Below are 144179 nucleotides of genomic sequence, written 5' to 3'. Positions count from 1 at the left end.
TAACCTTTTACATGTTGAGATTCATCATTAGACCTTTTTTGTCTTATATATTTTATTATCAGAACTTTGTCTTCTACTTTGTTAAATTCTGCTTCATTTGTCAATTTGTTTTTCCCCCCATCTAATTTGTCTTTCATTTTTTCTTATGCACTTTGAAAGCCAATAAACCCAGGCCCAGGCTGACTGCAGATAACACAACCATAACAGGAAAGGGAAGCGTAGTAATAATCTGCTCTGTGGATAATGCGGCTGAGTGGAGATACGACTGGTTCAGAAGAACCTCAGCCTCCTCTGCAGCTCAGATCCTAAGATATTATGAAATAGATTATGAAATCAGCATCTCAGAGGAAGGCATCTACAACTGCAGAGGACGGAGAGGAAACACAACTTTCCTCACAGAGGACAGCAACCTAGTCACAATAAAGAACAGAGGTAAGAGTCAGTTTAGAAATCCAAAGACTAGTTACCTCCGCTGTGGAGGTTATATTATTTCCCTGTACTTTTATTTCTTTATTTGTTTGTCAGCAGGATTACATAAAAACTACTGGATGGATTTCCAAAAAACTTGGGACAGAACCAATGAAATTTAGATGGAATCCAAACATCCAGACTTTCTTTAACAAAATGTAACTTGCAGCCACACATGCTATTTTTTAAGTCTTTTTAACTGATCTCAGTGCAGCTTCACTCTTCAACTGGAGCTGATTGTGACAGTTCTTCTCACAGGAGATGGAACCCACTCACCAGAGTGACAGAGAACAGACGTTCAGGGAGTGAAGGAGGAAACTTTCTCCATATTAAGGCAGATAATCACTACAATAACTTGGAAGCTGCTGTTTAAAGGTTAAAAAGTTGCATAGTGTTTTGCTTTAAGATGGTGTGATTCTTTTTTGATTCTTTTACCTGATGAAAAGATCAGAGGACTGGTATCTGTAAAGTTTGGTGGAGGTATGAGCTGTACTGAGTGCCATTCTACTTTCTTCTGTTCTCTATTTCTATTTTTGATCAGTTTCCCACAAGGCGTCTGTGGCCCTGCAACCTGACTGGTCTCTGATATTCAGCGGTGAGATGATCACTGTCCGGTGTGAGGTCCCTGCAGATGTACTGACTGAGTGGGAGTATGAATGGAACAAACCCAACTCCAATACGGTTACAACACACAATGAATACAGGATTGTCAATGCGTCCTTGTCCGACAGTGGAAGCTACAGGTGTTTGGCTAAAGACAAGAAGAACTTGAATTCCACAACCGAGTGGAGCGATGACGTCACAATAACAGTTTCTGGTAAGAAAGACTGAGTTTTGAGAAACTGGCAAATGTCTCCTTCAATTTATGTTCATATGCACTGATAAAAAATAGAATACAACAAAAAAGTAACGAGGGATGCACCGATTCAAAAGCTCAACGTTTTACCGATATTTATCTCGTTGATGCGATCAGCTAGCCTGGATGCTAGACGAACTTAGCACCGCCCACAACATTTGAGGTCGGGAAGTTCGGTCTGGAGTTGCTCCGTTGGGGAGAAATTATGCCCGACTGGGCCAATCAGATTGTCAGGGCATGCTTTATACGATGATGGACAGATGATCAACGGTAACATAATCAACCACGTCATCAAAGTGCCCTTGGGTTGAATTTGTTTTCAACAAACATGCCTGCCGCTGGAGAGCTGAGATGTGTAGATGCTGCCATTGAGTCTGTTTTAGAAGACATCGACAGCGCATTCATTTTGAAAGAGGAACAAAGAACGTGGAGGCGACGCCAAAGCACCGCGCTAATCCCTATCGCGCCGGCGCTTGGCTGTTCACACCGGACACTGAAGCGACGCTGAACCGCCAGGCAGCGCTAATAATATCACCCGTTGATCCAGTAGTATAAAAGCATATACTTACTTGTTGCTCCAACATTAAGCAACAGCGTCCCAACATTTGTCTTTCTTGGTGTTGTCTTTATACAACATGTTCCGAGGATCATACAACTCACTGTACTTCTCCACTTCAATTATTAATTTAATGTCATCCATGTTGAAGAACTTCGCTGTTTGCTCCGTTAAATGTCGGGTGTCGGGGTTAAATTACGTATTCTCCACTCAAGCCTATGTGGAGAATACGTAGCCCCCCCCTCTCTCTTTTTATCTGTATCCCCGCTTGTGGCTGTAGTGGATGGGCAGAGGGGGACATTTAATAATGTCATTGGTCAAATTAAAACTCCAGGACAACAGAAGGGGACTTCAAAGTATGGGATGCATATTTGATCATTTGTATCATATAAATATATGTCATCAATATAGTTTAAAATCGTTTTTCAGTGTGTTTCCTGGTGCGATACGCTCGCATCAAGCGCAAAAAATAGACTCGACGCCGGCACGAGGCAGCCTTGGCGCAGCGCCCTGCTTCAGCCTCCGGTGTGACCCGCACAAAGTTTTAACATGGGAGTGGATGGGAGCCAGCTGTTATTTAAGGCTTGGCGCTGAAGCGTCGCTTCGGCATCGCTTCAGCGTCCGGTGTGAACCCAGCGTTAGTAAATAACTCACAATGCGTTGCTTAACATACGTCACATACTACGTTGCTCTGATTGGTTGTAGTTCTATCCAATTCAGCGAAGAGGAATTTGATTTCCTGGTTCGGTTGAAACACGCCCCATAATCACAGCCCAATGGAGCGGTCTCAGACTCACATTCTGACTAGAATTGTGAGTCTGACAACGTCATGCTAGCGATCAGCCTTTTGGCGAGTAAGATGATGTTCACAGATGTTTAGATGTTATTCTCATCTGGGAGGAAACAATTGCTGTTCAGAATCCAAGCCAAAATATCCTGGATATTTCTGGGACCAAGGTCCTGCCAATACATGACCAATCGTGAGTCAGCCTCAGTTGTCAGTCAAGATGTTTCTCCTGTTTTTATAACATCAAAAACGAATTCAGTTCAACTCAAAACTTGAACATTCGGTACATCAGAGGTACAAGAACTTCCTTTCTTCCTGGGATAATTTTACCTATACTGCAGCCAGCCACCAAGGGGCGAATTCACTGATCAGGAGCTGTGATGTCGTCCATCTTTATACACGGTCCATGCTCAGCACCTTTGGACCAGATGGATGTGGGCCACTTCAGGCAGTGATGTGGCTCCTCTAGCTTCATCACCTGGCTGGAATTATTATTGGTACAGAGGTGAGAAAACCTCGGAGCCCCTGCAGGATGAGGATTTCAAGTTAATTGGACAAAGTGCTAGTGCCTCACGTGAAGGACTGTACTGGTGCAGAGGAGGAAGAGGAGATCCAGTTTACTACACCCATTACAGTAACTCAGTCGGGATTCATGGAATCGGTGAGTGCGGAGAAAATCCATTCTGCGTCCATGACTGTTTGTTGAGATTACGTGAAGGTTGATGCTGATACGAGCTGTTATTCTATCTTTACTGGTGAATTTGAATAGTCAACAACACAGCTGCTGTGACTCTTCAACCCAACTGGCCGAACAGATACAGAGGAGAAACCGTCACAGTGAGGTGTGAGATCCAGGGAGGAGACTCTAAGTGGGAGTATGAATGGACAGCAACTAGCTCACGTGCACCTCCCAACACAAAGGAATTCAGGATGAGTCTGGGTTCACATCGGAGCGCCAGCTACTGGTGTCAGGGCCGACTGAAAGGTGCATGGCAGAATTCAACAGGATGGAGTGTTCCCCTCACGTTGGACCTGTCTAACGGTGAGTCAAGTCATATTTAGAATTAAAATATAGGTGTTTAAGTTTATATGTTACAAAGTTTATATGTGTTCAATGGGCATGTACAAAAGAGAAGCCAAGATATCCCGGATACCAGCCATCTTGGACTTTTCAGGTAATTTAGAGCCAGAGTCTGTGAAATCAAGATGGAGGTGTGGAGCTGGGGTATCGAGGTCCCGCAGATACATGTGCTCGACCAATCGCCAGTCAGATTCAGCTATCAATCATGACGTTTCACTGTTTTTATAGCATCAAATGACTAATTAAAACCAAACTGATCAGAAACATGAACACCTGAACAAACTGAAATGAAAGCAACCATGGTTGACATGTACTGCAGGCAGCCACCAGGGGGCGATTGTTATAATTTGCTTCACTTTTGGGGGCAGTCATATCAATGGCTGAATGTGAAGCATCCAGAAATTGCATTGGTTCCAGAATCTCTCGACAACCATGAAGACATGATTTTGTTCTGACAATGTTCTGTTTCAGCGTCTGCACCACAACCTATCGTTACTGTGTCTCCATCATGGCTGACTCCTGGAGCCTCAGTGACTCTCACCTGTGAGGTTCCACATCTGACTGCAGGATGGAGGTTCTACTGGTACAGAGCTGACCCGACTTGTTCGTTTCCGGTCCGCAGACGTCGTGATACACTTCAGGGTAGAATCGTTAATGAACTATTAACGCCTAGGGTTTTTGCTGTATACCCATACAGGAAAAAACAACCGATATTTATGGACATTCTTAACTACAGTTATGAGCTGCTCCCAGGAAGCAGCGGAGGGACTGAACAAAACTCCTTCATCATCCAAGGCCTGACGGAGTCATCAGGTTATGCATGTCGAGCTAAAAGAGGAGACCCCGTTTTTTTTTACTGAGTACAGTGATCCAAATTGGGTCTGGCCTGGAGGTGAGTTTGTTTTCTTTCTCTTGTAGCAGATGTTATCGCCTCAGTCGATCAGTTACCTGGGGAACATAACATTGGCTGGTTCCCACATGTTATTCACTTTTGGAGGTGATAGGTCAAAGGTCAAGACAAATACATGGTTAGAGGGACAATCTGAAGCTTATATTCATCAGAGAATTATTCCCCAAAATATAATGTAACATGAAATTATTTTTTGTGTGCATCCTATAGGACTGACCTGAGGTTGATATTATTTATGATCAGATGCTCGGACTTACATCATCATGATGTCACTGTGATTACAACAAACAATGTCGTCGTTACCCCTGTAAAATGACGCAAAGCCTAAAATGACACCTTTAATCTGGAAACATTACAAATGTATTCTCGTAATATTATGACCTTATTCCCAAAAACAAGATGTGACTGAGTTGGAGTCTCTGCTGATGGCTTCACGTTTTTAATACTCGACATATTTAAACCATTAGTTGCTGTTTCACACTTCATGTCATGTTTTTCAGATTCATATTCGTCAGTGTCTCTCACAGTGTGGCCAGACAGATTGCAGCACTTCAGAAATGACGAGATCCATCTGACCTGCGAGGGAAACTCTGATAAGTGGAGATTTTGGAGGTTTACTAGAGACAGATTGTCCAACTCTCAGGAGACAAACACAAGCTTCCCATGGTCTATGGGAGGTCTTCCTTCTGGAGTTTACTGGTGTGGCTCTGGATCAGAGCTCAGCAACGCAGTCAACCTCACTACAGGTTGTAGATTTTCATTGAATCTATTCACACTGTGCATGTCACCAACATCCCATAATGTGATTTAAAGGTAGAGTCACTGAAATTCGGGAGCACTGCCTCCCTTCACTTCCCCTTCAGGAGTTGCACCCCCCACATTTATCGAGGTGCATTACATCTAACATGATCTCTGGATGAAATTCACCCTCTTTATTTACACAAACCACACGTTCAACGACCAGAATCCGCTGCAAGAGCATGTCCGTCTGCCAATTGTCAGGCGTGTTGGTTTATCCTAAATAAGAGAAGAGCCGGACTGGTCCAATTTAAATATTTATTGAGATGCAATGAAAGTTGAAAAACATAGCTATGGACAATTATCACAGCCTAGGCTAATTAAGTTAGCAATAGGTAGTTAATAATGGCCCCGAACAAAAGGGGTTTGATATAGTTATAACAGTAGATATAATATGATTGGTTATGAAAGATTGAAGGGGAGTCACCGCAAATCAATTTGGTTCTCCCTTGTTGGTGCACAGGCATGTCCATGCCTCTTGGCACAGAAATCCAGGAAGTGACAAGAAGCCGCTCTCTATGACGCGTCTACTACTCTGATAGTTGCCAAGCAAAATGTTCTCTTCCTGAAAGGCCTTGACACAGCTGATGCCATGCGGGCCATTGGAGAAAGGAATATGATGTTCCTGCTATATTCAAACAATGTCCTGTTGATGTAAACATTAGGATCCTCGAAACCAAAACAACGAGACAAAACAATGTCAACCAAGTCACTCTGTCCGACCTCCAGAACTTATCAGACAGCTGCTTGAAATATATTTGGATGAGTCTAAGGGAATAATGGTTTAATACTAAAAGTTAGAATTCAGAACAATTATAAGATTCTTTATGAACAATATGCAGCAAGGGTTATTTATAAATCATTTGAATAAAGGCCTTATATCTGGTTCAAACTGATCATGCTTTCCCCCCCCCCCCCCCCTCTTTAGTTGCAAATAGTTTCAGTCAGACCCAAATACCAGCTAGAATTTGAAATCCTAACACGTTACACAAGCAGACATCACACGTAACTGTGTTGACGCCACAGCTCCACCCAGGGGCTGTTTCCCTCTCTCTACTCAAGAGGCTGGTCGTCTGGTTTGAGAGCAGGACTTATTAGTGACACTTACAGATTATGTGATGCTCTCTCTCAAAACCCTGCACTCACACTCAACTCGACCCTGCTTGAGCTCAGATGTCCTGCTCTTGAAGCCAGGGCTGTGTATTGAAACCAGATGTTTTTCCAGCGCACACACAACGTACAGCTCATGGACTTGAGGAGCAGAATTTGTCAAAAAGTGCATTGAATGACTTTGGCTTCACCTTAACATCTAATATTCAGACTTATGCTGTTTATATATGAGCTGAATTGTCAGGTGGTTCACATTTTTGATGGTTTTTTAACTGTTTACAGGTTCAGATCGTGTTATCCTGGAGAGCCCTGTCCATCCTGTGACAGGGGGACAGTCCGTTACTCTCAGCTGCTTATTGTTCAGAAGAAACCTCAATTCTAGCTTCTCTTTCTTCAAAAATGGTGAACTCCTCCAAAGTGATGTCAGAGGGGAACTGGAAATCTCAGCTGTGTCAAAATCAGATGGAGGTTAGTAGAGGTTACTACAAGTGTGAACATTCAGGATTCTTCTCACCGGAGAGTTGGATGTCAGTTAAATGTGAGTGTGATCAACATGAGGTAGAAAAGGAGTCTCCAGGCTGAGAAGTAGAATGAAAACTTTTCTACTCAGTATTTTCACAGAGACGGCTTCTGAACATCAGGTCCACTTGGTCACTACACTTATAAAGCTTTTAAAATAATTTTCCACATATACAAAGTATTTCTACAACTACAAACCTTTTTTGCATGTATTAAAACATTTCTAAAAGTAGAAAACTTATTCACAAAGCTGTTGTTTTTCACGTCAAAATGTCTGCTGAAGTGTTGGTTCTATATTTTTCCACGTCATGGATCTGCCTTTGCTCCGTACTGCTCCTCGTCTGATCCAGTTAATCCTGCAGCACCTCCCTCTACGTCTCCAGTGCCGCTGGTCGTTGGGCTTGTTGGTGGCATCACACTGATTCTCTTCCTCTTGCTGCTGCTGTTTTGTTGGTGCAGGAATTCAAAGAGTGAGAGCTGCTCTTGTTCATTTAATTTAAATCAAACTTATTCCAAACCATTGTCACGAAAGTAATGAAGCAGTGGTTGACAAAATAACATCTTGTAATGTGATCATTATTGTCTTTTTCACAGATCTGTGTTGTGACAGGTTGGTTCCACTCTCTTGTTTCATCTTCAACAAAACAGCAATACTTTACTTTTTCCTTTTCATTCACTTCTGATTATTTGACTTTTTCAGGCTCAGCCAGAAGTCTCTGAGAACCAATCAGAGCTCAGACCCAACTGACCATTACGATGAATTCCAGCTGCAAGTGTACTCGTCTCTTCTCCACGGTCAGCCTTCCGTCTCCTACCGAATGCCTTCACAGCTATTTCTAAGTTGTTGCTTTTCAGAAGACCCTAGTGAAAAAGTTTGCAATTACATTTCATGTTGATTTGATTTTTTATTGACTCGTGCATCTATGAATCGATCAGATGAGACACAAAGGAAGGTACAGTATAAAATGTGCCTCTTGCAGAGAAGTCCTGAATGAAAACCTTCTGATTTCAGGTGGACGGGCAGATGAGTACAGAAATGTCCAACACGATGTCATGACATCAATACATGGTTTTCCAACATCTCATTTTAGTCACATGGTCCAAAGACAGACATTTGGACTTTTCAGTTGAGTCTGAAGCAGAGTGACAGGTGGAAAGGTGCCTCAGACCCAGCTCCAGACCAATGCACCAGAATGTAGTCAGACCCAGATCAAACTGGACTTCCGGTCGGTAGGGCAGATGGAGAGCTCCCGTGAATGCTGAACTTTTCAAACAACCCAGCCCTCAAACTTAATTGTTAGGAATAATTATTTTCTGTCATCTTTAATCTCCCGTCCTGTTTTGCCCGGAAAAAACTAGTTTTCTCTCTGAAATGGTTTCGAAAAGCTGAAAACCGAGCAAAAAAGAAGAGGCTAACGCTAGCTTAACGCTGGAAGCCATCACTGCGCTGCTCGAGCAGCATTGTGACTCTCTAGCCATCGAGTTCAATACAACATTCAGCCAGCTCGACTCAAAGCTCGACCAAACGCGGCTCACAGTAGAAGAACATGGCCAGCGTGTCACGTCCCTTGAACTCGCTGCAGAGGACATCAGTCAAAGAGTCTCGGACCTTGAAAACATCTGCTCGACTCTGAGAGATGACAATGCTAAACTTAAGGCTAAAGTCTCCGACCTGGAGAGCCGAAGCAGACGTCAAAATGTGCGCATCTTGGGCCTGCCGGAGTCTACCGAAAGCGGACGTCCCACCGACTTTTTTTCGAAGCTGCTGTGTGAGGTATTTGGGAGCGAGTTACTGCCAACTCCACCAGAAATCGACAGGGCCTATCGCTCTCTGGCATCGAAACCGGCCCCCGGACAGCAACTGCGGCCAGTTCTCCTCCGCCTACACCGCTACGCTACCAGACGAAGGATCTCCTCATCAGAGAGGCTCGGCTACGGATGCTCAATTATCGCGGCCAGCCAATTCGGATCGTAGAGGACTACAGCCCTGAAGTTGTCACCCAGCGAGCGGAGTACAGAGACGTGATAACTGAACTTTATAAATTGGGTCTGAAGCCTGCTCTGCTCTTCCCCGCCCGGCTTCTGCTGACGCTGCCCAGCAGAGCCAGCAGTGCTGCGCCCATATAATTTTTGAACAACAAGGACGTTAATTTGCATTGGAACACGTGTGCAGCACCTGAAGCTGGTGATGCTGGTTGTGATAGAGATATTAGAGTGGCAACGAAATCAACTCAATGAATAAAACAGTGGTTCTCAACCTTCTCAAGTCGTTTTCTGTCTGATCTTTACAGGAACCCAAGGTGATCCAGAGGAGACGTCTGACTCCGTTAATGAAAATCCACCTTCAACTTCAGGTACAAATATTAACAACAGGCTCAGCCAGTCTCTGAGAACCAATCAGAGCTCAGACCCAACTGTCCACCATGATGAAATCCAGCTGCAAGTGTACTCGTCTCTTCTCCACGGTCAGCCTTCCTTCTCCTAACGAATGCCTTCACAGCTATTTCTAAGTTGTTGCTTTTCAGAAGAACCTAGTGACAAAGTTTGCAATTACATTTCATGTTGATTTGATTTTTTATTGACTCGTAGGTGACGAGTGCATCTATGAATCGATAAGACGAGACACGGAGGAAGGTACAGTATGAAATGTGCCTCTTGCAGAGAAGTCCGTTGCCCACACCACGTGTGGAGCACCTGAAACTGGTGATTCTGGTTGTGATAGAGATATTAGAGTGGCAACGAAATCAACTAAATTAATAAAACAGTGGTTCTCAACCTTCTCAAGTCGTTTTCTGTCTGATCTTTACAGGAACCCGGGGTGATCCAGGGGAGACATCTGACTACGTTAATGAAAATCCACATTCAGCTACAGGTAAAAATATTAACAACTGGCTGTTAAGCTTCTGGCTCATGTGCATTTGAAATAAACCTCAACTGAAACTCCATCATATCATTATTAAATAGTTATTGTACGATAAGTATGCAGCTCAATCGGTGTCTCAAATTTCAATTCCATTGTGTAAAATTATGAATGGCCTTGATCCTGTTGTAGGGTTGAAGCATCAAGTGTGTACTTTAGAAATTTGCCGTTAATGTCACTTTGTTTCAGGACCACGATGAAAGGTGCATCCTCCAGAAAACAAGAACTTGAAAATCAACATTCATCCTTAAACACCTTCACATATTAGACTCACCAGTTTTGTAACAGCTCGTTGTAAAGTTCGACATGATCTGGTTGGCATTTCAGTATAAATGAATAAAAATAAAAATGCTGTGATATTTGCTTTTGTGTTTAAGTTCAATATTTCAATTGGCTGATATGGGCCTTTTAAGATATGCACCAATATGAAAAAGTTTGTTTCAGAGGATAAACAATGTGCATTAAGATTATATTTTACATTGAAAATGTTTTTGTCTTAATTCAAGTTCTACATATTCTGTTATCTGTTTATCTTGATTTCTTAATTATTATTGCCAATTTTATACACAAGTGATGTTTTTTACGCCTTGATATCGTTATCGGCATTGGCCCTGTAATGGAAATATTAACTAACTATGTGTGAAACCTATGTTGTAGTTGGCAAGTATGTTTTTGCAGCCCTTTGGACTCCCTAAAGAACTGAATGTATGTTTGTTTATCTCCAAAGCAAGCATATGTAAATCAGTTGTCAGTGTTCAGATTCCTCTCCCATCCTGCGCCTCTTTTAGTTCCAGATTTCCATCACAGCCCCTAAATAAAGCTTATTCTGTATATTTTTGCCGCAGTCATGCAACAAAACCTTGAATGTAACCTGTGATGTTTTCCATTTGTGTATATATATATGTCTCAGTTATTATTCACCAATGACTCATTGAAAGACGATGTCAGAAAGAAACATCGTCTGGCTGTGTGTTATGTTCCATATACAGTCTGTGGTTAGGTGTGATTATTTCCATGGCTCGTAATTTTCTGTTTGATGAATACACTCGTCTGCAGACAGTTTATCTTTTTTGTTTTGAAATGTGATGAACTGTAACAGATTATAATTATAATGTAATCATAATACATAATTGAATGTGTTCTTTCTTTTATCTTAATAAACTGTGAAAACCCTGCTGGACCCTGTCGATATGTCCTGTAGGTTTTTTTTAAATCTCTCACCTTACATGTCGTCAGGTTGACTTCCTGTCTGTGTGGGATCTTGTTTCCTTCTGGTCCCACCAGTGTCTCCTCAGCCACTTCCTCATCTCTGCAGTGGTCAGCTGGTCTTTGCAAAGTGAAGCTCTGCAGTTGATGGATTTTTTCCTCCACATGACGTCTCTGTTCTGACCGATGACTCCGGCTTTCAAGTGAAGACAAGGTTTGTGTTTTATTGTGGCAGGAAACTCTTCTGTTGTACATTTAAACCTTTGTCTCAGTGGGAATACTTTTCTCCCTCCTGCAGGTCTACATCATCATCCTCATGGTGGCACTGCAGCTTTTGATTTAATTTATGAATTTATGAGGTATATGAGGTTTATGAGGTATGTCACATGATGTGACATACCTCAGCTGCGCTGCGCCAATCATGTGACATACATCATGTGACATACCTCAATCTCCACAACCATCCTACCTTTTGCTTCAGTCCCTCCACCACCCCAAATCAAAAATCAAATCAAATCAAAGTTTATTGTCACATGCAACAATGACAGCGTCATCGGAGCAGTGAAATACTTATGACATGGCAGGCAAACATCTATGCAGTAGGCAACTTTAAAAAATGACAAAAAAAAGAACATACTATGTAACATAAAATATAACATAACATTGTAACATATGACATATAACACAGTCAGGTGAATATTAAATTAAGTAATATGCATATATGTATAACATATAACATAGTCAAATTAAAGTCAAAGTTAAATGAAGCAGCAGTTTACAGGGTGAAGGAGTGGGGAATATTAAATAAAATAATATGAATATATGTATAACATATAAGTCATAAATTCAAATGAAGCAACAGTTTTCAGGGTGAAGAAGTGGGGAATATTAAATAAGAAAAGTATATGTGAAATAAGTGTATTTGTATGATTCTGGAGCAGAATGTACATGGTGACTATTCAGAGGATAGAAAAAAAAAACATAGTATCTAACATAACATATAACATCACATCGTAACATATAATGTAGTCAAGTATAGCAGTAGTTTACAGGGTGAATGGAATATTAAATTAAATAATATGAATATAAATATATGTATAAATATAACATAGTCAAGTCAAAGTCAAATGAAGTAGCAGTTTAAACGGTGAAGGACTGGGTAATATTAAATTAAATTAAATTAAATAATATGAATATAGGTATTACATAGGCAGATAAAAGTCCAAATGAAGCAGCAGTAATATGAATATGAATATAGGTATTACATAAGCAGATAAAAGTCCAAATGAAGCAGCAGTTTACAGGGTGAAGAAGTGGGGAATATTAAATAAAATGAATATATGTGGAGTAAGTGTATTTGTATGAGTGTGGGAGCAGAAAGTCCATGGTGACTGTTTAAGGGGGTCAATGTTGATTGTTCAGAAGCCTGATGGCCTGGGGGTAGAAGCTGTTTGTGAGTCTGGTAGTCCGTGCTCGGATGCTCTGGTAACATCTGCCAGACGGCAACAGTGTGAGAAGTCCACAGCCTGGATGTCCTTGATGATCTTCCGTGCTTTTCTCATATATCTTGTGTTGTAGATGAGTTGCACGGAAGGGAGATGGCAGCCGATGATGCGCTCCGCTGTCTTCACCACCCTCTGCAGGGCCTTTCGATCAGCAGCGGAGCAGCTACCAAACCAGGCAGTAGTGCAGCTTGAGAGGATGCTCTCAATGGTGCACCTGTAAAAGTTTGTTAATGTTTTTGCAGCCATGCCAAACTTCTTGAGTCTCCTCAGGAAGTATAAACGCTTTTGTGAAGTTTTCACCACAGAGTCCGCTTGTTTGGACCAGGTCAGGTCATCCGTGATGAACACACCGAGGAACTTGAACTCGGAGACTCTCTCCACTACAGCTCCATCGATGTGTATCGGACCGTGACCCCCCCTCTGCAGCTTCCTGAAGTCCACGATCATCTCCTTGGTCTTGCAAACGTTGAGAGACAGGTTGTTCTCTTGGCACCATGTCTCCAAGACTCTGACCTCATCTCTGTAGGCGGTCTCGTCGTTGTTGGAGATGAGACCCAGGATGGTGGTGTCGTCTGCAAACTTAAGGATGATGTTTTAACCGTGTGTTGCCACACAGTCCTGTGTGTACAGGGAGTACAGAAGGGGACTGACCACGCATCCAGTTACACAGGGGGGTTTTAAGACCCAGGCTCCTGAGCTTGGGGACAAGTTTGGCAGGCACAATTGTGTTGAACGCGGAGCTGTAGTCCACGAACAGCATCCTCACATATGTGTTGGCCTTTTCCAACACATATGTATTTCTTAGGTATGGGGATGATGGTGGCCTGCTTGAAGCAGGTGGGGACTGTTGACAGTTGTAGGGAGAGGTTGAATATGGAGGTGAAGACCTCCGCTAGCTGGTCGGCGCACCCCCTGAGGACAAGGCCTGGAACTCCATCGGGCCCAGATGACTTTCGAGGCTTCACTTTTTGAAGCCCTCGCCTCACGTCAGCAACGTTCAGAGACAGAGTGCAGTCATCGTCTCGGTCCTCAGCCAGTCTCGCGGATGGAAGGATGTTGGCTGCCTCAAACCGTGAGTAGAAGGTGTTGAGGTCATCAGGTAGGGAGGCAGCATGCGGATCATCACTGCTACTTCTCCCTTTGTAGCCAGTGATGTGTCGCAGGCCACCCCACAAGCGCCGGGGGTCAGAGCTGAGGTAGTTGGATTCCAGCTTGTCCCTGAAGTCTCTTTTACCCTCTCTGATGGCCCTCCGCAGGTCATATCTGGACTTCCTCAACTCCTCCGGGTCACCAGATTTATGGGCAGAGGACCGTGCTCTGAGCTTAGCACGGACATTGCCATTTACCCAGGGCTTTTGGTTTGGGAAAGTCCTGACACTGACCCTAGGGACAACATCATCTATACATTTGGAGATATATGAAAAGGCAGTATCTGTGTATTCGTTAATGTCCCCATCAGCTGCAACACAGAACATCTGCCAATCTGTTGTTTCAAAGCAGTCCTGGCGAGTGCTAATGGATTCAGCACTCCAGCGTTGAACTGCCCGAAAAACCGTTTTTTCCTGTTTTAGCCGTTGTCTGTAGGTTGGAACTAGCATAATGGAAGCGTGATCCGACTTCCGAGACCTGCACAGGATAACAGCGCGCTTCCCTCGCTTCTTCCTCCTCCGTCGGCGTATTGGTAAACAGACCGGCGGCAGGACAAAGGAGCCACAGCAAGCACTCCGGTAAGTTGAGAAAAGCTCCGTATTTAGCGACGAAAGTATTTCCAAAAGTGCCAGTCGATCATACTGTATGAGCGACAGTGCAGTGTGTACAAAAAAGCAAACAAGAAAACACGTAATAAACATAAAACTGCGTAGTGCTTGCGGAGCCATTGTCAGTGCGACCTTTCTCTACGGCGCACCAAGCTGAGCAGTCCAGCATCCACCTGTAGGCCCAGCATCCACCTGTAGGCTCCAACGGGGGGTTACAAGTATTTGGTCATCACTCCCATCATTCCTGTGTAATCATATGGGGGAGTGATTAAGTTGGAGCCTAGACGCCAAACACTAAATCTGTTGTAATAAATATATTACATGATCGAACGTGAGTTGTCTGACAGAAATGTAATAGGGACGTTTAACTAGAAACGTCATCATAAAAAGATATAAATGAAAATAAAACAAATGCAGCCAATTATATAGAACATGAATGAATATGTTCTGCTGTTCAGCTCTGTCATTTTGCCACAGATTCAGGAATTTTCTAGTTTTGAATGATACTGGTATTATTCATCCAAAATATGTTCAGTTCACCAGCCTGTGTGTGAGTGTTCCCATACTTATATCTTTGTGAGGACCATTTTAAGTATAAGTGTAGCCCAGGCTTCATAAGCTGTGAAAAAGTTAAAAGAAGAAAGAGTAAAAGTCCGCTATTACTTTGTATGAATGTGTGAGAGAGCGATAGCTGGCATTTATGGGGTTAACTGCGTCGGACAGAGCAGAGAGACGTGCGTCATGACGTCACGGTGCAGCGGCGTTGCAGGTACGCAAAACTGCGTGATAGTTAAGGCCTAATTATAGTCCTGCGACTGCAACCGCGGAAGGCCACGTAGCTGCATCGACGGATCCGTTTTGGTTTATGCTTCCTAAACGTGTTGCGCGTGTTGCAACGCAATTCACCGCCAGAACACTAGGCAGAGTAACTTTTTTTTTCGAAAACAAAACACACAAAGAAGAGACGTCTTCTTCTTCGTCGAATGTTTATTTACATCGCCACTCCGGCTCCTCTTTGCCTATTTCTGGCGGACAAATCGGCCAGTCAGTGACGGGTTATACAAGTGGTCATACTTTCGGATCTCTTCTAGTGATGTGTCCTCCCGTGTCGCGGCTTCGAAGCGTGTGTCGAGTAATCGAGGAGGGTTTTTATGAAGCGCGTATCGAGGCTTGTGTTGATGACGTATGTGATGAAGTTCGAAGCCTCGCGAGCCGGCCGAGCATGTCACTGATTCAGGAAAGGGTTCGCGGGTTTGGTGTGCGATTCAAAATAAAAGGGGCCGCGAAACGCAATGGATTCCCCCCCACACTACTTGTCCTGGGACTTTATTGTGCGTTTGCTTGCAATATATTCTGAGTATTGCAGGGAGAAAAGGAATTTATTTCCTAACTTGTACAAACTTGCGGTATCTTTTCTTTGTACCCGAGCATCATCTGTGCGCTGTGAAAGGATCTTTTCTAAAGCAGGCGAAATTATTTCAAAAAAATGAAACCGCCTGAAACCCAGCACTTTTGAGATGCTGTTGTGTTTAAATAAAAATAAATTAACTGTTATCCATTTTGTACGTGTTCGTGTATTGGCATCACAAACATTAATTTGTTTATTCATTTCAAAGCTTCACACATCAAAGCCATGGTTTCATTATAATTACATTACATTTAATGTCCACTTGATGGCGCAGTAGAGCAAATGAAGCGTCATGAAGCTTCGGCCCATGAGCGAACCAATTGGATGGAAAGCTTCAAAGCTTCATGAAGCTTCATCTCGCCATCACTAATCTCTTCTGACAAGTGCTCTTCTATTTGGTCCATATTCGTTCTTCTAAATCTTCCGTAATTTCCGCGTATTGTGGGGCATGAAACCGGAAACTAGACTCCGGACGGGATGTAGTAACCCGACCAATCACAAGCCTTGCGGGCTGCGTGAGGCTCGCGTCGTTTTGTCGTATAGTTAGAAAAATTGGCGGACGCACGCAAGCCGCCAGAGGGCTAGAAAGGGCCGTGTTGCGTGTCTTGTGTGCATGCGTGCGTCCGTGCAACACAAGTATAATTTGGCTTTTAGTGGGAGAAGAGAGAACGCACCGTTCGGTTGCACGAGGAACGCTCTGATTGGAAAAATATCTAGAAGTAGTTAAAAAACACCGCGAGCTGACTCAACAGTCCACGGTTGATGTTGCCCCCTCGGCGGTGAGTTTAATGTGTCTTTTGAATGTGGGGAGCGTCAAGTGGAGGTGTGTGTGCGTCAGTGCTAACTTGTCGCTAATTGCTAAATTGATACCTTGTGCGTTAGCCGCTAGTGTAGCGACCAAGGCGAATGAGCATTGAACTTGAGCTAACGCACGGATTAACTGCTAACAACGTGGGGTAATTCTAAATGTTAAGCTATTGTGTGCATTGTATGGAAGGAGAGAAAAAGGGGGATAACACCTTGTTTCATTATTTAATTCGGACAATTGATGCTAAAAGGCTATTTTGAGTTATTTGAGTTTTTTATTTCATTCACTGGTAAAGTGAGACCTATGTGAATAATATATTTTTGTTTATTGATTTAAATTAATATATAGGTCATATTTATGTTATTATTTATTTTAACTGAGAAACAATGGCCTGTTGTAATTTACTGAGATGCATGAATGTGGCCTGTTCTATAGTTCAGGTTTTTGTAAAGGATTTGAATTGGTGACGCTCGATGTCGAGGGGACATCAGCGACACCGGTAGTCGACGATAGATAGGAGACCAGCACTGGATAGCCACCAGGCGGCTTCCAGACATCCGCTGGAGATAACCAGATGGCGAGCCGGAACTAAGGAACAGAGTCAACTGAACTACCTCCCAAACCTGCGGTGTGGTAGGAAACACAAAGATCAAAGGGCCCCAACGATATAAACTGAGCTCATATCAAGGAAGAGAAGACCATAAAGACATTTCTTTATATTTCTATTTTATTTTGCGCGCATTTTATAATTTTCCATGTTGAAAATTGTTGTTAACAATACAGTTTTGAAACTATATTTTGTGTGAGTGTGGTCAATGTTGATGTTCCATCCTGGGCTCCATGAGCGTTAACCTAGAATCCTGGTAACTGGTCCAACTGCAAATTGAAACCGAAACCCAAATATACCTGTAACCTTATAAGGCAAAGAGGGGTTACATAAGCATACTGAGGAGATTTTTGCCAGTCCCCACGTTTTACATTACATATCATTTGGCTGATTTACAATTAGTGCATTCAACATCTGTGAGGGGCCATTCAGGGGTTCTCTATCTAACCCAAGGAAACTTTGGCATCCTGACGGGGAAGACTGAGGATTGAATCACCAACCATGCGGTTGGAGGACAACCACTCTACCCCTCAGCCCTGCCGCCCCTCACTCCTTCAAAGGACTTTTTTATGAAAAGCATTTAGTACTGACATCTTCTACCATTACTGACAATAACTCTTCAATTCATGTTTCATGCTGCTCCCTTCATCTTTATCAGACATTTTCTTATGTATAAACACCTTAAACATGAAGTTACAAACTGGTTCTTCCTGTTGTTCTGTTGATGTGTTCAGGTCCATGCAGCATCTATTGTACTTGTGTCCTGGGAGAGGATCCTCACATGGGACTGCATCAAAAGCAAAATGAGACCTACAATGTCAGTACAATCACACCGAGGCGGCTGTCTGTGGTGCCATCTTAGATCTATGGATTGACAATGGTGGACAATTACTTCAACTCCACTATGGGTTGGTTCACAATGATCGTATGATGATCAGCAGAACCTGTTCTTTTAGAAAAAAAAATTCAAAAGATTGTCGACATCATGGTAATTAAATAAAAAGACAGAATAATTGAAGAAAAATAATGAAAGTGAAATCATGTGCACCAAACTTAGAAAATAAACTGTCAATTAAATAAAGATGTACTGAGAAAAAAAAAGGACTGTAAATTTTTACTGGAATGAAATGCAGTATGTGACAAAATTATGTTTTAACATTTTAAGAATGAGCTGAGCAGCCCCCACAGTCTGAATCTATGAATATCTACCAGAAAAAAAGCATTTACTGTGCAGGGGACTAGTCTGTAAAGTCCATGTTTATGCTGGATTTCCTTTTGTAACCCTCATGAAATTTAGGCTACTAACCTCAGGAGTAGTAAAACTCCCTACCCAAAGGGGGCGCAATATGTATTCCATTCAAGGGAACTCTCCACCAAAAGGGGGCGCACTATGAGTTTCGTTCAATGGAACTCCCCAATGAATAGGAATCCCTTTTTCTCCCAAGATTTTCTCATGAAACCAGTAGAGAGAGAAGCTCCCAGATTTCGGTTTGAAATAAAATAAAAGACTCAAAATATTACCAAACTCTACATGTTATTATACTAATAAAGTTATTTCCCAACTAGACGTCCAATTCGAGAGTGTCTACTGAAGGGATTTAGTAGAGTTATCTGATACTGGAAACTCCGGTGAGTCAGCACGGTTAGCTTGTCACTACTAGCATCATGCTAGCGAATTTGAGTAGGAACTAATACTGCTGTTAAGTTGCTATTTGAAAGTTTACCTCTTTAAAACCAATCGGAGTAATAATATAGTGATTATCAATGTTTCCAACGAACTTTAGCAGCCTTTTATAAAAGTTAACACAATATTTTATGTTATAGACGGAAAGAGTGTGTAAATCCTTCTGTAAAACTTCTGAAGTTTGCTGACGACACCACCCTTATTAGATTAATTTCCAATGGGGACGAGGCCGCCTACAGAAAGGAAGTAAACAGCCTGGCTTACTGGAGTAGCCAGAACCACCTGGAGCTGAACGCTTTGCCAGTCAGTCAAGGGTTAACATTTCAGAATCAGAATTCTTTTTATTTCCATGTATATTTGCACATAGAGGAAATTGCCTTGGTGTGGTTGGTGCACTTTACAAACAACAAAATAAAAACAACAATAGCGAACAATATAACAATTAAAAAAAAAACAACAATATATACACTTAAAGGTTAAAGGTTTTAAGCTGCAGAGATTGGTAATAGTGCCAGTAATATAGAGTTATAAATTATGTGCAAGGGTGGATGGGGGGTGGGGGGGGGTTCAGAGTTTGTGAGCCCCACTGCCATGGGGAAAAAACTGTTCAGGTGACGCAAGACACACCAGCCTGCTGTGTGAGCCTGCATGTTTGGACCACCACTCTAATGGACAGTAGTCTGAACTGATGGCTGGCTCTGCTCTGTATCGACGCACTCTGTTCTCAATTGAATCTTCTTCCTGTTCAGAATCAGACTCAGATGAAACAGACAATAGGGTTAACCTTTTTTTCGGGGGCTCTTGAGTTTTTTTCTTTCCTAGGTTTCTCTGCGATTACCCTCTGTTCCTTGACTAAGTTGGTGACGGAGGCCCACTGCTCAGTCCTCTCAGCTCTGGGTATACGCTTGAGGTCCTTGAATCTAGGGTCCAATGCAGTAGCAATCTTCAGATATGCAATGTTGGCATTTCCCTTGCGTATCTCCATGTCGCTTCGGAACGTAGACTTGAATTTGGTCATGTAGGCAGGGTCATCATCTGAGCTCTTCATCACACGGGACTGACGGCAAAAAGCATGCAGCGCCACAGAGCACGAGAAAGTGTGGTGACTTTATTTGACACATTCCACTGCTGTGCAACATCAGTAAAGTGTCCCATGCACGTTTCAGCAAAATGTCTCTCCTCTGTTTTCATCACAGTCAGAGCATGTGAATGCAGCGCCGACTTTTCAGCAATATAATTCACTGTAACTCCGAGGTAATTGTGGTAACCGAGTGATGTCCAGTAGTTGCGCTCACTGGGGACACAGCGCTGTAAAATTGTCGCTTTTGCAGTCCTTTCCTTTTATACAACTCGTGTGTTCTTCGTGTGATGGTGCGTCTTGAGGGCATCTCATTTGTTGCGATTTTCAAAATGTTTCTCAGACCGACCGTTTCCACACCACTAATCGGCCTGCAGTCTATAGCTTATGGCATTTGTTAGCTTCTCTTGCCTTAGTTTATCTATACTCCTCCCTGAATCTAACGTAGTCTTCCGAAGCCTTGCTCCACTGTCTGTTTCGTTGAATGATTTGCTGGTATCAACTGTGTGTTTTGCATTTAGGTGATATTTTAGACTGCAAGTATTCAACTGGGCCAAAGATAATTCAATCACGGGCCGGATTTGGCCCGCGGGCCTTGAGTTTGAAGGTAGATTTTAGCCCCTGAGTGATCCTATAATTTCTTTGTCCTTTGTTGTGTAACAAAGTATTCTTCTCTTTATGTTTAGAGGCAGATTTAAACTTAAAGGCAGATTTTAGCATTTAAACTGTCTAACATTAAAGGTGGGAGGATGAAGTGTTCCAGTCAGTAACTCACAAACAGACATTCTCCCCTTACTTTCTAGCTACTGTTTCAGTTAGATTACAGTGGTCTGACAGTGATTTGAGGATTTGAGTTTCTTCTGACAGTTAATTCAACACAGAAAAACTCAGAAAATATTATTATATTAATTACTTATAAACCTTGAGTCGTGCAACCACCACCCAGGAAGAACATCATGAGCCTGTCTGTGCGAGACGACGTTCATCTTAAGAGATCGAAGAATGCCCGGAAACCAGGCAGGAATAGGGAAAGCCTCCGAGCGGAACAAGGAACAAGGGTACGACCAAATATACATAAACTGTAATCCACAAAGCAGTGGGCATATATAGAAATTGCATATACAGACTTTTCTGATAAATAATGTTAGTCTACGTGATGGAAGGTTTTCAAAGTATTGGAAATTCCAGTAAAAATGTTGTTTAAATCTGTAAATATAGGAAAATCATTGTGAGTATTTAATCTCCATATTACTAGTAGCGTTGCAACAGGACTATTTTTCTGTGGAGTGAGAGATTGGTGTTTGTGCTTGATGACCTCAGAGTTTAAGTTCCTGTTATGACCTCTTCCCATCATGTAAACAGTCCAACATTTAAATTCTTCAAAGTAAGATGGATTTTACCACATAGATTTATTTCACCGATCTGTTTGATGACCAGGAACATGATTCCAAAATGTATCTAGCACTGTGTGATAAAACCCACACATGCTCCTTAATTCTCTGATCTGTCAAAGATAATCAGCAAAGATATTTGTCTGATTCAGGTTTGAAGTCATTGTGATTCTGTACATTTTTTTTTTCTTCAGCGCAACTATGTGTCCAGAAAACCCAACCAGGTTCCAAACACCATTTATCACATCCACAAGGAGGTAACGTTCCGCTACCCAGCAGATCCAGAGTCCCAAGGAACACAAGTACGACCAAATATACACAAACTGTAATCCACAAAGCAGTGGGCATATATAGAATATATATAGAATATATACTCACTATATACATGTACAGATATTTCTGATAATTAATGTTGGTATACATGATGAAAGATTTCAAAGTATTGGAAATTCCAGTAAAAATGTTGTTTAAATCTGTAAATATTGGAAAATCCTTGTGAGTATTTCATTTCCGTATTACTAGTAACTTTACAACGAGCTAGTTTTTCATGTGGTGAGAGATTGGTCTTTATGCCTGATGACCTCAGAGTTTAAGTTCCTGTTATGACCTCTTCCCCTCAGGACCTGTTCAAGAAGGTCCGCCGTATCCTTAACGAGCTGACGCCTGAGAAGTTCAACCATCTGATGAAGCAGGTGACGAACTTGACCATCGACACGGAGGAGCGGCTCAAAGGAGTCGTGGACCAGGTGTTTGAGAAAGCCATCAATGAACCCAGCTTATCGGTGGCCTACGGGAAGATGTGCAGCTGCCTCGCCACGGTAAGCAGGTCACTTAGTTGAGCAGAGAAGTGTGTCAACTTTGGAACGAGAGAGCAACACAATTCAGTACAGTGTGATGTTGAGGTTTTATTGTTTTGATGCCTCAAGAGTCTACACCAGACGACACACTGTTTATTTGGGAGTTTGAAAATCAGTCATAAATAATCATTTAAAACACAATTTATTAAACGTGCATATCCTTAATTATAGACTCTATTAACAAGAGTTCTAGAGAAACGATTACATTTTCTGTGTGCCATCATTCGATAAGATAAATATATTAGTCATTAAAATCAAAATAATCCAGATACGAAAATGTTAATTTGTCGATATATAAAAACAAATGTTAAACCTGCAGAAAACTCCTGTTTTTTCAGGGTTAGTTTATTACTTTTTTATTTTAATGCTTATGTTCTCTACTGAATTCAATCCACTTACTGTTCATGTGCAGCTCAAAGTTCCCAAGACTGGCCAACCAGGTTGCACAGTGAGCTTTATCAAGCTGCTGTTAGGCCGTTGCAAGAAGGAGTTTGAGAATGACAAGTCGGATGATGTGGTTATTAGGATGAAGCAGAAGAAGCTGGACTCTGCTGCATCGGTAAGCGTGACACCGGATCGTTACCGAAAAGTTTTTTTTTTATTTCTGTTTCAACTCTGTTCAAGAGGTTTGTTGTCTTGTTCCCATTAGAAGGATCGTCACCGACTTCTGCTAGAGCTGCAGGAACTCAAGGACATTATCCGGCGGCGTTCCATGGGCAACATCAAGTTCATCGGCGATCTCTTTAAGCTCAAGATGCTAACGGCGTCCGCCATGAATGACTGCGTGGACAAGCTGCTGAATAACAACGACGAAGAGTCTTTAGAGTGTTTGTGCAGCCTGCTCAGCACCATCGGCAAGGACTTTGACTTAGTGGTGGCCAAGGTGAGCTGGTGGCAGTAAACTTTACATAAATCTTAAATTTATTTTATTACGGTCTTAGAAAGGTCTGAAGGGCTAAAGATTGAAAAGGCTACAGATTGAAAGCTTTGAATATAATCTACAAGATAATATGTGGCTGGTTTCCCTTTCAAAATTAAATAGTAAGCGAAATGCGTTGTTTGGAGGGATGAAGATGTGATGTGAACTTTTGTCGGGAGTGTTTTTGACAGTGCAGCCGAAGATCAGCCGAAGATCACTTGACAATTGGTCAACTCTGTAGAATAACAATATCTGTAACCTGCTGTCGGGTAGATTGAATGGAGACATGCTGAACGTGACTTCATGTCTCAAATTAACCATCTCTCTCCCTCTGTGTCTCACCAGCGTCAGATGGATCAGTATTTTAACCAGATGGAAAACATCGTCAGAGAGGGGAAGACGTGCACTCGTATACGGGTTATGTTGCAGGATATAATAGACCTGAGATTGGTGAGTTGGTCTTCACGATTTTTCTTTCATTTGCACAATTGTAAAGAGTCCAACATTCAAACTCTTCAAAGTAAGATGGATTTTACCACAGAGATTTATTTACCGATCTGCCTGATGACCAGGAATATATTACCAAAGTGTATCTAGCACTGTGTGATAAAACCCACACATGCTCCTCAATTATCTGATCTGTCAAAGATAATCAGCAGAGATATCTGTCTGATTCAGGTTTGAAGTCATTGTGATTCTGTAAAAAAAAAATTTTTTCAGCACAACTGGGTGTCCAGAAAACCCAGCCAGCTTCCAAACACCATTGATCACATCCATACAGAGGCAAAGATTGAAGATCAGGAGGAGCCAAGAAAAGTACAGAAGCAACTTTTCTCCAAGGAAACCAAGAGACAGCCAGGTCAGGCCTGCAGTCTAAATCCTCTTTAAGAGTTAGAATCACATCGACACAGCTATAGTGACTCAAGAAGCCAGTCTGTAGACCTCCTGTCCCTATAGCCTTTCTGCTGCTGTGCCCAACAGCAGACAGGAAGCCCCCTCACTCCCTATGATCTGCTAGCTGAGCTATAATATTTCATCTTGTAACGCAGCATGCCACAGACACAGTCAGAAATGTCACTGTCTGACACTTTCATAGTTGTTTGACTCCACTGTATTTCCTGTTAACTAATCTTAAACCTGTATTTCCCTGTTTTGTGTTTCTTTGTTTTTGGTGTGACTGTGTCTCCACAGATCCAAGCGAGCAAAGAGATCAGCGTGTACAGAGAGAGGAGCCGGGGGACACTGTGCCCATGACAAAGAACAGCAGGACCACCGACCCACACAAGATCCCAGTTCCCAAGTTCTCCAAGGTGAGACGAGCTGTCCGAGGCTTCGACACAGATCTAACCATTCTACCTTTTCTTACCTTCTACTGTGAGGGTTGTACAAATGCACTGCATACAGGAGACGTGAAGCTGCTATTTACTTTCTGTCCTTCATAGTTGATTTGCTCATATTTCTACATTGGAATCACAAAAACAATGACAAACAATTACCATGTGGTAACTGGTCGTATTCCATGGAAACCTAAATCGTTGTCAGACGTGACCTCCGGGTAAAATCTGGAGAATTGGCTACAGACTTCAAACATTTAAATTACTTGAGCTGAAATTTTGATTAATGATAGTTTGATCTGAGAGTTTTTAAATGTTAATTTGAGTTAAAGCTGGAACCTAAGGCAGAGTAAGGACTCGGTCAAACATCGCCAGTTTTGTAACTAAGATAAAGTGGTGAGTTTGTTCTTCATGTTGTGAAAAGTTCATATTGAACATTTAATGAAACAGATCTAAATGTTTTCCCCCAGGAGGTAACGTTCCGCCTCCCAGCCGATCCAGAGTCCCAAGGAACACAGGTACGACCAAATATACACAAACTGTACTCCACAAAGCAGTGGGCATATATAGAAATTACATATACAGATATTTCTGATAATTAATGTTGGTTTATGTGATGGAAGATTTTCAAAGTATTGGAAATTCCAGTAAAAATGTTGTTTAAATCTGTAAATATAGGAAAATCATCGTGAATATTTAATTTCCGTATTACTAGTAGCTTTACAACAGGACTAGTTTTTCATGTGGTGAGAGATTGGTCTTTATGCCTAATGACCTCAGAGTTTAAGTTCCTGTTATGACCTCTTCCCATCAGGACCTGTTCAAGAAGGTCCGCAGAATCCTGAACGAGCTGACGCCTGAGAAGTTCAACCATCTGATGAAGCAGGTGACGAACTTGACCATCGACACGGAGGAGCGGCTCAAAGGAGTCGTGGACCAGGTGTTTGAGAAAGCCATCAATGAACCCAGCTTATCGGTGGCCTACGGGAAGATGTGCAGCTGCCTCGCCACGGTAAGCAGGTCACTTAGTTGAGCAGAGAAGTGTGTCAACTTTGGAACGAGAGAGCAACACAATTTAGTACAGTGTGATGTTGAGGTTTTATTGTTTGAAAATAAGTCACAAATAATCCTTTAAAACACAATTTATTAAACGTGTATTTCCATAATTATAGACTCTATTAACAAGAGTTCTAGAGAAACGATTACATTTTGTGTTTGCCATCATTTGATAACATAACCTTAAATATATATTAGTCATTAAAATCAAAATAATCCAGTTGCGAAAAAAGTTAATTTGTCAATATATAAAACCAAATATTAAACCTGCAGAAAACCTGTTTTTTTCAGGGTTAGTTCATTACTTATTTTATTTTAATGCTTATGTTCTCTACTGAATTCTATCCACTTACTGTTCATGTGCAGCTCAAAGTTCCCATCATTAGCCAACCAGGATGCACAGTGAGCTTTATCAAGCTGCTGATAGGCCGTTGCAAGAAGAACTTTGAGAATGACAAGTCGGATGATGTGGTAATTAGGATGAAGCAGAAGAAGCTGGACTCTGCTGCATCGGTAAGTGTGACACCGGATCTTTACCTAAACGTTTCTTAGTTTCTGTTTCAACTCTGTTCAAGAGGTTTGTTGTCTTCGTCCCATTAGAAGGATTGTCACCGACTTCTGCTAGAGCTGCAGGAACTCAAGGACATTATCCGGCGGCGATCCATGGGCAACATCAAGTTCGTCAGCGAACTCTTTAAGCTCAAGATGCTTACGGCGCCAGACATGCTTGACTGCGTGGATAAGCTGCTGAATAACCACGACATAGAGTCTTTAGAGTGTCTGTGCAGCCTGCTCAGCACCATCGGCAAGGACTTTGACTTAGAGGAGGCCAAGGTGAGCTGGTGGCAGTAAACTTTACATAAATTTTAAATTTATTTTATTACGGTCTTAGAAAGGTCTGAAGGGCTACAGATTGAAAAGGCTACAGATTTAAAGCTTCAAATATAATCTTAAAGATAATGTGCGCCCTGTTTCCCTTTCCCAAATTAAATATTAAGAGAAATGCGTTGTTTGGAGGGATGAAGATGTGTTTTTTGTCAGCAGTGTTTTTGACAGTGCAGCCAAAGATCAGTTCATGTCTCTGATTTCATCTTACCAAGATTTATTCTTCTGCATGTGTCAAATAAGTGATTTAAGAGGTGATTCTGATATACAAGGACATAGTTTCCAAGACAGAAAAGAGAAAAGTTCCATTCCGGTGTGATTCAATCCCACAGCAGATGCTTATGAGGAACTTAATATGGTAACGGGAATATCCCATCAGTGTCCCCACTCGGCTCTGCCTCACTCGATGACTCCAAGCTGGACTCAGCAGGAGTCCTCAGATATTTGGAGAGACATGAATGATCCGGTGGCATTTCTCTCTCTCTCTCTCTCTCTTTCTATCTCTCTCTCTCTGCTGCACTGTGATGTGTGATTTGATCCTCATCTTATATAAGTCACCCTGCAAACAACACCTTCTCATCACGGAAACTTAGATAAACTCCAAACTTCCCTATTTTGCTTCCTACTGAAATATATTTCTGCAACATTTTTACGTTTCCTATATTCTTCTGTGAATTAAATCTGACAGAATGAGCTAATGAATCGCCCAACTTGTCCTTCAAAGGAGTTTCATCCTGTTTAATGTGGTCATTTCCTCAGCACGGAACCTTTATTGGTGGACAGTTACAGTGAATTGCACCTGTTCGTTTCTGGCTATTACGGTTTTCATGCTGCTGTTGATGAAATGATCTGGTTTCATCTCGGGCGGTCAGGACTGTTCCAAGTGATAAACTGGACAATTGGTCAACTCTGTAGAATAACAATATCTGCAACCTGCTGTCTGGTAGATTGAATGGAGACATGCTGAACGTGAACTTCATGTCTCAAATTAACCATCTCTCTCCCTCTGTGTCTCCCCAGCCTTGGATGGATCAGTATTTTAACCTGATGGAAAATATCGTCAGAGAGGGGAGGACGTGCACTCGTATACGGGTCATGTTGCAGGATATAATAGACCTGAGATTGGTGAGTGGGTCTTCGCAATTTTTCTTTCATTTGCACAATTGTAAAGAGTCCAACATTCAAACTCTTCAAAGTAAGATGGATTTTACCACAGAGATTTATTTACCGATCTGTCTGATGACCAGGAACATGATGCCAAAATGTATCTAGCACTGTGTGATAAAACCCACACATGCTCCTTAATTCTCTGATCTGTCAAAGAAAATGAGCAAAGAAATCTGTCTGATTCAGGTTTTAAGTCAATGTGGGTTTTTTTTCTTCAGCACAACTGGGTGTCCGGAAAACCCAGCCAGGTTCCAAACGCCATTGATATCAGCCACACAAAGGCAAATATTGAAGATCAGGAGGAGCCAAGAAAAGTACAGAAGCAACTTTTCTCCAAGGAAACCAAGAGACAGCCAGGTCAGGCCTGCAGTCTAAATCCTCTTTAAGAGTTAGAATCAATTCGACACAGCTATAGTGACTCAAAAAGCCAGTCTGTAGACCTCCTGTCCCTATAGCCTTTCTGCTGTTGTGCCCAACAGCAGACAGGAAGCCCCCTCACTCCCTATGATCTGCTAGCTGAGCTATAATATTTCATCTTGTAACGCACAGTTGTTTGACTCCACTGTATTTCCTGTTAACTAATGTTCAACCTGTATTTCCCTGTTTTTTGTTTCTTTGTTTTTGGTGTGAGTGTGTCTCCACAGATCCAAGTGAGAAAAGAGATCAGTGCGTACAGAGAGAGGAGCCGGGGGACACTGTGCCCATGACAAAGAACAGCAGGACCACCGACCCACACAAGATCCCAGTTCCCAAGTTCACCAAGGTGAGACGAGCTGTCCGAGGCTTCGACACAGATCTAACCATTCTACCTTTTTTTACCTTCTACTGTGAGGGTTGTACAAATGCACTGCATACAGGACACGTGAAGCTGCTATTTACTTTCTGTCCTTCATAGTTTATTTGCTCATATTTCTACATTGGAATCACAAAAACAATGACAAACAATTACCATGTGGTAACTGGTCGTATTCCATGTAAACCTAAATTGTTGTCAGATGTGACCTCCGGGTAAAATCTGGAGAATTGGCTACAGACTTCAAACATTTAAATTACTTGAGCTGAAATTTTGATTAATGATAGTTTGATCTGAGAGTTTTTAAATGTTAATTTGAATTAGAGCTGGAACCTAAGGCAGAGTCAGGACTCGGTCAAACATCGTCATTTTTGTAATTAAGATAAAGTGGTGAGTTTGTTCTTCATGTTGTGACAAGGTCGTACTGAACATTTAATGAAGCAGATCTAAATGTTTTTACATTTTAGTCTCAGACTTCCTCGTCCGTGGTTTCTGTTCTCTGGCTGGAAAACCGTACATAGGGTTAGGATTAGATAACTCGGGTCCCATAAGTGTTTATGATTAATCTTGGAATTGTCTCAACCGGGCTGTTTGTACAAACTCCCCCTGCTCTGATCTGCATTACTGTAGTTTACATGTTCGACAGTGCAAAGGTGGCACAAGGATCCATGAGGTACTGCAGAATAGAAGGAAAACAGACTTTGTGGGATCTCTACCTGCTGGATGCACTCTGACATGTGTGACAGTGTAGAACAGGGAGCACACTTGTTCACTAAGCCGATGGGACACTTGATGTTTACAAAATACAACGTATGGTATAGATGCCGACAGTAATGTGGCAGGGACTTGTCCTTGAATAACATTGGGCATTGCAGAATTCAGACAGTGCTTTGGAAAGAAGCTTAGCGCTTCCTCTGCTGGACATTTTGAGAACATAGAAGAGTGGAAAACCAACTGTAGATTTCAGTCTAAACCTTTAGACTTTTCCTTTCAGATGTTCTACTTTTGTCATCTGTAGTTTTTATTGCTGGAAATGTGACAAGTGAACATAATCGCTTCTCTTTCTGCAGCCTCAAGTGGACGAGAAGATCCAGCTTGGCCCCCAGCCTCAAGTCGCATTGGTGAAGGCTAGCAGTGAAGGAGCCAAGGCCAGTGACTCAGGTGAGGTCACACCACATGACTTTTATAGCTGTCGGATCACTGTGCAGGTCACACTATATGACCTGCTGATCAGGAGTCTTGTAACTGTTTGGAGTTCAAACTACAACCCTTAACGATGGAAGGGTGTCACACACCAGAAATCTGGGGGTCTGATAGTCTTTCATATCTATTACATTTGAAGAGAATTTCCATCATTATTTTCTTAAAAAGGTTTTAAATTGAACTTAATGAAACCCTGATATGAAACAGTAACTTAAAGCATATCCTGTATACAGAGTCAGGTGAGGCATCTTCCTCTTAATGACTGGACCTTGACTCTGATTACCCACAATCGTTATTTTTCACTTATCTCTCTTTTAACGTTTCATCTCTGCGGTTCTCAACTGCTTCTCAGCCTTGCAGTCCAGTCCCTCACCTCAACCCTCCACCACTCCGCAACAAAACCAAGACTGCGACGCCAGGAGAACTCTGGAAAGGTATGAGATGACAACGCTGTCTGATTTGAAGGATCCTGTTGGTGTTAGGTTTCTCTGAAACATGAGGGGAGCGTCTCTGTGATTCTGATATATATCATAAATATCCTTTTAGTCTCCTACTAGAGGATATTTATAACTCTGATTAACTAGAATCCATTGGCTTTGTTATTAGGGTTTTGTTTTGCTTCTGTTTAGGTCAGTGATAATAATTTGTAGGAGGTTCCAAATTGGTTGAAAAGCTTTATATTCAGAGTCTCTCATTTACAATGACATCCTTCTTGACACTTTGTTTATTCATCCCCCACCAGTCGTAGCAGTACACGCAGAAAGCGCGGAAAGCGCTGCGACAAGCCGCTGATCTATGCGCCGTCCCAGCCTGATCCGTTAACCAGGGAAAGCAGTTCACAGGAGCTGCTTCAGAGTCCAACCCCGGAGGAGCACTCAGTAAAGCACGTACGTCCTCTGAAGCCCAACAGTCTCCCTAAATTCAATCAAGCTTAACCAAATTACACACTCATAGAAATCAGTCTGGTTATTTTCTAAATCTCCACTTTATTTCATTATCAAATTTTCTCTACGGGTTCCGCGGGCAATGAAGAAGTGTAAAGTTTCTGGTGATAAGAGCCAATGACAGTGTCGGTAAACAATCATGTGATTTCCTGCTGCACCAGGCTGAATAATGCAGAGGATTTGTTATCGATGCGTCTGTGCAGAGAACACCGGCAGGGTTTTGCATGTGGGAAAGCCATACTCAGATCCTGTCTGAAAAGGGCTTCATGTTTACTGTTCTTTAGTGTCATCACTTCTGAGCTGGTTCTCGTGATTTTGACAGACGCTGTGTTTTCACTCCTCCTCCTCCTCTGTTCTCTATTTCTCAGGAGAAGCTGGATGAATCTCTGGTTTTCTCGTCTCCCTTCCTGATGGAGTTAATGACGGCTGTGTGCGAGGCAGCAGCGAAAGGTAAGCTCTCCACCAGCCGGAGCAGAGACTCCTCTGCTCTGCTCAAATGGCACCGCTGATTACGATATTTACTGTCTGCCGAGCGAATGAATTAACTCTGCCTCCTGCTTCACTGTGCAGATAACACCAAGTGTCAAGTGGACACGGCACTCATTCAGAAGAGTTTGCCTGTTTTACTGAAGTACCTCAACTCAGACACTGAGCAACAGCTGCATGCGCTTCAACAACTTAAGGCGCTTATCATCACCCTCGATCATCCTCCAAGTAAGTTCTGCATCTGAGTTCACTCCATATGAAACTCACACATGATCCTTTTTCTTAGTTTCTTAAGAATAAACTGTGTAACTAGTTCTCCGTTGTGATCAAACCAGTGTAACAGTCAATCTCACTACAAGGTCCATTAAGGAGCTTTTCTGGGGCCTTGCTTCCTGTCACATGATTCTCATCAGCAGCTGAACTACGCCTTGTTATATGGAATTATAGATTTTCATATTTTTTAAGCACTTTAACGACATTTGGAACAATTGGATAAAACTTTGAATCTCAAATTTGTTCTCCACTGACATTAACTTGATTTGTTCATTTGAGGAACATCACTCCAACTCCAAATCAATTTTGCAAAACACAATGCCGTCTACAGTAATTTCTAATCCATACATTTTTTGTTTGTTATCTAGATACAAATCAAATTAATTGAATTGATAATATTAGGAATTGGTCTCACCTCACAGAAAAATGTGATTTATTTCCGTTTCGTCAAAGCTGAATCGATGATTGACATGTATTTGTTCTCCAGACCTCCTCCGGATTTTCTTTGATTGTTTTTACGACGGGGACGTCATCTCCAAGGACGCATTCTACAAGTTTGGGACAAGCAAAGACCAGGCCGAGCAGCTGGGTAAAGACGTGGCCCTTAAGTCTGTCACAGCCTTTTTCACCTGGCTGCGGGAGGCGGAGCAGGAGTCGGAGGATATTTGACGAGGGGAGAACCCCGGGGAACATGGCGTAACTTCTGAAACAAGCTGCCATTTCGAGTTTGATTGTAACAGTGGAAGCAATAATATTAATATAAATGATAATATTTTTGTTTTGAATTTCCACCTACCTATTTAATTTATTTACAATAAAAGGTATTTAAAAATACTCGTTCTCATGATTAGTTCTTTCCATGGTTTGGTGCTTATAGGGGATACGACTCAGTGTGTGTGTTTCTGTGTGTGATGAACTGGGACAGTTGTGTTGGGTTGGAAGTGGCCGTAGCATCGTCAGAACACCTGTGTGATCAGACAAGGGGGAGCAGCTGAGCGATGAGCAGCCGTCGCCTCAGGATCAACGACACAGGTTCCACTTGTTTGGTCTGTTATTCGTCGAAGCCCTTACAATCAAATAGCACCGTGGCGTTGAAAGTGTCTCAGCAGCTTGTCGTCTCATATATTTCTTACTTGTACCACCTTTTGTATGTGTGTATCTAGATTGTGTGTTTATGAAACTATGACATGTTTGAGTGTTGTCAGGCATAATGTGGTCACATGACCACCAGATTGCCCAAAACACACCCATTGTCTATGGGGTGCCGTTTGTAACGCAGCTCACCCTGAAAATAACAGCAACATTTTGTCACATTTAGCTTCAAACCATGTTTAAAAAATTGGTGTGGATTTTTGAGAGTCACTTTTTTTGCACATTTACAACAATATTTGTCAACTTATATTTGTCAACTGATATTTTAAATATTTAAATCCAAATGTTAAATGTTACACTTAAATGTTAAATGTTAAATCTAAATGCTAAATCTAAATGTTACATTTAAATCTAAATCTAAATATTAAATTGAAATCTAAATGTTAAATCTAAATGTTAAATCTAAATGTTAAATCTAAATGTTTCAGGTGAAACTAAATATTTAACTAACATGCAAATTCAATTGCCGGTAACAGGAAGTAACAAAATAAAAGCTTGAGGAGGTCAGAGTGTGTTTATAGTGGCAAATAACGAATAAATCTTATCCGGGGAAATGGACTCTTGGACATGGATTATCGTGATATTAACTACATAAAATAACAAACACGTTTGGAGAAACTTTATTTGAAAAGTACTTTGAGTTTTTAGTGTCACTTTTATGAAGGATAAAGGACTTACTTCCTTGTGGCTGTAGCCACTATAGCCAGCCACAAGGGGGCGCACTTTGACAGCTGATCTGTCATGTTCGTCTGCCTCCACCCGGTACACTCTCCTGTCGGCCATGGTCGCTCTGCAAACATGTCAATGAATGAATCGGCGTTAGCGGAGAATATCGGCAGAGCCGTTCTGGCAGCAATCTAGCCTGGATGCCCACAACATTTGAGGTCGGGAAGTTCGGTCTGAAGACGCTCCGTTGGGGAGAAATTATGCCCGACCGGGCCAATCTGATTGTCAGGGCGGGCTTTATACGATGATGGACAGATGATCAACGGTAACGTAATCAACCACGTCATCAAAGTGCCCTTGGGTTGGATTCGTTTTCAACAAACATGCCTGCCGCTGGAGAGCTGAGCTGTGTAGATGCTGCCATTGAGTCTGTTTCAGAAGACATCGACAGCGCATTCATTTTGAAAGAGGAACAGAGAACGTGGAGGCGACGCCAAAGCACCGCGCTAATCCCTATCGCGCCGGCGCTTGGCTGTTCACACCGGACACTGAAGCGACGCTGAACCGCCAGGCAGCGCTAATAATATCACCCGTTGATCCAGTAGATTAAAAGCATATACTTACTTGTTGCTCCAACATTAAGCAACAGCGTCCCAACATTTGTCTTTCTTGGTGTTGTCTTTATACAACATGTTCCGAGGATCATACAACTCACTGTACTTCTCCACTTCAATTATTAATTTAATGTCATCCATGTTGAAGGACTTCGCTGTTTGCTCCGTTAAATGTCGGGTGTCGGGGGTAAATTACGTATTCTCCACTCACGCTTATGTGGAGAATACGTAGCCCCCTCTCTCTCTCTTTTTATCTTTATCACTGCTTGTGTGGCTGTAGTGGATGGGCAGAGGGGGACATTTAATAATATCATTGGTCAAATTAAAACTCCAGGACAACAGAAGGGGACTTCAAATAATGGGATGCATATTTGATCATTTATATCATATAAAATATGTCATCAATATAGTTTAAGATCGTTTTTGAGTATGTTTCCTGGTGCGATACACTCGCGTCAAGCACAAAAAATAGACTCAACGCCGAAACGATCGCTGCACGGTGCGAGGCAGCCTTGCCGCAGCGCGGCGTGAAGCCTGAAGGCCTAATTATAGTCCTGCGACTGCAACCGCGGAAGGCCACGCAGCTGCAACGACGGATCCGTTTTGGTTTATGCTTCCTAAACGTGTTGCGCGTGTTGCAACGCAATTCACCGTCAGAACACTAGGCGGAGTAACTTTTTTTTTCGAAAACAAATCACACAAAGAAGAGACGTCTTCTTCTTCGTCGCATGTTTATTTACATCGCCACTCCGGCTCCTCATAGCCTATTTCTGGCAGACAAATCGGCCAGTCAGTGACGGGTTATATAAGTGGTCATACTTTCGGATCTCTTCTGCCAAGTGCTCTTCTATTTGGTCCATATTCGTTCTTCTAAATCTTCCGTGATTTCCGCGTATTGTGGGGCATGAAACCGGAAACTAGACTCCGGACGGGATGTAGTCAGCAGACCAATCACAAGCCTTGCGGGCTGCGTGAGGCTCGCGTCGTTTTGTCGTATAGTTAGAAAAATTGGCGGACGCACGCAAGCCGCCAGAGGGCTCGAAAGGGGCGTGTTGCGTGTCTTGCGTGCATGCGTGCGTCCGTGCAACACAAGTATAATTTGGCCTTGAAACATGCTTCTGCGACTGCGTCTGCGTCTTTTCACGCCGCTGTGGCGCAAGACTCGTTTTCATTCATGCTTCCCCAACCGTTGCGCATCTTACAAAGCAATTCCGCGCCAGAACACTAGGCGGAGTAATGCTTTTTGTCGAAGACGCCCTTAGAGACGCCTTCTTTCTTCTTCGTCGATTGTTTATTTACATAGCCACTGCGGCTCCTCGTAGCCTTTTTCTGGCGGACAAATCCGCCAGTCAGTGACAGGTTTTACAAGTGATCATACCATCGGATATCTTCTGCCAAGTGCTCTTCTATTTGGTCCATATTCGTTCTTCTAAATCTTCCGTGATTTCTGCCGGTATTATGGGGCATGAAACCGGAAATGCAGCTCCAGAAGGGATGTAGAGCAGACCAATCACAGCCTTGCGGGCTGAGTGAGCTTGCGGAGCTTTGCCGTAAATTTTAGAAAAGGGGGTCGACACCCGTCAGCACGTAAGGAGGGATACATAAGCACGTAAGGGACCCGGAAGGGCTCTTGCGCTTACGGGCCCGTGAAAACGCAGAAGCATGTTTCAGGCTTTAGCCTCCGGTGTGACCCGCACAAAGTTTTAACATGGGAGTGGATGGGAGCCAGCTGTTATTTAAGGCTTGGCGCTGCGCTGAAGCGTCGCTTCGGCATCGCTTCAGCGTCCGGTGTGAACCCGGTTCTAAAGCCCGAAACATGCTTCTGCGACTGCGTCTGCGTCTTTTCACGCCGCTGTGGCGCAAGACTCGTTTTCATTCATGCTTCCCCAACCGTTGCGCGTCTTACAAAGCAATTCCGCGCCAGAACACTAGGCGGAGTAATGCTTTTTGTCGAGACGACCTTAGAGACGCCTTCTTTCTTCTTCGTCGATTGTTTATTTACATAGCCACTGCGGCTCCTCGTAGCCTTTTTCTGGCGGACAAATCCGCCAGTCAGTGACAGGTTTTACAAGTGATCATACCATCGGATATCTTCTGCCAAGTGCTCTTCTATTTGGTCCATATTCGTTCTTCTAAATCTTCCGTGATTTCTGCCGGTATTATGGGGCATGAAACCGGAAATGCAGCTCCAGAAGGGATGTAGAGCAGACCAATCACAGCCTTGCGGGCTGAGTGAGCTTGCGGAGCTTTGCCGTAAATTTTAGAAAAGGGGGTCGACACCCGTCAGCACGTAAGGAGGGATACATAAGCACGTAAGGGACCCGGAAGGGCTCTTGCGCTTACGGGCCCGTGAAAACGCAGAAGCATGGTTCAGGCTTAAGGCCGAATTATAGTCGGGTTCACGCGAGCCTCACGCAGCCCGCAAGGCTTGTGATTGGTCTGCTTACTACATCCCGTCCAGAGTCTAGTTTCCGGTTTCATGCCCCACAATACACGGAAAACACGGAAGATTTAGAAGAACGAATATGGACCAAATAGAAGAGCACTTGGCAGAAGAGATCCGAAAGTATGACCACTTGTATAACCCGTCACTGACTGGCCGATTTGTCCGCCAGAAATAGGCTATGAGGAGCCGGAGTGGCGATGTAAATACACAGTCGACGAAGAAGAAGACGTCTCTTCTTTGTGTGTTTTGCCTTTGAAAAAAAACTTTACTCCGCCTATGGTTCTGGCGGTGAATTGCGTTGCAACACGCGCAGCACGTTAGAGAAGTATAAACCAAAACGAGTCCGTCGATGCAGCTGCGTGGCCTTCCGCGGTTGCAGTCGCAGGACTATAATTCAGCCTAGTAAATAACTCACAATGCGTTGCTTAACATACGTCACATACTACGTTGCTCTGAATAGTTCTAGGTCTATCAAATATCAAAATGTGAATAAGGTACCAGAGTGCATACTGTAAAAAAACATAAAATGTAACCTATCTCTCTTTGTTTCTACATTTTCCTGCTTTTTTGTCCTTTGCCAATCACATCTGTGGTTTTTGACTGCTGGGCGTAAAAACATTAAATCGTGCTGAAACTGTGAGAGACCACTTTACTGCAGCTGTTGGACAGTTTGGCAGACCACTGCACATCAGGACTGATCAGGGAGGAGAGAACACTCAGATTTGGGAGGACATGCATGCAAGCAGGGGTGAAGGCTCTGTCTTAACAGGAAGATCTGTACACAACCAGAGGATCGAGCGTTTTAACCGAGACTTGAACAAAAACTGCAGCCATATTTATATACCCATTTTTTATGAACTGGAATCCCTGGGTATTTTTAGACATAGACAATGCAACAGACCTATTTTGTCTCAATTATGTCTTTCTACCCAGAATCAATCACACTCCTTCTCATCTGAAGGAAATAGAACACCAGTTCAACTTTTTACTCTGGACAATGATTTGCCTCATCTTCACAACCCAGAACTCCCAACAGCAGGGGTAGTTGTTTGATCCTCACCAAACTCTAAAAGAGGATTTTCCCCATTAAATGACAGGGATTTGCAAGAACTGAAGGATGCCATTAACCCTCTTCAAAATTACAACAACAATGGCAAAACATTGTTTCAGAGAACACAACAGTTTATTTTTGATAAACTTGTAAATGTGTGATCTTAGTAAAACATGAGCCTCATTGTACTTGTACACTTTTGTAAAGCTTGAGGAGGAGTAGGAATAGGAGAAAGATTTTTTTCAACACATGAACAAATACATTCTTCATTTTATCACAAAATATTCAATATCAATAAATCTGAATATACATGGCTTTCAATGGTGAGGAGGGGAATAAGAAAATGTAATCTAAAACGTACTCCAAACTTCTACTTGAGTACTTTACTTGAGTAAATGTACATTAAGTCATTTATTACTACGATGACTGATTCCATATCCTTCCAATCATACAGTACAACATCTTACAGTATAAAGATACAGTCCTCATGGAAGTAAACGCTTTTAACTAACATCCACAAACAGGAATAGAGTTTTGGAACAGTCAAAAACTCTTGTTCAGGTACTGCTTAACTTTACAGAAACCAGGAAGTGAAAGATTTGTTCACATAATGTTGCATTTTTATTGCAAAGGAGCTCTTAACAGAAAATTTGACCACAAGATGAAAAGAATGTGGAGCAAGATGGGAAAACACAAGCTACCATATAGATTTTCTTTTTCAGCTTTCTTATGTACTGCAGTTGAAACCACTGCTTTATAATATGAACAAACTATGTCCTCTATGAAATACACTTACACATGGACACAATCAACCACTGGACTGTAGTGGAAAGTTTTAGGGTTGTTACCATGACAGGGGCAGAGGTGACACAGAACACCACAGCAGCCTGGTTTGACAAATATGGAGAGCCCTGCACTAAACAGTGGTGTATTACACTGCAGGGGTTCTTTTACAAATTAACTCATTTCAGCAAATTAGTAGATTTACAGTAAAACAAAAAATTAGGACAGCACATTTATGCTCCAGTTGTGCATGCAAAAAAAAAGTAAAGCCTTTACTTTACTTGTACTTTTAATGGTAGCTCTTAAATGTCTCAAAACACTATACTTTAGTCCAGTTGTAGACACCAAAAATAGTTCTGTCAGACAACTTGCGTTCGATCATGTAATATATTTAATACAACAGATTTAGTGTTTGGCGTCTAGGCTCCAACTTAATCACTCCCCCATATGATTACACAGGAATGATGGGAGTGATGAGCAAATACTTGTAACCCCCCGTTGGAGCCTACAGGTGGATGCTGGGGTGTTGGAGGGACTGAAGCAACAGGTAGCAATACTGCAGCAGCAGTGCGAGCAAGGGGGGTTGATGGGAAATGTGTCTCTGGTTAAATAAGCAAATACTTGTAACCCCCCACAACTGCACATATTCGGAGCCTGACGTACGGATCGGTATCTGCTATGTGTGCGCCATTCACCGCCGCGGTGTGGCCATTCTCCGTAGGCGCATTGCCTGCAGGAGAATATGCTACCTAGTGAACCTGTTATGTGCGCCATTCACCGCCGCGTTGTGGCCATTCTCCGTAGGCGCATTGCCTGCAGGAGAATATGCTACCTAGTGAACCTGTTATGTGCGCCATTCACCGCCACGGTGTGGCCATTCTCCATAGGCGCATTGCCTGCAGGAGAATATACTGTATATTATACAATATTATGACCACCAACAGTAGATTCTGACATATTTACTTCCTCAAAGTGCACCAGATTGTAGTTGACAAAGCGAAGACAAAATAGTTGCCCGCAAATGTAATATTCAATCATTCGTTAGTTACCTCATAGCGCGGGTTATTCGTGCAGCTGTAATAAACTTTGTTTTACCGGAGGTGCTGATGGAAGTAGCTGAGGAGTGAGCCATCTCGCTCCCTTCCTATCCCTGAAACTCGGGCATGTGCAATGCGACAAATATAGCACATGGCACGTCCGTTGCAACATCATCGCATGCCAGAAGTCATAAGAAAGTCATATATACAAGTTATTTACAATTATTGCAATCAACATCTATGAGGGCCCATTTGAGGGTTCAGTATCTTGCCCAAGATTGAACCACCAACCGTTGGTTGGAGGAAGACCACTCTACCCAAATATATATATATATTATATTATATAATTGATTGTTTCCGGAATAACAAAACATATTACCTGCTAGCATTTGATTCCTTTGGGAAAGGTACTGTTGTCAGGAGACAGGAGCTTCGAACCCATGGCTGGAGATTGGACTACAACTCCCATAATCCTGCTGGAGTGACGTACCAGTAGGTACTATAACACGAGCCGGCACCCAAGTTTTGTTTACATCACGTGCAGGGAAGATGGCGTGTGATTCGAGACTGAATTGTTTCATTCATAAAGTTCAGTGCAGACTTCATTCAGCATAGGATACTGCTGAGATATCTATGTTTCTCTGTATCTTGTGACTATATTTTACCTATATCATGTGAATAAATATTAGCTGCATAATCTAGAGAATCATTAATGCTTATGCTACAACTGTTTCTTTTCTTGGGATGATGTCTATCTTTTTGACTCAGACACAGGGTTTGCACAACAAGCACAGGTTCTCAGGAAAGAGAGAGGTCATGCCAGAATTAATACAAAGAGGTGTTTCATGAAACGTGGTGAGAAAAATATTGAAATCCTCCTCTCTGTCTAATCTGTCTCTCTCCGATGTAGCAGGCTCCCTGTTGGCCAAGGCCACAGTAGTGGGACACCTGGACAGTTGAAAGTGATTTGCTTGCAAAAAACTGCACTTTGAGGAAACAGTATACATCTGGCAAATAACTGAATTCTCTCAAAGAAAAATAACCTCTTCTGTGCTGCCCCCTGTATCTGTATAAATACTGTGGACTTAGGATGTGTGTGAGTTTCTTCTCGACATGATCCAGTGAACCTGGTGACGTGTCCGGCAGAACAAAAGTGGTGCTTGGAGCAGGCACTATAATTTAAAGGATCTGGGATCCTATGGCCAGGGGCCACACTGAGAAGTGTTTGGAACACTGATAAAGTGGTGCTTGGAGCACGCACTATAGATATAGATAATTTTACTTTCTGAGAAGTGTTTGGAACACTGAAAAAGTGGTGCTTGGAGCATGCACTATAGATATAGATAATTTTACTTTCTGGGACTGAGAAGTGTTTGGAACACTGACAAAGTGGTGCTTGGAGCACGCACTATAATTTTAAGGATCTGGGATCCTATGGCCTGGGGCCACACTCATATCTGTGTCCGGAGTCAGATATGAAGTGAAAAAGGGAATCAGGGATTTCCTAGTCTGGGACTAAAGGGGAAAAGTGTGGGGTGGTTTCCTGTGACATCAAGGTAATTACGAACACAAAGAGTGTTTTGAGTCACAGTTCTGAAAGGGTATTGAGGGTTGGAATAGATATTGGTAGAATATTAATAGATTGTGGAAAAGTGTGTATTTTGGTTGTGTTAAACACCCAGAGAACGGGCGCTACTGAAACTATTTCTGTAATAGAAGCTTCCTGTTCTGACCAAGTGCATATGGCAATGCGTCCTCCACATCTAAGTTCTGCCAACAGTATTTGATAAAAACTTGAGAAAATAGTAGTTAAAGAAGCAAACAAAATGATGACTACTAAATAGAGACGGTCATTTTAAAAACCATAGAACACTCTGTGGATCGTGACAAATAAAGAAAAGAGGAAATTACTAATATAATAATTATAAATTAATATTGATTATATAATATAGGGAGTTCTTTCTGAAAGAACTAATGTGAATGAAAAAGTGTGTCTGTGAAAACGAGAAACGAGGGGAAGAAAAAGAGTCAAGGTCAGCTTGCTGACTGAGACAGAGAGGGAAACGACTGACTGAGACACAGAAAAAACTGACTGAGACTGAGAGAAAACCGACTGACTGACAGAGGAGAGACAGAAATAATACAAAAACTAGACTAAAGGCAATATACGCCTGCCATTTGATGTATGTTGTATGTATGGATGTGGGATTAAACGTGTAAATGACTCGCCAAAGAAAGTTAAAGAATGTTGACTGAAGGTTTGAGAGATGAACTAAGGACGAGAAAGATAAAGCTATGTTTAGGAATAAGAAAGATCTATAGGAGTGAGATGTTTCAATTCAGTAATATCTTGCTCTGAGATGGATAATAGAACGTTTTGTTAGTGCACAGGATGAAAAGAGGGAGATAAGAGTGTTTGGGAGTCGGAAAGCCAGAAGCTTTACAGCTTGCAACTGGCATTGAGATCATAGAGGATTGTTTGTTTGTTTATTTGTTTGTTTGTTTGTTTGTATGTTTGTTTGTTTTTTTTTACTATTGCTTCATTCAGAAGTAAAAAACTCCAAAAGAAATTGTTAAAATTACACTTTTTGGTACCAATTCGTTATTTTTGGATTTTTGCCAATATATCTAATCCATCAGAGGAAAGGAGAAAAGGTTTTTGCCTCCAAATTATTGCATAAAATCCAATCATTACATAGCTTATTCTCATTTTTTAACTGACACAGAAGGGATAATAGGAGACACCAGTTTAATACTTTTATTTACAGACAATTTGTTATTTTATTCGTAATATAACTTCAAGGATGAGTGATTAACCAAATCACATCAATTTTTTGGGGAGGGACTTTTCTTTCTCTGTTTTGTATTATTTTTGAGCCATTTTACATCTTTACAAAAGTGTCACCCTCAACTATGGTTTTGTGACAATGAAGATGAAAATTGTTTTTAGTTTTTAGTATGGAGAACCTTTTTCTCTAATGCAATGAGCCCCGTGAATCTAGACAGAGCTGATCTTGCTTTGCTCTGCTCAGATTTGATGAGAAGGGGAAATCAATCTCTTCTCTTTGTATAATGAAATGCTTTGTTATTTACTTTTATTTCTTAAAGCTGAAAATAATTCATGTGCTTTCTATATGAGCAAAATCAATCCAATCAGGATTTCAAACTTAATTCTGTACTGCCTAGAATTAGATATTTATTTTTTTGGGGTTTCACCTGCAGTTGCTTTAATTCCACATTCAAATTATCCATTTAAGATTAAATAATCAAGACATGTGTAATCTATTTACAGTTGGCCTTTAAAATAGAAGTTTGATTCACCCTCCATGTATCTATTGTTAGACTTTTGCGACCTAAAAATAAATATGTTTCACCTTTGAAAGAAGAAATCTTAATCCAGTTAAAGGGACAGATGTCTAAAACACTTTAACTCATAGCGTGTTTAATCTTAAATGAAAAGCACAAACCATAGTACAAGCCCCCTTGTTGACACACTTGATTGAATACCATATCAATAATTATATTTTCATTTCTTTGCAACACTTTAACTTTTAAAGAACCAGAAGAAGGGAGTTTCTTTTTGTTTGTTTTGTTTGACCAATTATCTTAACGTCCAATGTTCTTAATTTGAAAGATGTTGTTAAGCTCTACTTTTTGTTTTAATTTATCATAAAGGAAAGTGTGGCAGAATGACTTTTATTAATTTTGTTTCAGCTGTCTCACACATTTGTCCTTTGTATGTGATGTCTGGTTTACCAGAGGGCAGTTTGACGTCAAAGCTTCTGAATTATGATGTAATGAAGCAGTCGATGACTTTTGGAAAATGGTTTGAACACAAATACTCAAATGCTGTTAAATTTGCTGCTTATTGAAATTCAGCTTGTTAATCATTTAATATTTCATGAAATGCCAAAGATTTCTGTCGCTTTTCTGCCACTTTTTGAATCTTTTATTTTTGAATGTCCACTTATTTGGCTATTACTCCTCAAAATTGTAAAGAAATTGTTGACCACAAAAGATGGGTCTACCTGTATGTCTTGTTTTGATTATTTGTTTATTTTCCTTTTCAAATATAGGCTTATATAATCTACTGTAAACTCAGTTGCAGCATATGAATCACTTTTCAGTTTGTTTTCCTTTCAATCTCTGGGATCTGGGCTCCATGTCTCCACAACCCACTCCCATCCGGTGTCAACTCCACCTCCTCCACCCTGACCGACTACGCCCTGCGCCTGGCTTGTACAGTGCAAGCTTAAACACCTGGCCTGTAGGCGAGTATCAATACCACGAAAGGATCTTTACAAGGCTGAGATCCAGATCACTGACTCTTAAAATGAAAAAAGCCTCACTGACAATTCTTGACAATTTTGTTCCTGGAGCAGATCTGACAGAAGCTGATATCTGAACAGCTTGCTCCTGTACCCTGTGTGGTCACATATAAACGAATGGCCCTGGATCTGCTACTGGCAGGAGAGGGTTATGTGTGTGCACTGCTATAGGAAGTTCTTAAAAGAAATTTTTTTCCAAACTGCCCCTGGTGGCTGGGTGACCAGTGCCCTCCCCACCTCTACGCACCATGACACAACATGGATGTAGACTCTGAAATTGCTGAATAGATCGCCACGGCTCTGATGAAGGATGCTGTGGAGCTGAAGCTGAGGAAGCTGAGGACGATGGAGATGACGATGCGACGATGATGATGATGTATGAGGACGGGTTTGCACTGGATGGGATGACGGTTGAGGGGTACATCATGAACTCCCCAGTAAGTGGTTCACACCATTAAATGGTGTGAAAAGAGGGATTGTTAGGGTTGATTAATTCTATATAGTGGGGGTCTGACTGAAACTATTTGCAAATAAAGGGGGGGGGGGGGTGGAAGCATGAGCATTTTGAACCAGATATTAGGCCTTTTGTTACGGTTTGAAGGAGGAGATGAACCCAGGATGCAGAGGTTATAACAAAAAGGAGGTTTAATCTACCAAAAGGCTTTAAACAAGAAAGAAACAAAACAGGAACAATAACAAAAGTAACACTGGCGACAAGGCGCACTGAGAACAAGGAACGAGGAAGTAGGAGAAGCTGGTCAAAACCGCAGGAAAAAACAAACCATCTCTCTCGACGTGTGGAGAAAACAACGAGTACAACCCGACACCAGACAAAGGGAAACAGAGGCTTAAATACACAGAAGGAAGGCCGGGGCAATTACACCAGGTGAAACACATGAGGATTGGAGATCACAATCAAGGACCGAAGTGAGACATCGAGAAGCTGAAACAAGACAGTGAGAGCAAGGCTACAAAATAAAACAGGAAATAGAAAACACACAGACGACTGAAATTAACAAACTAAAATGACAGGACACCACACCTTTAAACAAATCATAACTAAATAACCTTTTCCTTCCTACTGTGTCATCTTGAAATTAGAATGTATGTGGGTCACAGTTCTGTTTCATTGTTTTGGCTTAGTTGTTTCGAATTTCTGTACAAACAGAACATGTTAGCCGATATAGCAGAAACACAATAATACCTTTTCTCCAACAACAACAGTTTGGCCCTCATGGCATCAGCTGTGTCAAGGCCTTGAAAGTGTCTCCTGTTCACTTCCTTATTCCAAATGCCAAGAGGAGGGACTACAGGTGCACACTTTCGAGGAGGAAGAACCAAGACCGAGTTTTTTACTTTTATTTCCTATTTTACTATTCATTTTAATCATTTAACAGAGTCCACAGTATTATAGTTTTATTTTTAACTTTTGTGTTAAATTTTTCTATTCATTTTAATCATTTAACAGAGTCAACAGTGTTAGAGTTTAATTTTGTTTCTTCTGTTTCATTTTCTCTCTGAAATAAATCCACAATATCATGCATGTGTTTTAATTAAATAATAAGGAAAAATTTAACCAAGGCAAAGACCTTGGCATCCTTTCAGACACCCTGGGTTATGTGGGATTAGGGGACAGTACTGTTTTTGACCTTTATCGCCTTAGTGATTGTATTTCCTCTACTATGGTTAGAAAATAAACTAACCCCAAGCTCCACCACATCCCCCTCGACTCCAACTGCCGTCTCTCATGTCACCCCCACCACCCCCCTAAAGCACTCCATGGACTGCGCTAACTCTCTGTGGAAATGAAGGAACACTCTGGCGTGAAACCATGGGATGATTTTACATCTAAATTGTTTGGCAAATGGTCTTCATACTATCTGTTGCAGTGTTCATAGCCCTGTTCGCCATCTGCGGATGTTGTTGTGTTCCCTGCATTCAAGCCCTGTGCCTCCGTGTCATAGACTCTGCGATACAAAAGAATGACACTGAACGTGCATTACAACTGCCTCTGCTAGCTCACTCTGAGGAGACAAGGGACATGAGGGACTGCGTTTCTTATGATTTCTGCTCAGAAGGGGACAACGTACCAAATATTGACCATGCCTTTGCTCTTGCGTTACAGACTGTCCACTCAGTCGCTCTGACCCCTGCTTTCAGACTTCCCAGATAAGTTGACACTCAATTATGATTAGTCACATAGCCCCAAATGGTGATGTATGGACCCAAATTGTCCCCTTTTGAGTGTTTACAACCACTATTTGCTAGAAATTTGGCTTTCCCGACCCAATATCTCTCACAGGAGCCCTAACAGTGGTTAGAACCCCCTCTTGCTGCAATTAAACTTAATATTCAGGGTCCCAGGGGGACTACTTCATGCAATAGCCCGATGCTACACTGAACTGATCCAAATAATTGTGGGAGAATTCTGCATATGGTCCAGTCCTGTCCCCATGTGTGTCCCTCAGCTCTTTATGTAAAAGCAAAGGGAAACCAGTGTTGACTTGGAGACTGGAAAATACTCAGGTTTAAGAACTGCCTAGACTGAATCAATAACTAATTGAGAGACTAATGGTTTACTGTATAGGTATGTTGGTGAAAAAGCAATGTTATTCTTACAAGCAATCAGATAACAACTGTATTCTTGTTACATGGTACATAAACATTAGATAGGCACAGCTTCATGAGTTGTAAAGAATAAAATGAATCTGTAAATTTCCTGGATTGCCTTATTGTATAATATACTGAATTACAAATACAAACTTACTTTCCACACATTGGAGAAACTCCCTACATTTTACGATTAATTGCATTTGCGATAAAATCGTGATTTGATAAAACGCGATTTTCTAATCGCAGTGTGCGCGATTAAAACGTGCGAAAGAGAGTAGTGCATGGGGGTGTTCCTGCTGATGCCCGGCGCTTCCGTACCGCTGCACGACCACCCGGACATGAACGGGAACCTCCGGGCGAGCCGCATCCAGCTGGCCCGCCGCATCCGCGGACACAGAGCTTAAACTGCTGCTGCTCCGCTGACTATAACAACGCCGCATTCCTACACTTATAAAATGCAATTCAATGTCAAAGTAATCCAAGTATTCAGAATACGTTACTCAAATTGGTTGGGCATGTATTCTGTAACGGAATACGTTTTGAAAGTATCCTTCCCAACACTGGAAATGTAACTGACTTGGGAGCAGTAAGACACCTATAATTAAAAAAAAAAAAATCTCAAGATGGTATATTTTGCACACAGGTTATAAAAAGTGCATGCCTTGTCTTTATACTTACAATGACTTTGATTAAATTACTTTAATGCAAACTGATTTGTTGTTCTTGTTACTGTAATGAGAAGTTAAATAAAAATGTGGGAAAGAATATTGTACAGATAATATATCTAATATTGTGTTGGTCATATTTAAATCATTCATTTAGTTTTTTTGGGGGGAAAAGAGGATAAAATAAAGAAAATCGCATATTAAATCACAATCGCAATATTTGGGGGGAAAAATCGCAATTAGATTATTTTCCCAAATAGTTCAGCCCTACCATCAACTCCTCCCTAGCTCTTCTGTTGCTCCCCAGTACAGAGTAGCTTGGTTTGAGAATACCAGCTACAAAATCAGCTGCTAGACCTTTGTCCTCTCCTGGTCTGTCAAACAGCACACGCAAGCTGGGGTTCTCTCTCAGGAGTGATAAAACCTGGAGGGAAATTCAACATCATAAATGAAAGGCCATAATAATGAGTAGTTATGGTTAAATATGGCATTTTTGTAGTAATTTTACCACAGCACGGAGCAAATATGATACAGAACTGTGAGGTAAATCTTACTCCATAGTGGGACAAGCCATCAATGAGTTGATCAAGACAGCTCTGCCGTTGCACAACAGTATGGTATAGAACTGCATTTTTCACAAACACATCTCTGTTGGCCATGGTGACTACGAGTGGAAGACCTTCAACTTGATATCGCCATGAGTCACAGCAGCTGACTGCTTTCTCCAAATCGTCCTGCAAGGTTGCCTGTTGAACCTAAATATTACAGATCAAATCTTAAAATCTTATTATATCAAATGACTGCATTTAATCAACATTTACAGAAGTACTATGTAGGCTGTGCATTTCACTTACTTACACTTACACTTAGTTACTTACCTATGACAAGAAAAGTTAGAATTTTTAGTTATTAATTTGGTAATATAAAACCAAAATTATTTAGATAATGCATTCCACCAATATAAAAGTAACTGTACTGCTGTGGAATAGTAAAAAAAAAAGCAAATGCTTACTACAATAGTCCTCAGATCAGAATATTGCACATTACCTTTTTGAGGTTCTCCCTTAAATCAGGGTCACCTATATTATAAGGTGTCACATGAACTTGAAGGATGTCCCCAGACACAATGTAGTCCACTACTGGTTACACATATAGAAAAGAAGGTGATTAGATCTCATGTTAGAAATGGAATTAGAAAACAGACACTGATTATTCTGCACTTTGTGTGATTGTTGTTTTATGCACACTAAAATAATCTGAATCCGGTCACTCTGAATGCTGAGAGGGCGAGCAAAACCCAGATCATGGATGCGGTGTGGCCAACCGTATGATCCAGATCGAACCTGATTCGTTTATTTAGAATACATCAGACCCCAGTCCTGCCCGTCAGCTAGACAGGTACTACTGAGATTAGAGATACAGTACACATAAAGACCCGAACCAAAAGGGAACCGGTGGAACTTTCGATCACACGATATTCATGGACTGAACTGACTATATCCTGTGAACTATACACACACACTGAAAGGACTGAGTTATTTTACAAGAATTGTATAATTATTTATATTGTGATTGTGATTTTTACATGACTGAATGTGAAGCAATAAATTGGTAATTTGATCAACTTGTTCTTTGTCATAAGCCTACCTCTACTTTGAATCTAGGAAGATTCGAAGGAATCTTCCTAGATTCCCAAAACTTGATGTTTTTTACTCCTCTGCACTAAGCCAACTGCTAAGGCACACCAGCCTGCTGTGTGAGCCTGCATGTTTGGACCACCACTCTAATGGACAGTAGTCTGAACTGATGGCTGGCTTTGCTCTGTATCGACGCACTCTGTTCTCAATTTAATCTTCTTCCTGTTCAGAATCAGACTCAGATGAAACAGACAAAAGGGTTAACCTTTTTTTCGGGGGCTCTTGAGTTTTTTTCTTTCCTAGGTTTCTCTGCGATTACCCTCTGTTCCTTGACTAAGTTGGTGACAGAGGCCCACTGCTCAGTCCTCTCAGCTCTGGGTATACGCTTGAGGTCCTTGAATCTAGGGTCCAATGCAGTAGCAATCTTCAGATATGCAATGTTGGCATTTCCCTTGCGTATCTCCATGTCGCTTCTGAACGTAGACTTGAATTTGGTCATGTAGGCAGGGTCATCATCTGAGCTCTTCATCACCCGGGACTGACGGCAAAAAGCATGCAGCGCCACAGAGCACGAGAAATTCTTTTCTCCTCCCAAAGTTCAGTCAAATACCTGTGACAGAAAATCAACTCCACTTCAGTCAAAAATAAATTTGATCACTTACAGTATACACAAAATATTCTCTATAATTCATGCTACATTTACACTATTTCTCTCTTACATGCACTCAGACAGGATAGTGAAAAATATGATCTAAAAACATATCTGCAAGGCTCCAGTGGAGTTTCCAACTTCTGCAGTTTGTCCATTTCAGCTGTAGTTGGCATGACAATATTGGTGTTTTGTGGTGAGGACGTCCCTCAGTGGCTGGTCTGTGTTTCAAGTGCCCCACAACCTTTTTGCACTTGGCACGGATATTGTCAACCACACTGTTATTCAGAGATACCGTGACAGAACGCTGGAGACTGCATGCGAAGCAGGGGATATGTCTCGCAGCTTCGATCATATTTGTGTGGTGACTTTATTTGACACATTCCACTGCTGTGCAACATCAGTAAAGTGTCCCATGCACGTTTCAGCAAAATGTCTCTCCTCTGTTTTCATCACAGTCAGAGCATGTGAATGCAGCGCCGACTTTTCAGCAATATAATTCACTGTAACTCCGAGGTAATGTGGTAACCGAGTGATGTCCAGTAGTCCCCAGTGAGAGCAACAGCGCTCACTGGGGACACAGCGCTGTAAAGTTGTCGCTTTTGCAGTCCTCTCCTTTTATACAACTCGTGTATTCTTCGTGTGATGGTGCGTCTTGAGGGCATCTCATTTGTTGCGATTTTCAAAATGTTTCTCAGACCGAACGTTTCCACACCACTAATCGGCCTGCAGTCTATAGCTATCCACTTCGATATGGCATTTGTTAGCTTCTCTTGCCTTAGTTTATCTATACTCCTCCCTGAATCTAACGTAGTCTTCCGAAGCCTTGCTCCGCTGTCTGTTTCGTTGAATGATTTGCTGGTATCAACTGTGTGTTTTGCATTTAGGTGATATTTTAGACTGCAAGTATTCAACTGGGCCAAAGATAATTCAATCAAGGGCCGGATTTGGCCCGCGGGCCTTGAGTTTGAAGGTAGATTTTAGCCCCTGAGTGATCCTATAATTTCTTTGTCCTTTGTTGTGTAACAAAGTACTCTTCTCTTTAAGTTTAGAGGCAGATTTAAACTTAAAGGCAGATTTTAGCATTTAAACTATCTAACATTAAAGGTGGGAGGATGAAGTGTTCCAGTCAGTAACTCACAAACAGACATTCTCCCCTTACTTTCTAGCTACTGTTTCAGTTAGAGTACAGTGATCTGACACAATTTGAGGATTTGAGTTTCTTCTGACAGTTAATTCAACACAGAAAAACTCAGAAAATATTATATTTGTTATTTTGGCCAAATTATATTAATTACTTATAAACCTTGAGTCGTACAACCACTACCCAGGAAGAACATCATGAGCCTGTCTGTGCGAGACGACGTTCATCTTAAGAGATCAAAGAATGCCCGGAAACCAGGCAGGAATAGGGAAAGCCTCCGAGCGGAACAAGGAACAAGGGTACGACCAAATATACATAAACTGTAATCCACAAAGCAGTGGGCATATATAGAAATTACATATACAGACTTTTCTGATAAATAATGTTAGTCTACGTGATGGAAGGTTTTCAAAGTATTGGAAATTCCAGTAAAAATGTTGTTTAAATCTGTAAATATAGGAAAATCATTGTGAGTATTTAATCTCCATATTACTAGTAGCGTTGCAACAGGACTAGTTTTCTGTGGAGTGAGAGATTGGTGTTTGTGCTTGATGACCTCAGAGTTTAAGTTCCTGTTATGACCTCTTCCCATCATGTAAACAGTCCAACATTTAAATTCTTCAAAGTAAGATGGATTTTACCACATAGATTTATTTCACCGATCTGTTTGATGACCAGGAACATGATTCCAAAATGTATCTAGCACTGTGTGATAAAACCCACACATGCTCCTTAATTCTCTGATCTGTCAAAGATAATCAGCAAAGATATTTGTCTGATTCAGGTTTGAAGTCATTGTAATTCTGTACATTTTTTTTTTCTTCAGCGCAACTATGTGTCCAGAAAACCCAACCAGGTTCCAAACACCATTTATCACATCCACAAGGAGGTAACGTTCCGCTACCCAGCAGATCCAGAGTCCCAAGGAACACAAGTACGACCAAATATACACAAACTGTAATCCACAAAGCAGTGGGCATATATAGAATATATGGCCACTATACACATATACAGATATTTCTGATAATTAATGTTGGTATACGTGATGAAAGATTTCAAAGTATTGGAAATTCCAGTAAAAATGTTGTTTAAATCTGTAAATATTGGAAAATCCTTGTGAGTATTTCATTTCCGTATTACTAGTAACTTTACAACGAGCTAGTTTTTCATGTGGTGAGAGATTGGTCTTTATGCCTGATGACCTCAGAGTTTAAGTTCCTGTTATGACCTCTTCCCCTCAGGACCTGTTCAAGAAGGTCCGCCGTATCCTTAACGAGCTGACGCCTGAGAAGTTCAACCATCTGATGAAGCAGGTGACGAACTTGACCATCGACACGGAGGAGCGGCTCAAAGGAGTCGTGGACCAGGTGTTTGAGAAAGCCATCAATGAACCCAGCTTATCGGTGGCCTACGGGAAGATGTGCAGCTGCCTCGCCACGGTAAGCAGGTCACTTAGTTGAGCAGAGAAGTGTGTCAACTTTGGAACGAGAGAGCAACACAATTCAGTACAGTGTGATGTTGAGGTCTTATTGTTTTGATGCCTCTAGAGTCTACACCAGACGACACACTGTTTATTTGGGAGTTTGAAAATCAGTCATAAATAATCCTTTAAAACACAATTTATTAAACGTGCATATCCTTAATTATAGACTCTATTAACAAGAGTTCTAGAGAAACGATTACATTTTCTGTGTGCCATCATTCGATAAGATAAATATATTAGTCATTAAAATCAAAATAATCCAGATGCGAAAATGTTAATTTGTCGATATATAAAAACAAATGTTAAACCTGCAGAAAACTCCTGTTTTTTCAGGGTTAGTTTATTACTTTTTTATTTTAATGCTTATGTTCTCTACTGAATTCAATCCACTTACTGTTCATGTGCAGCTCAAAGTTCCCAAGACTGGCCAACCAGGATGCACAGTGAGCTTTATCAAGCTGCTGCTAGGCCGTTGCAAGAAGGAGTTTGAGAATGACAAGTCGGATGATGTGGTTATTAGGATGAAGCAGAAGAAGCTGGACTCTGCTGCATCGGTAAGTGTGACACCGGATCGTTACCGAAAAGTTTTTTTTTTATTTCTGTTTCAACTCTGTTCAAGAGGTTTGTTGTCTTGTTCCCATTAGAAGGATCGTCACCGACTTCTGCTAGAGCTGCAGGAACTCAAGGACATTATCCGGCGGCGTTCCATGGGCAACATCAAGTTCATCGGCGATCTCTTTAAGCTCAAGATGCTAACGGCGTCCGCCATGAATGACTGCGTGGACAAGCTGCTGAATAACCACGACGAAGAGTCTTTAGAGTGTTTGTGCAGCCTGCTCAGCACCATCGGCAAGGACTTTGACTTAGTGGTGGCCAAGGTGAGCTGGTGGCAGTAAACTTTACATAAATCTTAAATTTATTTTATTACGGTCTTAGAAAGGTCTGAAGGGCTAAAGATTGAAAAGGCTACAGATTGAAAGCTTTGAATATAATCTACAAGATAATATGTGGCTGGTTTCCCTTTCAAAATTAAATAGTAAGCGAAATGCGTTGTTTGGAGGGATGAAGATGTGATGTGAACTTTTGTCGGGAGTGTTTTTGACAGTGCAGCCGAAGATCAGCCGAAGATCACTTGACAATTGGTCAACTCTGTAGAATAACAATATCTGTAACCTGCTGTCGGGTAGATTGAATGGAGACATGCTGAACGTGACTTCATGTCTCAAATTAACCATCTCTCTCCCTCTGTGTCTCACCAGCGTCAGATGGATCAGTATTTTAACCAGATGGAAAACATCGTCAGAGAGGGGAAGACGTGCACTCGTATACGGGTCATGTTGCAGGATATAATAGACCTGAGATTGGTGAGTTGGTCTTCACGATTTTTCTTTCATTTGCACAATTGTAAAGAGTCCAACATTCAAACTCTTCAAAGTAAGATGGATTTTACCACAGAGATTTATTTACCGATCTGTCTGATGACCAGGAATATATTACCAAAGTGTATCTAGCACTTTGTGATAAAACCCACACATGCTCCTCAATTCTCTGATCTGTCAAAGATAATCAGCAGAGATATCTGTCTGATTCAGGTTTGAAGTCATTGTGATTCTGTGAAAAAAAAAAAATTTTCAGCACAACTGGGTGTCCAGAAAACCCAGCCAGCTTCCAAACACCATTGATCACATCCACACAGAGGCAAAGATTGAAGATCAGGAGGAGCCAAGAAAAGTACAGAAGCAACTGTTCTCCAAGGAAACCAAGAGACAGCCAGGTCAGGCCTGCAGTCTAAATCCTCTTTAAGAGTTAGAATCACATCGACACAGCTATAGTGACTCAAGAAGCCAGTCTGTAGACCTCCTGTCCCTATAGCCTTTCTGCTGCTGTGCCCAACAGCAGACAGGAAGCCCCCTCACTCCCTATGATCTGCTAGCTGAGCTATAATATTTCATCTTGTAACGCAGCATGCCACAGACACAGTCAGAAATGTCACTCTGTCTGCCACTTTCATAGTTGTTTGACTCCACTGTATTTCCTGTTAACTAATCTTAAACCTGTATTTCCCTGTTTTGTGTTTCTTTGTTTTTGGTGTGACTGTGTCTCCACAGATCCACGCGAGCAAAGAGATCAGCGTGTACAGAGAGAGGAGCCGGGGGACACTGTGCCCATGACAAAGAACAGCAGGACCACCGACCCACACAAGATCCCAGTTCCCAAGTTCTCCAAGGTGAGACGAGCTGTCCGAGGCTTCGACACAGATCTTACCATTCTACCTTTTCTTACCTTCTACTGTGAGGGTTGTACAAATGCACTGCATACAGGAAACGTGAAGCTGCTATTTACTTTCTGTCCTTCATAGTTGATTTGCTCATATTTCTACATTGGAATCACAAAAACAATGACAAACAATTACCATGTGGTAACTGGTCGTATTCCATGGAAACCTAAATCGTTGTCAGACGTGACCTCCGGGTAAAATCTGGAGAATTGGCTACAGACTTCAAACATTTAAATTACTTGAGCTGAAATTTTGATTAATGATAGTTTGATCTGAGAGTTTTTAAATGTTAATTTGAGTTAAAGCTGGAACCTAAGGCAGAGTAAGGACTCGGTCAAACATCGCCAGTTTTGTAACTAAGATAAAGTGGTGAGTTTGTTCTTCATGTTGTGAAAAGTTCATATTGAACATTTAATGAAACAGATCTAAATGTTTTCCCCCAGGAGGTAACGTTCCGTCTCCCAGCCGATCCAGAGTCCCAAGGAACACAGGTACGACCAAATATACACAACCTGTACTCCACAAAGCAGTGGGCATATATAGAAATTACATATACAGATATTTCTGATAATTAATGTTGGTTTATGTGATGGAAGATTTTCAAAGTATTGGAAATTCCAGTAAAAATGTTGTTTAAATCTGTAAATATAGGAAAATCATCGTGAGTATTTAATTTCCGTATTACTAGTAGCTTTACAACAGGACTAGTTTTTAATGTGGGGAGAGATTGGGCTTTATGCCTGATGACCTCAGAGTTTAAGTTCCTGTTATGACCTCTTCCCATCAGGACCTGTTCAAGAAGGTCCGCAGAATCCTGAACGAGCTGACGCCTGAGAAGTTCAACCATCTGATGAAGCAGGTGACGAACTTGACCATCGACACGGAGGAGCGGCTCAAAGGAGTCGTGGACCAGGTGTTTGAGAAAGCCATCAATGAACCCATACTATCGGTGGCCTACGGGAAGATGTGCAGCTGCCTCGCCACGGTAAGCAGGTCACTTAGTTGAGCAGAGAAGTGTGTCAACTTTGGAACGAGAGAGCAACACAATTTAGTACAGTGTGATGTTGAGGTTTTATTGTTTGAAAATAAGTCACAAATAATCCTTTAAAACACAATTTATTAAACGTGTATTTCCATAATTATAGACTCTATTAACAAGAGTTCTAGAGAAACGATTACATTTTGTGTTTGCCATCATTTGATAACATAACCTTAAATATATATTAGTCATTAAAATCAAAATAATCCAGTTGCGAAAAAATGTTAATTTGTCGATATATAAAACCAAATGTTAAACCTGCAGAAAACCTGTTTTTTTCAGGGTTAGTTCATTACTTATTTTATTTTAATGCTTATGTTCTCTACTGAATTCTATCCACTTACTGTTCATGTGCAGCTCAAAGTTCCCATCACTAGCCAACCAGGATGCACAGTGAGCTTTATCAAGCTGCTGATAGGCCGTTGCAAGAAGAACTTTGAGAATGACAAGTCGGATGATGTGGTAATTAGGATGAAGCAGAAGAAGCTGGACTCTGCTGCATCGGTAAGTGTGACACCGGATCTTTACCTAAACGTTTCTTAGTTTCTGTTTCAACTCTGTTCAAGAGGTTTGTTGTCTTCGTCCCATTAGAAGGATTGTCACCGACTTCTGCTAGAGCTGCAGGAACTCAAGGACATTATCCGGCGGCGATCCATGGGCAACATCAAGTTCGTCAGCGAACTCTTTAAGCTCAAGATGCTTACGGCGCCAGACATGCTTGACTGCGTGGATAAGCTGCTGAATAACCACGACATAGAGTCTTTAGAGTGTCTGTGCAGCCTGCTCAGCACCATCGGCAAGGACTTTGACTTAGAGGAGGCCAAGGTGAGCTGGTGGCAGTAAACTTTACATAAATTTTAAATTTATTTTATTACGGTCTTAGAAAGGTCTGAAGGGCTACAGATTGAAAAGGCTACAGATTTAAAGCTTCAAATATAATCTAAAAGATAATGTGCGCCCTGTTTCCCTTTCCCAAATTAAATATTAAGAGAAATGCGTTGTTTGGAGGGATGAAGACGTGTTTTTTGTCAGCAGTGTTTTTGACAGTGCAGCCAAAGATCAGTTCATGTCTCTGATTTCATCTTACCAAGATTTATTCTTCTGCATGTGTCAAATAAGTGATTTAAGAGGTGATTCTGATATACAAGGACATAGTTTCCAAGACAGAAAAGAGAAAAGTTCCATTCCGGTGTGATTCAATCCCACAGCAGATGCTTATGAGGAACTTAATATGGTAACGGGAATATCCCATCAGTGTCCCCACTCGGCTCTGCCTCACTCGATGACTCCAAGCTGGACTCAGTAGGAGTCCTCAGATATTTGGAGAGACATGAATGATCCGGTGGCATTTCTCTCTCTCTCTCTCTCTCTTTCTATCTCTCTCTCTCTGCTGCACTGTGATGTGTGATTTGATCCTCATCTTATATAAGTCACCCTGCAAACAACACCTTCTCATCACGGAAACTTAGATAAACTCCAAACTTCCCAATTTGCTTCCTACTGAAATATATTTCTGCTACATTTTTACGTTTCCTATATTCTTCTGTGAATTAAATCTGACAGAATGAGCTAATGAATCGCCCAACTTGTCCTTCAAAGGAGTTTCATCCTGTTTAATGTGGTAATTTCCTCAGCACGGAACCTTTATTGGTGGACAGTTACAGTGAATTGCACCTGTTCGTTTCTGGCTATTACGGTTTTCATGCTGCTGTTGATGAAATGATCTGGTTTAATCTCGGGCGGTCAGGACTGTTCCAAGTGATAAACTGGACAATTGGTCAACTCTGTAGAATAACAATATCTGCAACCTGCTGTCTGGTAGATTGAATGGAGACATGCTGAACGTGAACTTCATGTCTCAAATTAACCATCTCTCTCCCTCTGTGTCTCCCCAGCCTTGGATGGATCAGTATTTTAACCTGATGGAAAATATCGTCAGAGAAGGGAGGACGTGCACTCGTATACGGGTCATGTTGCAGGATATAATAGACCTGAGATTGGTGAGTGGGTCTTCGCGATTTTTCTTTCATTTGCACAATTGTAAAGAGTCCAACATTCAAACTCTTCAAAGTAAGATGGATTTTACCACAGAGATTTATTTACCGATCTGTCTGATGACCAGGAACATGATGCCAAAATGTATCCAGCACTATGTGATAAAACCCACACATGCTCCTTAATTCTCTGATCTGTCAAAGAAAAAGAGCAAAGAAATCTGTCTGATTCAGGTTTTAAGTCAATGTGTTTTTTTTTTCTTCAGCACAACTGGGTGTCCGGAAAACCCAGCCAGGTTCCAAACACCATTGATATCAGCCACACAAAGGCAAATATTGAAGATCAGGAGGAGCCAAGAAAAGTACAGAAGCAACTTTTCTCCAAGGAAACCAAGAGACAGCCAGGTCAGGCCTGCAGTCTAAATCCTCTTTAAGAGTTAGAATCAATTCGACACAGCTATAGTGACTCAAAAAGCCAGTCTGTAGACCTCCTGTCCCTATAGCCTTTCTGCTGTTGTGCCCAACAGCAGACAGGAAGCCCCCTCACTCCCTATGATCTGCTAGCTGAGCTATAATATTTCATCTTGTAACGCACAGTTGTTTGACTCCACTGTATTTCCTGTTAACTAATGTTCAACCTGTATTTCCCTGTTTTTTGTGTCTTTGTTTTTGGTGTGAGTGTGTCTCCACAGATCCAAGTGAGAAAAGAGATCAGTGCGTACAGAGAGAGGAGCCGGGGGACACTGTGCCCATGACAAAGAACAGCAGGACCACCGACCCACACGAGATCCCAGTTCCCAAGTTCACCAAGGTGAGACGAGCTGTCCGAGGCTTCGACACAGATCTAACCATTCTACCTTTTCTTACCTTCTACTGTGAGGGTTGTACAAATGCACTGCATACAGGACACGTGAAGCTGCTATTTACTTTCTGTCCTTCATAGTTGATTTGCTCATATTTCTACATTGGAATCACAAAAACAATGACAAACAATTACTATGTGGTAACTGGTCGTATTCCATGGAAACCTAAATCGTTGTCAGACGTGACCTCCGGGTAAAATCTGGAGAATTGGCTACAGACTTCAAACATTTAAATTACTTGAGCTGAAATTTTGATTAATGATAGTTTGATCTGAGAGTTTTTAAATGTTAATTTGAATTAGAGCTGGAACCTAAGGCAGAGTCAGGACTCGGTCAAACATCGTCATTTTTGTAATTAAGATAAAGTGGTGAGTTTGTTCTTCATGTTGTGACAAGGTCGTACTGAACATTTAATGAAGCAGATTTAAATGTTTTTACATTTTAGTCTCAGACTTCCTCGTCCGTGGTTTCTGTTCTCTGGCTGGAAAACCGTACATAGGGTTAGGATTAGATAACTCGGGTCCCATAAGTGTTTATGATTAATCTTGGAATTGTCTCAACCGGGCTGTTTGTACAAACTCCCCCTGCTCTGATCTGCATTACTGTAGTTTACATGTTCGACAGTGCAAAGGTGGCACAAGGATCCATGAGGTACTGCAGAATAGAAGGAAAACAGACTTTGTGGGATCTCTACCTGCTGGATGCACTCTGACATGTGTGACAGTGTAGAACAGGGAGCACACTTGTTCACTAAGCCGATGGGACACTTCATGTTTACAAAATACAACGTATGGCATAGATGCCGACAGTAATGTGGCAGGGACTTGTCCTTGATTAACATTGGGCATTGCAGAATTCAGACTGTGCTTTGGAAAGAAGCTTAGCGCTTCCTCTGCTGGACATTTTGAGAACATAGAAGAGTGGAAAACCAACTGTAGATTTCAGTCTAAACCTTCAGACTTTTCCTTTCAGATGTTCTACTATTGTCATCTGTAGTTTTTATTGCTGGAAATGTGACAAGTGAACATAATCGCTTCTCTTTCTGCAGCCTCAAGTGGACGAGAAGATCCAGCTTGGCCCCCAGCCTCAAGTCGCATTGGTGAAGGCTAGCAGTGAAGGAGCCAAGGCCAGTGACTCAGGTGAGGTCACACCACATGACTTTTATAGCTGTCGGATCACTGTGCAGGTCACACTATATGACCTGCTGATCAGGAGTCTTGTAACTGTTTGGAGTTCAAACTACAACCCTTAACGATGGAAGGGTGTCACACACCAGAAATCTGGGGGTCTGATAGTCTTTCATATCTATTACATTTGAAGAGAATTTCCATCATTATTTTCTTAAAAAGGTTTTAAATTGAACTTAATGAAACCCTGATATGAAACAGTAACTTAAAGCATATCCTGTATACAGAGTAAGGTGAGGCATCTTCCTCTTAATGACTGGACCTTGACTCTGATCACCCACAATCGTTATTTTTGACTCTCTCTTTTAACGTTTCATCTCTGCGGTTCTCAACTGCTTCTCAGCCTTGCAGTCCAGTCCCTCACCTCAACCCTCCACCACTCCGCAACAAAACCAAGACAGCGACGCCAGGAGAACTCTGGAAAGGTATGAGATGATTTGAAGGATCCTGTTGGTGTTAGGTTTCTCTGAAACATGAGGGGAGCGTCTCTGGGATTCTGATATTTATCATGAATATCCTTTTAGTCTCCTACTAAAGGATATTTATAACTCTGATTAACTATAATCCATTGACTTAAAAATAAATCAGCTTTGTTATTAGGGTTTTGTTTTGCTTCTGTTTAGGTCAGTGATAATAATTTGTAGGAGGTTGAAAAGCTTTATATTCAGAGTCTCTCATTTACAATGACATCCTTCTTGACACTTTGTTTATTCATCCCCCACCAGTCGTAGCAGTACGCGCAGAAAGCGCGGAAAGCGCGGAAAGCGCTGCGACAAGCCGCTGATCTATGCGCCGTCCCAGCCTGATCCGTTAACCAGGGAAAGCAGTTCACAGGAGCTGCTTCAGAGTCCAACCCCGGAGGAGCACTCAGTAAAGCACGTACGTCCTCTGAAGCCCAACAGTCTCCCTAAATTCAATCAAGCTCAACCAAATTACACACTCATAGAAATCAGTCTGGTTATTTTCTAAATCTCCACTTTATTTCATTATCAAATTTTCTCCACGGGTTCCACGGGCAACGAAGAAGTGTAAAGTTTCTGGTGATAAGAGCTAATGACAGTGTCGGTAAACAATCATGTGATTTCTGCATCGGAGTTAATTTGTCACTTCCTGCCTCTGCCTGCTGCACCAGGCTGAATAATGCAGAGGATTTGTTATCGATGCGTCTGTGCAGAGAACACCGGCAGGGTTTTGCATGTGGGAAAGCCGTACTCAGATCCTGTCTGAAAAGGGCTTCATGATTACTGCTCTTTAGTGTCATCACTTCTGAGCTGGTTCTCGTGACTTTGACAGACGCTGTGTTTTCACTCCTCCTCCTCCTCTGTTCTCTATTTCTCAGGAGAAGCTGGATGAATCTCTGGTTTTCTCATCTCCCTTCCTGATGGAGTTAATGACGGCTGTGTGCGAGGCAGCAGCGAAAGGTAAGCTCTCCACCAGCCGGAGCAGAGACTCCTCTGCTCTGCTCAAATGGCACCGCTGATTACGATATTTACTGTCTGCCGAGCGAATGAATTAACTCTGCCTCCTGCTTCACTGTGCAGATAACACCAAGTGTCGAGTGGACACGGCAATCATTCAGAAGAGTTTGCCTGTTTTACTGAAGTACCTCAACTCAGACACTGAGCAACAGCTGCATGCGCTTCAACAACTTAAGGCGCTTATCATCACCCTCGATCATCCTCCAAGTAAGTTCTGCATCTGAGTTCACTCCAAATGAAAGTCACACATGATCCTTTTTCTTAGTTTCTTAAGAATAAACTGTGTAACTAGTTCTCCGTTGTGATCAAACCAGTGTAACAGTCTCAAGAATCTCACTACAAGGTCCATTAAGGAGCTTTTCTGGGGCCTTGCTTCCTGTCACATGATTCTCATCAGCAGCTGAACTACGCCTTGTTATATGGAATTATAGATTTTCATATTTTTTAAGCACTTTAACGACATTTGGAACAATTGGATAAAACTTTGAATCTCAAATTTGTTCTCCACTGACATTAACTTGATTTGTTCATTTGAGGAACATCACTCCGACTCCAAATCAATTTTGCAAAACACATTGCCGTCTACAGTAATTTCTAATCCATACATTTTTTGTTTGTTATCTAGATACAAATCAAATTAATTGAATTGATAATATTAGGAATTGGTCTCACCTCACAGAAAAATGTGATTTATTTCCGTTTCGTCAAAGCTGAATCGTTGACTGACATGTATTTGTTCTTCAGACCTCCTCCGGATTTTCTTTGATTGTTTTTACGACGGGGACGTCATCTCCAAGGACGCCTTCTACAAGTTTGGGACAAGCAAAGACCAGGCCGAGCAGCTGGGTAAAGACGTGGCCCTAAAGTCCGTCACCGCCTTTTTCACCTGGCTGCGGGAGGCGGAGCAGGAGTCGGCGGATATTTGACGAGGGGAGACCCCCGGGGAACATGGCGTAACTTCTGAAACAAGCTGCCATTTCAAGTTTGATTGTAACAGTGGAAGCAATAATATTAAGATAAATGATAATATTTTTGTTTTGAATTTCCACCTACTTCTTTAATTTATTTACAATAAAACGGATTTAAAAATACTCGACAGTTGTGTTGTGTTGGAAGTTGCCGTAGCATCGTCATAAGACCTGTCTGATCAGACCAGGGGTAGCAGCTGAGTGATGAGCTGCCGTCGCCTCAGGATCAACGACACAGGTTCCACTTGTTTGGTCTGTTATTCGTCGAAGCCCTTACAATCAAATAGCACCGTGGCGTTGAAAGTGTCTCAGCAGCTTGTCGTCTCATATATTTCTTCCTTGTACCATCTTTTGAATGTGTGTATCTAGATTGTGTGTTTATGAAACTATGACCTCTTTGAGTGATGTCAGGCATAATGTGGTCACGTGACCACCAGATTGCAAAAAAACACACCCACTGTCAACATGGATACAAGGAGACGTATTGGTTAATTGATGATTACATTTATTGGCAATTATTTAGATAATGTCCAAGCAATAATCCTTGGATTAGACCCAAAACCCTGAAATATTCACTTTACAATTAAATACGACAGAAAAGTGCCAAAAGGCTGAAATATGCAAATTCTTTATACAAGATACATTTATTGTCCCACACAAATGCACGACATGCAAGGGGGGAAATTTGTTTTCTGCTTTGACCCATCTGGTGTTCACAGGAGGAGACACAGAGCAGTGGACAGCCATGCACGGCGTCCCGGGGAGCAGGTTTTAGGGGAGTAAGGTCAGAGGCACTAAGACAGTGGGGTGGGTTAGGCACTTTGACAGTGTGGAACAGATCCAGGTGTTCTCCAGGTGTTGTCCGTCCAGGTATGTTGTTTTTGTTGTCACTCCGTGGATTCGAACCAGAGACCCCCGTTGGATTTTCTGCCCACAGTCCAACTTTCTGTCACTAGTCCAACGCCTCTCCTATCATTACATCATCACTGTTGCTTTTCCTCAGTGAAAGTTAAATGCTCATGTTTCAGGATATGAGTTCTCTGTTCAGTGTTTGTGTGTGTGTGTGTGTGTGTTCTTAAGAGTTTTTTTGTTTTTTTTTAAACAAGTGACTTATGTTTACAGATACAAAACGGGTGTCTACCACTTCTGATCAGAAGAAGTTGTTTTGTTGTGTCATCATTAGACAGGGGTTAACAGATGTTTGTTCCACTTTATTTCCCATGTTGCATGAATCACATCTGACTGCATCCACAGTTATTATTGTACCTAACTATACTTCATGTATTTGTAATATAATCATCATATGATAACATTGTTAACTAATGATCCGTATTAATCATGGTCAAGAGAAGATATTTGTCCTTTTTAGACGTCCTAATACTGGACTTTACTTAAATTGTAGACATGGTATAGTCAGAACAATGCTGCCACCTATTGGTGATAAATGTGCTGTACTGAATGTGTTCTAGTAAAGCTGTAACTTGACACCACTTTACTGGTACACGCTTTCCACACCAGATGGCGCAATACTAAAATAATTGGAAATACTGAATTATATGACACCACACACACACAGACAGACAAACAGACATTGGTGATGTACGGAGGTGAGAGTCTTCTGAGGGTGTGAAGGAACTACTTAAGAAACGCCCAAACTAATTTATTTTTAATTAACTTGTTTTACTATATAAATCTTGCTCACATTTTACAGGCGTGTAAAAGCACTAAGATGACAATCAACAACAAACTTCTTTGAATAACCGCTTTAATAACCACTCGAACTTTAAACATTAAACTCACACCAGCGGATCTATAACTACTAAAATAACGTCCCCTGATAACTGACAATTATTTGAGATATCATCAATTATTATCTGGTATACACTACCGTTCAAAGGTTCGGGGTCACTTAGAAATGTCCTTGTTTTTCAAAGAAAAGCACAGTTTTTTCAATGAAGATAACATTTAAGTAATCAGAAATACACTCTATACATTCTTAATGTGGTAAATGACTATTCTAGGTGGAAACAACTGGTTTTTAATGAAATATCTACATAGGTGTATAGAGGCCCATTTCCAGCAAGTATCACTCCAGTGTTCTAATGGTACATTGTGTTTGCTAATCGCCTTAGAAGACTAATGGATGATTAGAAAACCTTTGAAAACCCTTGTGCAATTATGTTACCACCAGTGTTGTGCATGAACGAACGCAAAATAACGCGCTCATTGAACACGTTCACTTTTATGAGAACAGTGAACTGAACGCAACTAAATGCCAAATAATGAATTTGAACGGTGAACACGTTCATATTGTAGTGTCCTCGTTGTCTAACAGGAAATCTATCTTTATGTGTAACTTTATTAAAGTCCAGCAAACACGACACACTTCTTGTTCGTAACTCCGACACTCCTATCATCCACCACTGTATTCTTCACTCCCCTTCCTCATTCCCCCTTGATACGCCAACTCATCAGCCAATGAGAGCCTGGCATCCCACAACACCCTATAGCCATTGGCCTAGAACTATCACGTGCCCCACCCCTACCTGTTCACTGACCCTCTGGACATTTCAATACTTTCTCCTCAGGAGAGACGCTGTCTAAATCGAATGCTTTCACCATGTCGTTGCTCAGTGCCCGTAAAATGTCCGCGATTTAGCCTAACCGAAACCAACTAGCTCGACTTCGCACTACGTTACCCATCACTCATTGCACACATACACAGACCAAACAAGCAACGTATTCCAAGTGTTTTCTTCTCTGGCCAGTGTCTCGGCTCCGAACCACACAACTTGGTAGAAGGAAGCTTCATGGATCAGAGATCTGTTGAGCCGTATAGTGAATGAGTCTGGAATCTTCTCTCAAAAAATATCCTCCCCCCCCCCATTGGGTTATTCTCTAACAATAGGTTTCATCCAGTATCTAAAAGCCAAAATATAAAAGTAACTTTTAAGTAAGGCTGTCAAATATATGTAGTAAATTAGAAAATATTTTCTCTGAAGTGTTTATCAAAAGCAGCAGAAAATGACACCAACACACACACGATGATTTGTCCATCGTCTTTGTCCGCTTAGTTCCGTGGGGGAGCCATCAGCTGATGTGGTGTAGTCGGTAAAGGGGTCGATCTCCAGAAAAAGTGACCTGGGTTCGAATCCCACTCCCTCCCATTTTCAAGCTGGCAATATGTTAAACTCTTCATGTTGGCAGGACTTCTATTAAAACATCTTACACTATGTTAATTTAAATTAATTAAATATAAAAACAGGGGGAAAAAATTAATTAAAAAAAACAAAAAAAAAAAAACTGCGCACGCAATTCCTGCGCAATGGACTTCTGCGCAGAATGTGCGCAATGGGCTTCTGCGCAGGATCTGCGCGCGCATTTTTTTTTTCTTTTTTTTTTCCCCCCTATTTCTTTTAATTTGAAAAAATGTATATTTCATTTAATTAAATTTCATTTTATATTTAAATTTTTTATATTAATTTCATCATCATTTATTCTCTGCGCTGGTTCAGGGGTAAATGATGCTGGTCTTCACAGGTGACTGACCTACGCAAGCCTGTAGCCGCCACCCCACAGGAGATAATGTGCCTGCGTGTGTGGTCGCGGCGCTTCCTGGTTCTTCCTGCACTATGCTGCCGGTGCGAACAGCCCGAGTATTTAATATGGGCGAGGAAAGGACGCCGACCGCTTTTCGCAGCGCTTCTACCTCCAGTGAGTCCCCGGGGTTAGAGGATGATGGTGTGAAGTTAATGTATTGTTTTTCATTGCATGTGTCACGTCCATGAGAGATCAGTCTCCTCTGTCGCCTGTACCAGGAGCCGGCTGGTTACCGCCTGTACGGTAACCAGCCGTCCGGACCGCTCCGTGAATAAGGAGGAGGAGATGTTTCTTTACTTGGAATGCGGCCGCTTAATTTCTCGGATATACAGCAGGAGCAAGACTCGCATCACCTCTAGGTGGCCCGTCACTTCTCCTTATAAACACACTTTCAGCGTATTTTCCCACAAAACCCTGGTGCACTACGTCACACACTACAAACTTTCCTTAAAGGGGCAGGCCATACATGCAACACAACAGCTCTCGGTCTCATATACAGATGGCAGAAGAAAGCAGAGACGCAGACTCAGCAACTACATCCGAGATCCGATGCACCTTATTATTATCTGAGGGATTTTTACACACTATGATAAAGATTCCGACAGTAAAAGCAAGGGGTAGTGATGGATAAGGTTTTCTTTAACAAGTTAAGTCTTTCATTCTCAGCTTCCACCTTAAAACTATGAAATGAGCTGAACTATGAACTAGTTCAGAATTTAAATGGTGAACTATGAACGTGAACTATTCATGTTAACTTGTTTGAACTGAACTTTGAACTAGTTCATGAGAGGTGTGAACTTGCACAACACTGGTTAGCACAGCTGAAAACTGTTTAGCTGGTGAGAGAAGCTATAAAACTGGTCTTCCTTTGAGCTAGTTGAGTATCTGGAGCATCACATTTGTGGCTTCCATTATACACACCATTATACAGAAAAAGAGAACTTACATGTGAAAGTCGCCAGTCTATTCTTACATCATGTTACATACATCATATGACCTACATGATGTTACATACCTCAATCTCCACAACCATCTATAATACACACCCACCTTATCAGGTGGTTTATTTAACCAGAGAGACATTTCCCATCAACCCCTCTGGCTCGCACTGCTGCTGCAGTATTGCTACCTGTTGCTTCAGTCCCTCCACCACCCCAGCATCCACCTGTAGGCTCCAACAGGGGTTTACAAGTATTTGCTCATCACTCCCATCATTCCTGTGTAATCATATGGGGGAGTGATTAAGTTGGAGCCTAGACGCCAAACACTAAATCTGTTGTAATAAATATATTACATGATCGAACGTGAGTTGTCTGACAGAACCATTGGTTAATGTATCACAGTGAAGCCAATCTGTTTCCTCCTCATTTCTGCCGTTTAACTTCTCCTTTTTTCAACCACATTTTGTGACATTAATGAGAAACAGGAAAGAACTAGGACTGCGCTCTTTCCAAATCTGTTTGAAATGTTTCCTATCGGATGAATAAAGAAAAGCTTATCATGAACACAAGATCATTGCACAAGGAGCAATTACAACATGGGCTAATGAAAGAGAGAGAGGATATTGAGTTTTTATAATGGCTTTAAAAAGGCTAAGGAAAAGAAATTGGCCATCAACAGCGGGCCCATTTATCACCCACTTCCACGTCTGATTGTGAGTGGACCAAAAGATGGGGACCACACTGATGCGTAGCCTCAGAGTTGCTACTGTGGATGACACAGTTGCTCTGTGTTGTTGATACAAGGCCACTCTCAGGGCTGTGATTCATTCCCAGTTCTGACGTCAAAATGGCTATCTGGGTTTATTCTGCTGTGAAAAAGGGAACACACTCCCATAACGTCATGTTTATGCCTGCAGCTGCACCTGGAGCCTCTCTCCTGCTCCTCTTTTATTGCCCTCTTCCTTCTTTTATTGTTCGCCTCCATTCGCCATTCTCCTTATCTCACTTATATTCTGTTCTTTGCCTTCGCCATCCCTCGCTCCGGCTGCAGACTTATCTCTGCTTCTGGGACAGACAGGCTCCTGCGATCACAATCCTCCCCTATCTCTGCAGCACAGCCTTGCTGCTTTTGCATGAGGTTGGGTGCATAAACGCTGCTGCTGAAACTGACACGAGACACACATGCAAATTAACCTGCAGGTTTTTCTCTGAGCTCCGTCTTGTTGCATAATATTTAAAAAACAAAATCGTCTTAGAGCTTGGAATACAGAAATATGAGTGAGTGGGGAACATTAAGTACACGCTGTCGATAAAACTGTGAACCATGTTTGTAAGCTCACAAATCGTCTCAGAATCCTTCTGCTGCACAGGTCGTAAAAAGTTGGCAAAGCTGAAAGTGCTGCTGGTACAGCTTCCTAAAAGTGAATGGCTGCAGCGCCTCCTCCATGTTAACAAATGGGACATGGACCAAACAAAAAAATATCAAAGTACCTGGTTAATACATTTATCTTAAAGATGGTTTCTGTATTGTAGGTAATTTTTATAATGCTGTTTGTTTTAACTGTTCATGTTTCTGATACGTTTAGTTTTAATTCAATATTTTGATGCTGTTCAATAACGTAGCTCCTCTCCATGATCACGACCATTCAGACTCTGGCTCCAAATTATTTTAAATTTGCAAGATGGCGGCATCTGTATCCGGGATATTTAGGCTTAATATTTGTAGAACGAGAGGAAGTGGAGAGGTGTCATTCGTCTTTATTCTTCAGTCTAGGGTTCTAAATACCATCTACACCGAAAATAATACCTCAGAGTCAGGCAAGATGGATTTTTGCTTGTGAGAAACCCAGCTACTGCATAAGGTTATTGAGAATTGCATGAATGAAGGTTGCATCCATCCATCCATTTATTTATTCATACTATTCATAGCAAATTTTTTCCAGCTCTTCCTGGAGGATTCCCAGGTATGTCCAGGTCTGATATGAAGTCCTCCCATTGAGTTCTATAGTCAACCTGGTACACCTCCAATGGAAGCTGCCCTGGAGTTTGACCTAGTAGCAGCAGAACGTTTGACCTAGTTGTTGCAAATTAGAAATATGTCGTCAAAGTTAATTGTTTAACCTTAAGGGGACATGGCGTAAAACAAACCAATATTCATGGCAATCCATCCAGAAGTTTGCGCTCATGGTGGCGCTGGAAGAAAGGTCTAATGATCCCAAAAGGATTTGTCCTCTGTGAAACATGCACGTCGGCAGAAACTTTCATCGCAATCCATCAAATCATTCTGGAGGTTTTTCAGCCTCGACCAACAGAGCTCATGCTGCTACTGAAAAACTTTTTCCTCGAGTCAATCAACAAGATGAAACTCCTTTCAGCTCTCACTTCAGGCTTTGTTCTCACACCTGAATTAGTTTTTTATGAAAAACTGAAAAGAACAGCAGTGGTAACATGGAGTGACCTTATCCTCTCCATCCTCCATTTCTCATGCGCAGAACCCAACTCTCTGCTCTGCTTCTTTGCTTGTGATGAATATGTAAACATGTTGGTGGGAGAAACACTGAGATCAGTGAGAGCAGCGCTCGGCTGTAATTGCTATGCTGAACATGCAGGGTGACTCGATGATTCGCTCTCCAGCTCGGCTGCACTCGGCTGCTTTTCTTTTCTCTTTGGATCCTTCCCACTGAAGCAGACTGGGTTTGTTTTGTTGGACTGACATTGTGAAAATGAATTTCACTTTCTTATCAGTCTGTAAAAACGCTGCATAAAAAGGAAGGTTTTAATTTAATGTTAAATAAGATTTAGTCCAATCTTTGGTTGGTTATGTAATTCACCTTTCGGCTACGTTTTGGAGGCAGACACTGCTCACTGCAGTCGAGTTAAAAACACACCTCAGTGGTGTTACAGCTTCCAGGGGCATTGTGAGTTTACTGGGGCATAATTATGTGACCATATAGAGCTAACTTGATTTTATCTGTATTTTTTGGGATGAAAATGTTCTTCATGCTGACAAGCTGATATCCTGATTTAAAATCTCCAGTTTGATAAATTTTAAAATGAGAAGTCGCTGTCAATTCCTGACCAAATTTCAGATTATATTTTTAATGAACTGAGCCAAAGCTTTGAGGAGCCTGATGTCCCGGTGGAACCAAAACAAACAACACTATTTCCTGTCTCTAAGACAACAGCACACACACGACATTACATGAAACAAGAGCATTCTGCATTTTCAAGATTGACAGACGTTGTTTACATCTTGGAAAATAAATCTTGTTTGCCTCCTTGTGAAGAGCTAAATGTCGTCTTGCTTATTTCACAATCGCCACTTTATTTCTACCATAGTTTAGCTCTTTGAATGATGTTCGATCAACTGTGACAACTCTTAAATGTACCATAATTTCAACTTATTTCATAGTTTCTTTCAATCTAATTTTTTTTTTTATTTAACTGATTTTAAACCAGCCTGATTATTAATCGACCATGCCAATATTGATAAAACAAAACTTACACTTGATCTGCATTTGATGATTTAATCTACTGGTACTGTTGTCATTCACAAACTCTGCAGGTGTGTGGTTTGTGTTTGTTTCGTCTCTTTTTCAGGGAATCTTGCATCCTTGCATTGGATTTACATCATTTAGTTTCTTGTTTTTTGTGTCTTCAATTATTTGGAATCTGTATAATTTTGTGTCGGTCTGTTTGGGATTGTTTTCGTCATTCCGCAGTTGATGTGTGTGTTATCTTTTTTTGGGTTGTTTTCATTTCTGTGGTTGTTTGTCCCTTTTTATGAACACTTTTCTGACTTTTCTGCATCATTTTGTCTCATTGTCTCTTTTGGTCTTCTTTGTTTTGTGTCTCTTTAATCATTTTGAATAAATATATTTTTGTGTCTGTCTGTTTTTAGTTGTATTTCATCTTTGTGATTTTTATCTGTCAGTTGTTGCGTGTCTTTATAGTTTTTATGCATTTTTTGTTGGATTTGTTTTTTTTGCCGTTTTGTATCGTTTTACATTTTCTCTGCATCTGTTTTTGGTCTTTCCAGACTGGGCACGTACAAAACACTCCTGCATGATACACTTGATGTATTTGTGGTCATTTCTCTTCCATGTGGTTTTGTGTCTCCCTGGGAAATGTTACGGTTGAAGACCAGTAGTTGCCATAGTTACCCTTTTCAAAACCACAACTTATTATTTGTCAGAAAGAACCAACTTCTTTCATTATTTCTTTCTTTGAAAGAAAAAAATACAAAGACGCGTCCTTTTCCAACTGTGTTGTTTATTTCAAGAGATTAAACACAGTAATATTCATGCAATACTTTTGAAAAAAGAGAGAGTTCTGAAACATTTAAATTCCTAAAACAAAAAATACTTTTATGTTTTCTACATTCGTCCATCACGACCAGCTATAGATTTCTAATGAATTATACTGTAAACAGACTAGACGAGTGAGTCAAAAAACGGTTAAGAGGGCAGTAAGACATTAGGTAGTTTCCCAAACACTGAATTTAAACTTGATCATACTCCTGCTAAAGTATAGTTCTGTTGGTATGTTTCACTTTAAGAGTATTTCTAGGCTTATTCTTTATATTTCAGGAAAAAAATATCTCTTGAGTAATTATGTTAAGCTTAATTGAATAATTCATTCACCATGCAAGTGGGAATATTTCAGATTATTAAAAAGGTATGTATGTATATAATTGTCAGGTTCCCAAGTATTTGGTTGTTGGAATTAATCTGAGGACTGGTTAAAAAAAGAAGAAGAAACCTGATTAACACATTTTGCTGTTGACCACAAGTGTTTGTATTGTTGGTTGCTACTGTACACTGGGTTGACGCATCACAGGTAAACTCGAAAATGGCATTTTGTATGAAAAAAAAAAAATGGTACATGATACATACATCTACGTGCATGAGCGACCACAACAATATGAGGATTCATATTTTTTAAGTACAAGCTGTGTGAAAGTCAGATTTTTTTTTGTAAGAAATTTAAACTTTCCTTTTGATATCTCAGAGATGAAATAAAAAGTCTGTTTCAGATGTCTGCCGCCACTCAGTGAATCAAATCATAAATATATGCAGTGGACATAAATAAATAATTTAACCTTAAATAAAATAGAAAGAAGCAGACTTCACAGAAACATTTCTATCAAACATGTCAATGGTGCACGACAATAAACACACATTAGTACCATCAGTCTTGGCTGATCACATTTTTATCTTTTTTCTTCACAGACTAGTTTAATCCAAACGTTGGAACATATTGCTTCTGGATCATTGTTTTTCCCTTAATTTTCTTTTATTCCAGTGAGATTCACATCTTGTTTTATTTCAGTTACGTTAGTAGAGAGCACAGGAGGCTACAGGGTGTAATTGCCTCTTTGGTCATTTCCTCAGAGTCTGTCGTCATCAGAAATTATTCAAATCCACAGTGAAGCTACAACAACGTGTACATCAGACTCTTGATAGTTTCTTCTTTACCAAGCACCTGTCACGCTTAACATTTTTTCTCCTCTTAGCAATCGGAGAAATCGCTGACTTCGGCTCACACCGGACTCACACGTGAGCATGTCGCCTGTAAAGCAGCAGCATAAGCCTCTACACACAGATCTCGAAGGGTGTGGCCACCAGGATGCGTCCCCTTTCGTTGTTTTCCCTGTTGGCCCGTTCATAGCTGCCGGTGGAGGACGGTGAGCTGTTAGTGGACATAGAGGAGTAGTGGGTGTCCATCATGATGCTTCCCTTTGCCGCCACACAGGCAGGTGACAAGCTCTGTTGCTTCAGTCTGTCCACCAACACGTCTTCTTCAGATGAGGACGAGCTGATTTCCAGTGGAGGAGCGCTGCTCACTAAACCTCCGTTGATGTTGCTGTTTCCGTTCTCCGTGTCCAGCATCCAGCACTGGTTGAAGTAGCTGAAGACTTCTTTGACGGAGCAGCGTCGCTCCTGCTCGATGGAGAGGAGCCTACGGAACATTCGTAGAGCATCATCAGTGAATCGGCGCCACTGTGAGGGCACCGTGCCCGTCCGGCGACGCTGCCAGCGCACAAACTCTTCATAGAAGCCGTCGTTCGGCATGGCCTTCTCCCAGGGGAAGTTTCCTGTCAGCATGCAGAAGAGCAGCACGCCAAACGCCCAAACGTCTGTAGTGTAGTCCACACAGAAACCCTCATGTCGCGAGGTATCACACAGCTCGGGCGCTGTGTACGGGATCGTACCGCTCACACGCTTCACCGGAGAGCCGGCGCGTCTTGTCATGCCAAAGTCTGACAGCTTAACCTTTCTGCACTCTTTGTCAAAGATGAGGATGTTCTCTGGCTTGATGTCCCTGTGGACCAGCTTCTTACAGTGCAGGTAATCCAGGGCGATCGCCACCTGGTGGACACAGCGCTTAGCCACCGTCTCAGGGAGTCCCACCTGAACACAGAGAGCAGACTCTAGGTGAAACCATAGCCACAAACGCATGTACAGGTTATAAGATTACAGTCACTCTCTCCATCCAATAGTGATGCTGGGTGGTCCTGTAGTTCCACTTCATAGTCACCACACATAATTTGCTAACCAGATTTCTAGACTGGGTCATTAGTCTTTAAAGGTTCCCTGTGCAGCTTTTGACCACTAGCAGCGCTACAGAGCTGTATCTATCAGCGTTTTGTTGTTTCAATATCTGACTATCAAGCTAGCAACATTATCAAACTTGATAGTAAGCTTGCTACACAACAACATAAATGCACAATAATGTCTGGTAAGACTGTACTTGGAGTTTCCCTTATTGTATTTATAAACTGTATATTTAAACATCCTCAAAACCACAACACAACACAATCCCCTTTGATTATTTGGTGTCAGCATCCTTAAATACAGCCTAACAGCTGACTCTCAATTCAGGGGCTGCATCCTTCAGAGGCTGCATTTGCAATTTGTTCTCCTCAGATCCATATTAAGTCACTTTGATCTTTGACCACTGAAATATAATCACATATATCTCTGAGTCCAAGTTCCCTCGAGCAGTCTTTAGGTATATGTGTGAGGTCACTATGACCTTTGACCACAAAAATCGAATCAAATCATCCTTAAGTCCAAGTGATTAATTGTAACAGATTTGAAGAAATTTACTCAAGTAATTCTTGAGATATCGCGTCCACAAAATGAAACGGATTGACTACTGGCTGTCGCCGACGTGGAGGCATAAACACAAATGGGCATCAAAACGTTCTTGTCGTATCCAACTTCAGCTCTGTTGCTAGGGTAACAGCAATCAGGGTGGAAATAGCTGGTGACAGCGATCATGAAAATCGCTGTAGACCCGAACGTCTAATTTCGGTTTGGCCATTGCAGTCTCCGCTGCCAAGGAGGAGGCGTCTTTGTGGACCAGGTACACCGCAATCCTCCAAAGGACAAAGCCTCTGCATTGAGACACATTCTGATTTAAACCAGTGCAGAAGAAGAGTGCAAAGCAAGATGACCCTGCAACCCAGCCTCTTCGCCTGTCTCACCTGTGGAGGGATAATGTCGAACAGATCCCCGGCCAGAGCGTACTCCTGAGCGAAGATGTAGTACTCGTCGGTCTCGAAGGCGATGCCGTACATGTTGATGATGAAGGGGCAGGGCGACAGGTAGAGGGAGATGCTGTACTCTCTCAGGAAGCTCTTCAGCTTGGTGGTCTTCTTCCTCAAAAACTTCAGGGCCATTTTCGTGCCTGAAAAACACATGGACAGCGAACGGTTGTGTAACTTCCAATCACATCTCTCACTTCTTAGTCTTTTCCACATGATAAAAGCGTGTGGTGATTTATTTCACAGCCCCCAAACTGCACGAGAGGAACTTAATTAGAATCACTTCAAATTTCATGAATAATTAACGTCTCCAGTGTCAGTTAAACCTTGATAGCATCTCTTTTTTTTGGCCTAGCAGATTTATTCTGTAAGTATTTCAAATCCTCTGCTGGATGTTCCCACAGCGACCAGGATGTTGCTGATCTGCTTTCATGTCTGGGATTTTGCGGTAAAGTGATGTTTACTGCTGCAAACATGTCCTCAAAGAGAGTCTGTAACAAGATTAGACATCCAAAAAGAAGACTGACTCATTCTAGACTGGAGTGAATCATTTCACTTGCTATAATAGTGTAAGGGCTGCACAAACTCACAGATATGTGGAGGGAGCACAAAGAATAGGAGGACGTGCTTCAGAGGCTTGAGTCACCTCAACAGCTTCTCACTGCCCCAGAACAAGAGGAGAGGGAAATTACCAGGACTAATCCAAGGGCTGGCAGAAAAACCCCAGACAATAAAGCTGGAGAGCTGCCACGTCTGCCTCCCAGTGTCAGTGGAGACGAGAGGGGACACTTCTCCAATACCTCCGCTGCAGCTCTGCAAAGTGCTGTGTGCGTTTTACAGCCATTTTAGGAAAGGTCAATTGGAGGAGGGGAGCTTACAGTTAGTTTTTTAAGCCCTGATACAAGTATTTCTACAACGCGATAACAAAATAATACTTTGTCACATCAGAACCACATTAATCAAAATATCGGGACTTTGAAAAGATTGAGCAAGGAACTAAGTCTTTTCTGAAGACCCACACAGACTTGGAGAAAAATGGCCTCTTTAGTTGAGGAGGTTATTGTTGCTCACGTCTATTCAAATGGGTTTTGTGATTTCTTTTTGGATCCCTTCCGCTTATTCCCGAAATTATTTCCCTCTTTATTCTCTTAATTGTGACTTTCTTCACAATTCTGACTTTATTCTCTTAATATTAACATATTATCCACAAAATCCCTTTCTTCAATATGTCCCTAATTGTCCATCTTAATTCCCCCATGTTGACAGGACATTTAGAAATAAATAGATGAACTTCACTCATTCGGTGAGTTAGCTGTGGGTTACACCATGATCCCACTAGTTGTTGCCTAAATATACATACATTTTCTCAAACTGGCCCCATTATCAGTTCCACTTTTGCAGAGAATATATATTTATTTGTCATAGAAGAAACCTAAAAATGTAATGATTCTCAGGAAAGTTCTGCTGTTAAAATTAAAAGAAGTAGAGGGTATAACCAGATTTTCAGGTTGGAGACTTATTGCTATCAGTTTTCATCAAGATTCAGGAGTTGTTCTCTGAGATATAGGAGAACAACAATGTTAAATAAAGTGGGAGAAAAAATTCCTGAATCTTCACCTTGATCCAGATCTGCAACCAAATTGTATCTGTTCTTCTTCAGGTCTTGGCCAATCCCTCAACAACATTAGATGGAAGTCTGTTAAGTATTATTTGTGTGTCATCTTGCTACCTAACTAACAAGCACATGTAAACAACCTCCTCAGGTAATAATGATCTTCTTTCTATGATTTCTAAGCAGATTCACAGACATTAAACCCATTGCGGTTTCTCCCAGGATGTATACGTTTGTATACACTTCTATATATACAGCCGAATCCTCAGGACCAACATGTTCGATTTACTGCGAGATGAGGCTACTTTCAGGTTTCTTAGCAAACTCACAGAATGAACATGCACGTGCAGCAACATTAATGTGTTCACTTCCAAAAAATGTGCAGCAAAGTGTGACGAGCCCAGTGTGTTTCTCTGCAGTACAACTGTTGAGTAAATAACCCCAGTCCTGTCCAAGATGCTGTGAACACATGTGATTCCCACAGGAGTGAGAGAATATCAGCTTGTGTTGCAGCAGTTTAGTGTTTTCACGTAAAATGGGTCTTTGTTAAGTCGGCCTGTTGCTAATATGCAAAGATAAACACCATCTGCTCAGTGGAACTCAGCTGCCGCCTGTGAAGCCACAGCTCCCAGTGTTTATTGGGCAGAAACAGAAGTTTAAAATTGACCCAGATTTAAAACCGTACTGACCCATAATGTTACTGTCAAAAGTTTTTATCTCTTTTCCATCCAATTGTTTCATAATTAGCTGCATCTCAGCTCTGAACAACACTGTTTTTATCCAACACAAATTAGTCAATCAACCATCCGTATTTGGCACTTTGAAAATAAAGACAACACATTTTTAACGAGCAGAATTAACTGTGTACTTCTGTGGGCAAATCAATGGCTCTCGTGCAGTCTGTTTCACTGTTTATATTCTATTTAGATTTTTATATTTCCTTGCATTGAAATAAGAGGCATGACTAGAGCGGTTCAGGAGATATAGAGGGTCATCCATTAAGAAGCAGGTCGATGGTTCAATTCCCAGCCTCCTCCCATCTCCTGTCTGCAATTCTGGCACTTAGATACACTTTATGAAAGTGTGTGTGTGGTAAATTGTTGTCTTTTAATCAGTGTTACAGCCATAACTGTCCCCTGTCCATGTTAGTGTGTTGTGTCTCTGTATCCTTTGGATTCTTGATAGATGCTCCTCCTCCTTCCTGGCTGGTGGTGGAGAGAAGGATCCGGATTGGAGCAGCATCAACGACAAGCCTCCAATCATGACGAATCACTTAAGGCTGGCTGTTTAAATTCTGTTCAGCTGGTCGGTCATGTTGGCTGTATTTCTATTTGCTTTGTATTTGTGTGTCAACAGCTTGCCAATTTATCTAATTTACCCTGAATTGTGTGAGAGCTGTCTTCTGGAGACATTAGGAGCAGGGTGCTATTTTTTGTTGTCTTTTGATTTGAACCAGTCGTCTTGTTAGCTAGGATTTATTTTCGTTTTGGTCTCGATTAGGTTGTTTGTGGAGCTCCTGTTAAGAGTCCTCTTTTTGTTATATTTGTTTTTTTATTATTTAAAATAGCAACCACCGGCTTGTTTTTCTAGTTTACTACCTGTGTTGTGATTTAATCCCAAAACCGAGTTTCTTTTTATAACCCAAATCATCTGGTTTAATGTGACCTCCTCTTCCCTAGCGAGCCGGGTCATAACAATAAGGCATATTTTCATTTGAATGTGAATTCAGGAAATGAAACTACAAAATGTCTCCATGGTAACTAAGCTAAATTCTCCTGTCCTGTAATGTTTTGTATAGTGTGCCTCAGTATTTGATATCATATCACACACACAGCAAAACAAAACATCGTTAAATTCAGAACTAGATTCTCCCATTTGAGAAACCAGAGAATATACAATATTGGTTCTTGGAAAATAAGATATGTCTCTTAATAGATCAGTAGAAAATGAAAATAATCTGCAACTATTTTCATAATGAATAAGTGGTTTCAGTCACTTCTTTAAAGAAAAAAGGGTAGAAAACTACACTACTGCACACAAAAAATATAAATTTATTTAGAAACCTAATTATACTGAATGTCAGAACCTTAAAAAGGGGACATATTTGGAAAATTCCATTTTTGGTGTGATTCTACACTTTAATTAGAGTATCTGGCATGTCTACCGACCCCAAAACTCGTGAAAAAAACAACTCCCACAATTTTTAATGGCTCCATCTAAGTCAGAAACGTCATGCTTGAGAGACTGCGAACGAGCTTCCGTATCTTTCTCCCGCACAATGAAATGGGAGTCTCTCTTACATGGCCTTGCCCCCCACACACACACACACACACACACACACACACACACACACACACACACACACACACACACACACACACACACACACACACACACACACACACACACACACACACACACACACACACACACACACACACACACACACACACACACACACACACACACACACACACACACACACACACACACACACACACACACACACACACACACACACACACTTCATCCCCCCCACCCCCCTTACACTCTATAGATATGATATTTGCCAAAGCATTTCACTTCGTTTTTACAAACCTCGGATACACCTGGAATATCTAGCTAGCAACAGATCGGTGCGGATCTGTCCAGCCGACTGGTAGCAGCAGCGAGCTAACGCTAGCTTGAAGCAACTTAGATGGGGGGAGAGCTGGCTCATTAGCTTTTAAAGGAACAGGCACTCAAAACAGGTCAATCTGAGGAGGGCTATTTTAGACAGGGTAAAAAGGGTGCGGTTTGAAATGATCCTTGTGGTATTTGACCAAAATATGTTACAGACATTTCATTAAGACCCAAAGGAATCATATCAACTTGTGTTAAAATGGTCATAACATGTAAAATAATTAAATTGTATACATCTTCCTATAGCGAAGCTGTGCTGCTATAATATAGTTCATTGTAATATGTTGACTTTTAGGCCTATTTAATGATGCACTAGTGCCCATTGCATATATCACATATTGCATAGTACATTAAAATTCTTCAGATTTAGCCTCAAGTTTCAAGGAATCAAGGGTTGGAACCGATCTTTCCTTCAGTCTATTTACTGTGTTTCACTGTTGGCTCGACATTTTTACTGAGACATTTATTCATGAAGTGTTTGAGGGCAGACTGATTCGGAGAAGATTTACATGACACTCGCCAATAATGAAGGTTCTCATGCACCCAGAAAACAGCACGTTTAAGGGCCTTTAGAAAAATCTGCTTGACTAAAGAATACTCTAAACAGGCAGTGTTGTGTCAACCCTGCGTGCCTCATATAAGATCATGAGGTTCTGAGCAGATGGTCAACATTTTGGCTTTTAATGTGTCGAGGTTAAACTAAATTTCTGTTGGTAAAGTAGTGAATTCAGGAGGACTGGATTTTGATCTTTCCTAAACTCTCTTTCTAAAAAGGTATCGTACATCACCTGCAGAGTTGGCTTTCAGAGTTTTTTTCTAAAAGGAATCGCTGAACAAGAGCACTGATCACATGTTTAAGAGGAAACAGAAAAACACTTTGATCTCAGTAGATAATGTTGCTGTGATACCAAAGTGAAACGGAGCCTTTTAAAGCTGCACTCTGAACGCTCTGTACGTAAAACGCCTCCATCCTCCTGCTCTGAATCTCAGAGTTTAGATCCATAAAATATCCTATTTTGTCCAACTGCAAAATCTGAATTCAATTCTGGAGGGAGGTGAGTTTTGTCCACCCACAGGAGAGAATGTGCTGGAGCTTAGAAATGTAACCACTTCTCCGGCTCCATCCAAAGTAAGATGGACTAAACATTGGATCATCAAACACAAGAAGTCTTCAGGTAATTATTTATTGTTATTTATTTTAAGCAAAAGTAGCAAGAACAAACTGTTTACAAATGTTGCTTTATGTGAAGCACTTGCATTTTATTGCATAAATAGTGCTTTATAAATAAAGATTGTTATAATTATTTTTGTTATTATGACCATTGTTGTTTGAATACCCAAGTAGAAGTTTAGACATTCTTTTTCAAACAATGGCTTTCAGATGGAAAACTGATCAACCTCCTGGCAGCACTATTGAACCTCCCCATCGTTACTTCCTCAGGTCCCCAGAAACTGACTCGAGCGCTGAATAGAATAGTTGATTGATTAATTAAACTAAAACTAAATTAATTAACTTGTTAATCATTTAACTCTTTACTTTTGCAAAACATTCTGCTTTTGACCTTCTCAAATATTCCTATGGGACAGTTTTCTAGATTTCAGTTATGGCCAACCTTGTGGGGTCCAACAAAGAAAAAAACTATAAAATTATGTAAAAAATGTATTAATTAAATAAATAATTATTTAGTTGCAGCAACGCATTACCTCTGATTTTGTGGACAACAAGGTCCACTTTCCCGTACGTGCCCTTCCCAAGTTCACGGACGACTTCATAGTATTTGTTGATGTCCAGTTTTTCCAGGTTCTGCGCTGCAATCAGCTGGAGTTCCTCCAGGATGTCGATGGAGGCGCGGGAGCCATGGGGCAAGGAGTTCATTCTTGCGGTGGGGTGGGCCGGGGGCTGAGGGCAGGTCTGGAGAGGTTCCTGTAGAACAGGAGGAGCAGGAAGGAAAGCAGGGTTCAAAACGTGGAACAGTATCCACCCACAACCCCATTGACTGACACACACACACACACACACACACACACACACACACACACACACACACACACACACACACACACACACACACACACACACACACACACACACACACACACACACACACACACACACACACACACACACACACACACACACACACACACACACACACACACACACACACACACACACACACACACACACACACACACACACACACACACACACACACACACACACACACACACACACACACTTATCACCATCACAGGGAAATGAGAACGCTTTGTGTGCACACCAAATTATTTGTTATAAAACTCGTGGTTAGATTTTTTTTCCACTCATCCAGTACAAAGAATTTACAAAAATGAAAAATGAGGTATCAATAGTGTTTGTTGGCACTTTGATTTTGTGGCTTTTCTACAACAAACAAGAATAATTAAACTATAGCAAGGCTAGGTTTGTTGTTCTGTACTAAATTTAAACAAACAAGTTATTTGATGGGTCTTTATAGGACTGTTAAGTAATCAAAACTATCTTCAAACCGCAGGTAAAACCTTTTCAAGAGAAAAGCTCAACAATTCAAAGTTTTGAAGGGCGTTGAAAGTAGGTTGCCTTAAAAAAAGACCAGGGGTTTAACATAAAGTATAACGTTTGGCTGATGTAAACTTATTTAATTAACTTAGTCAAATACAAATCATACAATGATTTTAGCACAGAGAAATACAATCTCAAGATCCTACTCCTTCTGACCAAATATGATTCAACTCAGTCGCCTGCTGCCCTCCATTCTCAGCAAATCCGTCTCCTCTTCCTCCTCCTCCCCTTTCTCCAACTGCTACTGAGGGAGGAAGCCAAACCACAGCAATCCGCTCTATCCTCTGCTGTTCATTAACCCGTGGTGACCTACATGTCTGAATGACTGGAGAAACTTTCGCAGCCCCGATGGTGCAGCAGAATTGCACCATCTCTCAGTAACAGGGATGAGAAAGTGTCAAATGAGACGGGACTCGAGCCACGTCTGGTGCATCAGGTCCATCTGTGCCCTCTATAAGACAGTCCTTGTCTGCATTCGGAGCATGTGCAAAGATGTGCTGACAATGTCCAAGTAGAATGTGTGAAAACAAAGAAACCAAATAAACGTATACATCATGTTTTACTGATAAAAACTGCGGAGACATTTCATTCAAAGTAAACTAAGAAAACCGTGGCTCCTAATGAAAACATCGTCTTTATAATAGTTAAATACAGTCGCGAAATGTCAGAGCAGACTGAGACATTTTTTATGATGAAAGACATAGCATAGTAAGATAGAAGTGTATTAAGTATTAAAAACGTGAAGGTCAATATATCACTTTAACGCTCCATGGGAATTTGAGAACACTGAGTTTACATCACAAAATCTTTTAACTCACAAAGTAAACTGAGTTGTGTTGCCGTAAACACAAACTGTGTGTGCTGAGTGTGAAAGTAGAACAAGCAGGTAAAAATGAGGAGTCAGCTGAGTGCAGAAGAAGCCGTCAGTCACTGGTGCGCTCAGCGTCTGCCTGACAAGGTCAATAAAACACGAATGGATGCGGCAGACAGGGTTTGTAGCTGCAAACACATGCATCTTAATTTTACAGTCAGGTCTCCTGATCCAGTTGTCCAATTAAAATTCAAACTCTGTAATAAACTGTGACTGTTTTGCACAGTTCATCTTCACAGCTTCGCATCACAAACTCCACATTATCAACACGATATGTTGAATTGGATTTTGTTGCTGCTCCTACAGCTCTGATTGGATTTGAAAAGCGCTTGAAGAGCAGTTTCACCTCAGCATTCGGCATTTTCTATGAGATGCTGGCAGCTCCAGGAGGGTCTCATTCTTTACGCAGCTCTTTGATCCATCCCTTGCCCTTGCACAGCATACTCTTTTCAAAAAAGGAGCAGAAGGTTTACTCTGCAAATGTCTTTATCGGTGCGATGTTACCAGGCTCGGGTTATACAATTAAAGCTCCTCAGATGTTATCAATAATAAGAAGTATGAATCCTTACACCTGTTTTTATGTGCCTCTTCAATTCAGTTGAGACAAGGTCACTGAGCAGAAACACTCGAAATTCAAGGAAAATGGAGGATACACAAAAGAACACACATGGAAGGGATGGAAGAGTTCATATTGCTGTTGCAATTCTTTATATGGAGATGAATTAACGAGCTTTCCATTTGAAAAGTTAAGAACCTGGGCCTGAAGATCGTGTCAAATACTTAACAGATATCTGAAAGTCAAACTCATACATAAACCACACCTATGAACAGTAATGAAGCAAATTCATTTTATGAGATACATTGATTATGAAATCTCCTTGCAGATAAACCAGGTGGGATGAATACAAAGTTGTATAACTTCACTCAGCACCATAGTCAGTTTATAAAAAGCTCTGCACACAAAGTCCGGCATACAAAACAATAAACAAGTGACAGTATATTGTAGAACTGTTTGAGGAGGACTCACTAATGACAAGGAATAATTCTGCAGTAGCTCTGGAGCATTAACACATGACAAGAGAACAGCCAATTACAACCAGGCAGGTTTAGAATAGACACTAGTTGATCCAAATCAACAAATCTTCTTTGTTTGTTTATTATTATTATTATTCCACCTAGCGAGGAAAACCTCATGTGAAGCATCTCGGATATTGTGAAAACTCTGCGTGAATCATTTAGTTCCTGATACATTGAGCTGCTACGACTAAAGCCCTGAGAAACCATTTTGTTGTCAGCAGGACAACATGTTTACCGTTGCCAGTGCAGCCTTGACATGTATGCATGTATTATGTACAGGTTCAAATGTATTTCGCTCTCTCAGCCGATAAGATGCTGAGGAAAAGTATACGCCCATACGTGCTCTCACGCTACCGTCATATCAAAGAACTTCGGGATGAAAGAAGACGCGAGCAGCACTAATTAGAAGCATCTTCGGTGCGCTGCAGCTCCCAGGAGCTCCTGTAACCGTGCCACGGCTGCTTCCTAGAGGGCCTCAAGGAACGCCAAGCCCTGTTTGCCTTCCCGACAAGAGGGGACGAGAACCGCCCGCTGTCTCTTTTCAGTGAAATGCTCATCAGTAATCAAAGCACAGCTGGAACTCAGCCAACCTGCCTTGCGTCATTGCCGCTCGTCTCCACTTCTGCACCTCCATACAGGAGGGGAGTTAGTGGTTCAGTTGACTGCAAATAGAGGTCCAGGAGCTAAGAGTGTTAATGAACATCCTCATATCTTTTTACACCAACAACAGGAAGGTGTCATTCCTGCCATAACTATTGGATGATCTGCTTTAACCTTTCAACAGTTCCTTCTAGACTACGCTTCCTATTAATGTTAGAATCTGAAAACTTGTTGAACTTCAACTTATGATTTTCCAATTGTAAAATGGACCAATTACTCTGTATTTTGGTCACACATCTTAAGGAAATACAAGGAACTAGTATGCAGTTTGTATATTTATTGTGTTCATGGACAAATATTTGATAAAAGAAGATATTTTCATTTGGAGTACCGCAAGGTTCAATTCTTGGTGCTCTCCTTTTCAGTCAGCTGTATATTTGATTTCACTAACTAATTATAATTTGACATGTATGTCTGCAATATGCACAATTTCTCTCAATTTAAAAAACGGTCAACCTCAACCTCAGCATATATGATGATGGCATATGGACTGAAGATTGACATAATCAACATCGTTATGTTGCATACAGAATCAGAGAAGCCAGTGATCATTGTCAGTACATCCATGCAGATAATGCCGAAAGAAACTGTGAACGGTAGCTGCTGTATTTGTATTATGTATTTTGAATGATGCTAATTTCCAACTGTGTAAACAATATATGTTTAAGTTACAGTTTTAGTAACTGAATTCGCACTTATTCTATTCTATCCCAAAGCATTACGGGAAACATATTTCCAAAAGTACAATTTAAGACCAAAGCAAGACACATAATTACAGAAATCCATTACATTCAAATAATATTTAAATAATATTAATTTAAATAATATTTAAAATTAACTTTCCAAGAACATATATAGTATGACTCATAAAATAAGTATCAACTCAGTGTGAAGTCATTCGTTTTGATTTGATTTTGTTTGGCATTTTGTCCAGCGCCATCTTGTTTTTTTTAAAAGTAACCATATTTGAAAGAGGGGGGGGGGTGGAGCCTGGCCAAGAGCTCTAGGAGCTGCACGCCCATCTACATCTGGGACCCTCAACCATTGGACGATATTAACTGCCAATCACACAGTATCCAAACCTCAATGCATACCGTGCTTTATCGACTTTTTGACTCTAAACAGCACCATAATTAACAAACCGAACATCATGTTGCATTGAAGGACACTTCAAACTAGAGATTGAGAGCATAAACTCTTAAGGAAAACATTAACTGCAATCTACTTGTCATTTGAGAGAGTTTCAGGTAAATCTGCATTGGCAATCACTTTCCTGACCTGGAGTCTACAACCAGACTATGGCGGTGGCACCTCTAAAAGCCTGTAAATAAAGAAAACATCACAGCGCATCATAGTTAAGACTGACTGGTCTAACTTTCTAGTCACAGAACATGGAAATAACTATAGAGGTCAGAGGATTTCTTTTACCTCTTCACACAAAGGAGCTTGTGCAGGCTTGTATTTGGTGCAGACTTCAGCTCCTGCACTGCAATTAACTCAGGTATCCCAAAAAGTCAGTAAATCAATGGCAGCTCGTACGGAATGATGCTGGCTGAGTTTTGACTGGAACAAAAAGCATAGATCGGATTGTTCCTGTACTAAAGTCCCTGCAGTTTTTCAGGTATTGTTGGATAGATTTTAAGATCATGGCACGTGTTTACAAATCTATTCAAGGCCCCGGACCATCGCTGATACGCTGCCAAGATACACTATGTACCTGGTGACTCAGATGCAGAGACACAGAAGATGCTGCTTTCTTCATGTTGTGGAGAACATCGGTTGATTCAGTTGCCATTAATACAACACATGATGGACAATCAACATGACAAACCTGATAAAACTGCTGCGTAACCGTCTCTCTCCGATTGTGCATTAAGCACTGCAGGAACCAAAAAAACGCCTCTGCCACCTCATTTGTGAACGAGCCAACATCGACTTGTAAAAAAGATCAGCACCCAATGAATCATTTATAATGTTAAATCGATACGTCGCCCAACTGAAAAACACTTAATGAACAAGTGCTACCTTCTTAAACAATATGTGGCTCCATAAAAGTATTCAGTGCTGCAAAGGGTTCCAGAGAGAGGAGGACAAAAATCGATTCATCATCGCTTGTTAAATAAAATTTGAGGAGGTTCTGTAACCTCCTCAAATTCTGTTCTGTACTGCAATATCTCAATAACCAACGCATGGATTGATGTGGAATCTACCCTCAGGTTGAATTGTACAACTTTTAAAATCTTAGCTGTGATAAACGAAGCCAATCTGCACAAAGACCTGGAAACCTGACAGGCTAGGCATCAAATCCCTACCTATACGTTTTTTACTCAAACAAAATGTAGGTGCATGCATTTCTTTTAAATGTCTAAATGGTTCTTTGACCATTGCCAGGAGAGGAGTTAAAAGCATGGGTCTACTCCAGAGTCAGGTTTGAGTCAAAAAAAAGAAGATGATTTGATGTGCTCCTACTGTACGGTTCAATCGTCAAGCCATGACCTGACTGGTCACACTGGAGGTACCAGTCCCCTTTTTCCTTTCACGAAGCTGACAAGTGGAAAACACTCTGCCTTGACCATTTGAGCCGACACGAGCAGATAAACTCTGGCCACAGCTCGACGAGCCTGGCTTCCATGTTTTCTGTCCATATGACGCATTGTGTCGTCATGCCCTAGTTTCACGTTCATGGTTTTTACATTTCACGCAGGCGCAGTGAGAAAATAAAAGGTGCTGACGAGTTTACCTAATAGACTTGTGGCTATGCTATACCTTAACCGTGTAAGAGCCTGAATGACCAACATTTTGTACATCCCCTTAATTGAACTGACCGTCTGGCGGTCAGGAGCACCATGTCCACCGTATGATATAAGGAGCTGGTTCTTGTATCCAAATCGTCACCTCCACATTCACTTACAAATTTGTTCTGTGAGATATAAAACATTAAAAGCCAACCACCCAAAGGGCTTATTTTAATGGAACAGACTAATCCCTGTGAAACCTGTCATGCATGATCAGGTGGGAACACATGAGAATGAACATGGAAAAAAACGGAGGAAGGATCACATCTGTTTCACTGAGTCCACAAAACAACGACGCGACAAAGGAAATGAAATCTGGGCTGCTTGACTCATACACTCTGACGGCGCAGGCAGCTCGGAATCAAATGAAGATCTGTCGTCTCCTCTGTCAGAGGCTCTGCTGCAGAGCTGAATGTGATCTGAGGAGTAATCCTGATGCTGAGCTGCTCGTTTTCCAACAGAAAAGCAACATTCTTTGATCTTTAACAACAAACTGAAGATGAACTGGTTGTTAGTTATTGTTGCTTCAGCATAAAATCAGAGGCAGGTAAGAGTCACTGATTCGACAGAAGTGGATTTTGAGCTTTGCCAGTCGGGCAGGTTTGTTTTAATTACCCGATTTTTTAATACCTAAGACATTTGTTCTTTGCTTTAATAGCAAGAGACGGCTTCGTAAACACAGTGGATCTTTTGAATGCTTGACTGGAAATTGAAGGCTTAAAGAGCTGAAATGACTCGTCAACTGACAGAAAAACACTCAATATATATGGTGAATGGTTTCGATTTTGTATTTATATAGACCTTTTCTAGTCTTGATGACCACTCCAAGCTCTTTACAGTACAGTTTTAAATTCACACATTCACACACACATTCACACAGTGCACCCATTAGCAGCAATTTGTTGTTAAAGGAAAGCTGCAATATATGATTTAATAAGTCAATAAATCTCTTTTCAAACAAATACCAGGATTTCTCTTTTTACTATTTTTTGATTTAGACGAAAAAACAGAATATATAGGGTGGTAGGGGATAAAAGCAATAACTGATATATTGGTTATTTCCTTCAGTTACTTCTCATGCTGAAGAAAAACAACTAATGTTCTCTGGTTTCAGCTTCTCTCTTAAACCAGAGAATATATGACAAGATTTGTTTGAACGAGACAAGTCAAATGTGACAAAACGTGTGTGAATGTTTCCGTGACATTCACAAAATAAAAAACTGAAATTATTCCACTATTAATTTTCGTTGCAATCAGGAGTTGAAGTGGGCCGGAACGATCTGGCACAGGCGCCTTCAGTTAATAAGTAAATAAATCTGATCTGGCAGATTCATACATAACAATATGGGCAGGTGGACCGTCAAAAAAGTCCATTAGGTTTTCAGGGGCTTTTTCTGTGATCTGGTCGTCAGACCTGCTGACAGAACATATAAGACTTCTGCTGCTGTACTTGAGCACTTCTCTTTAAGAAGCTCACTACTGCAGAAACTGAATCATCTTTTCAGTCACTTTTCAAACAGAAAATGTCCATAATCTGCTTTCTTGGTCCAACAACAAACTTAAGACACTGTGGTCTCTGAGGCTCTGCATTTTTCAGACGGTTTATAGTTAATATAAATTCAAATAATTGAGGAGGTGATCTTTAGATGAATCATTCTGCTAAAACGTGCTGATTGCTGATTGGTCATGTGTCAGCATGACCCTCTGAGACTGAGTCTAATGACCACCTGCAGGGGGACCAGTAAGATCGGGTTGTTAGATAAATGTAAATCAGGCTAATTTATATGATAGTGCCGTTAATAACTATATTCAAAGCTCACTACAGAAGCAGTGTGAAGAAACAATGCAAGGCTGTAAAGTTTTTTATCGCGTGTGACGTTACTAATACTTTGGAAGAAGATTTTTACGACAACTGGAAAGGTTAAAATCTGATCTTATAAAACTAAATTTATTGTTTCTACCACTTATATTGAAACAAAACAAAACTGCCGGAAAGAAAATCTAGACAAACTTAACAGCGCCCCCTACACAACCTGTGCATCATGAAAGTGGAAGCTCTCCATAAATGAGAAATTCTCTGGTGAAACCTTTACGTTTCTTGTTTTGTTCAAATCTAAACGTGTTCAGTTTACAGTGAGCTGAGCCTTGGGGCAGGGAAGGCGCCGCTTCATCCTAATCTACAAATGTTCATGAAACCACTCAAAAGTGCAAATTCTGTCTGAAGAGACAAACAAAACTATCTTTACCTGCTCAGTCAACAGTGAAAGTAGAGTAATGTTCTGTCATCAAGAGTGTTCACTGCCGTATCAGACATTTCAAGCTTTCAGCTCCGTCCTCTCATTTTTACTTATTCAAGTCAAAGTCAGTGAACTTGACATGTGCAGTGAGACGTTCCGACTCTGCCCGCTGACACTAAACAAAACCAGTGGGATTATTTCTGCCCCGTGAGCACCTCTCTCCCCTGGAAATGTTTGTAGAGGTATAACTCCATCCTGCTGGCCAGCACAACTGTGTGTGTAGACGTGGCGCCTCGTGCGACAACCTGCAGTTTCGGCCCTGCTGGTGGGGGCCCCTGGTGGACAGCTCCTGCGGCGCTCATGGGGCTTCGGAGCACATCAAAGCAACCAGGCTTCAACCGGTTCGGACCACAGCATCTGCAAACAGTGAGGCTTTGTGCCTGCACGCTCGGCAGCACATCACTGGGCCGCTGCTCTAATGCCAACCCGATTCTGCCGCTGTGAACGCTGCGCTACAGTCAACATTTCCCTCTTTTGTCCCCTTTGATCTCCATCTCTTTCATCCTGGACTCTGTCTCCTCTGTATGCCATGTGTACATGTGCGTCAGTGCAATGTGAAAACCAGCGTCTCACAATGAAACAGCTGTAGGACTAATGATTATTGCCAGTGTCCATTAAGATGAGTCAGTTAATTTTTATTCTCTGTGAAATATCAAACATCTTGACAAAATTAAACCCAAAGTTCCCAGAGAGCAGACATTCACTTCTTCTTCTTCTTCCATTGGGATAAGGAGGGAGAGTGGATCGTCGACCTGAGGGAGCTGATGTTAAAAGTTTCAACCTGAGTCCCCCATTCTGCATGCCGAGGTGTCCTTGAGATAGATGCTGGTCCCTTAGTTGCCCTGGACGGCTGTGCTGACGGGGTGTGAGAGATGTGTGATAGAGGAAGTGCTGCACTGCACTGTATGAATGACTGTGTGAATGGGTGAACTATGGTGTAAAGTGCTTTGAGCCATCCTAGACCAGAGAAGTATGATTGAAATACAGGCCATTACTCCATACCTCATTTCAGTGTCTCTGGTGACACTTTCCTACGGAGGCCCTGAAGTGAGAAATCACAACAAATCGCATAAAGTGTGAATCAGCTCTGCAAACACAAAGCATTGCTTCACATCCGTTGTAGCTGCATAGTGCATGTGACCCCAGGCAGCACTTGGGTGTGTGCACGTGAGGATGTGCACAAATGCAGAATATACGATCAATAATTTTACAAATGCCAATAACCATATTAGACGTTCACTGATTACACAAACACACAGACACACACACGTGCAGCTAGGACACAATAGCTCCACAGCAGCTCCATTGTTCTGCTCAGTCACTGTTTGGTCACATGGTGCAAGTTCAGGAATTAAACTTAAATTAAATAAAAATAAAAATAATAATAACAACAGAGTTTAAATTAGCAGAACAAACGGTGTGAGTTCTTCATTGGCAGTGGTTCAGTGTGATGAGCGCACACACACAGCGGCGCAGCAACACAACAGCAGACACACAACCTCGGCTCAGTGTGAGGGTGCATGCATGAAAACACAGCTGGAGAATAAAGGAGCGTATACGGTGAGAGATGTGTTACCTCAGAGAATGTGCAGCCTGCAGCATCAATCCTTCCACACGGAGTCCTCAGCTCCCAGGAACCCTCACACACCTGACTGACAGGGATGATCCGAACAGCAACACTATGAACAAGGGATTATATTTATGATGGGGATGGATCGAGCAGAGCGACAGTGAATCTGAAGCAGAGACCTCCTCTACCGCCTGTCTGTCTGTCTGTCTCTCAGTCTCTCTGTCTCTCTCTCTCTCTCTATTGTCTCCGGAATGGGCCGGCGGACACGCCCACCGCCTCCAACGTCCAATCAGGGCGCAGAGCGGCGTTGCGCTCCCCTGCGACGACGATGCCTTCATGTACCGTCGCTCTTTATCACTTCGGCTATTGATTATAGCTCCTGCAACTTTAAAGAGCAGCTGCTGCTCATATTGGCGGGCTGGTTTTGAACGAGATCGCCTGACTTTGTTTTTTATACCCTGCTTTGTCTGATCTCTTTTAATGTTTTAATTTGGTTTCCCTGATGCATGATTGTCAACCTGCAATTTTTCCTTTCTATCTTGTAAAGCACTCTGTAACTGTCTTTTGAAAGGTGCTTTATGAGTAAAGATTGTTAACATTAGATTTATTATTGTATTATAATTTATTTTGCTCATCATTTATTTTAGTCTATCTTTTTTATTTGTATGGCTTCTAAATGTATGTCTGCAATAACTACATAGTTGATGTTTATTCACTGTATATGTTATTTTTTATACATATATGTAACATATATATTATATGTTTTATTTTTACACATTTTGTAGTTTTTCTTCTGTAAATGTAACTAGAGATTTTTACGTTTTTATAGGTGCCTGTGTCATGTGTGTTTTTTTTTTTTGTGCGGCCGCTTATCACTTAGTTAGATTAAAAAAGGGAGTAATTCACACTTTTAGTTGAAAGTTTTATGAAAAAAATCCCCTGCTCCAGATGCTTAAAAGTTATTTTTAGGGTCAACTTTTAAATATTATCAGCCCATACACTGATTAGCACTATATGCGACTGGAGAGACATTGTTTCTCCAAGTCCTTGCAGGCAGCATGAGCGAGTGGCGGTCACGAGCACAGCGTGTGCACGGTCAAACTGCGAACTGCTCACTGAAATCGATGTTTTTTGCAGCTCTGCAGCAGCAGCCGTGAATTAAAGGTGTGAGCTGTCAAAGCTAAAGTGACCTTGTGGTTTTTATTATTGTCTCCTTTGGTTAATTAATTGAGACAGAAGTTTTGCTGCTGTAGTTTGGTGCATAGACTGAAGTTTACTGGATATGGGATGCCTTTTGTAAAGCAACTCACGCTGAAAATAACGGCAACATTTGTCACATTTAGCTTCAAACCATGTTTAAAAAACTGGTGTGAATTTTTTAGAGTCACTTTTTTGCACATTTACAACAATATTTGTCAACTTAGAGATATTTTAGATATTTAAATCCAAATGTTAAATGTTACACTTAAATGTTAAATGTTAAATCTAAATGCTAAATCTAAATCTAAATGTTAAATTTAAATCTAAATCTAAATGTGAAATCTAAATGTTTAATCTAAATCAAAATCTAAATGTTAAATCTAAATGTTAAATCTAAATCTATATGTTAAATCTAAATCTAAATCTAAATGTTAAATCTAAATATTTCGGGTGAAACTAAATATTTAACTAATATGCAAATGTAAATGCCGGTAACAGGAATAACAAAATAAAAGCTTGAGGAGTTCAGAGTGTGTTTATAGTGGTATATAACGAATAAATCTTATCCGGGGAAACGGAGTCTTGGACATGGATTATCGTTCACACCAATTTTTTAAACATGGTTTGAAGCTAAATGTGACAAAATAGTGCTGTTATTTTCTGCGTTGGCTGCTTTACAAACGGCACCCTATAACTGGATTCATTCTGTCATCCTTCATCATCCGTCTGCAACAAAATCTCTACTTTTATTCTAAATATCTACTATTTTGGTTATGAAATACTTTTTTTCCTCAAGTCTATGAAAATACAATCAAACTCATATCTGTAACTGAAACATTAAATCAAACAATTACAAAATTGGTGAAAATTAAAGTGACAGTATATTGTAGAACTTTTTGAGGAGGACTCACTGGTGAAAAGGAATAATTCTGAAGTAGCTCTGGAGCATTAACAAAGGACAAGAAAACGGAACATTCCAAGCAGACTGGTTTAGAGTGGGCACTGCCCCCCATTAAAATAATATAATAATTATCACAATGTCTTCAAAAACAATAGTTTCCTGGCACCGTTGCTGCTTCGGCCCTAATAAGAAACACTCACTGAAGCTGTAACCTGTGACGAGGGAACATAAGAAGACTGCCGCTTCATTTTGAAGTGGACACAGGCTGAAAAATGACCAGGATCCAGAGGACTTTATATGCAATTTATATTGTATTATATTGCAAATTTCCCCACTGTGTGACTAAGAAAAGATCATCTTATCGTATCTTACGTGAACGACAAGATTCTGAAAACATTCACACCGGGAAATGTGTGTCACAGCTGCCGCCAGGAGACGAAGTAGCCTTAAAGGGCCCATATTTCGTTTTGATAACATATGTCTTAGAAATGACTGAGATAAAAAAATCTGCAGCGTGACTGTTTTCATACTTTTAAAACTCAAAGCATCATGAAGGAATACGTTTTTACAGGGACTTCCTGCTCTTGTACAAAAATTAAGCTTTATTATCTTGAACACAAGTTTCGCCATCTTACGCTTCATTTGGAGCAAGGGTCTGCTCATGTTGGTGTGGAGCCATGGTATCGAAGTCCTGCCGTTAAACACTCTTGACCTAACGTAAGTCAGGCTCAGTCGTCAATCATGACGTTTCACTTTGTTTCATATCATATTTCCTCAATGACAGAAACAATCTTAGTGAAAATTTTACTTAACATGATCAAGGCGATTTGGCTTCACTTTTGGGAGTTGTCATGTCGTCCATCTTTAAGTAAAGTCTCAATTCTACCCATTAACATGGAGGAGGATGATTTATGACCTCTACTGCAGCCAGCAACCAGGCTTTCCCTCCTGTTTGTTCTTTGTCCTCAAAGGACACCATAGATCAAGACCTCCTCAGTTGAAATACTGAGGAAATACTGCAGATGTTTAATTATTGAACATGAAGTCAGAGGATCATTTTAATTTTACTGATCCTGAGACATCTGGCGTGTTGCCACAGCAGATTGGTATTCTGCAGGCAAACAGATTAAACTCAGAGGAGACAACTTGAGTTGCAGGACGGAGGAAGGCAAGCAGTAGCAAGGAGAGAAAACCCATCCATGTTTTCTTTTTACTATCCAATCCCCGCTGACATCATTCAGGAGTGGATTATTCAGTCACACCTCACAGTTAAATGTTCAAAGTGGGTCCCTCGACAGTTTTGCAGTCGTGTCCTCTCGATGCCTGGGATTAGAGCTCATTTAAAAAATTGACTTTCTGACAAAACCTTAAATCAAACTGGGAGTAAAACATATCCTGGAAAAGAGGAATAGAAGAACGAGGAGAAGGAGGAGGAGAGGTGACGCAATTGTATCTTTCTCCAGTGAGTGTCCTCACAGTCAGTTATTAAAAGACAGTGTATCTTAGAGGACACTGGAGCTTTTCAGAAATGACTACAGAAATTATCCAGAAAATTGGATCAATTTCCAGAGCTTTCCTTTCACATATGAAGAACGCAGCAGGAGATTGTCTGTGTCAGACACATCAATAATACAAGAAAATTTCAGGAACATTTACGGTGACCAAGACACTTGAAAACATATCACCTTTCAATACACTGGGCATGTGCGTAGCGGTGTAAACAGGAAGCAGATTGCCTAGTCTTGCTAAGTTGCAGAGAGACAACATAAGATCTGGACATTTTCTGGAGTTTTGTCCTTCACATATGTGGAACGCAGAGGGACATTGTCCAAAACAAATCTGGAAAATTCAATGAAAATATCCAGTCTTCATTGCATGTGTTTTCTTTCTTTCTTTCCTTCTTTCTTTCTTTAGATGTATAACAGATGGATGGATGGATGGAACGATAGATAGTTAGAAAATGTGGTTTCTCTGTTTGTCTTCTGTTTAATCTTGTGATCATTTGATCAGAGTGTGCACGGGAGACTGAACGTGAACCAGTCGAATTTAAAGCTGCCTTTGGCTCAAACTGAAGGTGGAAGAAACTCTGCTGAAGGATTCTCTGCTACAGTTTTCCTGTGGGAGGTTTAAGAGCAGATCGTTAGTTGGCTGTTATCATGACAACGTGTCTAAATGCATTGTCTGATCAATTCTCCTTGGGCAAGATTAATGACCTCCCAGGATTGGAAGGATGTTGTGGCTGCTACTGTAGCTACGCCTCTTCGACGCCGAGCGAGTGTCTGCAGGTCAGGAAAACGATGCTTGTATTTAAATATTGTCTTCAATTGTTTGCCTGAATGTACCAGAAATCCTCCTGTTGTTGTATATGCCTCTGTCCCGGACAATCTCCTGCTGCATTCGGCAAACTGAACTCAAAAAATTCAGTCTGGGCATTTTCCAGAGTTTATTTCTCATTGTTTGTGATAGTTAAATGCTTTTAAAGTCAACATTTAATTAAACACACACACACACACACACACACACACACACACACACACGCACATACACACACACACACACACTGAGTGATTAGTGATCCAGAGGAATTTGTGCCTCACATTTGTCCTTAATCGCACCCAAGCAGTTTATCGGTGAACAGCTGGGACTCCTTCAATCAAGGTAACAGGCAATCTCCCAGAATGCCGAGCAGCACTATACCCCCCCTGCCCTGGGCTGACATCCAATGTTTTTTTTAGTCTCGTCAGGAGTCAGACTCTGGGTAGCCAGTTACTGCCCTGTCTGTTGAAGCATCTCTTCAGATAAACAGACAAAATTTCCTGACTGCTCCTGTGAGCGCAGAGAGGCCGAAGCCCAGGGACAGATCAGGTGCAAGATCGCTGCTGTTATGTAATTACAGACTAAAATGTGGCTGTGGCTGCATAGCGGGCAGTGGCTGTGGGGGTAATTAATCCAGACACCATGGCCTGGAGCTGCAGAAGTGATTGACTGTGCTGTTGTGTTGGGACATTATTCCAGAAACCTGCTTCAATGGAATCCAGCCTTGATCAAGAAAAACACCCTGAATTTTAAAATGTGAAGCTGCCTCCACGTCTAATTAAAGCTTCTGATAATGACAACTTACCTGTTCAGCTCATAGACTGTATATATAGAGGTTCAGCTACAGGAGCCGCTATCATCCTATTAACAAGTGGAAGACAACATTGTGTGCAGTGTTTTGGTCTCCAACTAAAGCCCCTTGTCCATTCTTCAAATAACCCACTAACACCCACTAACATCTGGAGTTTGTCTACAATGGGAACCGGTACAATCTGCAGTCAGTCTTGGGTCATATCACTTTACTATAGACAGGTTTTAATCAGCTCGGGGCAACGATCGGCAGTGATGGAAACATGACACCTGGGTGGGTGATCATGCTAATTAGGTAAAACCACGAGGTGAGAGTGCATGAAGTCGAGTGTGATGCACCACAGGAAAAAACAGAAAAGCTAACTGCTCTACTGGCAATGGGAACAATGTCCATATACCTTCTTTTGCTGTAAAATAGGTCTTAGCAGCTGCAGAGTAAACAACCTTCTACCTATTTACACCATCACATGAGATCTGCGTTTTATCTGGATGGAAACATTTTGTTTCAGTTTTAAAACAATCTATGTAATATGGTTTGTTACTTATGACATTCACCACACACACTTATGAGCCTTAAAAGTAAGTTGGGTCTCATTAAACTTTTTCTTCTCAAGAATTTTCAAAGAAAACTCTAAGTCAGTAAGGATAGCTGTCTCCACGTTTACAGTCTTGAGGCTAAGCTAAGCTGACCGTACTGCAAAAAAAACACACATACCACACAGGATGATGCCACTTGGGGGGTCTGCTCCTGTTGGCCCGATCTGGGCCACAAGTAAGATAAAGCAAAGACCACCTGTCAACCAAAGGTGTCCCAAATATGTTTACCATTCACCACGCATGGGCCATTTTTGTTTCACATCCAGATTACACCTTGATGAGAACACAGGTCAATTTTGTTAGGCTCACAATTGTAATTTGACAAGTGGGCAACTTTAGTCTCACATCCATTCTGTTCATGCCAGTGCTCCCTCATTGCCTGGAAAGGCCCGCATTCATATGCTACCTGGGTAAGGACAATAGCAGTGATACATTTACTGCACTGACATGAGAGTACTATTAATTGTATCACCTCACTCTCAGCAAGAAGGACAACAAGGTGAGTTTATCCATCAACAAGGTCGTTGTAAGTGCTTTACATAAGACATGAAGAAACGGAATCAAACAGGTTTCAACATTTGACGCAGAACAAAAAAGTAAAGTAAAGGCTTATGTGGTATTACACTATTGTCAGTCATCCCCCACCAGCAACCCCACCCCCGCATGTTCCTTCCTCCAGCACAGAAATGAGAACAGGTTATTGGTGTTTGGATCATACCACAGTGAACATCTGTCGTGTGGTCAGTGCAGTATTTTTCAACCGGCATAGAAAATCAGCCGCCCCCACACGACTGCCCTACATGTGGCAGACACAACACAGCGTGGACGAGGACAACACCGTTCTCCCTGACACTGTTCCTCTGGCTCTCATCTCATTTATTCACTTGTTTCTTTCCTGAGCACTCCCTTTACAACGGCTCCTCAGGGAAAGTTTGTATCTTCCTATCCTCCCCTCCTGGCCACCTAGGCTTCCCTCTCTGTCCATCCTGCTCACTGAAATGAGCACTTGTATAATAATCATTAAACATTCTCAAAGAACAACAGCATAAATACAGATTCAAGATGAGAACAGTTAGAATGATTAACTCCGTCTCTTGGCTGCAGCCTGAATCAAAATGACAACAGACTGCAGATTACCCAGAATCCTCTGGCCATAAACGTTAAATTCCTGAATTTAAGCTTGCAGCTGGCGAGGGACGTGATTAATTGAAGGTTGGACACTGATCAGTTGTCCTGGCAGAAGTGCAATAAAATGTATCCATCCCCTGTATATAACCAGAATTCTGTAATCATTAAACATACTATTATAAACTGCTGCCACTTCCAAGATGGTTTTGTTTGTTAAACTGGAAAATAGTTGTTTTATTTGACATTCTTATTGTGGGTTTTTCATGCTCACACATACAAGCAGGTGTACGTTGCTCCATCTCGACTTGGAGGTGACTGATACCTGAGTTCAGGATGCTCTTACCATTAGCTTCACAGCCAGACTAGATATTTTCCATCTCTGAGAATCAAAGCTAAAAGATTAAAAGCCGCCCTCTGCCCCTTCTTCAGGTTTTCATTTATATATTTATGTCCACATTGTCAGGAAGGCAGTACATGACATTTCTCTTTGAACCAACTTCTGAGGGATGTTTTCATGGTTACCTGTCTCAAACAGCTACTGCAAGACGGGAGACAACTCCCGGATAATAACATCAGAGTTGAAAGAGAGGCTTCACGTCTGGATGCAAGAACTGAAAGAAATGGGAAGTAAAAGAAAATGATGAGAAGAAATTAACTTGGCTTAACACAATTACAGAAAATGTAACTTGTTCATGACATACATAAAAACAACCCAGGCAAGTGTTGTATATACTGAAATAAGTAAATGGAAATGTATTTCAAAGGAACTGTTGAAATATACATTTTAAGTTTTATGATACTTGTATGCATACACATGCCCGACTGTCTGAGCTGTCAATCTCGATATTTCACCACATTTTGTATATCATCAAATAAATAGAACCAAACTCAGAAATGAGAACTTAAACAAACATCATTGTCATAAGAACTAACTAAAACAAACTTTTCTATTTTACAATTATTTTGTCTTTGTTTAGTGCCTGTCTCATCTTCTTACATGGAAGAGGCAGGGTTTTGGACATATACTCCAGCCAACCACCAGGGGACTATTCACAGTGTATTTATGTTTGTTGTACATCTGATGAAAGATCCCTATGGTGTATCTAGGTTACGTTAAATACCATATTAATAAGATAGTTCGCTGGTGATGCTAACGTTTGTAGGAGATAAATTGATTGCCAGACAGTGAATATGCAAATATGATGCATCACATTAAGGTTTTATTTAATTCACGTGTGAATAGTTTGCGCAGATTAAATCAGACTTTTATTGCCCATGCAGCAGGTATCAGTTAGAGGCTGCTCAGAGAAAACAGCTCTGTGTACAATCAGTAGCCTTTGTCCTTAATCTGAGGTAAATCTGAGTGTGCCAAATTCTCTGGCATCAAGCCAGAGGATTTCTGGGTAGTGAAGGTGAAACTTTCCACACAGCGACCTCTCTCTGTCCCGAACATGCTCATCTGCTGAGGATGGCTATTTCCTGCAGTGAAATGAAAAGGAGTAGTAAAAGTCTTGGTTTTGCACTGGAGCAGTGGACTGATCAACTCCCTGCAGGAGCTGCAGAGGCCTCAGCAAACAAGCAGCTGATCTAAGTGAAATTTAGCTCTGCTGGATTTACAAGGCAAGAAAAATACTGTCATTAGTCTCCGTGTCAAGAATAATTCAGGCCTTTGTCTCGGTACCGCTGCTACAGCTGCAGGCAGCAATTTATGCAAAAACATAATGGGCTCATGAAATACACCGGATGCTCACTGAGCACCCAAAGAACACAGAGAACAAATTTACATCAATTTAAATCACTGGCAAAAGGGGCCTTTTGTTACGGCAGGTTATTGTGCATGGCAACCGGAGAACTGACTAGTTCAGTTTGTGTTATCTGTAATCTATACAAATTAACAGATCCGTAGATACTATCTTCAGTCAGTTGTGAAACAACATATGATAAATAAGTTCCTCTATTCATATCAACATCACATTGGTACATTAACCAAGAGGTGTAGCTTTAGTTTCCTTTCACAATATTAATTGTACTACTAAAGTAAGACTTTATGGACTTGTATTAAGAATAGACTGTAAATAAAGATGGATGATGCTTCCTCATGTTGAACAAAAGTTAAACCAAAAATGCAGGACACGGGTAAAACAAAACACTAAAGATATGAACCTGACAGATAAACAATGACCTGGAACTTAATATAGAACAGCAAAGTAGGAAGGAGCTCAAGAGAGTTGCTCATTTACCCTGAAGGAACAAAGGTTCTACTGCTCAGTGAGGGATTGTGGTCTGGCTCTGGTCAGCTTGCTCACCAGTCCGGCCACGCAGGGACCATCACACGCAACGAGGCCGGACTGGCCTGGAAGACACCGCTTCACTGAGGCATCAGCAGGAAACAACAGGAGGGAAAACTGAGGAGAATATAAACAACCTGCAGAACAAACATATTTACTTTTATGAATTGAAATGCCTGAAAAAGACATTCCTTTGTTTATTGCATGTGTAAGACAACAAAACATGCCGGTAATTAATTTATTCTCGACTCAGAGGCTACGGGTTGGTTCCCATTTCGTTTAATCAACATACAAACATCTTAACATGCGTATTCACTCGGTTCAGGAAAGAAAGAGGAAATTGTGTCACTGCAGCATGAAATTATAGTTAATACAAGTAAAAGGCATAAATACGAAGCTGGTAAAGTGAGTTACATTAAGATATGCAAATAAGTTAAATGAAAATATATTCATGTTATGGTCATTATATATAACAACTATCATATATCGACTAATCATCACAGCTCTTGTTATGATTTAGAACAAAATGTGGGGGGAAAAAACACATGACCTGAAAATATATATAAGATGTGCAGTAAAGGAGGAGAGAGGCGGTGTGTGATTTCACACAACACACTGATGTGTAAATAGGACATCCATCTAATTAGATAGTGTTGTGTTAACTACCCGCCTCGCATAGAGCCACAGAAATATTGTATATTAAATCCAAAGCTGCTTTTAGCTCAGCTCAGAAATACAGACAATGAGCTCATTTTTACATAGAAGCAGGAAAACGAAGTACATTCCAGAAGAAAATATATCACCGCTTGTCATTTTCATACAGATTAACAAATACATGTTCGTTCTTTTCTCAAAAATGAAAACTAGTGGCCTTTAAAATATAGCATTAACAAATTTCACAATCCCAATGTTTAGAATGTTGACCTTGTTCAATAATAAGCTCAGTATATTTTTAGGTTATTATCTAATTATTTTGTACCATGTTCTGTTATAGGTCAAATTTTGTTTCTTAATTGTTTTTTTAATAACATACTCTCTATTTTTGTTTCCATTGAGTGTGTGTCTCCAAATATGTTTTGGCTCAGTATCTTATCATTTTGGAATTTTCGGCATTAATAATATTTCAAACCTTTGTCTCCGTTTTCTACCAAGTAATAATATTCCGTGGCTCACAAGGATTCACTTTATTTAAATATGAGATTGTCCCTGTTGATCTGACTGGAGGAACAGATTTACATCAGTGTGGCTTGGCCCTGATATTAACTCGGCATCCTCCCTGGTTTTCATATGTTGGGACATCAGGGAGCAGTCTGTCATCTTGTGTCACACCCTGGCAGAGAGTAGGCCGATAGACGCAGATGGAACATGTTGTCTGAGCAAACTAGAACACATATGTGGGAATTGTTTCAGATATTAAAAAGCTGAATTTGCTCATGGAGACAATTTTGGTTTGTGATATTTAGATATATTATTATTCTGGGTCACATGTGGCCTGTAAAACATATTGAGAGCTAAATGAACTGATGGAAACAGAAGTCATTAATTATTCGAATCACAAAAATAGTAAAAAAATATTCCATTAATGGCTAAGAAAACATCTCATCTGATTTCAAATCAGCATGTTACTGACACCTAGTGGGAAAACCTGAGCTTCAATTTCACTGGAGATTTTCAAACTTAATTTTGTTTCGTTGCTAATGACTTAGATCTAAATTTCTTTCCTCTGCAACAACAAAAACTTGACTTTTCTTTTTTTCATTATTTCGTACTTCAACCCTCCCTATAGACCGCTGCATGTATAAAAGGGCCTGTTACCGTAGCAACTGGTCAACACAGTGATTCAGCTCCAGGCCGAAGCAGGCGAGGAAACAAGTTTTCAAATATACAACCTTTAATAGAAGAAGAGGAGGAGACGTTCCATTTGTTTTCAAACAGACTCATTGTGGCTCATCATTATCAGCCACAATGAGTCAGTTTGAAAACGAATGAGTCACATTCACAGATCATCACACACGGTAGGACTCATGTATCTATTGCTCACTGATGATCAAATATCAAACAGGAGGTCATGCATGTGATTGATTATTATAACAGATCTAAACCAATCAATGCTGATATCTGAATATCCTTATTAATATTGTTATATTTCCACTTAATACATTTCAGAGTGAAATTGTGTTCTTTTTATTTCACCATGTTTGTATAAACACTATAAAGTTAATATGCAGGGCTGTGACCATCTCTGAGGAGGAACAAGAGTAAATTATACTTTGTAATTCTATTTAACATTAGAAACCAGCTGCTGCTGTAGTGAAATAATAATATAAATGCTGTGTCAGTTTGAACCTCAATTGATACATTTTTTTTCTAAATCGAGAAAGTAAGAATTGGCTATTTAACTGAAATGTTCGTTAATAAACCCTGTTTATCCTCCATGATATTGTTTATACATACATCTATTTTCATACACGTATGACTCTTTTTCTTGTTTGAAAGGAAACCTCCTTTTTCTTTATAATCCAGCAGAGGGCGATAAAACCACACAGATGAGTTAAAATGCAACACAAATGTCAGGATGCATAGGACCCTTCCAAATGAGTAAAAGCTGTACTTGTGTTATAGAACCATTTACTTTCTATGAACCCTACAGAGGATGCAGTCGATACTTTATAAGATTTATAAACAGCCGAATGTCTGAAACATTAGTTAAAATATACGGTCAAAGATATAATTTATGAAGGCCAAGAGATATATAGGTATATAATGTGATTTGTGAATATAGACTATACAAAAAATAAACATACTTCTATACAGATAATAATTGCAAGTTTAATAATAAATAATGTTACTTCCTCCAGGATCAAATCTAATTGTTGAGATTATTTACTACCTTCTTCAAACTTGTTTGCACGCACAATAGCTGCAGATTATCAGAACATATCTATATTGTTACGCTGCTACATTCATCTGTTTTTCTGTTTTACATCACTTTAAATAGAATATAGATATTTTAAGTAGCTTTGTCTTTGCTGTTTTCTGCCCTTGTACAGACTAAAAGTCGACCTGAACCACCCAACAGTATTTAAATACTTGACATTAGCTTGATCATAAAGGAAAGTAACATTCACTGTTGCCAATTTTTAACACTGACCAATTTTGAGGGGGGAAAATACTTTTTTCTACCGTAGAGGTTAAAGGATCGAAATACTTCTTCCACTACCAGAGTTTTGTCTGAGTCTCCATGAGTGACTGTAGGAAAGCCTTCTTGGATTCCTCGTTGCATCAGTGCACACATTGGCACTTGTAGTAAGAAATGACGTCCCTGTCCTCGACCCCCACCCTGCCCTCCTCACATACCAGCAGTGCACCTGTGCTTCGCCATGTGAAGAGGGGTGCTTGGTAAAACCTGAAACTGACTTTGAAGTGATCTGCCTGTTGTAGGAGCATAAATATGCACAAGACTTCAGGAATTTTACAACAGCAAAGATGAAAGCGTCAAATAGTGTCAATTTTCTCACAGGTTGCAGGTTATATAATTTCTTCATAAAAGAATTCATTGTTTTTATTGTGGACTGAGTTCAGGTGTTTCAAGTTTAAAGTGTTGGTGTAAGTTTGTAGATATACACAAACATAATTTGTCATTTTGCCCACCACCTTTCTTATTACTTCTCATTACTTAGTTCTTGTTTGATGTCTCTGTGGTCAGTTTATGTATCTTTGCAGTAAGTTATATATATATTTTTTTTAAATGGTCATTTGAGTCTCTCCCTGATGAGTATACATTTGCACAGACTTTGCTTTAAGTAAGGGTAAAATAAAAAGGAAATATGAAACCCAAAATCAAGTGAGAAAACCAAGGGAGATTTACCTTTTGAACAACTTTATAAAAATGTGCAGTTTTAACAAATACTCCCATTTTCAGAAGTACAGCTTGTATACACATATAACTGTAAATGAAATATCACTATTTTCACTTAGGGAAATTAGGTCATCTTTCAGCCCTCAGTAAATCAATCTTTGCCCTGATGGGCCTCCCAGCAGACCAGTCTTCACTCAAACACCTTGGTCTCCAAACGGGATTTCCTGTCTGATTCTGAGGGAGGGGCTGGATCTCAGGAACCCTCTTCCCAGCCCTGACACTAGGGCGTGGGCTGGGTCTGAGTCTGAGGAAGCCTTGGACAGTAATGAGCTCACTTGGCCCTCATGGTATTTAACTGGTCACCGTACCTTTGTTTCCTGTCTTCATTGTTTTAGACGAGCAGGAAGGATGAGACACTGCGGAACCATGGTGGCTATTCGCTCTTGTTGTCACTCTTTGGCTTGTGTTGTAGGGTTTAGCAGGATTACTCACTCAACTGTATCGTAAATTACTCCAGTGAGTACCAACCAGTGGGCTTTCATCCGCAGTTTTGTTGGGGTTACATGGAAAGATTGGGATGTATCTCTAAGAAAAGAATAGATATTTTAATTGAATTTTGAATCAATGAAAAACATATATAAAAATGTCGAATCTACTAACGATTGAAAAGTATATGGGAATTTTTTTTTACTGAGAAAGTAGTTGAAATAGATCAAAGTGATGGCAAAATGGTTAAATTGGTAATAAAAAGTATTCTTAAACAATGAAAAAAGCTTATAACACAAAAAAATATATAAATATAAAAAAAATAGACACATAGAAATAAGCCAAATTTGTATAATAAATAGTTAAAATACTTGATAAACAAGGCAAACAATTAAAATAGTTGATAAACATTTGAACAAGTTGGTTAAAAGTAGGTTAGAAAACTATTAACCTAATAAATATATGTTGAGATAGATCTGATTAGAGCTGAGGGTAAAAAGTTGAAGCATTTTGTGGGGTAGAGCAGTCGTCCTCAAACCAGAAGGTTCGGCAATCACCAGTCCTCCCCATCTGCATGCCGAAGAGTATATGGGCAAGAGGCTGAATCCCGAATTTCCCCAGTTAGACCAAAAAAGTGCTTCTAATAGATTCACTGTATGAATGGGTGAGTGGCAGCTGTACTGTAAAATGCTTTGAGTGGTCATCAAGACTAGAAAAGCTCATATAAATACAAACCATTTACCAATGGTAGAAATACACAACACAACACCTGTAATTGTTACAAGTATTTAACTAAAAGTAATGTGAAGTTAAAACTGATGGTACAAATTAATAAACAAATACAAGAATGTGGCTTAGCTGTAGATTCTGATTATGATGTAGTGAATCAACACTTTTTTTATTTCATTATTTTACCAATTGTGTTTTATAGTTAAAAGGTTAAATTGTTTTTTAATTTGACACTTTACAAAGATTGTTTTTTGAATGAAGACTTTATATTTTGTACTTATTTACCTCATATCTGTTGTTAACACAGAGCTGATGCCCGATTGTCCTAGACGAGACAACATGCCAGCCAAAATGAAAAACAAAAAGCAGCACCGCTCAGAACCGACCAAAAGAGACCGGAAGAAGAAAACTAAAGTACGAGTCTAAACATTGAAACATCCCAAGACTAATCTCATAACATCGAAGCCAAGTGCAAAGGAGACGGTTAATCCAAAGTTTCCTTTTTTTTTATGAATGGGAATATGTCAAACCTTTTCACAGGTTTCCATGGACAAAACCCACAAGGACCTTAGATCCAACCGTCCAGAGTTTGAGGCTTTCCTGGATCAGATGATTCAGTGGTTTTCTGATCATCAGCAGCAGGTTGATCAGCATTTCCGTCTCAAGGATGCAGACCGAAGTGGATCAGTCAACCTGAAGGATTTTGAGCTCGGTAATTACTCTCTCCACACCTTCATCCTCATGTCCACAACAAATGTAAATTGTAAACTGTAAATTATAAACTAAAGATCTGTCAGGCTCAGATTGAGACTCTCGTGCTATTTCTGTTCCAGCTCCTTTGAATGTCAGATAAAGATAACGTCTAAGGAAAGAGAGATTAGAAAAGATATGCGAGACAGTGTTAACCAAACGCCACAGTGGGGTTGTATTGAAGCATTTATGGAGGGTACTGTGAATCAGACTTTTGATAATGGGAGCAGTGGCTCATTTCCTCTCATCCCCTCCTAGATAAGAGCAGCTGGCTCTGGGAAACCAAACCAGGACAATGTCCCCTTTGTCCGTCAAACTTCAGACACATAGAGTAAACCATACTTTTGCACTGAAGAGCTCCAAGGAGTTCAGACCTGCAGGACAAAGCTGTAGCTCTGGAGTCGATTCGCTGAGAACAACGTAAAAAAGAACAAGAAACCTCAGAAATTTTCACAGCAGACATTTTGACATGTCACAGCAGCAAAACACAGGAATAAATACAATCTTTTTACAGTTCGGCCTCTATGGAGTTCATTTCTAAAATAACAAAAACCATCTTGAGAGCATAATTATTTTTCTTCTCACTTTTTCTACATTGCCAATAAAAGATGTATAAATGCTCTCTTTCTAAGTCTGCAGAATATAACCTACTTTTTAGAGCTTAATCATGTTCAGAAACCAATGACACAGCATTTATGAATGTATGTTTCAGGCAACAGTTTAATGTTGATTTAAGGGCTTTCGTAAGGAGGACTCATCAAATGTAGAAATAATATGTTAACAGACCTGTATTAAACTCCACCAACAGCAACTCAAGTGTCTCTGCAGGTCTGATGAGCTTGGGCCCTCCCTGTCAGCAGATTCAGCTCCACATGTTGAGCGAGCTGCTGAAAACCAACAACACAATCAGTTACAAAGATTTTGAGAAACAATTACAGAGATTAAGGTAAAACTAAACATTTACATTGCTCGATATTTCTTACAATATTGTTTGATATATGTTCTTTTGTCGTCATTGTTCAATCACAGCAGCAAAGACGTCAACACTGTGATGTCAGAGGACGTCTCCGGTTTGAACACCTTTGATCCCGATCAGCCGTTGAACCCTCACAAAGACAGGTATCCACTCTACATAAACACAAATGAATAAGAAATGATAATGAATTTATAATCTAGAAAAGAGACAGAAAAAGGCTCCATTTTGATGGTCTGATTCTCAGAGTGTCTAAATCAAATGTCATGTTTTGTCCGACCAAGTGTGTAAAACACTAACATTTAGACTTGATGATGTTGTAAGAACATGAAATACCGAAAATTATTTTATCTGAGAAGTTATATACTTTTGTTTGGAAAAATTAAACAATTAATCAGTTACCAGAAACAAAAAAAATAAAAACATCTTTCAATCAAATGATTTAAGAATAAATTTCAATATCTCTAACATTTATGAATCATCTAATGACCCCTTACATTCATCTTGTGACCCTGTGGAGGGACCCGACCCCTTGGTTTGAAACCACTGCACATAACTAACTAATTGAGAGAAACAGCTTTAATATCATGTAGAATAAGATAAAGCCACAAAACCAGACAGACATTTAATGTGTCACAGAGAAAAAAAACTGTCGCCCCTCTTTTGGCATTAAGCCACAAACTGCAGAGTGTCTGAGGTTAACCAGAGTTATTTCTGACCTCCAGCCATCAGCAGAAAATCACACTTTGACTCACGTCCTGCAGTCTGATCCCCAACGTTTCAGCTCGGCCACCCAACAGCTTCACAAACAGAGGAGACCTCCCTCAGGCTTTCAGACAGGTGCTGGTGCCTTGGTACAACTAGCTGTCTTAATTGTTTATGTGTGTGTGTGTGTTTCTATAGTTGCTGCTACATGTGATTTAGCATCTTGCTAGTGTTTGTTATAAAAAAAACAAAAAGAGAGAGTCCTAAAAAGTGCTTAAATGAAATGATTAATCAAGAAAATCTGAAGTCAAAAGTAAAAATGTGAGTCAGGTCTGGGCTGTGTGAAGAAACACGATAAAGGAACAAGGCGAACACTTTGAGGTCACTTCTCAGAGGAGTCAAATGGCAGCTTTTATAGAGACGGGTCCAGGGAGAAAACAACAAGGAGGCACCTGAGCTGCGTTCAGCTCAGAAAGAATGTTGCAAAGCATTTACTTAAACGTAAACAGTGGCATGTGTTTAACATTCTGATACACAAGTGTTGCGACTATGGCAGCTCAGAAGATCATTCCCGACATTCTTGTGGAAGAAATGCGAAACTGGAGGAGGATAACATGGATTAAAAATATTTTTTAATCCTGCAAAATACACCTCATGTGACAGTTTCCACTTTTGCTGTCTGGAATAGCTCCTTCAAACATCTTCAAAGGATGTAAACATCAAGAAGAAACCGCTGCAGAGAACTTTTGATTCCACGTAAAATAGAATGCGATACACATTGTTGCTATTTCAACACCTCTGACATGTCCACACCAACTAATTGAGTGTAACTCAGGCAGCAAACAGGCAAAAGGGCTTTCACAGTTCAAGTTTTACAATGACCCTGCATGCTCCGGTTTTATGCACATTTCACTTAGCCCTAAAAAGATAAAAATTTAGTGGAAACAGGAAATTTCAAACCTACAATTTAGGTGAGGTTGAATACTTTGTATGTTTCAATAAAATTGAACTTAACTCGAACAATTGCAATCCTACAATTTAGGTGAGGTTCAGTTGTGAGTTTTCTCTTGATAAAAGCAAATTTCTCCTAATATTCACGTACTGGTTCCAGAAAATCAATACTAAACAGGACGAGTTATAGACAACTTTATTGTTAAGATTAATCCCGTTAAATCCCACAGACTCACTCACAGACTCCTTGTTCTGCGGCAGAGATATGAAGAGATATGTACAACTCATTTAATTTATTTATAAAACGTGTTGCACAGGCAAGTCAAATATAATGTACTTTGAGAAGAAATTCTTCTGTCATAGTGCAGAATTATTGATTGATATTTTCTATAAAGTGTTTTTTTGCTTTGCGCCTCAGGACCACCTTACACTTCCCTTTGTAAAATAGTAGACATTTGATTTGAATTTACTATCAAAATATGAATTGAATAATATGTACAGATATTAAAAAGATATTCCAGGGTTTATAAAACATGTCATGTCAGATTGGTTTGTGATTAACATGATATTTGTATTCTCTAAACTTCACAAACTCTTATTGTAACTGTCACCAACACACAGGTTCGTCCATCTGAGTGTCAGACTCATCCCCTTCGACTTCTCAGCAGAACATCCGGCCAACTTTCAGGTGGTTTTGTCGAGCAGCTGCAGAGTCCTCAGTCTGATCCGGATCATCCAGGACCGGGTCGGTATCCAGACCTCCAGGCTGGATGTTTTCCTGAATAGAGCGGCCACAGAGGAGGTCCGCCTGCCTCCGGAGAGCTACCTGGAGGAGTGTGGCTTCAGAGGAAGAGCAGAGGAGCGACCTCCAGAGGTCACGGTGTACTACGACTACAGACTGGAGTTCACAGACTGTCCGCTCCTCAACTGTGATCACTACTTCAGGTCCAAACCAGACTCTGTGGCCAGGACGACCGGACGCTGTCTATAATAGGGTTTTAGCCACACTGTTGGCCAGTCGTCCACTCTGGTTCAGGCTAAAATATTCTTACAACTACTTCATGTTTCTTGTGCTGACATTTGTGTTACCGGGAAAATTGATTTTGGTAATCCTTTAACATTCATTCTAGCACGACCAAGAGACTAACGTCTACAGTTATGGTTTGATTTGGTTACAACCATCTGTCACATTCATGTTAGGCTCAGGATGAAGTGTAATTTGATGATCCTCTGACCTTCAATCTAGTGCCATTAACTGGTAAAAAGTTGCATTCTTTGTATTTATCACAATCTCCAACGTCCCCATGCTTTTTGTTGTTGGGAACTCTCGACTATGTACTGCCCTCTAGAGGATGTATTACTTAGCCGGGGCTCTCTTTTCATATGTTAATGCAGCATTAATGATCCTCAACAGTGTCCTCTTTTGGACCGATATATTTCAGTGCTTTTGATGTTTTAGACATTTAAAAAAATCGTATATCATTGTTATCGAGGCTACACAGTTAAATTCACGATACCACTGTTGAGTTATTGTTCATGTAAATGCGCGACCAGGTAACACTTGAGTGCGTCCCATGTTCGAAAAATACCACTAGAAAGTTCACTTATCACTCAATGGTTTTATTCAACATAAATATAAAAGATTTCCTTTGACCTAAACTTTGACAAATAGTTTAAAATGGTCTGAGACAGAAACCACTAGAATAACATCAAGTCCCCATGGTAAGTGTTTATATAAAGCTCCTCCTCTCGGCTCCTTTACTGTCATCTGTTTGTAACTGTAAAACTAGTGTGTTTGATCCAACCTTATGCGTTGTAGCTTGACAAGGATTTGGATGTGCAGAAGTTACGAGATTCTCGACTTAACCAGTGAACTCTGATAAACTTCCACATGCTTTCAAGTCTTAACGTCTACTTACTGCAAAAACGTCACACAAGGATTTTACTTAAAAAGTTGTATGAGCTGCTGTTTGTCAGTTGTGAAGCTGCTCGCTGACTAAATTTCACGCCTGACTCTATCATCAATCCGTCTCCTATATGCATGAATAAATATGAACATGCATCCCAAGCAGCAGTTCAGAAGTGAGCGCTGACGCCTGCTGTGCAAACACACACCTCTCCTCTGCACAATCAGGAGAGTTTGGTCTAAAAAGAGGATTTACTGTGTGTCTGAAAGCTGCAGGAAGCTTCACATTCAGCACCTTGTGGCCCGCTTTCACTTAAATTACACATGATGTGTCTTCACAGGGATGTAATTTTAGCCAGAGTGTTCAAATCTTGATACCATCATAAAGCAGTGTTTTTCAGTTGTGGCCTCAGGGGGCCACAGAGGTTGAACTGTGCTGTGTTGGAGTCAGTGGAAAGTGCTTGGCTGGTGGAAACCACACAGCAGCTATAAACAGCGGCTGGTGGCGGCCGCTTAAGCGTGCCATGCAGCCGACACACCCAGCAGCCTCCCCGCTGCTCCACCCAGCACAAGCTTTTAAATCCCAGCTGCACATGTAATTCACTGCGAAAACCTGCTGCTGCTACTTTTGTGAACAAACACAGTGAAGGAGAAGATTCATGAATAAGGATAAAACCACCAGTGCAAAATCAACAAGAGAGCAACGTTTCCAGAGTGAAAATAGTTATTTATTCAGAAATACTGCGAAACATAAATATAAAAAAAAATTGAATACTTTGTATGTTTCAATAAAATTGAACTTAACTCGAACAATGTTTACATTTGGGATAAATACACAGACTTCAGGGCTGCAGCAGATTGTAGTTAATGAAAAAATCACATAAGCTAACAAAAGGCTGTTGGTTGATTTGATACTAACTTCATGATTTGGACCCATACTACAGACTGAAAAGCTCTTAAGTACGACCCTCAATATTACTTATGTGTGAAAAGCTTTTACAGAGTATGTTTAATAGAGAGTATCCCATTTTCAAAGAATGTCTTTCATTTCTGAAACTTCAGCTAAAATATAAACGTATGGCAGTGTTTTAGTTTTATGAAAATATATATTTGGCATTATTTTCCAGTTGTTTTCAAGGTTGTGAACACAACACAGACACTTCATCACCTGTCAAGTTGCATATTTATACATCCAGCACTTACAGAACATTACCATTGGTTAGGAGTAGTGCTTGTGTCCCACTGATTAATACAAGTCCCATATTCATTCTTTTATCGCTGCGTTTGGTCTCCACCACCTCTAGATGGATTCATTTAATCTCTTCAACAGTTTCTGCACGATGTTTGATAATGAAAAGTGGGTTTTAACCGACTTTCTTGCAGAAAAAGACACGGTGATGGTGGTGAGAGTGGACCAAGACACTAAAGTTTGTCTGAACATCCTAACGATGGCATGACACTCACTGTACAGCTTCAGAAAGATGAGGGAAGCTGCATATTCACACAATTCTCTAGATCTTCTGAAAACAAGAATATATTCTGTATAACAGACTAAGTGACAGGGTGAGATGTTTTTTTTATTTAATACTGTAACAGACATTTTAAAATAGCCATAAAAGCCATTATTTAAGACATTTTCCCAGACAGGAACGATCCTGCAGCAGCTCTTCAGACAGAATGCTGTTTTCAAATACATGTTTTAAGTCTGCGTACCGCCACAGGCAGTTATTTTCCTAGTTGGTTTATGAGCACAGAGAGAAGCCTGACACAGGTTGTTTATAGGCCAGAAAGAAGCTGTGACTGCAAAACGACCTTTTAAAAACCTATCCTCACCCTCCGTCTGCCCACAGTCTGTGTTTGGTATAAGAGTCAGACGTGCTGCTTTGGCTGATTGTCTTGATGCTTTTTAAACACATACACTCACACACAAACACACACGCACACACACACGCACACGCACACACAGACACTCACACCCACACACACACACACACACAACAGCTCTATAAGACAATTAGTCTGAAATAAGAAGCAGGGAGTGTGTTTTCCTTTGGTCGGGGAATCCATCCTGTAACAATAACTAACTTTGTATGCAGCAGGAGGAATGACCTGGCGTCCTCCAGGATTCCCAGTTGCACTTAATTGTCCGTCAACGTTTAATATTTCTTCAGCATTTAGTCGAGCCCATGCTGCTTGCCTTTGAGTCGATCTTGGCGATGAGCAGTCTGAGCAAGTCTCCTGATGATCGAATCAGTTCTCTGCCACTGAAATGAAGATGAGACTGGTTTTAAAAACACAGCATCACTGAGAAGAGTTCAAAAAATATTGTAGACTTGTTTGCGTTAATGCTTACATGTTGTACTCCATACCAACCAAGCTGATGCCGTTAACAGCAAGGATGCGATCGCCCATTCTCAGTTTTTGACACTGAGCAGCAGGAGAGTCGGGAACCACTGACTTCACATAAATCCCACTCATTCTAAGTGGTGTTTTCTATAAGAAGATAAAAACAGAAACAGATTCTTGTTATCTGCAGGGACTGTACAGTCACCTATTGTGACCAGTGTGCACACTGAGATAATCAATTTCAGACATTTGTTTTGATCAAATAAATCATAATTGAGGCAAAATATATAAATGTATGTCCATTTTTTTTAATGTTTAATGTCCCAGAGCTAGTCAAGAGCTATTGTTCATTTGTTGTCCCTTGGGGACGAAGATGAGATGTTGGACAACAACTTAACTTAATCTCCATACTATACTTTTGAGAGAAAAACCCCAATAGGTGTTGACAGCTGTTATATAAGTTGTTAAATGCACTGGCATCGCATCAGTTCTCTGAACCATATCGACCAATACACGGTCCAGGTATTACAAATGGTATCGGGAGAGGTGAAATGGTATCAGAACATCTATCATTTCTAGAGCTACAATGTGTACAATTAAGATTATATTAATGATCATCTAAGAACTGCCCCCCTTAAAATACAATGTATTATACTGACTCTCATACCGAATCTCTGGACTGTAAGATCATACTGTGACAACATGTGTCGCTGTGTACTTTAAGTGTGTTGAGGTAAAATCCCTGAGCTTTAAAGTCTGATGTGATTTATCTCTTACATTAGATCTGAGCAGCTGCAGAAGGTTTTTCCTCTGCTACTCAAGTGGATTAAACTGTGTGAAATCATTAGACTCCTATTGCTGCTGATCTGAAACAGTCCACACAAGAGCTGACCTTTGCAAACCGTTCAAAGCAGAGTAACAGAGGAGAGAGGACTGAGTTGGTGGACGACGTACCGTTCCATCGACCAGCGCCAGCCCGAGGCCGTGAGGTCCTCTGTGAAGCTCCACCATGAGAACCTCCTCTCTCTCCTCTTCGTCTTCTTCTTCTTCCATATTTTCTTTCTTCTTCTCAACACATCCCCTGGCTGAACAAACAGAGAAAAACAGATTCGTATAAAATAAAAGTACTGTAAGAGTAGATTAGTAATATGCTAATTTAGTTTAAACGTTTGGAGACCTCCTGTGTAACACGGGAAATATTCTATACACATTTACAACATATTAAAGCTCACGACTTAAAAGCTGTTGTGTAAATACATTCAAATATTCACAGGCTATTGTGTATGTGGTCAATATTGAAAAATAGAAATGACAAATTGAAAAAAAGTAATTATATTAACGTCCCAGACATTTATGTTTATATTTTAGATCAACCACTGATTGTAGTTTGCAGTAAATGATTGTAGCCGCATTTTATCCTTTTAACACGGAGCTCTGACCGTCCCACCAGACACAGTGTCATCACACATTGCAGTGCTAAATTGTCTACAAGGTCTAAAAAAAAATGACTTCTTTGAAAATCTATATATTTATCATTTATTTGAGAGAAACTGATTTCAAGCACATCTGTATTAGCTTCTTTTTCCAGACCCGGAGTCTACGTATATTTTTATATAAGGTCTATGGTGGAAACACACTGACTCTCAAAACATATAGTAGCAACTGGCAACACCAGTAGAGCGAGTGAGTTTCAATATTGACCAATCAGCTGCATTTTTTGTGATGCAAGCATTGAGAGTTAAGTTTATGTAAGAAACGCTGAATAACAGTGTTAAGTTTGATGCCTTCAAGTGTCTAAAGTTTAAAGACATACTGTATGAATGGTGGCAGGACAGCAAACTCAACATTTTACCTCCACCAAAGGAGGTTAGGTTTCCGTCTCTGTTTGTCTGCCTGTTTGTGTCTATTTGATTAGCAGGATAACAAAAAAACAACCGGAGGCATTACCATGAAACTTGATTGTAGGTTGTGATATGGGCCCGGGAAGAACTCTTGTTTAAATATTGTGATATTTTGAGGCAGTTATGTTACCAAGCTTTGATACAGATTAAGTGTTTGGAACCTTAATTTAGCCTCTGAGTCGAAATCAGACGTGGAACATGAAGCTGTGGACTCACGTCACCATGGTCCAGTAGCCTTCCCAAACAGCCTGCTCCCACCCTTGCAGCTCCTGCCTCCCTGCTCCTCCTCATCACCAGCTTCCCTCCGCCTTCTCCCAACATGCAGCCCGTCTGCCCCCAATGCAGGACCTGACCCGAACAATGCACCCCCCCCCCCCCGATTAAGATTCCACGCACCAACCCAACTGTAAATTCCCATGACGGATCGGCCACTGCTCTTTTCTTTCCTGACATCACCACCTCTCTGTAACTCTTGGGGCCAGATTAAAGGATTACCAAACTTTGATAATAACATTAGCTGTGAGCCAAAACCACAGAGGTAGGTACGCTGCAGGCCGATCTACGGCTCACATGATATGACAGAGTTTCCATCACGGTGTAAAAACCCAGCACTTTCCTGAAATAATGAAATGTTGTAAATATTCAATTCATTACAAATTAATTATCTAGATTAATTCAGTTTCAACTGTATCTCTAAAGTTTAGTATTAAACTGTATTAAAAATTATAAATATACTAATCCCCAATTACAATATAAAAAATCTTAAATAAAAAACTAATGTAGATTACTTATACCTTATTTAAAGAGAATACTTTAAATAAGGTATAATAATTCATTTTCATGAGCAAGTATCTCATGTTTGGTCAAAATATTGAACCTCGTGTTTAATATTGTAAATAGAATTAACAAAGTTAAATTTTCATGCTTTCAATTATTTTTAAGTATATAGCCTGAGAGGGTGCCAGATGGTTTGTTTTCATATAATCCTTAAACCCTTTAAGCAAATTACTTTTGATAAAAGTATTAACAGAGAAAACACAAAGCAACAAGTAACCAATGAGAGTGAAGATAAAGAAAAATCCCTTTGCTTAAACCCCCTCTGTCCACGCACAGAGCAACACCGGGGGGTCTGTTCCTGAGCATGTTAAAACAGGTCGAACCTCTTAATGTACAAACCAAATCACATGTGATGAAAAGCGGTTTCGAAGCTCAGGTTCAGATCAGAGTCGCTCCTGAATCCACCAAACAACTGTTTAAATACAACTATGATTAAAATCTCACATGTACCCTAAACGTTTGGTTTCACTTGTGTATTTATTGGGTAAATAATTTGGACTATGAAAAAAAGCATCTTTCTAAAGCAGCAGATAAATCTGTTCAATCTGTAGCGATGCTCATGTAAAACCCTCTTACTTATACAATCTATATTTGTGTTTAACAGAGCTTACAAAATTAAAGTTAGTGGACAAGATCAAAGCAGAAATTAAAAAACAAACAAAAGTGCTCCAAGAAGTGAAAAAACATCCATGACAGCCCTCAAATGACAAAATCTGCTACTAAATATGAACAAAACTCCAACAATCTACAAAAGTAAATGTGAATTAATGTGTTTTTCCATCCATGACTGGTTTGTGACCAGAAGGATCTTTTTCTTTGAGATAGTAGATAGATAATCAGATGCTACAGTTATTAACTAAAAGTGCAGATTCCATGCAGCAGCAGCAGAACAGTCGTGTCAGAGTCTCCTCATGTGACAAGAAGAGAGCTGAACCATAAGATGATGGCGAAGGATTTCATGTCAAAGCAAAAAGCAGAAGAGAAATTAAACCTGAACGACATGAAGGGGACCTGATCCCCTTCGAGAGATAAACCTCTGAAGCAGTGAAACCACCTGTATAGAGTCAGTCCAGGCTTTCACATCAATGAAATAATTTCGCTGAGCCATATTGCAATTTTTTCCAGTATGGACACATGGAACCAATCACGATGTGTGTTGTTAAAAATGTAGAATGTGAAACATTCAACATGGTGGATCGTTTTTGAATTTCTTTTTATAACATCTGATAACAGTAAAACATATTTAATACTCTGCACAATAGCGGCAGCATTATTTTAGTTTATAAATGACTCATACATTGACGTTGTCCAGGAACAATAAGGGTGGGAGAGGAAACACTCCTTCCTCTGCACGGTGAACCCACCCTACGCCGCCTTCCACTCGAAATTCCTGACCCCCAGAGTCAGTAAAAAGACGAAGCAATCCACCTCTTTTATGTCGCGGCACCTTTATGTGGAACCCTGGAACTGCCCGGGACAAATATGCAGCAGGTCCACAAGGTCAAGTCACTAAATACTTTCCCTAATAGATTCAGTCAGTCAGCGGAGGGAAGTGAGGTTTTGGGTAGGACTGAGTGGCGGTGACCTCATTCCGAGACATAAACAGAAACAGAGGACGAGGTTTGAGCCGAGGGGACGGAGCTGTGCGATACTGAATCAAAACCTGCTGCCTCTAAGTGGAGCCATGAATGGGCCTTTCAGATGCCGATGGCTCGTCATCATGTGCGGTGGCAGAGTGGTTTACTCTCAGTTTCTGTGCACATGTGAAACAAAGTCCTACTCTCGGTTATTATCTGCTGCTGTCAGGCTTCACTTAATGTCTTTCAGCTGTGAGTTGAGCCAAGTTAAAGTATCTGAAAAACCATATCTGTTTCTAAAATGACTACTCTTCCCAGTAAATATTTTAAATTGTAGCAAATAATTACATTATTGTTTCATCAGTTTATGATGAATCATAGAGTTTGTGAATGAATGCATTTAATGGCTCATCTCTAAAGGATGAATTCTAATGATCAATGATGCTCTTACTGATCAGGTCAACATTTTAAATTATCCAATGATAGTTAATAAAACAATTGGCAGCTAAAACTTTTACTTATGTTTACTAGTAAAAGTCGTAAAATGGAGAAAACATCAGACAATGTTTACAGACAATTAACTTCAGTTACATTGTCTGTATTTATAGCATGTTTCTATATTTCTCAGTTGGTCTATGTTTTATTTCTTTGCAGCATTTTTGTGTGCACATGTGTGCCCGTGTCTCCTTTACATGTGTCTTCTTTAGTGTGTGAAACAGAGAAAGGAAAAAAAAAAACCTGATGAAATGTTCCACATGTCACTTGGATGTGTCAATCATAACAATAACAAAAGATGGTTGATGAGTTTGTGAAGCAGCGTGGGATCATGGGAGTTGTTATCTTCACAACCATTGCTGGTGGAAATCGTTACGCAGCAAACGGCAATGCATGATCGTGATTCAATGCAAGTGACTAATACAAACAGTATGTGATTTCAAGTTGTTGAAGGGAAGAGGAAATGACACGATTATAAGAAAACCCAACTGAAATGTCCAGTTACCTGGAATGAAATTGGGAATTTCTCTGGGTTTGGACATTTTTGGAGACATTTTTGATAATGTAAATGCACAAGTCAAAACATATCCGATCTAGTTGTTTTACACTTAGGAGTTGTCACTCATCACATATTTAACATATATCTCAAATGAGCTGACCCCATTTGAGAAATGTGTTTAATGATTTACAAATGACTTCTCCTGGAACCGTCACCTTATCGTGGCGGAGAGGTTTGCATGTCCCTATGAACCTGAGGGCTGTGTTGTCTGGAGCCTTGTGCTCCTGGTAGGGTCTCTCATGGCAGAGTGGTCTCAGGTGAGGGGCCAGACTAAGAATGGTTCAAAAAAACCTCAATGAATAACGGAAGGAGAGGAGATGTGACCCGGCCCGGAAGAAGCCCGGGGCCCCCGTCTGTAGCTAGGCCCAGACGGAGGGCTCGATGGCGAGCGCCTGGTGGCCGGGTTTGCCACGGAGCCCGGTCGGGCATAGCCCAAACAAACTACGTGGCACCCCCCCTCTCTTCATCCCATGGGCCCACCACCTGTGGGAAGACCCGTTGGGGTCGGGTGCGCAGCCACATGGGTGGCAGCGAAGGTCAGGGGTCTCGACGGACCAGACCCGGGCGGCAGAAGCTGGCTCTGGGGACGTGGAACGTCACCTCGCTGTGGGGAAAGGAACCGGAGCTTGTGAGGGAGGTGGAGCGCTATCAGTTAGATCTGGTGGGGCTTACCTCCACGCACAGTCTCAGCTCTGGTACCGTACTCCTGGATAAGGGTTGGACTCTATTCTTCTCCGGAGTTGCCGAGGGCGTGAGGCGCCGGGCGGGTGTAGGGATACTCATAAATCCCCGGCTGAGCGCCGCGGTGTTGGAGTTTACCCCGGTAGACGAGAGGGTCGCCTCCCTGCGCCTAAGGGTTGTAGGGGGGAAAACTCTGACTGTTGTTTGTGCTTATGCACCAAACAGCAGCTCAGAGTACTCGGCCTTCTTGGAGACCCTGAATGGAGTCCTGTATGGGGCTCCAATAGGGGACTCCGTAGTTCTGCTGGGTGACTTCAACGCCCACGTGGGCAACGATGGAGACACCTGGAGAGGCGTGGTGGGAAGGAACGGCCTCCCTGATCTAAACCCGAGCGGTCGTTTGTTATTGGACTTCTGTGCTAGTCATGGATTATCCATAACAAACACCATGTTTGAACATAAGGGTGCTCACAAGTGTACCTGGTACCAGAGTACCCTAGGCCGAAGATCAATGATCGATTTTGTGATTGTGTCATCTGATCTGAGGCCGCATGTTTTGGACACTCGGGTAAAGAGAGGGGCGGAACTGTCAACCGACCACCATCTGGTTGTGAGTTGGATCAGGGAATGGGGGAAATTTCCGGATAGACCTGGTAAGCCCAAACGAGTAGTGCGGGTGAACTGGGAACGTCTGGAGGAGGCCCCCGTCCTAGGTATCTTCAACTCACACCTCCGGCGGAGTTTTTCTGGCATTCCTGTGGGGGTTGGGGGCATTGAGCCAGAGTTGGCGGTGTTCAAAGCCTCCATTGCTGAAGCTGCGGTGGCTAGCTGTGGCCTCAGGGTCTTAGGCTCCTCAAGGGGCGGTAACCCTCGGACACCGTGGTGGACACCGGTGGTCAGGGAAGCCGTCCGATTGAAGAAGGAGGCCTTCCGGGATATGATATCCTGGAGGACTCCGGACTCGGTTGCAGGGTACCGACAGGCCCGAAGGGCTGCAGCTGCTGCCGTGTCGGAGGCTAAGCAGCGGGTGTGGGAGAAGTTCGGAGAGGCCATGGAGAAGGACTTTCGGTCGGCACCAAAGTGTTTCTGGAAGACTATCCGGCACCTCAGGAGGGGGAAACGGGGAACCATCCAAGCTGTGTACAGTAAGGATGGGACTCTGTTGACCTCAACTGAGGAGGTCGTCGGACGTTGGAAGGAACACTTTGAGGAACTCCTGAATCCGAATAACACGCCCTCTATGTTGGAGGTAGAGCTCGAGGTTGATGGTGTTTCGTCGTCAATTTCCCTGGTGGAGGTCACTGAGGTAGTCAAACATCTCCGCAGTGGCAAAGCCCCAGGGATTGATGAGATCCAGCCAGAAATGCTAAAGGCTCTGGGTGTTGAGGGGCTGTCATGGTTGACACGCCTACTCAACATCGCGTGGGAGTCGGGTACAGTGCCAAAGGAGTGGCAAACCGGGGTGGTGGTTCCCCTGTTCAAAAAGGGGGACCAGAGAGTGTGTACCAATTACCGGGGTATCACACTTCTCAGCCTCCCTGGTAAAGTCTACTCCAAGGTGCTGGAAAGGAGGGTTCGGCCGATCGTCGAACCTCAGATTGAAGAGGAACAATGCGGTTTTTGCCCCGGACGTGGAATCACGGACCAGCTCTTCACTCTCGCAAGGATCCTGGAGGGGGCCTGGGAGTATGCCCATCCGGTCCACTTGTGTTTTGTGGATCTGGAGAAGGCGTATGACCGGGTCCCCCGGGAGAAACTGTGGGAGGTGCTGCGGGAGTATGGGGTAAGGGGGTCTCTCCTCAGGGCCATCCAATCTCTGTACTCCCAAAGCGAGAGCTGTGTTCGGCAGCCAGTCAGTTTCGTTCTCAGTGGGTGCTGGTCTCCGCCAGGGCTGCGCCTTGTCACCAATCCTGTTTGTGATATACATGGACAGGATATCGAGGCGTAGTCGTGGTGGGGAGGGGTTGCAGTTCGGTGGTCTGAGGATCTCGTCACTGCTTTTTGCGGATGATGTGGTCCTCATTGGATCATCGGCTTGTGACCTTCAGCACTCACTGGATTGGCTGGCGGCCGAGTGTGAAGCGGCTGGGATGAGGATCAGCACCGCTAAATCTGAGGCCATGACTCTTAGCAGGAAACCGATGGATTGCTTACTCCGGGTAGGAAATGAGTCCTTAGCCCAAGTGAAGGAGTTTAAGTACCTCGGGGTCTTGTTCCCGAGTGAGGGTACTATGGAGCGTGAGATTGGCCGGAGAATCAGAGCAGCGGGGGCGGTATTGCGTTCGCTTTACCGCACCGTTGTAACGAAAAGAGAGCTGAGCTGCAAGGCAAAGCTCTCGATCTACCGGTCGATCTTCGTTCCTATCCTCACCTATGGTCATGAGGGCTGGGTGATGACCGAAAGGACGAGATCGCGGGTACAAGCGGCCGAGATGAGTTTTCTCAGAAGGGTGGCTGGCGTCTCCCTTAGGGATAGGGTGAGAAGCTCAGTCATCCATGAGGAACTCGGATTAGAGCCGCTGCTCCTTTACTTAGAAAGGAGTCAGCTGAGGTGGTTCGGGCATCTGGTAAGGATGCCCACTGGGCGCCTCCCTTGGGAGGTTTTTCAGGCACGTCCAGTGGGGAGGAGACCTCGGGGAAGACCCAGGACTAGGTAGAGATTATATCTCAACACTGGCCTGGGAACGCCTTGGGATCCCCCCGTCAGGGCTGGTCAATGTGGCCCGGGAAAGCGAAGTCTGGGGCCCCCTACTTGAGCTGCTCCCCCCGCGACCCGACCCCGGATAAGCGGATGACGATGAGTGAGTGAGGGGGAAATTACCAAAACTAATGAATATTTTTTTCTTGTGTTACTTCAACTTTTTAGGCACTAGCCCATAATCTCTATTCCTCTTTCATACCTAAAGTATTCAGTAGAAAAATTCTGATGTCACCAACTCTGCAATTGCTCAGTCTGAACTGGGGCTGGATATCGTTACTGATCTTGATCTCATCAGAACCGATTGGCTTTAATTTAGTTATTGAAGACTCGGAAGTGAAATCAGATAAATATCAATGTTTTTAATGTGTTGTTTCCCAAATGTTCCATTACTTCAACATCCAACAACTGGGCAACACTCATGATTCCTTGAATAACACCTGTATTGTGGTTCTAGGACTCTTGGTGTTTATCGACTCTTAATATTGGAATCACAACCACCTGAGTGATGAATCACTGACCAAAAATACACGTATATATCTGCATATAAACGGTATGTATGTGAATACAGCATGTATTGATTGTTCTTATAGTTTGTAGACTGGTGTTTTATATTAAATTCACTGGGAGCCTGTTACCTTTCTTTAGCTGGCGGGCGCCCTCTTGCAGATCAGCCTCAATCTCGGCCAGCTCCATACCCTGTGGGGTGTTGGGGGGCGTGAGCAGGCAGGATGGGTCCAATGCCAGGCTCTTGTGGTAGCTCATCTCTGCCTGTCCTGGGAGGATGTTCTGCAGCTCCAGGCTCTTCAGCTTCTGGGTTAGGACGGCCTCGCAGCTGCTAAGGTCACTGTGAGAACCATGGGCCTGAGCAGGTTCTGCAGGAAGGGTGGTAGAGTATTGGTCAGCCTCAGGGGAGGGGGAGGTAACTGGTCCAGAGACCACCTGATGGACAGGATCCTGGAAGACTCTGACTGAGGGTGAGGTCGTAGACAGGCTGGCTGTGGTTGTCCCATCGGGAGCCTGAGTTTGGGGAGCATAAAGTCGATCAATAACAGATGTAGAAACATCAAAGTGTCTAGTTCCTTGACCAGCACCAGCTTTTCGTTATGTTATTGAGTTCTGGGGTGACAGAGCTTGTTACCTGTTCCTCCACATCAGGTTTGGCTTGGGTTTCACTGCAGGGGAGCCAGCGAATAAACTCCTGCAGACGACGGAGCTGTTCGAACAGAGCTGGCTCCACGATGGGTTTACCCAGCTCCAGGTGAAAGGTGCTGCTAGGCAGGATGAGCGGCGGGTGGTTGTCAAAGCTCTCCAGGATGTTGCCTGCAGGAAGAGAGACAGGCCCAACGTTTTTTATCCATCACAAAGGACCCGACCTTCACCACAGCTTTCTAATGAAATTCAATCCGCAAGTAAAGCTGCCATATGTGGCTTAACACCTAATTAAGAGCTGTAAATAAAGTAAAGGATCTGTGCCACTGTTAATGGTATTCTTTCCCCCGTAGGGTAAATACAGTCTGGCTGAAGTAAGAGGTGAAAATTGAGACGAGCTGGATTTTGGAGGTGGTTGTGGACTGACGCTGATTAGTGGAGACTCAAATGACAGGATTTATCTAGAGGAATTCTAACGGCCAAACTAAGCCTGTTCAACTTGCAAAACACAACTTTTTCATTGTGACTATAAATAAAATGCATTCCCACTTCCATTCCCGATCCTGAAATGAAACCAAACAATCTTATATAACATTCCCATGTTTGCAGCATTGACGTTGTTTCGAGTCTGTGCAGCAGCGATTCGATTAGAGGGAGGAGCCACATTACCGAGGTCCTGCTGATACACATGCTTCATGAATCCTGAGTGAATTTTACCTCGCATCAAAGGACAAATGAAAACCAAGCTTATTAGAAACTTGAACTCTTAAACAAACATCAGCTTGAAACAACTATTAAAAAAAAAAAAAAAAATGATATAACATATACTTCAATTTTTTTGTTTGGTTCCTTTCCCATCTGATAACATAGAGGAGGCAGGGTTTATAACCTATATTGACGCCAGCCACCAGGCGACAATAAGTGGCTTTGGCTTCACTTTTGGGAGCTGATGTGTCATCTATCTTTATTTACAGTCTATGGTTTAGACTACAGTAGACGTTTTTCAGCCACCAGAGTTTAAGAAACTGAATTTGTGTGACAGCTCCGTGACGGTTGTGGGCTGTGTTCCAATAAAGACTATTAAAGTTCCCTCATACTTCCTCTTTTTAAACTCACGATAAAGCAGACCACACAGTGCAGCTGAACACCCTCTGCACAGCAATGTCCTAACCCTCAACTGTGTAACATCACTGTACAATCACACCTGAACTGATGGTTTCGTAAGTTTCTTTCTTTGTGATGGATGCCGCGTATTTTAGGCTCGTAAACTTAACTTTTTTCAAAGAATAACTTCAGGAGATGACCAGACTAAAGCTGTGTTATTTCATTGTGTCAGATACACAGGTTATATGTTTATGTAGCATTTACATAATGTAAATTCTTGTTGTTTTGGGTTTGTACTCCGATGGTTGAAGGCACTTATTGTAAGTTGCTTTGGATAAAAGCGTCAGCTAAATGAAATGTAATATAAATTCAGTACAAATTTTAACTTGGTATACACAGACAACCAAAATGAATTTATATTTTTTAATTTCTTATTTATAATATGGAAAATGCTTTGGGACTACAAAAATGTCACAGTTTGGATCCAGCCATCAAAAAGTTGTAATAATTTTTTACAAGCGAATGTAACAGAAGCAGAAGAAGGGAGGATTTAACTTTATGATGAACAACTAAAAATGTTGACAGAAAGCAGAAGCATATTAAGTAATGCGTCAGACACAGTCACACCTTGAACACTGTTTTTTCAAAGCCTCTCAGTAGTGTTTGTTATCAAAATGTTTAACTTGTTGCATTCTCTGTTGTTTATAATAAGTCTTGTGCAGTGAAGCGTTGCCGACTGTCAAGTTGGAACATGCAGGCAACACAATACACTGTTCTGATTGCTGCTGAAAGAGGAGTCTGGTTACAACAGTTTACAGTAAACACAGTCGACTTGAAAAACACACAGCTCAGAAAATGCTGCTGGTATTCAAACACTAACAATAAGAAGAGAATAGACATTACAACAAAAAACACTTGGATATATATTATTATTATTAATATAGATTAAATATTTTAAATAAAACCTCTTTTACCTCACAATTTAAATAAGAAAATAAATAGAATTGCTGCACATGCACTTTTATGCAATTTTTATTATTTCAAATTATCTACAAATTATCTACTGCCAGGAAATTTCATCACGAGTTACGAAAGCTCAATTTTAAGTCTTTTGTTAGTTTGATAAGCTAAATTTGAAAAATAACTGTATATCCCCTCATCCGAGAAGCTGAAACTAGATCATTTGGGGGGGAGGTTACTGAAAAATCACCAAAACAATTGATGATTATTTATTGTTTTGCTGACAACACCTCATAGATTTGTCAGCCTGTCATTTCATTCTTAACGTACAATATCTGGATTTCGCTCGCTCACCTGTCCTGACAGCATCCTGAGCGTCATCCAGTGACGGGGTCCATCCGCTGGGACAGGCTTTACCTGAGGTATACTCCCTCAGCATATGGTGAAGCTGGGCCGGGTTCAGCGCAGCAAACTCGGTCCTGAGAGACGTCCATGATGCCTGAATACAAAGCGACAAAAAAAAAAAAAAAAACTGCTAAGGTAAACTTATTCTTAAAAAGTCTTTATTTTATACAAGGGTGTCTTATGGGGACTCATATCAGTGAGTTTGTGAAATTTGGTGACGCTTGATTGAAGTTTAAGACAATGCTGGGACTTGGCTGAGGTATGGAGTGACATTCTAGTTCATTTTGTTGACATGGTGAGAATGACAGATTGGTAGAAACAAGTCATTGGCCAACTCGCTTGTTTCCATAAAAGGAAAGAAAATCATTGCTTCTCTCTCATTTACATTGAAAGCTTTTTAAACCAGTTATAATGATCTAGTGAATCGCCTTTGTCCCTGTTGCTCTGGGGACAGATGTGGTAACAAAGCCTCATGGGAATGTTTCTGCTGTAGAAAACAGTCACATTTCAAACAGTCTCTTCTCACTGCTGCTTTTCTTCACAGCTCTTTCCTGTGTTTATGTGTTTGCTCTGCTCTTTAATTTAACTTTTCACTGATTATTTCACTGACAGCAGCCTTCGCTCAAACTTCAGAAAGACAAAATATGATCTTTTGATGACTAAGTAAAAGTAGCCTGAAGACAAGGAAGCAGGTGAGTCCTCAGCTGGCGACATTCATGTGATTATTGCAACACAAACATTACGGAAGTGACACTGTTAATTCAATCTGTTTGCAGATGAATTGGTGGAAGTTAAGACTTTGCCCAGACATGCTGGTGCCACACAACACAACATATACCATAAGTTAATGTTGCTTAGTCCCTGCCGCTCTCCTCTAACACAGAGGCCACACTCGAATCATTAGAGGGTTAAGTTTAGACACTGCTTATAAACAGCAGAAAATTCGACACAGCTCTTTTTGTTATGTCTGAGTGTCGATGTTTGAAAGCTATTTTCTCCTAAAATAACTTGTTGTGCTCTCCATAACTGCTGGCAAAACAAGCCACGCCACATCCCTCCAGTGCAATTTGCAATCGTGCCAGTGAGCCACCCCGGTCCAGAAAAGTCCAGATGGAAAACTAAAAATCTGCAGAGGGTGTGTGCTCAGTCGCTACAGCCACAGGGTGACCTCATGCCAGGGCAGGGACAAATTAAACCACTTACCTCCCAGCTACCAGCCAATCCCACCAACAGATGAGACACAGCCGTCGACAGCTGTGTCTTGAGTGAGCCAGTGATGTGTAATGCCCCCACAGAAGTTTTAATGGTGGTACAAAGGCAGCGAGTCATACAGTGAAAACAGGTGTGAGCTCAGAGGAGGGAAAATCTAAGCCTCATACCTGACCTGGGTCCTCTACACACAGTAATATGGGCTGCCAGACAGGAGGATCACTTTTGACTTAAAATAGCTTCTGTGGTTGAATTCAATTGCTTCATATATAAAACCTATTTCTTGATCTATAAGATTGTTTTTATACCTGAAAGACATGAAATACGTGACCTTTGGTCACGTATTTCCCCCTTTCTTTTTGTCCCTTTCTTTGCCATTGACATGGTTATTTTGGTTCCACACAAGCTTGAATGCATCATATTAACATGCTTGTAATTCACAAACATTATTTTCTGAGGTGAACACTGAACTCTTACTTTTCTTTCTTCTATTGTTTAATGCTTTCTCAACACTCTGAAATGTCTGAACTATCCAAAACGATATTTCACACTGCAAACTTATCAAACCATGGCTCAATTTAATCCAGGTCCACTGGTTTGTACCATTGGTCAGAGGCAACTTTCACACATGTAATTTTGGTTACAAACTATAACAGAAAGTCTGAAGGTCCAGACAGAACAGCACCTTAAGTGCTTAACAAAGGCAGCTGGACTTAATTCTTATTTAAATAGCTCCTTCCCTTCTTCCTCTTAATTAAATCAAGCTGGACCAAATTAAAAACACTCATTGATATCATTTCCCTAATTATGCCTGACTTCTTCATATAGATCCATGAATTATTCCCTTGCAAATGTTTAAAAAAGTCACTATCTCACAAGTGAGAACAAATTCCTGGATCTTTAATATATACATTATATTAAAGATGCCTTGAAGAATACGCCTTCACTGCATTTGTACAGGACATCTCTGATGTGAAATATATATTTTGTGGTATATACTGTTTTTAAGATATTGAGCTTGGTGTGAGGTTACATAGGCTTTCAGGAACACATACAGTAAACAAGAGCAGCACGTGACTTCACCACAAAAACATTCGGCGGAGCTCACGTCATCTGCGGCTGCCCTAAACCTGCCTGGCTTTATGAGCTAGTTTCTCTTTATGACTCAGCCAGGTGAGAGCTCAGCTTCCTTCTGTGGCACAGAGTGTACACTTTGAGTTTGACATTGTAACTATGACAAGAGGGATTAGGTGTTAGTAGGTTGGCAAGCTACGGCTGCATAGTGAAGATTAAACACTAGTGATAGCAAATATAAACTTGCTGATCAGGTGATGTGCAGTCGTATTTGATGTTCCTGACCATACACTTAAATGATGGGTATTAAAGGTTTAACATGCCTTAATTCTGAAGGTATTTCTGTGTCATTTAAGCTCATGGCCAAGTGTTTCCTGTCGTCTTAAGTGACCATAAAAAGGGCTTGTGCTGATAATATATTATTTACATACTCATTTAGATGAATGATTACCAAACCTTTATTAGCATGATGACTTGATTTCATCCTTTTAGTGTATTTACCTGCTCTATTGCTGAAGGTTATATCCTCATGTAGCATCAATGAGCAAATTCTCACTGTGGTTTTAAAACCATAAAACAGTAACATGCCTCCACAGATTGTATGGTGTCATTTGTCAACATTATCAGGAAGTTGAGTTACTGTAAAATGCTGCTGTGGATAAAGTAAAAAAACATAAAGAAAGTTTTGCACAATAAGAATATTAAGTTAATTTTGCTGACACCTCTAAGACAATGAAAACATTCAGGCACTGTGCAAATATGACTCAACTTGCAAAGCTAAACCCCCCTGTGGTGAGACAAAAGGGGAAGGAGGAGGGGACTTCCTCTGACCTGCAGGAGGGTTTCTTTGGGTGTAGCCAGAAGATTGACTGCAGCAGAGAGCTTCTGGAAGTACTCAGTGGCCAGGTCGCCTAGTCCGATGCTCTGATTCCAGTCCATCAGCAGGTCTAGGTTGGCCCGAATCTGAACACCTCGGGACCACTGGTAGAACCCAGCAACAGATCCTGAACAACAAAGTGCGCCTAGATTAGTCTTGAAATAGATATTTTTTTGTGTTTAAATGAAGGTGTTCAGGAAAAAAAACAAAGAACAATAGTTACAGCTTCTGTAACATTGGAGGGTGTAAATGTTTGTTCTCTACATATTTTAATTCTAAAACAAAGGGTATTTTTTCATGCTAGTAGCTGCTGGTCATCCTCAACTTAGATTATGATGATACGCTAAAAATAAGATGGACAGTATGTCTCCACTTCCGACCATTATCCAGAAATGAAGTCAAAATATCCTTGAAATGAACGCTGCCATCTTGCACTTTCAACTTTAAATCCATTTAGAATTTGTACAGTATTGATCGTGGAGTGGGATCAAAACACTTTGACTTCACTTTTGAAAACAAATCTAGCAAGTTTCCTGGGACAGGGAGTTTACCTCTCTCCATGAGAGCGTTGAACAGCGACGCGTTGATGAAGAAGAACAGGTATGCGCAGATCTGCAATGAGATGTCAGGATGCACCTGGAAAGCTGTGAGGAGCTTCAACGCCTCCTTCAGCACTTCCAGGATGCCACCGAGTCCGTCAGGCACTCGCAGCTGACCGCTCTCTGAGAAAGGGTTTCCATCCAGCAGGCCAGGCAGTGCTGAATACATGCTCTGTGGAGAGTGATGAAGACATTTGATTTGGTTTCAGATGTTAAGGAACATGCTTTTTGCCGCCCTCGTCACTGCTGAGGGACAATGAGATCCAGCGGGGATGATGCTAATTGTGAGTGATATTGCTCATTAGTCTCACATGAATTCTGATATTATTAAGTAGGGTACAATAAAGTGAGTTATCTTGTGTAGTGTTGCTACACAGAGAAAATAATGAAATACTGAGTCACAGTGAGGAAAACATTCACTGAGTAAACAGGAAACTTCACAGGAAAGCTTTTGTTTCACAGCACAAAGGTCAACTGTAGGAACATGAATGATTCTATATTAAAGTTACACTACTGCAGGTCTCACCCTAGGTACATGAAATTATTATAATACAGTATACTTTCACACAGAGTATTAAAATACAGCATCCTGGCTGGTACAATAATAATGGGGAACAGCTGAGTGATTGAAATGTGGGTGTGTCTGTGTGTGTGTATTAAAATGAGAAACATTACTGCTCAGCAAACACATGCTTCAGAATCTGTTTTATTGAACATTCAGCTCCTTTCCAGCTCTCACACAGATCCGGCTCTTATCACGACTCCTTCTTCTGACACAGTTCAGCCATTGTTTCAGGTTCATGACATCACCGTGATTGTACACATACACACTCTAACTCACTCACCATGAGTAAGATAATGACCTCAGACATACTGATAGAAGCCATGAAGTCGACAATAACCCTGCATGCCAGAGGCGACAGGTCGGCTGATAGTTTACAGGGAGATCTACAGGTGCTGCTGTGCTCCGTTATCATGGAGTCAGACTGCAGCGGGACAGTAAGTGGCTGAGGGTTATAAGAGGAAAGACTGAGAATGTATGTATTTTAAAAAACATCTGCAGATGCATTTATATCCCAGTTTAATTCTAATTTTAAATAAACTGTGCCCAAAGAAAAAGAAGAAGTGGAAAAAACCGCCTGTGTACATTACGAATATTCAGTCATAGGCCACAGGAAATTAACAGAAAGACCTTATACTTCCTCCCCTGCCTCCCCCCTGTTGGGTGTTCCTCTGATGACAGTTTGTCTTCCTTCGCGGGAAACAGGTTGCTGCCCGTAGCTGCGAATCGTTCTCCTGTTTTTCTATCCAGTTACCACAAAACAAAACACAAGCATATACATATGCAGGTGATACATATATGTTTGTAAGTAAGGGAGAAATTAAAGCATATGTTAACTAAGCTGGAGCTGAGTGACTTATCAAGCTTAAATAGATCATACATTAATGCTATGCCTCTGAAAAAGCCGCATAAAGAAACTCGATTTGACTGAAGGGCACTAAAGCTTTTATTCCCCTCACTGTTTTGCTGCACAAGCAATAGAAAAATGAGCTTTTAAAACAACAGCATAGACTTTTCCTGCTTCCTTCCCTCCCTTCCTCAGGCCGTCACAGTGCAGGGTGGTGGTGTTTCTACACTCTGCTGTTACAAGTCTGTGCTATGACGTTGGCTTGCCTTTACAGAAACCAGACGGCATTTTATGAGCCACGTGTGAGTGTGAGTCCAGATGTAAGCATGGCCTTTAAATGGCATAAATCATATCTGCAACCCAGATCAGCATCAGTATAGATAAGTAACTTTTCATAATTTTTTCTCCTGTGGTGTACCCCAGGGCTCTATCTTAGGTCCCATTATCTTCATCATATGCTTCCATTGGGGTCTGTATTTAAAAGAATAAAAGATTCAACACACATTTGTACTCCCCCTTGAAACTTAGTGAAACAAAAAGTCTTATATCGTCTATTTATAGTAAAGGTGCTGTAAGTCTGGACAGCCAATATTTTTGCTACAGTTTGCTCTCTTTACAAGTGCCAGTGAAGCGTTTCCCACAGAATGAATTCAATGTAGGACATTTATGATACACAAGTAGGAAGGTGGCCCTCACGCACAACAGATTCCGAGTTACGGGTACACGGACGAAAGACTGAAAGAGAAGGTATCATCCGACAACTTTACGGATGATAGCGCAAGCAAACACGTGGCAAAACAAACTATAAATAGCCCTGCACAGAGCTATAAAATGCAGAAACTGCATTTTATAGCTGGCCTCTTCCAACCAGTGCTGTGGCAACCAAAAAAATGTGGTTCTTACCAAATTATTCTGTTTACAATATTCAATAAACCACCATTCAGTAACCAGGAGGGACAGGATTGTCTCTGTTTATATTCCACCTGGTGGAAAAGATACTGTGCTCACTATCTCACAGGCTTTTCCTGACTGAGAGTCTGTTTCCATTTTGTTTCTGTGTTTTCTTTCTGGAATTCACTCAATGGAAACAGAAAACGTGTTTACACAGTCCGACTTCCTGCTTCACATGTGACCGACACTCAAATTCTACAGGTCAAAAGGATGTGAAACGTGTTAGTTGTGCGACTTTATGCTGTGCCTTGCATGTATACATGCAGCTTATGGAACATAATAAAGGACATCCTTGATTAGAAGACGACCCCCGCAATCCTTTTTTTGCTAAAAAGACTTCATGAGGAAAGAAACACTTGTAAAACCTCCACAATCCAATACAGGCTCTCCTTTTTGGATCATGAGGCTTTCAAAATATTTTTTTTTCACATTAAACAAACTTCTATTATCATCTGTCACAGCTGTGATTCTTTGTAAAGAGGTACTAAGATGCTGCATTCATTTCCTGCACTGCACTCATGTGACACCAGCGTTCTGAAGATCCTGCAGGTTAACGTGGACGTGTCAGACTGACGTGCAAACTCCTTAAAAAAAACGATATATCTAAAAGACACCAACACTCTTTTTAACCTAATTGCTTCAACTAGTATTACTGTTCTAGGGGGTTGTATGCCTCTTCCAACCAGTGCAGTTTTAGTCAACATACACCAATAAATCTTCAGGTGACAACTGGTCAAAATTCTCAATAGGCAGACTTGAAATATCACAATCACGAGGAAATTAAATGACATTTTTTGTGTTCACAAGAATGGGCTGGAGAGATTACCCGAAAACATACAAATTCTATATAATACTGGTGTTCCATTGATGTGTGGCAGCCAACCTTTGTTAGATAGTAGACAGACTGCTGAAAGGTGAACATGATGACTTCCTCCACGACTGTCATGGCTTCCTCACAGGCTGTACGAGTGGATGACATCTCAGAGTCCAACACACCTGGCCAAAAATAAAAGGAAATACTAATCTTAATAGTAGACCCATACTGCAGGTCAAACAGCTATGATCTGGGCAGATGTTTTACCCACCTTCGCCCTCATGGTCCTGCCTCCAGGGCAGCAGCTGAGGGACTTCGTGCTGGATGAAGTGCAGCAGTTCAATGGAGTTGGCCATCCACAGCACCAGGGGCTTCAGACCTGGGATCAGCTCCTCTGTGCTGGGCAGCTGAAGATGATCTGACTCCCTGTCACCGGAGCTCCTGGTGTCAAAAAGACAGCCAGGTGTGAGATCAATGCTTGATCTGATCAATGTGAAATCTTAAAAGCAGATGTACGTTTCACAGCTGTGAACTGTTTTATCAGAGGATGAAATCTAGAAACAGAGTTGATAGTTCATGTTTTTTGATCAACATCAACGCTTTCACTTCCTGTTACAGACCAATACATGTAGCATGACACTGAAGATTGAGTTTGTTAGCCTTTGGTAACTTCACTCATCTGCTGAGATGGACTAAATCTGATCCAAGCAGCATTGTGATCACAAGAAAACTCTCAGATGCTTCTACTTTCCTTAGAGAAGACCCAGCAGAAATCTTTACAACCTGTATTCACACACAGACTCTAATTCCTCTTTTATTCAGATTGTGAGTGTCATGTATAATCACAGGCTGTGGCTCCTCATTGTAATGTATTTCTGGCACACTCTGAAAACACTTAGTAGTGTTTAAGTTGTCTACTCACTTTTCTGGCTGAATGGTTGCGAGTTCCTTTGTCTTCTCCTAACGGAGTGAACACAAATATTGATTTCACGCAGTTGTTTACCAGTAAACTTCAATGTACATTCCACTCTGATGAGACATTTGATAGCTTCTTCATTCTTTCGGGATATGGGGCCGAAAACACACACATTAACACTTGCTATTCACTTAAACAAAGGCAAGCTATCTGGTGACAGAGAGAAAGAGCAGCGAATCATCCTTACCCACATGATGAGCTGGATCTGACTGGCAATCCGGAGCAGCAGCTGCCTAAGGTGCGTCAGCTCGAACGTGGAGGCTGAGTGCTGTATGCAGAGGCTCAGCAGGAAAGCAGGAGTCAGCTTTGGTTCTTTCCCACTGGGGTCCAACATTTCCAAAATCTCCTGTAGGACTCGTTCCTCCTGCTCCAGCTCGTAGCTTAGCAGAGCCTCTGTGCCCTCCAGGTCCCTCCAGCGAGGAGGCAAAGGCTTCCTCTGGAGCCTTTTCGTGGCGATGGGGGAGCCACACGAGAAACAAGAGGATGGCGCTTTTGTATCAGAGTTTGGGCAGAGTCTAGTCATCCAAGGAGGCGTCTGGAGGGATCCAGGTGAGCTGGTAGGATCCTTGAACATGAACAGGTAGTGTTTTCCCAAACCCACCAGGTCCCCGGGGTTCAGTTCCACCTCCTCTTTAAGAAGAAAACCATTCCTGGTCACAGGAGCACCGTGGAGGGGCTTCAGCATTGTCAATGTCTTTCTGTGCTCCCCAGTGGAGGTTTGGTTGTGAGAGTCCAAGCGTCTGACACAGCAGTGTTGAGGCAACACATCAGGAGCAAAGAGAAGGATGTCGACCTTTAGCCTCTCCTCATCCTCACCATTACTGTGCTCCCTGCAGCAACCGAAGATGGTGGTCGTCCCACTCATCAAGTAGATGACAAAATCCTGCAAGAAGATTTTTTTTAATTCATATATATTTCACTTTCTTTAATTATTTTTTATGACAAATAATTTGTGCAGGATTGCTCGGCCTTGGCAGGTATGAGCCTTACTGAATATCATTCAGATTTTCTGAATTAATCATTTGGTCTATAAAACATTAAACAATCAAATCACATGATGACATCATTAAGTCTGTTGTTTTTTCTGACCAACTCATCAACACCTTAAAATAGTGTGCAAGAATGTACTGGAATGAAAGCTATAAAATCTCACGTGTAAATTAGCTGTATATATCAATTGTTGGGTGTTGGCTTGAAAAAATAATTTAAAACAAATCACAGATTATTAAAATAGTTGGATAATCAAATTATTGAATGACTTGTTGTCTATTGCGGATTTATCTGCCAATTAATCTTCTTTTAATTGAATAAATGACCACATGTTAGTCATGGTAATTGTTAGATATATAACATATAAAATATTTTTTAAATGTTTTTTTTCTATTTACCTAGAGTCCAAGTGACATTTTCCAGACACCCTTTTTTTTTATAATTTAAAAACCAGAAATATTTAATTTAATTAAGAAGAATCAAAAGACACATTAAAGATGCTGTTATTCTCAAATTTAAATGTTGCTACTTCCAATATAAACAATAATTAAATTATTCAAATAGTTGCATGTATATATTTTCTGATCACCAAATCTTTTAAAATCTCATTCAAGCCTGTGTAGGATGGACTGACCTCCTTGTGTAACATTTTGGAAATGAACCAGCCGTGTGCATGTGAACATCAGTGGGAGCAGGTGGTGTTAAGCACTGCCTGCACAGGCAGCATGCGGCGAGACAGGAATGGAAGGGCTTAAGAGTGAGACGTCGATGATGTCCGTGACCTGAGGGTCACTGCATTAAGACTATTAGTCAGGCGATGATACTGTCAACTAAGCTGCTCAGACCCAACCAGCCTGTGGAGCCGGTGGTCAGGAGCATACCAGCAGCCTGAATGTGAAGGTAGAGTCTCCACATTGTTTGTTATTTCTAACATGCAGTGGTGGATAATAAAATCTCAATGCAAGATAGCAAATATAAGTTAAAGTCCCATTAATCTCCTTGGTGTCCATTTTAATGTAAAACAACATATATAAAACAAAAAATATCATGTTCGGATGAAATAATTGATATTTATTTGTATGTTTCATAAATTAAAAATTAGTCGGAAAAAAGAATATTAATAGGAAAAAACAATAACTGATTGCATCCCCATGCATTGTATTATGTCGGCCAAGTCAATCTGTCATGAAAAAGTCTCTGAAGCAAACTTTTGAAGCTCTGAATACACAAAAGTTTTATTTCCTGTTTTTTTACCACAGCAAACCTGCCTGTTCCTCTGCTTTCCCTCTGCGTTGACCTACTGCTACAAAGCAAGATTACGCCTGCTCCGCTCATACAGTTGTTCTGCAAACTCAGCATTTACTAAACAACGTTGCGAGAGAGCATTTCCTTTTCCTGGTAATGAGTGGAGCCAAAGCCACAGCCTCACACTGGTTTTACTGAGAAAAATGAGCTGTGGAAACAAATTGCAGCTCACATCCACAGGGACGTGAGATTGAGGTGATATTTTTGTTTTTAAATGAGGCATATTTTCTGACCTTGGTATGTCGATTACAGCACAGAACCCCAGTTTAAGTGGCCTCCTCCCCCACAAACACAACCCCAACAGACTGTGTTTACACAGCGTACTCTAAGAATAGCTCCTGTTGCTTATCCGCCTCTCCGGTGTGTCTTTAATCAGGGTTATCTCATTCTTTTTAACGTCCTGTGCAGGTTTCCTTTTGCCTGAATGGTGAACACTCCGTCCCTTGTTCCTCGTCCTTTCACTGGGACATCACGACAGACATCCCGTCCTGCGTAGAAGTCACTTTTCTTTCCGTTTTGTGGATCCAGTTGAGCCGTTAACATGCTCACACCCTGTTGTGTCTTTCACCCTTTGTCACCTTTTAAGCTTGTGTTTGCCTCCGCCAGCCCACACACTGCCAAGACACACTGACAGGCCTTGTGTGGTCTTAAGTGACGTCATTATAACAGCTATTATATGTTCTCCCCTTACACTAAGAATTTACTCTAGGATAAACTATATAAAAGTGGACAACTCATTCATTTTTAAATATTTAATATAATAATATAGATTATTTCATTCTCAGTAAACACTGATGGTCAATTGTGTCCCCAGTTATATTGAACGATAGAAGCGACAATACAAAAGGATTAAATTCCCTGTGCTTTTTTGAGACTTAATTTACAAAAAGGTATATTTATATATAGATATAGAATCAATTAAATAGAAATTTTATTGGAAGTATGGTGCATTTCAGGTTACTATACTGACGATTATGCAGCAGTCTTCATTCATGTTGATGATATTTTATTAGTGCCTTTACGAGCAGCAGTCAGAATAAGTCTGTTTCTCCAATTTTGACGATTCTTTGTTAAATTGGCATCTTACATCTCTGTAAATTTAGCAAATTAGTAATTAGTTATTTTCATTCCCTCTCTCTCTCACCTGTCTATGGCTGTAGCCCTGCAGCAGGAGGAAGTACGGGAAGTCAAAGGGGGGGTGAATGGAGTACTGGGTGGTGTTGTCGTCACTGCTCTCGGTCTCCTCCTTCTCCATACCGAGTCGCAGCACCTCCTTGTCGGCCTCGGCCTCAGGATCCTCCCTGAGTGCACTCTGCTGGGCCCGGCTGGCCTCTTTCCCCATCGCAGACAGATCCATCTCACTCAGGCTCCTCCAGATCCCGAGTCTATCCACATCATCTCCGCTGCCATCCACAAACAGAGAGGTCACTCTGGAGCGGCTCTTCTGAAGCTTACGAGCCTGAGCGTTGATACCTGGGTTGACGAGAGGACAGCATGTTATGACCATGATGACCTCTCTGAGTGATGCCTCTTACAAATCTGCTCTCTACGTTCCACAATTTAAATTAACAGTTGCTTATATTTTAAACTGAGGGACCTCCTCAATAGAGTTGAAGATGGAGCTGATAAGTATGCGCTGCAAGGTACTTAATAACCTTTAGTGCCTGAAAGCCTGAATATTCACACTCCTTCTTAGAGTCAAAATCAGTCTTTAGATGCCACAATTAAACTTCTACTAATCAGCTTAGAAAGTATAGAAAAAATATCCTCTAAACTTGTCTGGGAATCATCACATTTTAAAGTTTTTTTCAGTTTCAAAATAATCAAGTGAGATTGTACTGCAAAAAAGAAAAGCCTATATCTAATTCTGAATACTTATTGGAGTATTACCATCAACATATTAACAAATCAAAATATTTTGTATCTAACCAATTAATGTGTATTTTTTTTTACTGAAACACTGAGACATCTTTTATCCTTTCTCATAAAGATATTTTCTTTTTAAAACCTATCCATGTTCTCTACCTGTCGTCACAGTGTTTGATGAATAACGTCTCAGAAGACAAGAGAAAAACAAAACCAAAAAAACTGTAAAAGGCCCTATATGTAGACAAAATACTGAAAAAGATTGACCAATTATATTATCTCAGAAAAGCACATTTCCCAATCTGCCCTTCTGTTGCTGAGTTATAGAGCTGAGTTGCAGCCAGTTAAGTGATTGTGCAGAACATTATGATTTCACAGTGAAGTTGACCCTTGACCCTTTGGACATAAAATGTCACCACCTGATCTTGGCCTTTAAGGAAAATGGGACGGACGGACAATTGGGAAACCGGATGAGATCAAACCTCAGGCCACAGCAGTTGTCAGCACGGACCCATAGACATTAACATGATGACCAGAAATGACCACAAAATTGAACATGACTCGAACACAATCGTTCAGAGCACTGGCACCAAGTCAAATGCAACACAAGCAGAGGAAAGAGAGGAAATGTGTGGGGAAAGTGAGATGTGGCCACCTCTGTCTGATACCAACAGCCACTGTGTCGGCCACTGATGTAACACAAACACTGTTCAGCTCATTTGGAGCCATTAAGCACCGTGGAATGTCCACAGAGCCCGACTTCACACCGCAGCGCTGCCGCTCTTATCAGCTGTGGAAATGGGTGTTTTCCATATTATTCAGCACTCGGGTGATGCACCGGGCGGAGGGCCTAGAAAACCAGCAGAGGTAAAGGGCAGCCCCCCCCCCCCCCCCCCCCCCCCTCAACCACTATCCACAGACCAGTGACAGGAGAAGGAAAAGGAGGGAAACCTTTGAACACAGATACTCTTCAAATCATTTTATCTCAATGTTTGTCTATCAATTTAATTTAAAGTATCTACAGTAACTCTTAGCAAAACAGTGAATGAGTGAATTTGTTTAAATGTGTAATTAACAAATTATGTTGAGGGAGCAACGGAGCACTGATTTGAGTTTCGCTGTTTTCAGGTAGCTGCGATCTGGAGGATGCTCCATTGTATTAGCAGTACCAAGGCAAATATTGATTGAAAGCTAGTATCAGCGGAGCAGCAGATCGGTCGACTGCAAGGGGAGAACCACACCGAACGTGCTAAAGTCAACGGGGTTGCATGCATCAGTGTGCAGGAAGTGAGCCGTGATAGAAAGAATAACATAACATTGAGGGTCCACTTTCTGGCAGCTACAAGCTCAGTGGGAAGGGCTGCTTCACGGGGCCACGATAGGCCCTTCCAATAAAACAAAGATAAGAGTTGGGACGCGCTGACCTCCTCTATCCCTCAGCGCAGCTTTTGTTTTCCTCCTGACCTCTCTCACATGCCTGCCATGTCCCCTGGTCTGGCTGGTGATAAGCGGGACAATGAGGGCTGATAGCCTGCAATAAGAGACCAGGATAAAGGCCCCCCCATGCCACCGCTGCAGAGACTGAGTGACTGATTACCCCGGGCAGGAGGACCTCAGGGTCCGGGCTTGTAGCCATGTCACTTAAATTTATCAGATTTGTGTTTATAAATGAAGCAACCTGGTCCTACAGTATGAAGGTGCCAGCAGGCGCATGTACCTGCTGTGACTGTGTCTCTGTCCTTCAAGCTTTGCTCTTCAACACTCGCTCTCAGCTGGATCTCAAAACGCCTGGAGAAACCTTCCTTGGGTTTCCAAAGCGACTGCAGCATCAGGGGCTTCTCGTTGTCCCCGACAATACGAAAACACTCCCTCTTCCAGTGGTTATCTGCGCCCGTCTGACCAATCACGTCGCAGAGAACATAGTCAGTGGGGTCTTCTTTTTCCAGGCAGTACCTGAACAAAGTAGAAAAACTGTCAGGAGGACTATGGGATGTAATAGAAGATAAAATATGTTTTTGGCCATGACGACTCTTGTACTTTACCTCCAAGCTTTTTACTGAATTATCTAAAAAACTATAGGATGTATCACCATGAAAATGTGTACAGACATTCAGTGTCCCCAGAAGAAATCCCTCTGTTTTTGAATAACTCATGAATCAGGGGAAATCACTCCTGATATCCATGTGGCATCTCCACATTTTCAAACATTCAAAAAAAAAAAATATTATTTTCAAAATTGGGAGATTTTTATTGATTCAGTTAATACAGAATCCGTTGTGGTTACACTGATTCTGGATCCCAGTGGAGTTTATCTTCTTACAGCACCATGTGAAATCTAAAATATCCCTCAGATTGATGATTTAACAGTGAGAGCTCTCACCTCTCCAGGGCCTCCTTCACCAGTTCCTTTGCACTGGACTGAGTGGTGGCCAGCACGCTCTTGTAGTGGGTCCCCTGACAGATGTCACTGCCAAAGATCTTCAGTATGCCAGGGACAGACATTTGGCTGGACAGCTCAGCTGGGTCGTCTGCAGCCGGGCGATCTCCGCCAAGGCTCCCGCCGCACTGCGCCTGGTCACGGCGTCCACTGTCCCGCAGGTTGGGGCTGTAGTTAAAAACAGACGAGAGCCTGTTGTTGTGGCGGCGGATTTTGCTCTTGGCCGGCTGCCGGACACCCACACTCTCTGTGGAGGGCACAGTGTTGTCTGAGGTGTTGGACCTGACACAGAACAGAGAGGAGAGGGAACACTTTTAAGTGGAAATCCTAAAATAAACACATTGATATACACAGCGCGCCTGTGCATGCAGCGAAAGTGTCGGTTCTGTACATCCAGACTGCTCATACCCTCAAATTTAGTCAAGTATCTTCCTGCAGACAGTGACTTAAAGCTTGAACAATTATTTCTCATTATCTATTTGTCTTGTATGTGGCCTGTTATACATCAGAAAACACCAAGCAACAGTCCAAACATTATCCGTTTACACCAAATAAAAGCAGCCAGTTTTAATCTGATCAATGAAGTTTCATTGCCAAGTAGACACAATCACTTTTTCCCAGATGTAAAAATTATTCATCAGGGTTACAATTAACAATAATATTTGGATTAATCAATTACTAATTTTACAATGAGTCAATTAATCATTTGACCAATAAATTGTAAAAAGACCTGACGTTTTTCACCAGGAAAGTCCTATTAAGATTTAATATCTATTCTGCCAGTGAGCCCTGGTCAAGATGAGCAACAATCAAGTTAAGAAGTTTCAAACATAACTTAAGTAGGAACAAATAACACAGAAAAAACATACAGAAACAAATAGAAAATACATTAAAACATTTAGCAATAACAAAAAGGAAGCTGTTTAAAGTACTGACACGGATCTATGAAAACGTAAGTAAAAGTCAAATGTTTGCTTGAGCTCAGTGTCGGTTAAATATCAAGATATGACAAAGTAAACATCAAATGCTCACATTTGAAAAGCTGAAACTAGGCCTGGAAGAAATGGCCCAAAACGATATCAAGGTAAAAAATATTCCTACTAGTATCACAATAAATATCACATTATTATGTATTTGTGGGTTTAAAGACCGAAATTGCTCCTATGAGTGAAGGTCGTGGTTAACTCAATGAACTTGACAAACAGCTAATTAAAACTCCTCACTTACACAGTTAGCATTACATTGATATATATATATATATATATTGCACCTGTGTTGGTGATATTATTTCATCACCCAGCCCTTCTATAAAACATTCAAACATCAGCCACAGCTCAAGATGATATAGTTAAATTGTTTAGGGTTAACTAGAAAATGTTCAGTTACGGAAATGACTGAAACGATCAATCGATTAGAAATATTGTCACTGGTTAATCGACTCCTGGTTGCAGCTTTACTTTATGGTCAGAGCATCATCATTTTTAGACTCTGATATGTTTTTATTTTAAAATGTTATTTCCAAGACTAAAAGGTGCAGTTTTCATCTCTGAAATGTGGAGATTTCAAAGCAGAAAGCATCTCACAGTTCAGATATAATTGACAAAATCTTAAAAGTATAGGTTGGATGATATAGAAATGTCCGTATAAGTAGATCAAGTTAATTATCACCATATGAGTCACATTATAATATGACACTTTCATTTTAAGACTTGTTCTAAACTTTTATTTATGCCAATCACCCAAGAAACAGCAAAACACATTGAACTCTGAGGTAAATGTGGGTTATAGCAGGAGTTTATATTCAGTGCTGAAAATGACTGAAATGACAAATAGATGAAAATATCTGACCACATCTTACGACCACAATACACTGTGTTTCCACGGTGTTTATCCGGTGCCAGCAGAAAGCAGATGTACGTCTTAAAACAGAGAGAAACCCTCAGACTTACTGCACAGACCCATTGCTGGGTTTCCTGCCCAGCTTGGCCAGTCGTCTCTTCGGGGAGCGGATGAGTAAACCCACAGGGTTCAGGGCTTGTTTATTGACGTGGCTGCTTCTCTCCTCTGAAATCATGGTGCTTTCCAGTCTCACACAAACACATGAACACAGCTCACATTAGCGGAATATAGCCTTGATCGCCGTTAGCTAGCGGTGTGAAGTCATGAGAACTTCCCGGGATGGGAAGAGTCCACCTCCAGAGGAAAAAGGGATATCCAGATTCACAACAAAGTGCGTAAGTACTCCAATTGTGTCTCCATGTCCTTACGAGAAGAGAAGAGGAGGAAGACGTTACATGTGTTGGTGAAGTTTTGAAAGGAGCTAGTTTAACCTCACATTCCCTCACAGGTCGGTCGGTTTAAACAACAGTTTTCCTGGAGGTAAAATCCAAGCTGAGATGAATGTTCGGAGGAAGAGGAGGAAGAGGAGACATGTTCTCCCACCGCGAGTTCCCTCCTGGTCGAGAAAACAAACAAACAATCGTCCCGCTCCGTTATTTACATGTGAATAAGTAAACCGGTGAGGTCCGTTATCTCAGGGAGCGCGAGCGGACTGAATGAAAGAACCTGCTCGCGAGCTTCTACTACAGCTGACGTCACTGCGGCTTCACGCGCGTGGTCAGCAAAGAGGCGGGACGACGCACACACAACCACACACACGAGCACGGACAGAGGGCCCAGGGCCGGGACAAAACGTTCTTGGCCCCCTAAAGCAGTGATACACACATCCAGAAATAAAAAATGTTGTCCCATGGAGTGAATAAAATGATAAAGTCCATGCTCAGTCAATGTTGCAACAGCACATTCCCACAACCTGTGTCTCAATTCAGGGGCCCATCGGAGGACGCAATCTACCCTACCCAAAAAGACCCCCTCTTAGACCGAAATGACAAACTTCATGTCTACAGAGGATCTCCGCTCATCCAGCCCTCATTGTTGTTTTAATGTCCCATGTTTTTTTGTTATTTTTTTTGGAGCCCGTTGGAGCCTGTTGGAGCCCTCATTTCTCCAGTATGAAAAGATGTATTTGAAGGAGCCTTCGAAATGCGACGGCCCAGTCGTGCAGATGTGACACAATCAATCTTCAAACTCAGCCTTTGAAGGATGCTTCACCTGAATTGAGACGCAGCTGTGGACTGTAAATAAGACACAGGACATGGTAGCTACCCAAAAGTGAAGCCAAATAATCTGGATTGCCCCCTAGTGGCTTGCTGCACTATAGGTCATAAACCCCGCATCTTCAGGTTTGTCAATTGGAAATGGATATGTTAAATGTTTTGGTCTACAGTAGGCCACAGAAGGAAATTCAAGAGTGGGCAAAAGCTGCAGTTTTCAAGAAAGTCAAAACAGTACAACACAAAATCAGATTTTATGACCACTGCAGTTGTGAAAGCTGGAGGAAAACTTATCGAAAGGGCTATTTGGCAATTTTTTGCCTAATTAAAACATTGTTATTTTACAAATCAGGTGACAGTCACTGCTGGTCTTATGCAGATTGTGTCCCAAAGTTTTGGAACATGGACTCCTCCAAGGAAAAGAAAACTGTTGTGGTCTGATTCTGAAACGAGACAAAAGAGCCAAGATCCACTTAACTTGGGAAGAACATGGTGCCAAGGATATGGAGTACACATTTACCAGAGGAAGAAGCAACTTAAATTTGTCCGTCTAACTTTGTTTATGTTGTTTCTGGGCAGAATCCCATTAAAGTGTTAACGTGCCAAGATTTCACAAAAATCGTTAAATGTTTCAGTATGATTTGATGGACAGTTATGTCATTGCTAAAACATAAAAAGTTAATTTTTTAAGAATTTCTTAATGTTGTATTTAGCCATTTGGAATTTCATTTTTTTTACCAATGCATGTAGATGGGAGCCATTCTGTATATGTTCATGAATCACTGTGTATATAGATGATTAAAACATATTAACATTTTCTTTTTTATCCTCATGAATCTAAAGTGTCATTAATCCTTATCGAATGCATAAGCTCTGAGTGCTATAAATTCAATTTCATTTGTAGAATCAATTCCTATCTACACAGAAGATGATTGATAATTGCATGAAGTGAATAAAGTAAATAATGAAATCAATAAAATAAATTGAACATGCTGTTCTGAAGTTTGTAGCCATAATTTTTTCATTGGGCTGTTAGTAATATTTCAAAACATGATTTGCAAATTAATGTAAAATCGATTGGGGTTTATTTGTGCATGTTTGCAGCAAGAGCGCCACCTAGTGGCACTAACCTTGAATTACACAAGTCTACAGATTACATTAATGGGAAAAAAACTTGGGTAGCAGGCATATATGTATTGCTGTCTTATTTACAGTAAAACTTAGAGCTACTATATAATATTGTACTAATTTTTTATGAAAAGAATTTGAAGTGGGGGGGTAACAAAAGTCAATGTGATGACAGAAGATTTTTTTATCAAATGTAAATGTTGTATTTTTCGTTCTAGAAGATTTGTCAAAAAGCTGTTCATTGAATCATGTGTTTAACAGTTTTGAAATTCAAGTATTTACATTTAATGCATACAATTTATCAGATGTCGACACTTTTCATATTAGTAGTACCGCTACATAGCTGAATGATTAAAAAGCAAACACATTATGTACCAGCTTCTCAAATGTGAGAACATGTTGCCTGTTTTTATTCTATTGAGTCTAAATAATCAATAATGACAACACTGTTTGTATTAACTGCATATTCAAACACCCAAATCCTCCCTGAAATTTAAATGAAGCAGAAAAAATAGCAGCAAGACCAAGACACTCTGTCAGCATTGCCTCTGAAAACTGGACAAGGTACATCCAGAGTTTTTCATGTTAAGAAAATATACAAAAAGTACATATATCTGCTCACAACTACATTATAAAACCAACTGAGGCACTACCAGAGTTAAGTCTCTCAGTTACACACACACATACACATTTGTGTCGTTTTTGTGGTATTAAGTTACAGGGTTTGAGGCGGATGTGAGTTAGCTCCACCTGCAGCTGCTGTGCACATGAGTGGTTTGGAGATTGTGAGATTCAGGTCACACACGCATAAAGACACGATTCTGCAAACAGCCTGTTTCTGCTACTTGGCTCTGACACGCTGCACTGCTCCGGATCCACTCAGTCTGCTGATCATCAGTCAAAATGTGAAAGATTTTTTTCTGTCATGCTACAAAGGTTTTATGTAAAGAATGGATTTTCTCTAGAAGAAAGGTGAACAGTGACCTCCAATTGGAAAACCAAAGGAGTTTAAATAGACAATATAAAAGTACTAGTATATATAAATATAAAACAAATAAAACCTGAAGATATTAATTGATATTTTGGTTTCATGGTGAATATTCTTAAATAGATTTGCATGCAATCTAATTATCTAGAGATAATGACCAAATGAGTTACATAACATTTTCAGACTATGTTGTAAACATGATCTGTATACATGATAGGGCCTCAAGAGAACTGTTAGTTAAATTGCAGATAGTATGTTTTTCTTTATGATTAGAAGTTTATTTTTCATACTTTTATTTTTATATTGTCTATTTGATTAATGTGGACAGTTCAGCCTCTTGCCCATATGCCCATCTGTCTCTTTCTTTATTGTTGGTCTTGAAGTGCCAAACCAGTGTTTTAGCATTGCTCATATATACTACATATAACTGCTTTCTGCTTTTTCCACGCT

At 41.1% G+C, this 144179-nt stretch overlaps 5 protein-coding genes and 1 pseudogene across 7 annotated transcripts; 4 read left to right on the top strand and 2 right to left on the bottom strand.

Moving 5' to 3' along the window:
* LOC133970984 (uncharacterized) overlaps window positions 1-9570 on the top strand; it is a 12339-nt pseudogene extending 2769 nt beyond the window's left edge.
* An 11444-nt stretch (window positions 9571-21014) lies between these two features.
* Window positions 21015-32035, top strand: LOC133970983 (eukaryotic translation initiation factor 4 gamma 3-like). Its single transcript, XM_062408150.1, has 21 exons — window positions 21015-21116; window positions 21644-21751; window positions 22070-22267; window positions 22719-22871; window positions 22959-23189; window positions 23571-23675; window positions 23946-24084; window positions 24417-24535; window positions 25030-25077; window positions 25374-25571; window positions 25982-26134; window positions 26219-26449; window positions 27521-27625; window positions 27886-28024; window positions 28312-28430; window positions 29531-29621; window positions 30016-30097; window positions 30406-30550; window positions 30976-31078; window positions 31196-31321; window positions 31854-32035. The coding sequence occupies exons 1-21, from the start codon at window positions 21015-21017 to the stop codon at window positions 32033-32035; spliced, it is 2877 nt and encodes a 958-aa protein (XP_062264134.1).
* An 18313-nt stretch (window positions 32036-50348) lies between these two features.
* On the top strand, window positions 50349-61411 carry LOC133970982 (eukaryotic translation initiation factor 4 gamma 3-like). Its single transcript, XM_062408149.1, has 21 exons — window positions 50349-50450; window positions 50978-51085; window positions 51393-51590; window positions 52042-52194; window positions 52282-52512; window positions 52894-52965; window positions 53270-53408; window positions 53743-53861; window positions 54356-54403; window positions 54700-54897; window positions 55309-55461; window positions 55546-55776; window positions 56847-56951; window positions 57212-57350; window positions 57638-57756; window positions 58857-58947; window positions 59339-59420; window positions 59721-59874; window positions 60335-60437; window positions 60555-60680; window positions 61218-61411. The coding sequence occupies exons 1-21, from the start codon at window positions 50349-50351 to the stop codon at window positions 61397-61399; spliced, it is 2853 nt and encodes a 950-aa protein (XP_062264133.1). The 3' UTR covers window positions 61400-61411.
* Window positions 61412-70266: 8855 nt separating this feature from the next.
* On the bottom strand, window positions 70267-89873 carry unm_sa1261 (un-named sa1261). The gene is made up of 4 exons (XM_062407183.1): window positions 89686-89873; window positions 79533-79752; window positions 73475-73677; window positions 70267-72395 (listed from the first exon to the last, which is right to left on the bottom strand). The coding sequence occupies exons 2-4, from the start codon at window positions 79702-79704 to the stop codon at window positions 71577-71579; spliced, it is 1194 nt and encodes a 397-aa protein (XP_062263167.1). The 5' UTR covers window positions 79705-79752; window positions 89686-89873; the 3' UTR covers window positions 70267-71576.
* A 10896-nt stretch (window positions 89874-100769) lies between these two features.
* LOC133971230 (uncharacterized) lies at window positions 100770-108364 on the top strand. 3 transcript variants are annotated; one of them, XM_062408507.1, is made up of 6 exons: window positions 100770-100934; window positions 104301-104407; window positions 104534-104705; window positions 105572-105689; window positions 105773-105862; window positions 107994-108364. In XM_062408507.1, the coding sequence occupies exons 2-6, from the start codon at window positions 104306-104308 to the stop codon at window positions 108361-108363; spliced, it is 852 nt and encodes a 283-aa protein (XP_062264491.1). In that variant the 5' UTR covers window positions 100770-100934; window positions 104301-104305; the 3' UTR covers window position 108364. The 3 variants fall into 3 exon arrangements, with proteins under 3 accessions (XP_062264491.1, XP_062264490.1, XP_062264489.1); XM_062408506.1 differs by lacking the exon at window positions 100770-100934 and having other exon boundaries at window positions 104011-104407; window positions 105776-105862; XM_062408505.1 differs by lacking the exon at window positions 100770-100934 and having other exon boundaries at window positions 104012-104407.
* A 1734-nt stretch (window positions 108365-110098) lies between these two features.
* On the bottom strand, window positions 110099-141033 carry radil2a (Ras association and DIL domains 2a). Its single transcript, XM_062408504.1, has 16 exons — window positions 140450-141033; window positions 138444-138782; window positions 137781-138016; window positions 135342-135670; window positions 132090-132785; window positions 131849-131886; window positions 131198-131367; window positions 130996-131108; window positions 127705-127924; window positions 127108-127280; window positions 123943-124087; window positions 121514-121695; window positions 121011-121392; window positions 112579-112709; window positions 111632-111771; window positions 110099-111542 (listed from the first exon to the last, which is right to left on the bottom strand). The coding sequence occupies exons 1-16, from the start codon at window positions 140572-140574 to the stop codon at window positions 111446-111448; spliced, it is 3516 nt and encodes a 1171-aa protein (XP_062264488.1). The 5' UTR covers window positions 140575-141033; the 3' UTR covers window positions 110099-111445.
* Window positions 141034-144179: the final 3146 nt, after the last annotated feature.

The sequence above is a fragment of the Platichthys flesus genome, chromosome 16, assembly GCF_949316205.1.
Source record: "Platichthys flesus chromosome 16, fPlaFle2.1, whole genome shotgun sequence".
Classification (NCBI taxonomy): Eukaryota; Metazoa; Chordata; class Actinopteri; order Pleuronectiformes; family Pleuronectidae; genus Platichthys; species Platichthys flesus.
The sequence above is the reverse complement of the archived record's forward strand: the minus strand, read 5'-3'. Positions and strand labels throughout refer to the sequence as shown.

Excerpts from the sequence above, each read along its gene's own strand:
- LOC133970983 (XM_062408150.1), top strand. The coding sequence starts at position 21,015 with ATGAGCCTGTCTGTGCGAGACGACGTTCATCTTAAGAGATCGAAGAAT. Across the intron at positions 21,117-21,643 it reads GAGCGGAACAAGGAACAAGG|CGCAACTATGTGTCCAGAAA; the intron begins GTACGACCAAAT and ends TTTTTTCTTCAG. Across the intron at positions 26,135-26,218 it reads ACTCTGCTGCATCGGTAAGT|GATTGTCACCGACTTCTGCT; the intron begins GTGACACCGGAT and ends TCCCATTAGAAG.
- LOC133971230 (XM_062408505.1), top strand. The coding sequence starts at position 104,249 with ATGAAGACTTTATATTTTGTACTTATTTACCTCATATCTGTTGTTAAC. Across the intron at positions 104,706-105,571 it reads CCTGAAGGATTTTGAGCTCG|GTCTGATGAGCTTGGGCCCT; the intron begins GTAATTACTCTC and ends GTGTCTCTGCAG. Across the intron at positions 105,863-107,993 it reads TTGAACCCTCACAAAGACAG|GTTCGTCCATCTGAGTGTCA; the intron begins GTATCCACTCTA and ends ACCAACACACAG.
- radil2a (XM_062408504.1), bottom strand. The coding sequence starts at position 140,574 with ATGATTTCAGAGGAGAGAAGCAGCCACGTCAATAAACAAGCCCTGAAC. Across the intron at positions 138,017-138,443 it reads GTGAAGGAGGCCCTGGAGAG|GTACTGCCTGGAAAAAGAAG; the intron begins GTGAGAGCTCTC and ends TACTTTGTTCAG. Across the intron at positions 112,710-121,010 it reads CGCCCGCCAGCTAAAGAAAG|CCAGGGGATGTGTTGAGAAG; the intron begins GTAACAGGCTCC and ends CTGTTTGTTCAG.
- unm_sa1261 (XM_062407183.1), bottom strand. The coding sequence starts at position 79,704 with ATGAACTCCTTGCCCCATGGCTCCCGCGCCTCCATCGACATCCTGGAG. Across the intron at positions 73,678-79,532 it reads TGTTGTCCACAAAATCAGAG|GCACGAAAATGGCCCTGAAG; the intron begins GTAATGCGTTGC and ends TGTGTTTTTCAG. Across the intron at positions 72,396-73,474 it reads TCGACATTATCCCTCCACAG|GTGGGACTCCCTGAGACGGT; the intron begins GTGAGACAGGCG and ends CTCTGTGTTCAG.
- LOC133970982 (XM_062408149.1), top strand. The coding sequence starts at position 50,349 with ATGAGCCTGTCTGTGCGAGACGACGTTCATCTTAAGAGATCAAAGAAT. Across the intron at positions 51,591-52,041 it reads TGTGCAGCTGCCTCGCCACG|CTCAAAGTTCCCAAGACTGG; the intron begins GTAAGCAGGTCA and ends GTTCATGTGCAG. Across the intron at positions 55,462-55,545 it reads ACTCTGCTGCATCGGTAAGT|GATTGTCACCGACTTCTGCT; the intron begins GTGACACCGGAT and ends TCCCATTAGAAG.